The sequence below is a fragment of the Siphateles boraxobius genome, unplaced genomic scaffold (assembly GCF_051911475.1).
Source record: "Siphateles boraxobius isolate OS27281-9 unplaced genomic scaffold, OSU_SipBor_1 77, whole genome shotgun sequence".
NCBI classification, from domain to species: domain Eukaryota; kingdom Metazoa; phylum Chordata; class Actinopteri; order Cypriniformes; family Leuciscidae; genus Siphateles; species Siphateles boraxobius.
In genome coordinates this window covers 14,898,804-15,020,699 of record NW_027509205.1, presented here as the reverse complement: position 1 = coordinate 15,020,699, position 121,896 = coordinate 14,898,804, and the positions used below count along the sequence as shown (strand labels likewise).

General features: G+C 36.6%; 5 protein-coding genes and 1 long non-coding RNA gene across 10 annotated transcripts in view; 4 read left to right on the top strand and 2 right to left on the bottom strand.

Moving 5' to 3' along the window:
* The first annotated feature begins 288 nt into the window (after window positions 1–288).
* itga5 (integrin, alpha 5 (fibronectin receptor, alpha polypeptide)) lies at window positions 289–53,551 on the top strand. The gene is made up of 30 exons (XM_077218382.1): window positions 289–699; window positions 14,830–14,960; window positions 20,649–20,752; window positions 21,253–21,376; window positions 21,467–21,528; window positions 21,633–21,678; window positions 22,372–22,500; window positions 22,608–22,652; window positions 23,060–23,103; window positions 23,298–23,351; window positions 24,283–24,335; window positions 24,420–24,628; window positions 25,416–25,616; window positions 25,703–25,748; window positions 26,213–26,326; window positions 28,104–28,159; window positions 29,963–30,120; window positions 31,709–31,846; window positions 35,167–35,234; window positions 38,541–38,688; window positions 39,411–39,503; window positions 41,453–41,532; window positions 42,171–42,251; window positions 42,376–42,481; window positions 43,171–43,329; window positions 44,758–44,865; window positions 48,580–48,693; window positions 49,969–50,070; window positions 50,175–50,297; window positions 51,454–53,551. Exons 1-30 carry the CDS (start codon window positions 503–505, stop codon window positions 51,532–51,534), a joined length of 3,174 nt encoding a protein of 1,057 aa, XP_077074497.1. The 5' UTR covers window positions 289–502; the 3' UTR covers window positions 51,535–53,551.
* Window positions 53,552–53,661: 110 nt separating this feature from the next.
* rapgef3 (Rap guanine nucleotide exchange factor (GEF) 3) lies at window positions 53,662–92,162 on the bottom strand. Of its 3 annotated transcripts, XM_077218384.1 has the most exons (28): window positions 91,911–92,162; window positions 86,402–86,472; window positions 79,514–79,558; window positions 70,346–70,452; window positions 70,003–70,124; window positions 69,600–69,780; window positions 68,838–68,922; window positions 68,684–68,744; window positions 66,170–66,246; window positions 65,895–66,041; window positions 65,701–65,813; window positions 64,565–64,647; window positions 64,200–64,278; window positions 63,931–64,081; window positions 63,561–63,643; window positions 61,866–61,896; window positions 60,468–60,546; window positions 60,205–60,342; window positions 59,946–60,043; window positions 58,696–58,821; window positions 57,258–57,439; window positions 56,177–56,267; window positions 55,688–55,738; window positions 55,523–55,610; window positions 55,350–55,414; window positions 55,204–55,258; window positions 54,703–54,774; window positions 53,662–54,612 (listed from the first exon to the last, which is right to left on the bottom strand). In XM_077218384.1, exons 2-28 carry the CDS (start codon window positions 86,453–86,455, stop codon window positions 54,494–54,496), a joined length of 2,583 nt encoding a protein of 860 aa, XP_077074499.1. In that variant the 5' UTR covers window positions 86,456–86,472; window positions 91,911–92,162; the 3' UTR covers window positions 53,662–54,493. The 3 variants fall into 3 exon arrangements, 2 of the variants coding, with proteins under 2 accessions (XP_077074499.1, XP_077074498.1); XM_077218383.1 differs by lacking the exons at window positions 86,402–86,472; window positions 91,911–92,162 and adding an exon at window positions 83,938–84,214; XR_013198318.1 differs by lacking the exons at window positions 53,662–54,612; window positions 54,703–54,774; window positions 86,402–86,472; window positions 91,911–92,162 and adding exons at window positions 54,866–54,932; window positions 83,938–84,193 and having other exon boundaries at window positions 55,060–55,258.
* A 1,442-nt stretch (window positions 92,163–93,604) lies between these two features.
* slc48a1a (solute carrier family 48 member 1a) lies at window positions 93,605–98,311 on the top strand. The gene is made up of 3 exons (XM_077219068.1): window positions 93,605–93,853; window positions 94,628–94,795; window positions 94,900–98,311. Exons 1-3 carry the CDS (start codon window positions 93,724–93,726, stop codon window positions 95,034–95,036), a joined length of 435 nt encoding a protein of 144 aa, XP_077075183.1. The 5' UTR covers window positions 93,605–93,723; the 3' UTR covers window positions 95,037–98,311.
* A 963-nt stretch (window positions 98,312–99,274) lies between these two features.
* LOC143725738 (uncharacterized) lies at window positions 99,275–105,210 on the top strand. The gene is made up of 11 exons (XM_077218390.1): window positions 99,275–99,353; window positions 100,189–100,248; window positions 101,172–101,204; window positions 101,334–101,502; window positions 101,835–101,882; window positions 102,344–102,524; window positions 102,630–102,739; window positions 102,837–102,894; window positions 103,616–103,801; window positions 103,906–103,986; window positions 104,092–105,210. Exons 2-11 carry the CDS (start codon window positions 100,215–100,217, stop codon window positions 104,446–104,448), a joined length of 1,257 nt encoding a protein of 418 aa, XP_077074505.1. The 5' UTR covers window positions 99,275–99,353; window positions 100,189–100,214; the 3' UTR covers window positions 104,449–105,210.
* A 4,254-nt stretch (window positions 105,211–109,464) lies between these two features.
* LOC143725739 (uncharacterized) lies at window positions 109,465–114,732 on the top strand. 3 transcript variants are annotated; one of them, XR_013198321.1, is made up of 5 exons: window positions 109,465–109,774; window positions 110,968–111,240; window positions 111,659–111,712; window positions 112,164–112,299; window positions 113,133–114,732. It is a non-coding gene; the product is annotated as an uncharacterized LOC143725739 (long non-coding RNA). The 3 variants fall into 3 exon arrangements; XR_013198320.1 differs by having other exon boundaries at window positions 109,581–109,774; window positions 111,634–111,712; XR_013198319.1 differs by lacking the exon at window positions 110,968–111,240 and having other exon boundaries at window positions 109,493–109,774; window positions 111,634–111,712.
* Window positions 114,733–117,674: 2,942 nt separating this feature from the next.
* tmdd1 (transmembrane and death domain 1) overlaps window positions 117,675–121,896 on the bottom strand; it is a 10,933-nt gene continuing 6,711 nt past the window's right edge. Inside the window, exons 4-6 of the mRNA XM_077218308.1 lie at window positions 120,446–120,592; window positions 118,136–118,417; window positions 117,675–117,823 (exon numbers count right to left, since the gene is read on the bottom strand). Coding sequence (XP_077074423.1) covers window positions 117,675–117,823; window positions 118,136–118,417; window positions 120,446–120,592 — 578 coding nt within the window. The remainder of the gene's footprint in view (window positions 117,824–118,135; window positions 118,418–120,445; window positions 120,593–121,896) is intronic.

Genomic DNA, 121,896 nt, shown 5'->3' with positions numbered 1-121,896 from the left:
GTAAAATACATTTATTTAGAGAAATGAGCCCTAAAAGGTTCATAAGTTAATTTAAGGTGTAGGGCTACTGCGTTTATAGTTCACTATTTGTCTAAGTTGTAGTTGTAGCCTATAGCCATTTTATCCTGCTACTTTTGCAATGTATTTCCCCTCATTTGATAAAGTTATCAATCTCAATAATGTACCGCTCTATTTCCCCACTTTGTGAATTGTGCTCTTAGCTCCACCTCTATGGGAGTTTGTCACGAGTGGAAGAACTGAACCACCTCCTCCTCCTAATACCCCTTCAATTAAGCTTGAGGGAGGACGCAGAAAGGAGAGAAGGGGGCAGATAGACGGAGGCGCGTATAGAGCGCTTGGAAAAATAAGAATCAAGCTGATACACTTCACTGAGGCATGAGATTTGAGTGAGGCAGCATCTTCAGGAGGATTTCGTTCAAGTGCCCCCTTTTGTTCTGAAAGAAGTTTAAAAAAAGAAGTGGATTGTGACATAACGATTACAATGGGTTCCAAAAGGCATCGGTCAAAGATTTCAGCGTCTTCACACAACCCGAAATGCTCTCCAATGGGACTTTCACTGATGATTCTTCTACCTTTGTCTGTTGCCTTCAACTTGGATGTGGAGAACCCAGCGGTGTATAACGGACCCAACGGGAGTTACTTCGGTTACTCGGTGGACTTTTATATGACTGGGTCAAGGTAGGTTTCCTTCTTTGATTTCACATATTGGATTTGAAGAGGATTGGCGTTCATTCAAAGAAAATTACAACTAGACCAAGTTCACTGATCATTGCCCACCATAGAGCTGTTTAATATACGAAATGTACTACCATTTAAATGCTATTTAATAACTTTAAATGCCAAACATCACTGTTGATGGGTGTTTTGTCCTCCCTGATATTGCTGTACATCCTGATAGCACTGTATGTATGCAATTTTTGACTCATATTCACTTTATCTTAAATAATTAGAATGGGAATTAGAAAAATAATGTAGCCTAGGGACACCTTTCTGTCCTCAGAACAGTGTTTTACCACAGTATGAAGTACAATACCATAGTATAAAGGGTTATTGTCATTCAAATCCAAGAAAGGTAGCCCACTATCATATTTATCAGTGTGATGAAGAAGACTAGGCTTTCAACCAATGGTCTCTGAATGTAGCCTACTCCATGGGCCCATAGAGAAGATAATATAGTATGTTATAGATGGACATTGAATTGATTTCTAACTTTATAACCAATATTTTTTGATATATTTATTATAATAATGTCAGCTAATGTTCATAAGAAGAATGAAAAAGTGAGAAATATATGATTTTTTTTCTTCCAATACTCATTTGGTCCCTGGGTTGGCTGAGAGTTTGGGTTTGTGGACTGGTTCTGTAAAAGTTGAAAACCATTGTCCTAAATTTAACCTAGTTCATTCATTGATTTAATGTGTAGTACATGACACCTCTTTCATCGTGTACTACAGTCTTCTAGAGCTCAGTGTTAACACTGACCAGTCCAGGGGGCAATGAAACCAGGGGTATCCCCCAACTGTTGTTTACAATCCCAACCCAGTCTGTGCACTGCCATTTACATCAAAGCACATCACTACAGTTGGGGAGCGTCTGTCTTAAAAGTGTGGTTTAGTGTTTGTGTAGTGCAAGACTGAAGTGTTTGTGCATGTTTACATGTGAGCGGATGACAACACATGTATCTGTGAGTGGCATGCATCGCTGGTGGTTATTCCATTTATAGGACTTCACTAGTGGTTATTATGATGAAGTCACAGTAAGGTACCAGCTCTTCTCAAGAGGAATGCAAAGATTGCCCCCCATACTTATCTCTGATTGCATGAGTTATGGTCACTTAAAGTCTTCTGCATAATCTAGCATGAGAATCTCCAACCATTCAAAGATGACCTTTGCTAGATTATGTGGGGGAAAAAGCCAAAAGTTAAATATCTCTGATTTGTAGTCATTTGCCATGTGTTTGTTTTAAACTTTATTTTAGTGATGTAGATGTGTCACACAACTCACTTTTAGAGTTTCAAAGACAAATTTGAAGTGATGCTTCATTACTTAGCTAATATATCCTGATTAACTGCTGATTCTGGGTGAGATCTTTCATTTTAAAGGAATCGTTATTAAAATTCTGTAATTTACTCATGATGGCAAAAAATGTATGACTTTATTTCTTCAGTAGAACACAAAATAAAGTTTTAACGGTTTTTGTCTATATGATAAAACCTGAAGGCGTCCAAAAAAAAAACAAAAAAACATTGGACCCCATTAACTTTTAATATATGGAAAGTAAAAATATATGGAAAACATTTTTCATAATATCTTTTTTTGTTATCCACAGAGGAAATGAAGCCATGTCGGTATGAAATACCATGAGTAAATGACAGATTTCCATTTTTTTGTGTGTGTGAATAGACCATCCCTTAAGTGCTTACTGATTAATAATATTACCCTAGAAGCCAGTATGAAGCATAAGGTGCTTTTATATGTACCCCCCAAATACCGTCAGTCTGCCTTAGGCACAATTTTGAATGGAGAATTTTGTTGAATGGAGCAGCAGTAATCGTAAATATAAGCTGTGATTGAAAGACCATATGATTACCTTCAACCCATAGATATTATCTTGGCATATGAGGCAGGTGATAAATCCAAGGGGAAATCACAGAGTATGAGGCATGCCATTCAATCACACTGCTGATCTGTTGGGTTTCCCTGCCCTTTGGCTGCATTACTCTCTTTTCAAGCTGTAGACAGCTGTGCGGCTCTGTTCGGAGGTATGATTGCAGTAATAATCAACTCACTCATGCCCTGACTCGAACATGCCACAATCAGCCATTTCCATCTGTGTTTGTCTGCTGGACTGTGTCTGGCCGTGCACAGCTGTAGAGGGGCTTTAGTCAGAGTGGGCTCACGCTGGCTCTGGTTTCTCGGGGGCGTTATTTTCAGGGAGCCCTTTCCTTTCCTCAAACATTGCTCACCTTCTCTAAAGCAGACCCTCCAGCTTTTGTTTTAGTCTGCCATAGGGTGTCTGTCTGGCATAGATGAATTTCAGAAGCAGCAGATGATTTAGAGCATGACGCATGGTTGAATGAGTCAGAGGAGTGTGTGTGCATCTATAAGCGTGAGTGTCTCTGATGATGTAATTCGGCATGGTATTTAAACTCCTCACCCTCTATTCCAGTCTAATACTCTAGGCTGTACGCCCTCCCCCCCCCACACTCCTATACACAGTATATTGGACTCATTCTTATGAACTGTGAAGTCATGGCAAGAGGCAGCTCTCTCAGCAATGACTTCATCTGAACTTTTCACTCCCGAGATGTCGTTGTGGAGGAGGATGGATGGGCCTCAAAGTGGAGGCTGAGTGAAGGGGTGAAAGAATGCACAATATCAAGAGTTTTCTTCCCAGGCGTTTGATAGAATGTGTATTTCTAAGTTTTCTTGTGCTGTATGTGATAGATGGTTGACTAGTCGGGCATCCTGCCTAATGGCTGTCTATGGGTTATTGAAATTGACTAACTGATCATGAATTTTTTTTTTTTTAAGCTTATATTTTTACCATAGAATTTTTTATTTCATTAAAAATAATAAGTGAGTCGTATTATTTTATCAAATTTAAAGCACCACTGCTATCAAATGCATCTTTTGTAACAAATTCACCAAATTCACTAATACAAGACAATTAGTCTACAAGACTTCAGATAGTCTATGCTGTAAGAATTATTTCATTGCATTCTATTTTAGGTATTTGGTTTATTTATTTGTTGAATTTACAACAGTTAGCCAGCCTATTGAATGGGTATGCATTTATTGATTTCATTATTTGTTTTAAACGTTAGTGTCTGTAAACATAGGCTGTTATCTTTGACCCATGATTCCATCCTTTTTTTTTCTTCCAGCTAGTTGTGAACATAAGAACATGTTCATTATGGAAAACCTCATTAGAAACAGGTCCTGGCTGCATTTCCCAAAAGTGCCAAACGCATGGTTTCTACAATCTATTTAGACTAACAATGTTTTTGGGAAACGCAGTCCTGAAATGCATCCATATTATTGTGGGTTTCAAAAAGTAGTGGTTTGATTAACATGCATTTCGGTAAAATCATTGTCAAATTGGGGTAAAAAAGCTTGTCTACAGCTTTGTCTACAAAAAAGAATTTGGTGTCAGGAATAAACTCTCTGTCTTGCATGTTCTCTCTCATTCTCTTGCTCTCTATATCTTCCTTTCTGACAAAACATTCACTCCTCGCCTCGTCCACAGACTCCCTGATAGTCTGGCCTCAAAGGGGCATGTATAGGTCTGAGGAGAATAGCACTCCTTGGCACCCACTAATAGAATTAGCTAGTGTGCAGACCACCACAGAGAACTGCCCGAGGACAGGGTTCACAATCTTGGTGTCAGGGGGCTCTATAGCTATATACATGGAAGAGAAATTTATGGTTCTTGAACGTTGAGAGAAGAACAGCACAGGTCCTATGTTGGGGCCTCCTCCGGATGGTCTGGTATATAAACCTAATTTGTCCTGAAGAATTGTGACTCGATGTTAAAAGTCCCACTTGTTCACTAGATTTAAGCTGAATTGAAATGTCTTCTATTTGATTATTGCAGCAAGTGTCTCCTTGTATATGTTCTCATCAGAGATCCAACAGTTTCTATGTCAGTGAAGTTAAAGCTCTTCTACCACCACAAATGGTGAGGTGCACCACATTCCTCAGTCTCTGTATTCTTTACCTTTGGATAAGAAGATGATCCTCTGTATTGTGAAAGGGCAAAGATCAGGGTCTGGATGTAGGGTTGAATATCAGAAAACTAAATAGCTTTATTTGAAATGTTTATATTGCAGAAACAATAGAAACCGAATACCACCATCTCTGTTCCTGCTGGGATTTACGTGGCTCCAGATGATGAGTGTTGTTTTCAGAGAAAAATGTGTTACTATGCATAAAATCCTTTCGTGTTTATGATGTTCAAAAATATGTTTTTGGTGTTTGATGATTGTTGGCGAGCGTTTGAAGCTTGTGGTTGAATCCAAGGAGCTGGACTGTCTGCATTAGCAGCCAAAGGCAACAAATTTACAGCCACAATGGCAGGAATATTACTGTAAAAACATAAAAAACGTTCTCACCTGCCTCAATGTATTTTATTACCCAAAGATTCACAAAGTTGAGGTTTACCAAGTTGCGTTGGCTATCAAAACCACAGGGTTTTCTCTGATAGTGAGAAAAGAAAGTAAGTTTTTAAGATAAATTATAAAAAAAAGAATAAGAAGAATATACTTAAGTGAAATTCTTGAAAAAAATTCTAAAGTCCTGATTGTATACCATCTTATTTGTGAGGTTGCCTTGTCTAATACAACAAATTCGAATCGAAACTTTACACTGGTAAGTTTTAACAATATATTTGTCCATCTATTAACTTTTAAGTAGCAATCACCTCACAATCTTTTGTTTCCTTTTAATTTTGTATTAGTAATGTGTTTTATATGTAGCTAGTGTTATGCTGACATTATTAATATTTGAAACAACACAATAAATTAATTAAACATTTTGCCTTTGAGGATTTAAGTCAAGTTGAAGTTTATCCGAACCTAAAGTTATTTATGATTATTTTAAGAACATTCCTTTCTAGAATTTGAATTCTGCTGAAATGTAGTCCTAAGAACAAACTTAAAGAGAAAGATAAGAAAATTCTTAAAGGAACATGCCACAGTTTTTTGAAATAGGGGATATTCACCGTCTCCCCTACATTTAGATAGGTGGGCAAATGCATGCATTGTCTTAGTCTGGCAGCGCCAGCGCTAGCTTAGCTTAGCATAATGAATGGAATCCTTTGTTGCCGGATAGCATGTCGTGAGTAAAAGTGATAAAAAAAACAAAAAAAAAAAACATTTACTTTTTGTGGCCTGCTTATTCACAACGAGTACAAATAGGCAAGGCAAGGCAAGTTTATTTATATAGCACATTAGCAATGCAGATTAAGACTAGTAGCAATGCAGATTAAGACTAGGCGATTTCCTAGGCAGATATTGACTTGGGACTATACTGGGCTGAAGCACAGGCAGAGCACTGCTACTTGGGCGCAGAGATATCACGCAACACCTGAAATCCCCCAAATTCCATCCAAAGGATCCAAAGGATTCCATTGATTATGCTAAGCTAGCGGCGGCGCTGCCAGACAAAGACAATCCATGCACTGAAAAAAAAATGCGTTTGCTCACCTATCTAAATGTAGGGGAGACGGTGAATAACCCCTATTTCAAAAAACGGTGGCGAGTTCCTTTAAAGGATTAGTTCAATTTCAAATGAAAATGATGATTTACTCACCCTCAAGCCATCCTAGGTGTATATGTTCTTAAAGGGGTGGTTGATTATGATTTCACTTTTCTAACTTTAGTTGTTATTATTATTATTATTAATTTGTTACATTTATATAGCGGTTTCTGGGTACTCAAAGTGAAAACTTAACATACACACTCTGGGGACATCAAATACTTATTTTACATTTTGTGAGAAGGGCATTATACCACCCCTTTAAGAATGTTTCATGAATCTGTCCCTGGTCTTGTATATATAGAACAGCATATTGAAATTGCAAGATGTTTTGGCTCTGATATAGAGTACAGTAGGTCATCCTCAGCTGTGGCCATCATTCTCACACATCGATAGATCAATATTTACCTCAGACCTTGAGCTCAGTTTGCCTTTGCTAAATACAGAGGACCCACTTTAGCTAAACCAGGGTTTCGTCTGCTGTTTATCATTTCTACTCTTCCTCCTTGGATTAGGCTGTCTGTTGTCCATATTCTTGCATCCAGCTGGAGATGGGTGTGTGTACGTTGGCTGCCAAGCTATTCTTCACCCAGGTTCTCCCCACGACGACTAGTGTTTTCCATGGATTCGGTACAATAGAGGCCTTTGTGCATTGGTTGAAGGGTTTGCTGTTTTCAGTAGCAAAACTTTTCCATGTGACTTAAATCTCTATTTATTTATTCATGTTTTGGGTTCGTTTGCTTCATGATAAAGCCTTGTTTAGCTCTTTTGGCTTCATGACATTTGGCTCTGATGGTGGTGTCAATCAGATTGGCCTGTTGTAAAATTATAGTTCTCTATTTTGCAGGTTAATGGGTGCAACCTTAGCTTATTGGGACTGTGTGTTAGGTTGTCTTTACCATTGACAAGTTGTCTGCTTTTTATGACCTTGTGGGACCTGGCAGGCTTGTATAATAGGCTCTTGTGTGCAATGGTGTACATGTGCCCTGGTGGAAAAACAGGCATGTGTTCGATCATTGTAGAACAAATGCCCCAGTCAACTTTGCAGACATTGGGCCATTGGGCTCCACAATTGCCTGGGGTTGCCGCCTGGAGTACTGCAGATCTCCATTATTCCTGATGTACATTTTGGGTAGATCATTATCATCTTGATCTGTTCTGGTTTACCAGGCCCCTGCTGGGCTGGCAACGACAATGAATTTCCAATCATCCGGCATTTAGATGGCCTGTTTATTGCCTGCTGGATTACGAACAAAGGACGTGAGGCATAGCATGCAAAGGTGAGCGATTGATGCTAATTGTTTGGACCTGATGATGGCCCCTTTTACTCTTTTCAAGTGTAAAGATAGGACTCCATGCTGAGAAAGCTCCCTTGGAGGTGTCGACGGCCAACAGTTGCAACTCGCTATGGGATGTTTTTTGGTCTGTGCGAATGTGTGAATTATAGCTCTTTGGGGGCTGGGGTTACAATTTGGTATCAAGAGATTTAAGAGGTTAAACCACACTCGGTGTTTATGTAAATGTCATGGGGTGCTTTAAATGTTGTTGTGTCACATACAAAATGTGGCGTGCCATTGAATGACAAGGCTTGTGCTTTCTTAGATGCATTTTACAGACTGTTTTCTCATAAAAGAGATGTAGTTTGTTCTTTAAAGTGAGAACTTATGTCCATTGTTAATGTGGGGACATCAAATCCCTGCTTAAAATCAGCTTAATGCCTGCATCCGAATGTCACATACTTCCCTATTAAATAGTAGGTGAAACACATTGTTAAAAAAAAATAGTATGTCTGAATTTACAGTATTCATAAAACAGGAGACGAAAAGTACCTGGATCACCTACCACTTTCTCCAAGATTCTGAACTGCGTACCCGATGGATACTTAATTGATATTAATGGATAGATGGATATCTTATTAGAGGATTTGTGAATGGCAGTGAAGTGACCTGACGATGTAGGTCAAATGACAATGATAACATGGTGAATGTAGTATGAAACCAGAAAGTTATCTAGACATATCTCTTTCGTCAATTAGCATAGCAGGTAGGGCTGGTAAGGCTTGCTTTTAATAATAGCCTCTTTCTGGTGATATTTATTGCTAATACTTTTTGTGAATCGAAATCGTGAATTGGTCAATCGCTCTGAAAAAAATCTAGATTTTTTTTTTTTGTTGCCATATCGCCCAGGCCTAATAGCAGGTAATGCGGAGCTGGCTCTTTGCGAGTCAAGCCAAGTGCTCTATATCTGGCTGACCCCTCAGCCTCTGGTATATTATGTTAATTTGAACCATATCCATTGAGAGCAAATGTTTTTGTGGTGACATTTAAAATCTGCCTCTGTAAAACGGGGTGGGGTGTTTATCAGATCAACAGTTGAGGGCATGTGTGCAGATTTAACGTTTATTCCAGACCAGCACAACACTTCAGCAGACTTTGCATGAGTGCACTTTTTTACAAGGCCGTGATGTTTTACTGTTGGAACTGTAGATGGTTGTCGCATCTTGAATGCATTTTGCAAATTTTCAAACAGTTTGACTATGAATGAATCAGTTAATTGTTTTCATTTACATCAACAGTCTGAGTGCGTTTCATTTTCTTGCATTATATCACGTGAGCCGGTTTCATTTTTGTATTAATATAAGATTTAGTGACCGCTTTCTGTTGTCTTCCTCCATTACTATGCAGTTCTCCTCAGGACTTTTGGCGTGCAAGCTGTGTGAGTGAGTTGTCGGCCCTCAGTGCCAGCTGACCCAGCGGTCACTGCTTTGCTCATCATCTTTGGGCTACAGCTCCCAGACAGCAGAATAGAGCACGTGCTGATCAGGTCTACCGAGCAGACGAGGGGCCGCAGACAGAGCTTCTTCGGTCCACTTTTATCCGTCTCATTATTAGCTGCTTAATGATCCAGAGACAGACTGGCATCCTAGTTAAAGCTCGCTGGCGTCGCACAAAGAGCAAAAGACCCAAAAACGAACCGTCCGGGCCTTGAATTTCACTTTGGCTTTTCTTTGATTTTGAGAATGTTAGTTCTTTGAGATCATTGAGATGGAAGAGTTGCAACAGTATATGCTTTGTTTTGGATCCATTCCACATCTTCTGGGAGGACGTGGCATGCTATCACTGTAACCGTTTTTGCTAATAACAACATGCCTCTGAATAGCCGGATAATTGTTCGACTTTGTTTGCATAGATTTTCAGAAATGTTTCTAAGGCCACAAACTGCAATCAGTTAATATACATCTGTTTGGCATGGGAAAAGTGGGATAATCACAAATAAAGTTACTTACAGAAGTGACTGATGGTAATGAATTGTTCTTGGCGCACATATTGAGTTGCAATTAGCTTGATTTATTTTGTTGTTTTTCTATGAAGTTTGGGGTCGATACCATTTTTTGTTTTCGAGCAAACCCTCTTAAGCTTACTAAGGCTGCATTTATTCGAATAAAATTCAGCAAAAAGAGTAATTTTGTGAAACAGTATTACATTTAATGTATCTTATTATTATTAAATATATTAAATTACTAAAAAATTAAATATAATTTAATATATGTATACATTTTTATTTGTCTGTGATGACAAAGCTGAATTTTCAGCATCATTACTCCAGTCTTCAGTGTCACATGATCCTTCAGAAATCATTCTAAAATGTTGATTTGTGATGTGAATCAAGACACATTTCTTATTATTGTCAATGTTGAAAACATAAATATTTTTATCAAAACATCCTGTTTTTTGGATGTTTTGATGAAAAGAAAGTAAAAACAAACAGCATTTATTTTAAATGCATTTTTTATATATAAAAGGCTTTACTGTTACTTTTGATACATTCAATACATCCTTGCTGGATAAAAGTATTAATCTAAAAGTATTAAAAAATATTACTGACCCCAAACTTTTTGTATATAAAGTTTCCCAGAAAATTCCCTGTTTCTGGATTTTTTTGTGCTTTTAACACATGCAGATTTCTGTGCCATTCACAATGGTGTGTTTTGTCTGATTGTGATTTTCTTGCACCTTCATTAGCAAGCAATGTGGTTTCTTGGCAAGCTCAAGCTTTTATAACAGCGATCAAATTGACATAAGTTAAACAGCTGGATGATATTGAAGTGTGAAATGGGAGGGAGAATGTTTTAAACAGAAGAAGTTGGAAATTAAGGCATTTGCCATCTAATGGCCTCTAACCATTCATGGCTTTAGTTTAGCGCTATCAGCGTCTTTCAGCCAGTATTTTCTTGCCACAACTTAAGTAGATGACATATGTGGCACACCAATTTATTTTTATAGCTTTAATTCTGGTCTGATTACCAAACCTCAGAAATGATGGGTTAAATGTTAAGATGTACTTTGCCTCAGTGGTGAGTATCTAGCAAGCTTAGCATTTTAGTGGTAACACATTCAAGCCTGATTTTCAGACTAACTCAATTAGCTTAATTAGAGCCACACTGAGAATGGAGTTTGGGTCTTGGTTAGAGTCAGTGGTTGTCTGTTTTAGAGATTCCACAAAGGGTGTTAATGTTGGTTTTACTCTTAAAAATCAATGTAAACTCAAACTAAATCTATTTACTTTATGCATGTTCCTTGCATTATTGAGTGAATGATTCTTTGGTGTTTCGCTTCTGAAATGCCTTTCAAAAAATATATTTTGAAGAATGTTTCAAAGTGGTTTTTGTATGAAAGTGAAATGGGCCCAAAACAAAATCAAGCCATTTTTTTTCTTTGATGGACAGAAATAAAACGGAGACAAATTTCAAAATGTAGTCTTTTGTGTTCCGCAGAAGAAAGAAAGCCATTGAGGTTTGCAATGTCATGAGTGTGAGTAAATGGTGACAGAATTGTCAGTTTTGGCTGAAATATCCCTTTAAGACAACAGCCTCCAAAGACAATAACCCGACCTACTAAATAATTCTGATCACCAACTACTTGCAGATGCTAATAACACTTAAAGCCAAATTTGTTCTCCATATAACTGCATTAAAACAACATTCTGTTGTTCTCTTACAAGGCCAGATTTTTTTAATTAAAGTGAGCTTCACTTTGGCAATCCCTCTGCTGGAAGGCCGCCTCTTTCTCATTTTATGTGGAGCCGTTACAAAAAGCTAGCATCTAAGCCAAGAGCAATCTGGCTCTTATCATTATGCTAATGTTAACTCAACATTTAAGCATTCAGTGCATGGATGAAAAGAAGGAAATTTAGGAGAGATGAGATCCCCCCCATAAGATAAACCCCCATTACATGCTAATTGTTTCTTATTTACAGTTCTTTCAGATCATTATCAAAATGGCACGGTTTAGGCTACATTAGCTTGAGTGTTAGGCGGAAGACACAGTTATTTCCACTTGTTGATGAAAGCAATTTTGTGTTTCTAAAATTCCTTTTATATGTGTTTGATGGTGAGTTTTGTATATTATAATTTTACATCAATTAAAGTGGCATATTTGACTGTATATTTAGGTCTTAATGTACCGAACATAATGTGTGCCTTTTAATTAGCTTTTTGTTTTGCAAGTGAAGCTGGTTACTTGTTTTATCATGCTTAAACGGCAACCTTGTTTCTAGTTTTCTCTTTAAAGAATGAATATTTAAAACATTAACTTGTATTGGTTTTGCATTGCTTGGAAACTACCAATGGCATTCAAGATAAAACTCAACTATAGTGAGACTGAATTTGTGTAATTTATCATAACAAAAGTGGAACGTTTGTAGCTTTACTGTAACTGTACACTTGTGAGCAGTCAGCCAAAGCGGTAGTGTAAGTGTACAGCATTCCAGGAACTCAAGGAAAAGAGTGAAAGTGCTTGGGAAAGTTAGTGAATTTGCAGCTGTTAGACACACTTCACATGCATTATAGCAACATAACATTTCGTCAGACTAGTGCACTTGAGTTCATTCATAGTGTGCTTGGGTTCAAATGAGGTGGTGGATCAGCCTGTTCTGTTCACATTTTAGTTTTAGACATCCCTAAGGTATTATCGATGAGATCTAGAGTAGGAATATTGCAAGATGTACCATTTAATTCTAAATTCCCTGGAGAAAGCCATCGTGGGAATCTGGGATTGACATTACACCTCAGCTAGTGCTCTGTAACACCTCTGGGACACTCCCTCTGTCCATACACACATATGGCGGAAACCTGGATACTCTCTCCAAGCCGGAAGAGGTCTTTGTTTTGGTTTCCCCTTTATTATAACAAAGGGAGAGTCTGCTTTTTTATGTGTGTGTTTGTGCTCCACTTGTAGTGGCCCTGAAATCTGGTGTGACCCCAACAAACATTTCCACGTGTAATGTCCTGCCCATTTATCCGTCAGTCAATTGTTCAGGCCTTTTCCTTTTTGTCTGGTATTCCTCTCAGTACAGAATTTGGAAACTGTCCATGCCTCCAAAGGCATAGCAAAAATAAAAAGCGATTAAAGTTGATTTCCAAATATTTTTAATTACCTTTTATTTTTATATTTACAGGTTTCATTTTTTTTTTTTTAGTAAATGTGTTATTTTCTTAGTAATGCTTGTCCTTTTTATTATTATTGTTTTTTAAAGTTATTAGTTTTAGTTGTACTTTTTTGTAGTTCAACTTAAACCTATTTAAAATACTTGCCAAGTTTTTTTTCCAAGTTATTTTTTTTTTTCATCTAATATTTCAATATAAATTTATTTACAGCTTTCAATTAACAACAATGCTTGAGTTTTTTTAAGAGCTGCCAAATGTCATGTATTTCCATAGTACAGGATAGCCATGAAGGCTATAGACCTTGATGATGATGTCCTCAACTTTGTTCAACTCTTTGACTCCAGACACATTGTTTTTTGTAAATAACAGCTGAGAAAATCCAGCCCTCTCATTTAGGATGTGGTCAACTGTCTGTCTCCTGTTTGCTTTACTGTTTTTGACCTAAATGGTCATCTGGTCCTACCTATATGACTCTATCTCGACAATCCATCTAAAGTGGGCTTGAGTCTCCATGGCTGACCAGAGGGTTTTCTGAATACAGCCTTTGTAAGGAAGTCCTCTGTTCCGCGTCACTGAGACCAGCCCAGGGGGCAGGAAAGGGTGTTCTCTTCCTGTACCTTGACCCCCCCCCCGGAGATGCCCTCAGTGCCCTCTCACAAACACCTCCACCACACCCCCATCCCCCATCTCTCAATGGACCGGCCTTAATGACAGGAAAGATGATAGTAAGTTTACAGACAATGAGGTCATGGCGGCACTGCACCAATCCAGGCCGGCTCTTGGAAAATTAGACACAGATTAGAAGAGCAGGGACTGTGGGAGTGGCTGTCTAACTGTTGGGTACTTTTCAGAGAGCTTGTTTCAAATGTCAAATCTCAAGATGCCATGTGTGATTACCTTTCTAAATGATCGTTCTTACAGTTTTCACCCAGTATAAGAATTCTTACCAAGTATAAGAATGGGTGGAAAAAATCCCATAGATTTACACTACCGTTCAAAAGACTGCTCACCAAGGCTGCATTTATTTGATCAAAAATACAGTAAAAACAGTGATATTGTTGACATTGTATTACAATTTAAAATGAGTGTTTTCTATTTTAATATATTTTAAATCTAATTTATCCTGTGACGGTAAAGCTGAATTTTAAGCATCATTACTCCAGTCTTCAGTGTCACACGATCCTTCAGAAATCATTCTAATTGTGAATCAAACTTTTTTAATGGTAGCGTACATAAAAGGAGGGAATTTATCCATATTTAGAGACCAGAATATCACAAAGACATACAACCACATTGCAACCACGTGGCAACCTGCTAAAGACCAATCAGAACACCTTAGAAACCACATAGCAACGTCCTGGCACTCACATTTTCTTCAGAGAATGTAAAAATGCATTTTAAACAGCGGTTCCGCCTCCTTTCTCTCATCCTGTCCAACTACAATTGTTTAATCTCTCTGTTAAGAAGTTTGTAACATGTTCATTAATTAGAGAACATGCTTTTAGATATGTGGCTGTGTTCTTCTGTATGTGTTCAAATATTTGCAGCTCGTGTGTTTATAATAACCCAGGGGGGAAAACAGCTGTAGGAGCAGAGCTAACTCAACTTTAGCAAGCTTGGCTCTTGTTTTCTAATTGACTTATTACCCAGTGGGACTGGTGTGTGTGGTTGTGTGTTGGTGGTCACATGTCGCCAAACAAGTTATTAGCCATTGCACATGGCCACGCTGTTACATAATTTCCCTCTGTATGGTAGGAGACAGTCCATTTCCTCAAAGATTATATTTTAATTTTAAAGGGATAGTTCAGCCAAAAATGAAAGTTTTCATAGCATAACATGTTTTCAATGACTTGTTGAATTCTGTTTCGTTCAGTTTAGATCTTCAATTTGGGCTTCTCAACACTGATGTTTTCATCTTTCTTCTTTAACATAGAAGGATTGTTTCTTTACAGCTCTGATGTTTGAATCCAAACCTTTTGACAAATTGTCCCATAGACTTTTTGTGAATTGGAACACTGTTGTACTTCCTGCTCTCTTATAAATATTCATCATAGTCTTATTAGTATGCTAACATCTTCCTTCATCTTTTTTTCCTTCTTGAACAGTGTGAGTATTATAGTTGGAGCACCCAAAGCCAACACCAGTCAGCCCAACATCAGAGAAGGAGGATCAGTCTTCTACTGTCCATGGAGCCTCAGCCAATCACAATGCAGCAGCATAGAGTTCGATAGACAGGGTAAGTCTCACTAACCAGTTGCTGTGCTCCATTTGAACAATGAAACCTTTTAAACACCAATATTAAACATGTGATGTGGGTGTTCACTAAAATATGTATTTGAGACTAAATTAGTACCAAATGCACCAAATACAATTTTTAGTGAAATTTGTAGAAATGTTGGTTTTGTTCCTCAAATCAAGCTTGCGCAGCTAAATTAGCGCACAATGTACACTGCTAATTTTTTGCCGGAACTTAAAGAGGATCCAGTGTTTTGACTCAAGTTTCTACATCCTCCCCAAAACAATCCCAGAGTTGATTGATATCTGCTCCTTCCATTATGTGGCTTCCTCAAAGCTAGCAACTTTTTGGGTGCACAGCTCTCTGACTTTCTTTGTGTAGACCTTGCTCTGAGAGGTTGATGGAAGATGGGATTTAGAGGAAGAGAAGGCAGACAAGTGCTTGAGCAGACTTCCTGTGTATATACAGTGTCCAATTTTCTTAAAATATTTGATTTTCTCTACATGGATGCCAGAACATGATAGCTAGAACTGCTAAATGGGTAAATAGAGATGGTTTTATGTAATTTGTTTCTGGAAGTCATATATTCACATCTAGAGCAAAAATATATCTGGAATGGTGTCATGTGACTGAAAATTTTTTATTGGTCCATGGAAAAAAACTACCTACAGGAAGAAAAAAATGTCACAGGAAGAATTTCAATTTGTAAATATTCGATCTTGATATGAACTGTCTGTTTTGTGGCTGCCTTGTTAGTGCCTGCATGTTGACATTGCTCGCATTGTTGGTTGTTGATCTACTCACCATGCCAGAATAATTTCTGTTGTGGCGGTGACGTAAAACATAAAAAATGCATTTTATTATGATTCAGATTTCTGTGCACTACAGCAACCAGGAAAAATAAGCAGAGTATAAGCAGAGACCACAGCAAACACTATCAATTGTGAATTGTCTCTTGCTTGAATCAGACAGAGTCTTAAGAACTGATCCAAGTTGCTGAGTATGTAGAACAAATGTCAAGGGACAATGAAGTGTTCACAATCTCAGTGAGAGACTCTTGGCCTTCTTCCTGCGGAATCAGTCTCCTTTGAACATTCAAGCTGTGATTTACTGCATATTACTCAGGGAGAAATGTTCCAGCAAAAACTTTTTACAGATTAATTTTTATAATTATTTTTCTCTCATGACGCATTGCATATGCCAGCGACGTCGTCGTATAGCAGATTTTGCTATGTAGGGCTGCAAGCATACTGTGTTTTTATGAGACATGTAAAACATCATGCTCTTCTTTTTATTACGTTTGACTTTAATTAAAACATAATTTTGTTTTGGTTCAACTCAATAGCCTAGCAGAAGAGAATAATTGAGTTACGCTAATACCCTGTGACGTGTAATGCATGCATGGCAGGGGCTGGTTTAGCCTTGGAGGTTAATGCTTATCCAATGATTCAATTAGATGTCAATACATCCTGACAGATCCAAAATGGTTGATATTTTGACAAGTGGCTTTTATGCAATTTTCTTTAGTCTCAGCAGTCAGGCAATAACCTTAAATAAAGCATGACAATAACCACCTATTTGAGCACCCTTGGTTCCGGAAGTAATTACCCCCTTTTTTAATTTTATTTAATTTTATTTAATTTTATTTAATTTTATTTAATTTTATTTAATTTTATTTAATTTTATTTAATTTTATTTAATTTTATTTAATTTTATTTTATTTTATTTTATTTTATATTGTTGTTTTGTTTTGTTTGAAAGCAAATATATAATTGCTTAAGAGGTTGTGTTAGGTCTTTCTAGTCTCAGAAGTTAGGAGACTAGGTTAATTTTCCCTTTATTTTCCTGTTTTGTATTCCTAATTTATTTATTTCCTTTTTTCCTATTTAAAAAAAAAATTACATTGTTTAAGAGCTCATGTTAGGTCTTTCTAGGTTATTATTAAAAATCTATTTTTCTATGGAGAAATAAATAACTGTTGTACTCTTAACAGTTTACCCATTTAGTTTACGGCCATTTAGTTACTGTAAATACTGTATATCAAATAAAGATCTCACCACTTAAATTTGGGCTTGACCCTGCGGCCACTGATGCGTCATTGTGAACCTCTTTTGGCCACTTAGAAAGGCCATAGTACTGTACTTCCTCCTGCCTAACATCCCTCAGTCAGAGAGAGTATTAGCTAATCGTGTCTTCAAATCTGACCTCTTTCCTCTTCCTCCCTGATAAGAAAAGAGTGGGTGGGAATCAGAGGAGAGAGAGCGTTGACTCAAGTCTATTCTCATTTCCCTGTCTCTCGGCGTCTCCCCAGAGACGCTTGATGTGATGACTGAATTTAGCCATGTGGCTTGTGGCTTCCGCTACCCCTTCCTGACCCTCCCTTTCTCTTACACAGATCTAGATACTCCACTAATGGGGTGGTTCTCTCATCGCTGAAAGAGAGAGGTGTGTGTGTGTGACCTCCTCACCTCCACTATCCCACGAGAGAGTCGGCCAGGTCATCTTGGCCTGACTCCAGGATCTGAGAGCACTCGTAGGATTAGCAATCAGGGGAATTTTGATTAAAATGGCTGTATATCACAGCAGAGGTGTCAATTAAGGTGCCTTAATTGTTGGAATACTTCCTCTGAAATCCTCTGTTACATCAGAATTTGTCTCATGTTACCAGACTAAAGTTTGGTCTAAATTGCAAATTTATTCTGGCCAAGAACCACCCACTCAGACATGTAAAGTAGTTTCACTTTTTATGTGACATGAGCAAAACAGAATGTCTGGTTTAATTTCCACAGTTAAAATGCTTGAATATCTGTCAAAGATTCAGTTCAATCAATCATTAACCAAATCCAGTTACTAATTCTTTCACAGAAGCATTCATTGCTGCACGAGAACGTCATTTTAGTTTTCTTTTAGTTTTTATGTTTAGTCTTAGTTGTTATGTTTTACTTTTTATTTTATATTAAATATAAAAGTATTACATTTCTCAGCACAGTCTAGTGTTACTGTTTTCTAATGGCATTATTATATTTCATGCAGGTGAGTTGTTTTGAGTTTTATAATATAACATCAAAAAACTAAAAGATTAGTCTTTTTTAAAATGCTATTTTAAACTTATTTTAGTGTATTTTGTTTTGCTATTTATTTATTTATTATTATTATTATTTTGTTCAAAGCTTATATCATTGTTGAAGAGCTCATGTTAGGTCTTTCTAGAATTATGTTACTAAAAAATTCTAAAAGTGTTTTCTAAAGAGAAAATGAATAACACTCCTACTGTTGCACTCTATTCAAAATTTCTATTTAGTTACAGCACATATATGAAAACTAAATGTAGACTAGATTTCTTTTACAATAATAAAACTGCTCGAGTTGAGTGAGGCCATCCAATCAGATTAGAGCTTGAAATTTTTGGAAAATGCCTAGATTCAATATGCAACTGCTGTAACTCTACGGTATCTTGCATCCAAGTCTTAAAAATCATGGTCGTCGTTCTGACACAAACCTCATCCAGTTTTGGGTAGTTCTCCCCTAACTGTAACCAAACAACACCATTTTCCCCACCTTCCCCACTGAGCTTTATCTTCCCACCTCACCCGTGACGTGGAAAGTGAGATAATTATTAGTTTTAACGGTCCACTTCCATTGACGTTGACTGATTCTCGTCCCACAAACTGTCCTCCCCAACTGCGCACCAGGAGGACACGGCGTCTTCCATATACCGTGTCTTGGAGCGCAGTAAAGAAACTTGAGTTTTCAGTTGTACGGAATCTCACAGGGGCAGGGCTGCTGGTTTTCTTTACTTTGGCAGTGAGAGAGGGAAAGATGGGGAGGAAAAGAAAGAGAAAACCATCACCCTGGAGGTGACCATAAGGCATATATCCCCTAATGTTATTAGAGGGCTCTAATCCCCACTGCTTTGCTACCGGGGTACCAAACATCCTTGAGAGAAGGAAACAAAAGATGTCTGGGGAAAAGGAGGCGTCTGTGTGTGTGTGTATCTGGGTTAAGGGGTGGTTTGGAAAGGAATAGGACAAGTCTAGAGAGATGACTAGTAGAGGGAGATAAAGAAACCATACAAGATAGTAAAAGAATGAGTGGGAGTTGGTGACTTAAACAGAGAAAATAATAAAGTGGAATTCCTAGAAAGGGATGACATACTTTGAGAAAGGGAAGAGGAAGGTGAGGGGTGCTATGAACTGAAAGACAGAGAGAGAGAGAGATAGTCTGAGAGTGTGTGTGTGTTTGTGTCTGTAGGAGAGTATCTGACAGATAGCTTGAGCTCCTGTTTTGCTTGGATGAGGATTCCTGGCTCTGTTTCCGCACTCAGAATGAGACTAAGTCCTTTTAGACCGTAAAATTGGGTCTTACCAATTGGATGAATCACCCAAAGCAATATGTGGGTTATATTTCACCCTAGAATTGAAAATTATTTTTGCATAAAGATTTTATTAGGCCTATTTTAGTACCATTGTTTTTTTATTTTTTATTATGACATTAATGACAATAATGCATATTTTTTCCTTTAATTCTGTTTTTCATTACTGTTGTATGATAAAAATTAATGATGAAAATTATATTTTGGCTAATTTAATTATAGACTTGGTTTTCTCTATGCAAAATATAATTTCCAGTTCTTCTTTTGATTTGGGGCTGCACTATGATCCAGATATTTCTTGACAGTTTTCACAATATTAACCCGCACGACTTGAGCTCCAGTTTTGTTTGGATGAAGGTTCCTGGCACAGTTTCTTCTCTCCGAATCAGACAAGCTCCTCTTCAGAGCCAGCTGAGAATTGTGTTACCGCCAGTTGTACCTTTCACTCATTTCTCCTCTTCCTCAATCTCTCGTTTCCCCTTCCCCTCCATCACACCACAGAACCCTGTTGCATCATGCATGTAATTATGGTGCAACTAGAGAAATGTCTGTGGCCCAGTTCAGTTTGGCAGTCAGGGATGGGAACGGAGTGTTTTAAAGGCGTTTGGATGTTTTGGCCTTGAGACTCCTCTGGCTGTTGAACCTGAGCTCTGATGGTCTTGGTCTAGTGATCTTATTGTTGAATCCGCACCCCTCTCATTGGTCAGGACGTGTCACCTTTGTTTTGATTTCAGCCCATATGTGACCATCTGTCTTTTCTCCTTCTTGTGCCTTCTTCATGATATGACCTTTAACCTCAGTGGACACCTGAGCCTGCTTTGTACAGTCTGTTCTTTTTTTTCACCTTGGACTTTTAATTTTATTATGGGTCTTAATGCACTTAAAATAAACATGGAACTGTATTCACAACACATTTAACTTCAGTGATATGACATCTCTGAGTGCAACAGGTTTGTGAAATGCGATTTGATATTCATAGTTAGCCTAATATTTTTTCTTGCCTGTTGACTGTTTCAGAGGAGGTTTATAAATTGATGTAACATTATTGCTATTATTATTATTATTATTATTATTATTATTATTATAATAACATATTCTTTCTTTCTAATGACAATTAATGATGGATTGTGCACAAGAACAGCATTCACATTTATTACATTTGTGTTTTTGTAAATAAACTGAGCAACACAATTAATTGATCCATTTATTTATTTTATTTTATTTTATTTATCCTTTCATTCTAATGTTCATAAGTGGTATCATCATATTAATTTGTATTATGTATATTAATATTATATATTATTTTCTTGCTGTAGGAGATCTAAACGTAACTGTAAATGGAACAACACTGCATCAAGGAGAGTTCAAATCCCATCAGTGGTTTGGAGCAACAGTACGAGTGCATGAAGATAGTGTGCTGGTAAGGTCTTTTTACTTATATTTTTGACTGTGTGAAAAATAGTCAGTATAATATTCAGTTTGGACTCATAAAAAAAAAAACTCAGTTATTATTTCTAGAACATTTGTGATTGAACAGGCGCATTACATTGCCTTCAATCACACATGTTCTAGTAGAAATAATGGTTGGTGACTCAAGTCTAAAAATGTTCTTAAATTGTCTGTGTAGGTTTCAAATTATAAACTGATCAGATCCAGCCCTATTTATTCCTTATAATTCCTTTGTTTTCTTTCTGAATTCAAACTTTGGCTGTTGGATAATGCAGGATTGCTGTCTGTAACATCAAAAGCCCAGGTGCTGTTCTTCATGGATTATCAAACTGTGACCTGGATTTATGGTCATGGTTGCTTTACTCCAGAACTACTGTTGACCTCTCTTAGTGTCTTCTCTGCACTCAGCTAGCATGTGGGTTTTGTGTTTATAGAGTTGACATTTAACTTCTAGCATTATCCATTCCATAGGCTTGTGCCCCCCTTTACGCATGGAGAACCATGGCGGACATACCTCGTGCTGATACTACTGGCTCATGTTTTCTGGCCGTCGAAAACTTCACCAAGTTTGTGGAATATGCTCCGTGTCGCACAGGTGGGCTTGAAGTCAGCGATGATTTGTTAAGACACTGTCCAATATAAGTTGTTTTGAAGTGAGAGTAACATAACTTGCTGTCCGTTGCAGAATTTCATGGAAGAAGAGGACAAGGCTACTGTCAAGGTGGATTCAGTGCTGATTTTACTCAGGTGAGACATTGTTAGAACTGAATAGAACATATCATTTCAAAATGTAATGCATATCTGCTGTTTTCTTCTTCTGATCTCACCTAGATTCTGTTACTATGTTACAGGAAGGAAAGGTGGTGCTTGGAGGACCTGGCAGTTACTTCTGGCAAGGTTTGGCTTTCAAAATTTAAACACTAGTTTGACGATACAGTCTTTTAAAAGCTCTTTAGTATTTGGCATTTATATTAAGTATGGTATGACAACTTTAATTGAAAAATTTGGGGTCCGTAAGATTCTTATTTTTTTTCATGGAAAGGATCTTTTTATCCAGGATAGGATGCGTTAAATCAAAGGTGACAGTAAAAGAAATGTATAAAGGCAGAAGAATTCAAACAAAATCAGGCCAAAACGAGCTTCGTTTGGAGTTTGTTTTGGGGTTTCAGAACAGCTTGCCAAAGCTAACTTTCCGGAAAAGTTCGCTACGGCTGGTAAACACCTTTGTACTTCCATTGGTCCATAGCGATTACGTAATAGGTTTTGTGTGCGCGGATGTTCCACCTTCTTTCAGTTTTCTGGTTCATTTCCTCTGTTAAGTCCGTCCAGGTCGGACATCCGTGAGTAATAAATGAACTTGACGTGTCTTTACTAGAGTGCTGAATGCAAAGCTCATCCATGGTACTATGATCAGATGCTTTTCTTATGCTTTATTTAAAATATGCTTGCATTTTTCTCAATTTTGTTGTAATTTTTAATAGTGTTCTGTTCTCAAAATGTGAATTTTTACAGTTATTATTTGCATCGACTGTGGCCTTTTAGCTCAGTGCAAGTGCAATTAAAAGATCAATTTCTCCTTACAATCTCTAGGCCAATTGATCACTGCAGTTAAACAAGAAATCGTCAAAGCCTATTACCCGGGATACTTCTTGACATCAGTGGATCGCCAGATTCAGACCAAACAGAAAAAAGAGATCACATTTGATGACAACTACATGGGTACGTCTTTCGGCCCCCCTTTTATTAGTTGTCGAGTAGTTTTTATTATTGCCTTATCACAGGCTGTTTCCTGTTTGTCACCACCCACATTTTCATTTGTTTAACAGGTTACTCATTGGCTGTGGGGGAGTTCAGTGGTGATGATGATGAAGGTGGGTGTTGTAACTCTAAAAATGAAACCTCTACATCATAGTGCTTAGTTAGGTTACAGTTTCACTCGACTATTTTGGTGTCATTTTTAATTTACCCGTTAAAAAGGAAATATAATGACGGTGACAGTGTTTTACCACAGATGATGATTTAACATCATCATCTGCTGTTTGAATAACCATGGACAGAAGCATTAAATCGGAGCACTGTATGTAGAACATTTCAAAGGAAGTGTTATGATCCTATTATATCCATTTCACTTAAACAAACTTGAAAACAGAGCAGTTGGAGAGGCTCTGATCACCAGAATTCTCCGAGTTCCTGAGGAACCAACACATTTCCATGTTTCCACTATTAAATCTTTCTCTTTTTACTCCTCTTTTTTTTTTTTTGGCTTGCCTGCTCTCAGACTTTGTGACTGGAGTTCCCAGGGGAGTCAGACTCCATGGACAGGTGAGAAGCAGTAACGTTATCAACTGTGACATTTAGCCAGAGAACTTTTTGCTCAAATTAGGGGTTACATCAACTTTTCAGTGTGATGCATACATGTGACAAAATCCCTTACACATCCCCTAAAGTAACCCAGAGATTGATATGATTGTACTTAATGGAACAAAAATTATAGTGTGTTGCCTTTTTTTTTTCAGGTTTCCATTCTCAATGGCTCTCTGGATTTGCTGAAGACTTTTACTGGAGAGCAGGTAAGTTTGATCCCATTTATTTTATTTCCAGTATGACAAACATTAAACAAGTCCAACATTCGGATTATAGTAGTATTAAACTTTTGGTACATACCATATTCCACGTTGTCTTAGGTGAAATATGCATTGGTGCATTGATGATTAAACAGACAAAATTACCTGAGAGACTTGGTTATAGATGATTGTGTCCAGTAAGAAAACCACCTAGTAACCTTGAACATTTTAGCAACCGCATAGGGATGCATTGTAACCATACAGTGCATCTTATCATCAACAAGTTTTGAATGGGCATATACCACTTATATTTTCAAATCTAGTTTTTCTAATTTGTTCTATTGGCTTTTGTGGTGCAATACTATTAATATATGACTGCAGCTATTTTTGGACTTGGCATTTAAACAGAAGTTATATCATTCTTAGTGCTTTGCAAAGCTTCATCCCACCATGATATTCAAACTGTTGCACACTGATGATATAAGAAACTTTAACAAGTCTCTTTAAACTGGGCTAGAGTGCTCTGTGGTAAGCAGTAAAGAACGGATTATGTGAGGCGAGAGCTTACGGGCAATTTTCCTAAACTAGCGCCACAGTTTTGCAAATGGAAATTGTTGGAGGCCTTTAACTGCTCTGATTGCCTCAGCTGAGTAAATACAATCAAAAAGCATTTGTGTGTGTGCCCACCTCAGGGGGGCTAGAAAAAGAGCCACATCTGAATCATCAAAGAGCTATTTTTTTTTATGTACTCACACCACAAACTGGAGTAAATGTCAATGTATGCCTTTAGGCGAAAAGTAATTGTTCATGTGACATTCATAAGATCCTACATGCTGTTTGCAGGTATTGTGTAAAAATGTGTAGCTTGTATCTGTGATGATTCAGATCAATTATAGTGTTTAGATTTTAATTCACCAGATGTACCCAAATTTTTCAGATGGGTTCCTACTATGGCTACTCAGTGGCTGTTACTGACATCAACAATGACGGGTAGGTGATCATAACCAGGTTTAGACAAGAATGTGCCACAGGAATGTTATCAGTGTTTAAGTTTGTGGTTCGTATCACCTTCAGAATGACAGACCTGCTAGTTGGCGCTCCCATGTTCATGGTTCGTGACTCTGATGGGAGGTTAGAGGAGTTGGGTCGGGTCTACGTGTACTTACAGAATGGACCTCTGGATCTCACACCTCAGCTACCTCACCTCACCGGCTCACAGACGTTCGGCCGGTTTGGCAGCTCCATTACCCCTCTTGGAGATCTCAACCAAGATGGTTACAACGGTGAGAGATTTGTCCAGATTTTTGCATTTGTTTATCTGTCAGTCTTTAAATAACTATATCGGTTGTCAGCCGATATTGGAGTTTCTTTATCTAACCTAATCTAACCCTTTCGGACAATATTTAATTGTGCATGCTTATTTGTCTAATGTTTACATTTAGATTACCTTTGTAGTCATCTAACACTCATTTAAGTTATTTTTTTTAAAGTAGATCACTGTGAAATGTTATATTTAGCAAATCTCAAAATGAATATCATTCATATTGTACATTATAATGTTATGATGCCTAAGTTTACTTAAAACATAAGGGTTTAGTTTTGAATTTATTTAGACAAAATAATGTAGAATTTTAATATCTGTCACTTATCGGTTAATTAAAAAAAAATTGTGTGCGTTTTGTTTTTAACTTTAGACAAAATTACATTGAATTTTAACATCTGTCATTTATCGCTTGTTGCTTTTAGCTTTTAGTGTTTGATTTTAAATTTATTTAGAGATTAAAAATATAAAAAAATATTACAATATGGAATTTTAAATATATGCCATTTTATCAGTTAATTTAAAATGATAATTTTTTTGTTTTATTTATTTAGACAAAATTAAATAGAATTTATCATTTAAAATGCCATCATCTATTCAATTAAAATGACTACTTAAAAAAAAAAACTTAATTTCTTTAGACAAAATAATATGGAATCTGTTGTTTATCATTTATCATAATCACGTATTTTTTGTTTTAGCCAGATATATATTCTCAACTAATTCACCCCTAATTCTGCTCTTAACAGATGTGGCCATCAGCTGTCCGTTTGGTGGGGAAAACAAACAAGGATTGGTGCTCATCTATAACGGACATGCTGGAGGACTCAGGGAAAAGCCCTCTCAGGTGATCGCTGGCCAATGGGCTTCTGCCGCACCGTCAGCTCTACCTGCAAGCTTTGGTTTCGCCCTTCGTGGAGGCAAAGACCTGGATAACAATGGCTACCCAGGTGAGAAAGCTTTGTCTGTTGAGGTAACATAAACCACCACCATTACTTTTGAAATCTAGTCTGATATCATGTTTTTGTTGTTGCAGATCTCATTGTTGGTGCATTTGGTCAGGACTCAGCCTTTCTTTACCGGTTAGTCAAAGACATTTTTTATATTTTTAATTTCTATTCTATTTCTATTCATCAAAGAATCCTAAAAATGTATGTCAGTTCCGACAGAAATTAAGCAGCACAACAGTTTTCAACATTGAGAATCGTGAGAATGTTTCTTGAGCACCAAATTAGAATTTAAGAATAATTTCTGAAGGATCATGTGACCCTGAAGACTGGAGTAATGATGCTGAAAATTCAGCTTTACATCACATGAATAAATTGCATTTTAAAATATACTGAAATAGTAAACAGTTCTTTTAAATTGTAATAATATTTCACAAATTTAATTGTTTTTACTGTATTTATGATTAAATAAATGGAGCGTCTGTGAGCAGAAGAGACTACTTTCATAAACTGTAAAAAAGTGTAGCTATGGAAAGCTATTTAAATTTTAATCATAAAACTGTTTAAAATGCTAAATACTGATGTTATGTCATTTTTAGGTCTCGTCCTATTGTGAACACCAGTGCCACCTTGACTGTCTACCCAACTATGATTAATCCTGAGGAGAAAGTTTGCCCCATAAGCCGTGGGAACGAGACCCTGCATGTGTCCTGGTATGTCTGCCATCTTATTTCGGCCAGAATTTGCTGTATTCCTGGTTCAATGCAGTAAATAGGATTTGGATAAACTTTCAATTGTCAGGCGTAATAAAGTCAGAGATTTCAACAAGCCATAATATGGTATAAGATCATGGTCCTTCACATTTAACATCAGTTAAGTGGCATTGAAGTGCACTTATGTAGGAATTTTACAAATCTAATTTAGTAAATGAAGGTTATTTCATTTCGTCCACCATCGGGCTTTGTGTGTCCGGCCGAGCATATGGAAAGGTGTAGTTAGGTTTGGACACACTGTGCTGGTTGAGAATGAGCCAGGAAGGTGGCGAAAAGCATAAAAACCCTTTCCCACCTCCATTATGTGCGTTTTTGAATTATGCATCCTATCTAGGGAAGGAAAGGAAACCCCAAGGGGCTGGTTTCCATCTGACGTAAAACGTCTGTGTCTCCGCCTGTTCTGTTTAATAAAGGGAAAGTTTGTAAACGTATGTCTTGATTACAAGTCGTTGCCTAGAAACAGAGGCTTTTGGGAGAATTTAGAGAGCGAGAGAGAGAGAGAGGTCTAGCAGCAGCTTTGAATGAGATATTGTTAAGTGGTGGAACAGCTGGGAAACATCAGGGCGCACTGAGCTGCACACACACACACACACACACACACACACACACACACACACACACACACACACACACACACACACACACACACACACACACACACACACACACACACACACACACACATACACACACACACACACACACACACACGCTGAGGCTTAGAAACGCACATGGGAACACACTGCGTTTATTGCACAGGTCAGAAGTAGGTTGGATTGTGATTTTTCTTTTCTTCTTCACTCTTTCACTCTTCCACTCTTCCCCTTCTGCATCTTGTTTCTTTAGTGTTCTTTGTTTTGTGTATCCTTTTTATTCTTATATCTTTAGTATCCTTTCCTTACTATATCTCTCTTTTTTGGGGGAAACTTGTCTTTTTAAACTTTTTCAGACCTTTTTAAAAGGTTTTCATTCTTTCATTCCAATTAACTTTTTCTTTCTTGCTTGCTTTCAGTTGCACCATCATTACTCTCAAATAGATGGATAAATTGCTAACAACTTAATTAGATAGACATCTATTCTTTAAAAGTTTGGGGTCCCTTTTTTTCTATTCATACTTTTATTTGGCAAGGATGTATTAAATTTATCAAAAGTAAAACTAAAGGCATTTATAATATTACAAAAGATTTCTTTTTCAAATAAATAACTTCTGTTCGTCAAAGAATCCTGACAAACATGTATCACGGTTTCCGCACAAATATTAAGCAGCACAATAAATAGAAATATTTCTTGAGCAGCAAATCAGCATATTAGAATGATTTCTGAAGGGTCATGTGACACTGAAGACTGGTGTAATGATGCTGAAAAATGCTGGAATGAATTGAAATAGAAAACAGTTAGTTAAAGTTTTAATAATATTTCACAATATTGTTGTTTTTTACTGTATTTTTGATCAATTAAATGCACACTTAGTGAGCATAAGTGACTTTTTTCAAAAACATGAAAAAATCGTCCCGATCCCGAACTTTTGAAGGGTACTTTGCATCAGTTAAATCACCTTTCCTTCCTTCCTTTCTTCAAGCTGTCAAGCCATTTGGCCTGAGGAACCAATAATAGCAAATATTTCATAGCCAAAGCGATGCAACCAATGTGTTTCTAGTGCCTCACTGTAATGAGCCCACTTCATCTCTCATCATTTGTCTGCTGTGCTTTCTTACAGTGTCAACCTGAGCTTTTGCCTAACAGCCAATGGGAAGCACCTACCAAAAAATCTCGGTAAGCCACATCTGCTCCCGTTCACATACCTATAGGATCCTCTTTGCAGACTTATCTTAAATAATATTCCTTTTTTGATAAACAATCAACAACCCAAGCATTGCAGTGGAAAGTTATTCTTGGTTCAATTTTTACTTAATTTCTTCACAACCTAAAATAAATGTTTTTTGCAGAGCTTTGCTTAATATTTCTGTTTCCAATCCATAAACGTTTTTTTGTCCATATGCAACCTTTACAATGTATTTATTCAGTAATTGCTTCCCTCTATATGGAAGGCATTTTATGCCAATTTTAAATAAATCAATGAAATGATAAAAATGAAAACTAAAACCAGATTAACACATTTATTATAGAAAACTGTATGTACAATATGTGACAAAATTGAAAATGAAATGAAATGATTTAATTTTAATTTTAATTTTCACAGTGACAATGCATCATCCTTGTCAAATCACCAATTTTATTTTTCAATTAGTCAGAGATGTTGCATTGTCTCCTTAAAAATCCTTTAATTTAATTTCCAATTGTGTCACATATTTAGCATGCAGTTTTCTATAATGAAATGTTTCATCTGGTTTTAGTTTTCATTTTTATCATTTAACTGGTTTATTTAAAATTGGCAGAAAATGCCTTCCATACCTCTATTCCCCCCGGGCTAATGATACCACCATATGCCCTGGCATTAGAGGCCTAGACAATGTGTGAAGAATAACACCTACTACACACGCTCCGATAACTGAGCACAGCTGCCCAACATACATCTGAATGGCATGCACATTCCTTCATGCCCATCAAAAGTATTATGGCTTTTCAAGGGGCGTTTTCACACCTGAAAGTCCGCACCAAGGTCCGAACCAAAGTTCACATTTTGATACATTTTATACTTTCATAAAGTTTTGGTTTGGTTTCACACTGCAATTATGCGAGCGCACTAAAGAACTTTACGTGACATACTTGCTTCCTGTCGTCATCATCTATGTGGGCTGCATCTCGACATTGATTGGTTTGTAAATGGACGTGCGTCTGACGTCAGCATGTTGTCAATGCAGCAGGTAATTTTGACAACATGAATGAACAGACGCATATCGTTGCAACTGTATTGTTATTTTTATGGCATAATTAGCTGCAGCACCAACTATACACAAGGCTAGTTCAAATTCGCCAAATTAACGTCCTCGTCGTGCGAACATTTTATCGTCGCCGGCAGGAATGGAAGAGAAGACTGCAAGCAATCATGCGAGCTCTTTTTTTTGTGCGTTTTTTCCAGTTGACTTCTAATTATGTCATCAGACCATACTTCAATTAAAAACCTCGTCTCCTCCTCTCCCCATGTGCGTACGGCTCATTTTTCCTGCCACCTTCTGTTTTTTCGGCTATGCGGGAACCACCGGAACTTCCTGTAAAAAGTCTGAAAGTCCGAACCATACAGAAATGCTTTCACACTAGAAACGAACAAAACCTTTGTTCAGTTTGATCCGGACCGAGACTACCTCTTTTCATCGGACAAAATTTCATCTGTTTGGTCTGGACCGTGGTCCGGGGGAGGTTTCACACCTGCAATTTTGATTCGGACCAAACTGAAAAGAGTCTTTCTCTTCAGGTTTTGGATGATGATAAAACCTAAATGTTTGGGAGAACTTTCCACTCTTGCCAAAGCAAAAAGTTCTGATCTGACCAAATAGGCTTTGAGATTTAGTGCCGTGTCAGCATGGCGCCGTCCTGCACCTGTGTGTGGAGCCAATACTTAAAAGCACCATACCCAAAATACTTCTAAATATATGTGTTAATGGGTCTGTGTTGTAGAGTTTAACGTTGAAGTTCAGCTGGACCGTCTGAAGCAGCAGCAGAAGGGGGCCGTACGGAGAGCTCTGTTTTTAGACACTCATCTTCCCGCTCAGAAGAGGACTATGACTGTGCCAAATGGAGGCAGAATCTGCAGCGACACTAAGATCTACTTGCGGGTGAGTTTTATCTACAAAACTTTGTAAACCGGGAGATTAATGGTATTACTAGAAATTTAACAATACACTTATGTCATGTTTTGGTTCGATACACGATACTGATCTCACGATAAAATACTTAACAACTGAAAGGGTTAGTTCACCCAAAAATTTGAATTATGTCATTAATGACTCACCCTCATGTCGTTCCAAGCCCGTAAGACCTCCGTTCATCTTCGGAACACAGTTTAAGATATTTTAGATTCAGTCCGAGAGGTTTTTGTCCCTCCATTGAAAATGTATGAACGGTATACTGTCCTTGTCCAGAAAGGCAATAAAGACATCATCAAAGTAGTCCATGTGACCTCAGTGGGTTAGTTAGAAGCATCGAAAATATATTTTTTTCCGAAAATAACAAAAACGACGACTTTATTCAGCATTGTATTCTCTTCCGGTTCGTCAATCTGCGTTCACGAGTCCGCTGACGTAAGACGCTGCTGACGTGTGTCTGGTGCGCCCGAGCCTCGTTTACAGTCTGAGGGAGACGCACTCTGTAAACAAAACAATCTTTGCAAACAAGTCTGAGGATTTCGAGACAGGGGAAGTCTTGCATTTTTTTTTAACCAGACATATTTATTTGAACCCGAATACACAGACACACCACATAACACGTCAGCAGAGTCTTACGTCAGCAGCGTCACTGGCCTCGTGAACGCGGATTGACAACAGAACCGGACGAGAATACAATGCTGAATAAAGTCATCGTTTTTGTTATTCTTGGAACAAAATGTATTTTCGATGCTTCAAAAAATTCTAACTAACCCACTGAGGTCACATGGACTACTTGTTGATGATGTCTTTATTGCCTTTCTGGTCAAGGACAGTATACTGTACATAGATTTTCAATGGAGGGACAGAAAGCTCTCGGACTAAATCTAAAATATCTTAAACTGTGTTCCGAAAATGAACGGAGGTCTTACGGGCTTGGAATGACATGAGGGTGAGTCATTAATGACATCATTTTCATTTTTGGGTGAACTAACCCTTTAAAGTGATAGTTCACTCAAAACGAGGGAGGCGATGGGGGGAGGGGGTTGTAATCTGCTTGGTTACAAACATTCTTCCATATATATTCCTTTGTGTTCAGCAGAACAAAGAAAGTCATACAGTTTGTATGTTTTTTCAATTCTATACATGATGCATATTGTTTTCATACATGATATACATTGTTGCAGTTTTGCATTGCGATGTGTTGTGACACTCCTAGGTATTACTACTGCTAATCTATTACATTTAGGCATGTAATCATGTCCTAATGTGGCATTCAGAAGATATTTGTTGTTTAATGTACATTTTATAAGCAAGTGGATTGTGAGCCAATGAGAATTAAGAGTAGGCGGGGTTAACCAATGGAAATTTGCTGTGGAAAAATGACCTGCACCAGAAGTGATTTTTCCATTTATTAGTACAAAGATAAGTGTTTAAAGTGAAGACAAGTAAGATAAGAGCGGCAACACACAAAAAAATGCAGCGAGGGATTAAGAGTGTCATTTCATCCTGCATTCTGACCTTCCTCACAAACTCCCACTCTGTTTTCCTCGGAGTGTAGGATGAGAAGGACTTCAGGGATAAGTTATCTCCCATCTTCGTTGCGCTCAACTTCAGCCTGAACCCTCAATCCGCGGCAGACAGACACGGCCTGCGGCCCATCCTCAACTACCAGACGGCGGAGCTCATCGAACAGAAAGTACGTACATTTGCTGCTGCAGATATCCCACAATGCTTTGCAGGAGTAAACCGAGATATTGCATGGTGCGATGTGTTCTTCTCCCCCTTCATGATGAGATTATCAAACATACATCTGGGATGTTCTCCAAATTGTCTGGAAAGCTGTTTGAGAGCTTGAGGAAATGTGTAGCGTGTACAGCGGAGAACTTTTCACTGTCCCACTAGGAGAAGCTCTCTGGGCATTGTGGAAACTCCACCGTAGAGGTGTTTTTGTGTATAAAGGGTTAATAGATTTCTGTTTTTTTCCGGGCGGGCCCACACAGGCCATATGCCGTCTGTTTAGGTTTAACGTTTTGGGTGGCAGTTTTCTCTCGGTAGTCATTGAGGCTGTGCCGAGCACATGGGCCGCTGTGTTTCTGCATATGGTCATTCTAATAAGAGGTCTTGGAAACATTGCAGATGGATCAGAGCGATGGATCAGATTGCAGAGCGACCTTCTAAAACTTTCGCTTATTCGGGCCAAGTGGAAGCTCTTTCATTTATGATAAACGAGTGTATTCATGATATTCAAAAGGAAAATTCTTGTTCATGTTGGTTTAACATTATTTAAAAAAATAAACATAAACTGTTAAACTATTTTCAATTTAAAATTTTATTACACTAAAAATATCATTTTGTAATAATTTGCAATTATTATTATTAGGAGTACTATTAATAATATTACACTATTATTATGAATATGGCATTTTTAACAAAAAATACTGTGAAAAAACGAAATATATATATATATATATATATATATATATATATATACACTATATGTGTGTATTTGTGTGTGTGTATATATATATATATATATATATATATGTGTGTATGTGTGTGTAAAATAGATGCAATATTCATAATGAAAGGGTAATACTATTACTACTACTAATAATTTTATTTTTATTTACTTCAAAATAATGTGGATATATTTATATGGTAAAAATATAATTATCATTATTGTTGTTGTTACTGCAATATTTTTTATAGAGTATAAACATGACATAAATATCAAAAATGTTTTAGAGGACTTAACTTTAAAAATATATATATTGTTGTTGTAACCACAATATAATTTTATAGATATTTACAATATTTTTACTCTATAAAATATATTATGGCAACAACAATATCATTAATTACTCTAGTAATTGTGGATATTTCTATAATAGAGTAATTACATTTATACAACATAACAAAAATACTTCTTTATTAAATAATATTCTCTCCTAATAAAAAATAAGAGATTATGCCGAACTTCTAAGGCTTTTCTTTTCGAGAATTAATGGAATAAATTAATAGATCTGACAAAAAGCTTGCATGTGTTTTTTTGTTTTTTTGCATGGGACTATTAATGTGAGGCTCCATATTCATTTTGCCTTTTGATGAGAGATGATTTGGACCTCCTTTGATAAATGTTGTGAGTGATCTCGCTCAGCGCCCTCCAGTTTGCAGACCCAATCATGCTGTTTGCAGACCTTGACACTTCCGAAAACACTTGATGGTTGTTTTGGCTAAGGGTCAGCTTGGACATATGCACATGTGGCCTCCTCTTGTATCTTCTCTTGGGCTTCTAATTGTTTAGTTGCTGCTGTGAACCCAAACAACCCTCTCCTGGAGGTTCAGAGTAGTGGAAACTGGTGGGTTGTAATTAGAGCTCAGCGATTGCTGATTACAGGGGAGCCACTTTGCCCTTTCTAATCTCCCATTCTATTTTTTTTATCCTCATCGTCATGTTGCGTCATCCTCGCACATGTTGTAGATACGGCATCAGGTGGAAGCAATTAGCCGTGGCACGACTTTCGCCTTTTCTTAATGTTTTAGATTCATTCATAAATTGTATATGGATATGGATTCTCTCTCATTAATGTGTGTGTGCTTTATTTGATATATTTGTGTGTGTGGTGAGAGTTGGGTGGTGTCGCGTGCAGCTTGCATGCGGTTTAGGGGTGGCAGACTCTGATGTGGATGTTGGTGGCAGAAGGAACAGCCATAGCTCTTTATTCCTTTAAAAGTGCAATACGTTTTTGAAGCCAATACACATCTGCTCTTCTGCCCAGAATTCATTCAGTGTTGTTTACTATTCTAAAACTTGTTATTTCAGGCGGCTGAGAAGTGATGTTTACCAATGCAAATGCTATTGTTTATAGTCATATTGTATTTTTAGGCAGCACTATCCTCTGACGATTACACGATCGTGCGCTAATACTTGAACCAACTGTAGGACTGTTTATAATGAAGCTCGCTGTTGTTTACAAATATCTTATGAGTACTTTGCTTGGATGTTTGAAAATAGTTGCAGTTGTTTAATAGGAGTTTGTAAAGGGTTATTGGAGTTTTGTTCTGTGTAAAGTGCCCAAAGATGTTTAATTGCATTATTGGTTATAGGAATTGTATTATATGTCTTTTTGAGTGACATTGGAGTCATTCAATGAGGGAACAAATCGAGCTTGAGAATCTTGTTTTTTTCCACAATCTTAATAAATGAATGGCTAAGTTTCTACTTTTACTTTTAAAGTCAACATGAAATTGAAATGGATTTTTTTCTACAAAAATAATAATAATAAAGATTATGCGAAATTCGAATTTGGAAACAAAATTAATTTTAATTCAGGTATATATAAAAAAAACTGGCACGAATTGCTTTTAATGTATTTTGGAATAGATTTGCAATTACAATAATAAACAAAATAATTAATAATAAACAAAAATACAAACTTACATTTGTTCTGTATTTGCATAGATCTGCGTCCGCGGAATTAGGCTACTTTTAAACTTGCAGCGGGTTGATTTTTAATTTTGAAGTTTTTTTTGACTGAAATGCTTGTGTTGAAATATTTTACCCATTTTACATTCTAACAATGATACAACTGTGCTAGATGATGAGTTTTGTGAGGAAGGGCACTTATAAGGAACTCCTTTATTAAAACAGACTTTTAACAGACTTAAAACAGCGTTTGATTACTGCTATATAGTGATTTTCAAGTTGAATTGTGTATAACACATACAGTGACTGTAAAAAAAAAATTATTTTGATTTTTGATATTTGGGTAAGGGTCATTGGGCTAGTTTTGTTTGCGCAGCCCTGCTGCCTGGCTTCATTCTGGTTGCCCAATATTCATCATCCAAACAATTTCTGAAAGGCCAAATCAGGTTTCTCTTTCTTATGTAATATCCTGTTTCACTCAGAAATAAGTCACATTACAAAAGTAAAATGGGTTGCAAATTGACAATACAATAATCTCTCTCTGACATTCAGTAACTTACCTTAACTTTTTTTTCTGGCTTCTGCTCTAGGCCCAGATTTTATTGGACTGTGGAGAGGACAACATTTGCGTCCCTGACCTGAAACTCTCTGTGCACGGGTAAGATGATTAGCAAGAGGTGCAAAAAAGAAATAAAGGCCTGGGGCCTGATTTATAAAACTGTGCGTAGAATCCTCACTAAAAGTGTACGTGCGCCCGAAAGCCAAAAATGGCGTACGCAAACAAAAATTGAGACTTATAAAACCGTGCGTACGCCAGAATCTGCGCTGAATTCACTTCATATATCCCAGTTAGCGGAAGATTGTGCGCACATGCGTCTCCTCCCCGAAACAACCATATATGGAGCTTACAACGCCTAGTTTTACTATGCATATCCTCATCTACATATGATTATTCATCCACGTGATAACATGTTTAATGGTTCCAGACATTACGAAAATATGTAATATGGATGTCATTAGTAAAAATTATTTAATAGCCTATCCTTGCCTTGGTTTTCAATAAATCAAATAGTGTAAAATACATTTCAGAGAAAGTTTTTCTCAATCTTTTCCACTGGCCAAATAGTATTTTTAATTGATTTATATTTTTAATGGAGAAAGATAGTTTTGTGCAAATAATGCACAACAAGGTCTATTTTCTCAGACTATCTGCTATTATCATGATAAGCAATTAATCTCTGTAGTTAAATCATTAAAACACAGCATGCCAGAGGAAAAGTGTTCAAAAGCATTGCATTCACAACAAATATTTATATTTATTGAATATAAAAATGTTGTAACTTCTCAGTAATGATTTCATGTAGCCTAGTCTAAGTGTTTAACACCATTAATGAGAATGGCATATTTAATCTAAATGTTTATATCAGAAGTAAAACATAGTTTAAATCATTCTTTTATTTATTTAACCTGTGTTGTGAACATGTACTGAAGGCCTATTTATGATTAGGACGGATAATGAATGTACGGTTTTAGATAGGCTGCATCAGTTTCACTAAACGGCCAAACGCGCTCGCTGGCGCGGACATTTAAGAAGGGATGGATGTTTGCGTAATGTATTATCTTTATGTATATGTATAAATTTCTTTAGATTTTCTGTCTAAAAGTGACCAAAAAGATATTTAACTCCAGCTCACCATCGGTGTCGCCGAACTACTCCATCTCCAAAAAGTTCGTACACATGGGTCAGAGTTTGCGTGCAGGTGCGCAAATTTTCCCGTAAAGTTTGTTTTTATAAATCACAACTTATGCGTCGGAAGTGGCGTACGCATCTTTCAGGGCCTGTTTTGTGCGTACGCAACGGTTATAGATGAGGTCCCTGGGGTTAAGTTTGCTTGTTGCAAAGTTTGCAGTAACACAAATTAAGTAGAGCAAATTTTAGTCTCGAGAAATGACTAATTGCTATTCCAGCTACTGTTTAGATGAGATATTTAGATAAATATATATGATGAGTCACAGCTTTTAGAAAGTCTCAGTAATGGATGTAGTTTTCTCAGGTGAGAATAGTGACACACACACACACATGCACAGATACACACTGACTTCAGTGGGGAAAAAAACAGGAAGGAGGGCTAAGCAACAGGTGCTGGGATTGGCTGACTTAGTTAAAAAAAAAAACTAAAAAAAAATTGGATAGATGAAACGTAGTTTGGAAAATTTGGGGCTTGGAAATCTCCACGGCCCCCTTTTCCCTCTAGTTACAATGGCTGTTCTCTGCATTTGATTTGTGAAATCTGTGGGTGTTTTCTCTGTCTTTTATACACCCATTTGTTTGCATTTGCTGTTATTCTTTGACCGCAAAAATGCGCCTTACCAATAACATTACAGATTTGTTGCATTTGTCTTAAGGTCACATATTTATGAAACTGCGTAGGGCATTAATTCTCTTCGCAGAGTGATTTGGATTATCTTGACATTCAACAAGCAGAGGGAATAATACGACTTGGAAATTCACTGGAGGGGTTATTCTTTAGGAGAAAATGTGAAAATACATCTAGACAGCTTCCCAGAGAATGCCTGGGACAACATGGCTTTTCTTAAGTACCAATGTCAGCATCTGCTTCCCAGGTCCATGTTGAGGAAACCCAGCCAAATTCTCGGTTTCACTCAAATAAACCATTCGTACTGAATCACTTCTATGTGATTATCAGAGCTCACTGGCGTTAATTTGTTGTGAGGATCGTGATATTTATTTTGATTTGCAATTGAATGTAAATCTTGACCTTCTCGTGACATGACCCTGACCTCGAGTGTGTCATCTGAAGGGGTTTGTTATGAAAGTGCAGCATGCGATGGCTTCCATGTAGGTTGGAGTCCCCCACCAGTGTTTGAATTCAGTATGTGCCGCTTCCCCAGCATGGCTTTACGAGGCCAGGCGGTAATTGGAAGCGTCTGTGTGGCCCTCGCATGGAATTTCTCATTGTGTCTGAGATATAGAGAGAAAAGAAAGGGGGGAGGGAACATGTAGGAATAGAAAAAGGGAACTTTGCGGAATGTTTCACAGTCTTTGTCGTTGCATGTCGAACTTTATTGCTACAATGGAAATTAGGGGTTTTTAATAGGAAATGTGTGTGTAATGCAGGAGGAAGGGCTTCCTGTTGGAAAGAGCTGGGTGATATTTCACTGCTAGATTAGCAGAATTACACTGTCTGTTTTTTGAAAGAAATTAATACTTTTATTCAGCACGGATTGATAAAAAATAACACATTTTCAATGTCACTGGAAATTTCTATTTCAAATAAATGCTGTTCTTTTGAACTTTCTGTTCATAAAAAAATCCTGAAGAAAATGTGTCATGATTTCACAAAAGATTTATGCAGCACATCAATGTTTTTTTGTGCACCAAATCAGCATATTAGAATGATTTCTGAAGGATCATGTGACACTGAAGACTGGAGTAATGATGCGGACAATTCAGCTTTGACATCACTGGAATAAATTACATTTTAAAATATATATTCAAATAGAAAACAGGTATTTTGGATGCAATGCTACTTTACATCTTTTACTGTATTTTTGATCAAATAACTGCATCCTTGGTGAGCATAAGAAACTTATTTCAAAAACATTTTTTTTTTAAAATCATAACGACCCCAAACCTTTAAATGGTAATTTCCTCCATGGTTTATACTTTACAACAAAATTTCAAAATGTAGGTGTATATCTATCTACTTTTTAATTGATTAATTAATGGTGCTTGTTAACACACTAAAGCTATTGCTTATATTCAGGGTTAGAGATTTGAACAAACGTCTGCCTGTATAAATAAACATTGGGCAATAACTCCTCCCACAACGTTTGTACTATTGCTCTAAGATTAAATCAGCACTTGATAAGCTCTATGGAAGACCCAGACCCTATGCCAAGGCAAGAGTTTAATGTTTTGTTCATGTTTTGGGTACTGCAGGGACAGGAAGGAAGTGTACATGGGCGATGACAACTCTCTGACCCTCACTTTCAACGCGAAGAACGATGGAGGCGGAGCTTATGAAGCCGAGCTGTATGTGGTCTTGCCACCAGAGGCCGACTACAGCGGAATAGCCCGCAATAATGAGGTGAGATATGGAGACCCTCCCTCCAGGTGTTGCCTGTTACACGGACGTGTGCCAGATCCCGTCCATTAACTCCTACATGTGTTCAGCATTTCAGCTGAGAAAGACCTTTGTTCTGTTACTTTGATACTTAAGAAAAGATGTGTTTTTTGTTAATGGAGACATGTGATGAGAAATCCCGTAGTGAGGCAAATCTTGACAGCGGTCGTTGTTTTAATGTGGCGGTTTTCAAACTGGTGGTTAGGGGATCTGTGGGACATTTAAGAGAAAGAAAAAGACTATTTCAGTCTTTTGTATTTCATTTTAGGATTTTTTTAATAAAAAAATATATTTTTATTAAATGATAAAATGTAATATATTCAAATATTCAAATAAAATATTTTAACAATTTGAATAATTATTTTTGCTTTATGACAATGAAGTAATCAGTTATTTGATTTGATAAACAACATGTCTTTATAATAATATATAGATATAATATATAGATGACTATTCAAGGAAAGAGTGTCTCCCACTAGAGGATCATGGGCATAAAATGGGCTAGTTTTAATGAATTACTTGAACATATTTTCATCCCTAAGGGTAATTTAGAGCAAAAATGTAACATTCAACAGTAGTACCAGAACTGGTCTAAACACTCAAGACATGAGTCAGGAGTATGGTGTGTGTGTGTGTGTGTGTGTTTTCTGAAATGTACAGGTCTTTTTCTCTATTTCTCTGGACAGAGTCTGACCCAGCTGACCTGCAGTTATGAGACGGAAAATCAGACCCGCTACCTCAGCTGTGACCTGGGGAACCCCATGAAATCAGGCACCAGCGTAAGCACACTTACACTCTTCTTTCTGTTTGTGTGCGTTTACACACTAGAGTGACTTGAGGTTTCACATTGTGATTGAAAAAGCACCTTTTATCAAATCCGATTGAATCTTACTAATTTCCCAGTGTGTCTGAAAATTGTAAAATTGTTGTTTTGACAGTCATGGAATTGTGTAGAATCTTATGATGTCATAGATAGATAGATAGATAGATAGATAGATAGATAGATAGATAGATAGATAGATAGATAGATAGATAGATAGATAGATAGATAGATAGATAGATAGATAGACAGATAGATATTCTCTATAGAAATGTATTTATATCTCATTTATATCTCCATATCTCCATATCTACTTCTACCTCTCTCTCTCTCTCTCTCTCTCTCTCTCTCTCTCTCTCTCTCTCTCTCTCTCTCTCTCTCTCTCTCTCTCTCTCTCTCTCTCTCTCTCTCTCTCTCTCTCTCTCTCTCTCTCTCTGTATGTATATATATATATATACCTCTATTGTCTCTATATCTATCTATCGTCTTTATATCTATATATCAATCTATATATCTCTATTGTCTCTAGATATATATCTATATTTATAGTTATATTTATTCTCAACTATAACATTTTTCCTTGCACACACATTTGCGTTTTGTGTGTGCAATTTCTATAAAATTATTTTTTAACAATCCAGTTATCCTTATCCAGTAATCAAAAACATCTGGAAACATCTGGAAAAGTGGCAATTCTGATGACTGACAACTAGCATTCTACCAAATAAAATCCAGACCTCCAGCAACCATAATTGTGTGTCCTGTTAGTCATGTAACCTTTATTAGTCACCTAACCTGTTAGTCAGCTCGTAGTGCTGTCTGGGGGTCTTGTTAAGGGCTGTGTTGTATCATGTTTGGACAGGCAGGAAGTTCCCACGAGCGATGCAGGAAGTGACAGTCATTTAGGCTCTACCCTCATAGAGAGTGGAGTTTCCCTTTCCAAAATGTCACTGTGTGAAGATGGATCAAACTGCTCCATGCCAATATGTGATTCCAGACACCTCTGTATGTTTCAGTCAGTGCAGCAACACTTCTCTCTTTAGTTCAAGACAGGTTGTTATCTGGGTGTTTTATTCAGCAATTTTATTATTAACGTTATTTTAGGTCATTATTTTTAGATTCCAGGACCACCAAAGAGGTTCCTCGCAACAACTGTTCCGTATCCGTAATCGTATCTTATTTAATGAGATATTCAGAAAACACACCTACCCCCACGCGCAGACACCCACACGCAAACTCTCACGCATGGAGTTGATTGAAAACAAGAGCCGCTCGTATAGGGTCTTATTGCCAGAGTTTGTGTGCGTGCTGTGGGAGCATAAAACCACAATTATAAAAGGGAGGCAGAACTCCCATGCAGACTGGGGTTGTGTAGGTGACTTCAGCACTTTAGGGATGAGGGTAGTAACTAACTGGAGTGCTTTTGACAGTGCAGCTAAACATGACATCACTAAGATGAATGAGAGAGGATACATTTTAATGTTTCCACTTGTGTTTTTTGGATGGAGTACAGGAAAGAAACATTCCACCAACCTCAACATCCAGTCTGTTGCTATGGTAGACAGTGCATTTTGGGTGATTTGTATGTTATGTGGGCTGTTTAGAGAATTCTCTGGGGTAATTCGTGGACAGCTGAAATTCAGTATTGTGACATTGCAAATATTGTTGGCTCCTTTATGATAAATGGCTTGTGTTTTCTCTATTTCTTTGGTCGTTTTAGCTCAATTTCTGATGAATGAAATGGGCTTGTGTGTGTATGTGTGTGTGTGTGTGTGTGTGTGTGTATATATATATATATATATATATATATATATATATATATATATATATATATATATATGGAGGAATAAAGTTGACATTACCTTATGGGATATGATTTAGAAATGTATTTTGTAATTTTTTTTGCAGCTATGGGCCGGACTGCGATTCACAGTACCACGTCTCAAGGACACACACAAATTTGTGCAGTTTGACCTACAGATCCGCAGGTATGAAACTTCAGAATATAAAAAAAAACACACAGCTTATCTTTATTTGTTTTTGAAAATAAACATTCACACTATACTGTACAGTGAATAAAATCTATACATTAGCAAGCATGGATAACTGTCTAGTACTGTTAGTAAAAGATCATTCTGCTTGAATTATAAAATATAAAAAATTATATATATATATATATTTATATATGTGTGTATAGTTTATGTATACATGTCAATATATACATGTATATTAAGGCTGTAAAATGATTAATCGCGATTAATCGTATCCAAAATAAAAGTTTGTTTACATAATATATGTGTGTGTACTGTGTATAATTATTTTTTATATATAAATCCACATACACATGCATGTATATATTTAAGAAATAAAATAAATGCACATTTTTATTAATATTTTAAAAATATATGATTGACAACATTAAATTAATAATTCATTTAATGATTTATTTTAAAATATAATTAATTTTGGCCATAATGATTTTTTTATTAACATTTTTTACTATTATAAAAAAAAAAGTCTGATTGTTATGGTCACTGATATATCATGCATCTGTAATATAAAGTCAGTTAGTTGCACATGCCCTTAAATATGCTCTTTATTAAGCTCTCCATCTGTCCATCTGCAGTAAGAATGAGAATAACTCCCAGAGTGAAGTCGTCCCCTACAAGTTGGAGGTGGTGGTCCTGTCTGATGTTATTCTGCAGGGGTGAGTTCACATGCAGAACCCATTTAGAAGTGCTTCACCAGACCATAGGTCTTCTGGAACTCTCACTAGGAAGCTCTCCTTGTTCCTTCACCTTCTCATATTCTCTTTATCTCTTGTTTTACAGTGTTTCCAGACCAGACAAGGTCTTCTTTCCCCCACCAAACTGGAAGTTGACCAAGAATGTAATGGTTGAACAGGATGTCGGACCCTCCGTCCAGCACACTTACGAGGTAAAGACCTTGTCTGAGTCCTTCAGTTGGACTTGAAGCCAGAGTGGCCTGTCATTGATAGGAATCCAGCGTAATGGCTATAAATCACTATGGTACAATTTTGGAATGTATGGCTGCCTAGCAACTAGCAGTTAAATTTGCAGGGTTTAAAATGTCTTCCCTTCTACTTTTTTGTCCTTAAGACTTGACATTATGAAAAGATTTGTTTTCATGAACCACCAAATATATAGATATATACACACAATTTTTTTTTTTAAAGATAAAAAAATAAAATATAATTTATATTTTTTATTGGATTTCATTTTAAGTCCTTTTCATATATATCTTTTTTCTAATGTCAGTAATTGCTGCTTGCAGTTTGGTTTCTTTATACATACTTTCTGCCAGGAATCTGCAGATGAGTCATGCAAACAACTTGTACATGGAGAAGTTGTCATGGAGAATCTCCAACAGTAACACATAGGTTCTGAAATAGCACAAGGCATCAAGTCATCCTTTTATGATGACCAGAGAGTACAGAAACACCTGTGGAGCACGACTTAAATTTGTGGTTGTGATGGCGTACATGTAATCATGAAAATAACAAAGCCGCAACCTTGATGTTAAACCAATGCGGTTGAGAGCGTTTATTATGACAACATACTGTACACTCATCTCTCTCTCTCTCTCTCTCTCTCTCTCTCTCTCAGTTGGTGAACAACGGGCCGAGCCGCATCAGTCACACTCTACTTCAGCTCAGATGCCCCACAAGACTTCAAAGTAACAGGTTCATTTACCCACTGGAGGTCACGACGGAGGGGCCTGTTAACTGCACCACCCACAACATAGTCAACCCCTTGAACCTCAAGGTAAGACGCCCTGGATTAACTGCAGGGCAGAGATTTGATCAGGGTTCACTGATGAAGGAAATAATACTGGAGTGCTTTCTGTCATTATGTGCATGACTTTGATCTATCAGGTGTTATCAGGCTTTTCTATCAACCACTGTTTACGTGTGATTCATTCAAATTAAACTTATCAGGAACGTGTCTGGGTCATATATCACCCAAAATGAAAAATGAAGCCTATTTGTAGACCCTTAGGCTTGAATACATTATTTTCATGAGAATTCTCATTAACGCAATGGAAAAATGTCATTCTCTTTATTATAATACGGGAGAAAAAAAGGATTTATATACCACGGTTGTATTTGTTGTGCTGGCTTGATTGATTTAAATACAAAGAAGTTGTATTAAATTGTATATAGAATTATTGTACACACTCAAAATGTGTTTAATTTTCCCCATAGGAAAAAAATCGAATATAGGTTTTTTGAGAAATATTTTTGAGATTTTCTTTTTTAAGATGTAAATCTGTAGCAATTTATGCTGTAAAGATATAAGACAGGAGACTCACATGCAGTCATGTGAGGAGAGAACAGAAGCTCTTAAAGGGGACAGAGCTTGTTGATGACAAGCTAAATTTACTAAATGTAAGGGACATCCCCTGTCAGAAACACCCAGTATTTCCCAATACAGTCTCAAATACATATGCCAAACACATGAACACACCACCCATCCATCCATAATTCCTAATATGTCCACCCCGTCCCTGGAACAGCCCCACCCAAGGGCATTAAACCAGCCTTTGATCCTCCTGCCATACTCTCATCTCAGTCTGCTTCCCTTCGTTCTTCACGTCCCACTGCTGTCTATATAAACACAGCCATCAGCTTAATCAGAGCGCTTATGAAAGACCCCTCAACAACACTTCCCTCTTCAAGAGCGCACAAATGATCTGAACAAATGAGGGATCTCACGTTAAAAAAAGGATTTTGAATCTCCATACATGTAATGATTATTTCCCAACAAGTTGGGGACATATTTCTATTTTCTACAAGTTATAAGTTTCTACACCGCTGTCACTCTATTCTCTCCCATCTGATGGGCGTCTGGATGATTCGTAACACAAAAGTGCTGTTACATCTGGGATTGTGCAGAACTCCTCTCCGAAGTGGTTGTTTGTTCAGTTTCTCATGCTGTTTAGGGTGTTTTCTTGGTTTTGAGAAGAGTATGAGTCTACACAATGGAGAAGTTGAGTAAAATTCAGACATCTGTTGCAAAATACCCCTTGTGTCCTGCACGTTGTGTCCCTCCCGTTGAGCACACGGCTGAATGTCAGTGTTGAGTCAGAGGGCGTCAGTACAGATTGAACCGTGATGTCAGTGTCCACAATGTACAAAAGGGTGGTGAGTTTCCATTCAATGTTCTGTTCCCTTTTTCTCACTCTGTCTTTAGCTCCAGCAGTCTTCTACCGAGCAGCCTCCTTTGGGAGACGCGGCACGGGAACACCACATCGAGAAGAGGGAAACGCACAAGGTTGAGCTGTCTCAGCTGACCAATCTGGTGAGATTTCTTCAATGTGAAGAGGGAAAAAAGTTTATAAAGAAGGCAAAACACAAAGAAAGAGAGTGAAACATTAGCTCTGTTCAGAAACCTAGGGAGCTGCCTTCTAACACAACATCCTAACCTAACCAGAACCTCATAAGTGAGTCATTTGAAACACTCTGCATAGTCAGCAACTCAAACAACCCAATTAGCACTTCTTGCAATTGATTCCAGTAGAGTTAGTAAGGTAATGACTTCTCTGCTGAAGGGACATCTTATACCATCATGTACTGGCTTGCTGGTCTTAGTTAGTCTCCTAGCTTTGTCAGGCTGGTCTGTTGGCTGATTTTGGAGTGGGTTTTGGAAACTTTTTAGGTTTTGGGCCTTTAGTGAACCGGGACGTCATTTACTTCATTTTCTTAAAGACATCAACCTTCTTAGTATTCCTCTATCAATTTAATATAAACAATATAAAAAGGAAAAATAATAATGTTTTAAAAATTGTATTGGGTCGCTAACGACCCGAGGTGTGTAATAGTGTACATATATTTATTTCTGCTCAACAATAATTGAATCTTTGATGACTGAATAAGAGAAATTCACCTTAGGTTCCACAAGGTTGCAATGTCTGATACACAATGATGAAGTGACGTTTCACTTGCAGGGCAGAGTCATCGCAGGCAGAAAACTAAAGAGTAGGAAGTATTATCAGCAAAACTTTAAATGGCTCAGCGATTTACTGCAGAGCAAGGACTGAACGCAAACAAATATTAGTGTTACTGTCACTTGATGGTGGATCTGGTGAAGAAGCCGTCAGAGATCAAAATATTGTTTTTGAAAATGATAGTTTTGAGAATATGATCACAAATATGAGCCAGAGGTTGAATGTACTGGCAAATGAGCTCTTACGAGGACAGTGATGATGGTATAAAACATCTGCTCAAACTGAACCCTTACAAGCTCCAAAAGGTAACAAAATATGCTTACATAAATAATATCAGAAAAGTTTTATATTATCTGGACAGGTTGAGATCCATCCGTGTGAGATATAGATCCGGGTCGCTAAAGACCCGATTATTTCAAAATGATTGGCAAAACATTCATGCATTTAAGGGTTACAGCAGCTAAGAACAACAAACCAGGGCTGCATTTCCCAAAAGCATCGTGAGCTAAGTTGATTGTAGAGAACATTAATGGTCTCCGCCGAACCTGGTTGGGTCTTTTCAGCTGGGATTATACTCTTACTTTTGGAACAAAAATTCATAGACCACCCATATATTGGTTAAAATGGTCAATTTTTAAAATTAAAATTAACTTCTTTTAATTAGTACTTTTCAGTATTAAATGTACTGAGATCCCAAAGTGACATAGTGATTTAAAAAATGAAACGGGAGGAAAAATTGTTAAAATGCTTTTGCATTCACTCAAAAAACTTTAGCCTTTTCTCAATTTATCTCAATATTTTACCACCATTTTTGGATGCATTCGGGATTACCTTCACTGAGAAATGCAAATGTTGAACAAACACATCCAATATGGCGTCTTGAGGTCATGAGAATGCAGCGAGACCTTTCGTTCACTAGTGTAACTCAGAAGAAGGTCAAGTCACACAGGGTCGAAGATCTACTCTGACTGATTGGCCGCCATTAAAGATGTTTTGCTTGGTCGGTCTAGGTGCATGAGTGCGTATTTGTGTGCTTGCGTATGTGCGTGACCATTAATGACCTCATTACTCTCCAGAGTGATGGGTCTGCCGAAATGTCCTCGCTCTACCCTCTAATTCCCCGTTGTTCTCTGCGTCATTAACCGCTCCAGCTACCAGCTCTCTCAGACAGCAGCTGCTTGTGTAGTCCAGCTGTAGGTAGCTGTACCTGACCAAATGAAAGGGGGCTTTGTCGCCTGATGCGCTCAATCGCCCACATTTATCATCTCTTGCTTGATGAAGTGTTCCTAGAGGGCTATTTATTCCTTCGCCTGTACCCTTGTGCTGATTTTGTTGAGGGAGAGCAGGAGTCTCTGTCGACGTGTTCTGTTAGTGAACAGTGGAGATGTGTTACAGGACTCAATGTCCAACGTAGGTTTGACATCTCTCGACTAGGATGAGGTGTTAATAGACGGTAACACTTTACAATAAGGCTTCATTTGTTAACATTAGTTAACGTGAACTATCAGTGAAAAAAAGCATTTATTAATCTTATTTAATTTAAACATTTACTTATACGTTATTAAAATCAAAGGCTGTACCTGTACATATTATTTAATGGACCTGAGCTAACATGAACTAACAATGATTAGTTATACTTTTACTAACTAACCTTAACAAAGATGAATAAATACTGAAACATGAATTGCTTATTGTTAGTTAATATTAGTTAATGCATGAACTAATGTTAATGGAAACTTATTGTGAAGTGTTACCAAATAGACATAATAATATTGAAAGAGATAAACCTTTTTGCATATATTCTATTCTATTCTATTCTATTCTATTCTATTCTATTCTATTATATTATATTATATTATATTATATTATATTATATTATATTATATTATATTATATTATATTATATTTTTATAATCAACTTATCGGCAAATAGTTTTTCTTGTTTTAACCATTAATCAACCTAAATAATTAATGTACATAAAAATTACAAATATATAAAAATAATACGTGAATATATTTACATCAAGTACACACACACACACACACACACACACACACACACACACACACACACACACACACACACACACACACACACACACACATTATTAAATTTTTTTATAATTGTACTCCATATATATATTTTTTTTATTTAGTATTTTTTTTATCTTATTGGCAAATAGTTTTTCTTGTTTTAACTTGAATAATTAATGTACATAATGATTTAAAATATATAAAAATAATACAGGAATATATTTACATATAAATCTAATTAAAAATGTTTATAATTATACTGTGTGTGTGTGTATATATAAATATAAATTATTTTTATTAAAAAAAAACTATTTGTAATATATATAATATGTAATATTATATTAAATATTAAATGCAGTACAAGAGCTTGGGGGGCCCATGTAAAGTTGGGGTGGTACCACTATAGGGAAATATGTATGTTCTGTGATCATTTTTTCCCACACCCTCCTAATGAAACGAATTTGATGTTACAGGGATCCGATGATGATCGTGGTAATGCACAGCTTGTAAAAACCAGTGAGCTAAATGTTATTGCATCTGTGGGTTGGAATGTGACTTCAGGCAACTGTAGGCAGGATTTTACAGTCCTGTGACTCTTCTAGTGATTTCCCACTAATTTAAAGCAGTCATTGCACAAGACGCTTACATTAGGTCCCTTGTCACTGCCGCTGGCCTGTGACGCTAATGTCTGTCCCATGGTCCCATCTCTCCATCCGGATCTTCACATTCATAATTATTGTTGGGTTTTTAATTAATGCTTGTGTCTCAAATGACAGCCAGGCATGCTTTTATGGTGATTTTATTTATTTCGGCCAGGAAATTTAACTTGCATGATATGTGTTTGTTTAAAGGGCTCATCCTTTATGGCATCATTACAATTCAGTGTCAATTGTTTATTTGAATAACTGCAGTTATGAAGGGTTTGTAATGAGTTATGACATGAGCTAAAATGCACTGTGATGAAATAGTTCTGTTAACTTCCATAAACTGATTATTAACTCTCTCCTCTGTTTTCTGTTGTTCTGATGTGCTAGTCTTGCTCCAGTGTGGATTGCTGGACTCTTACGTGTAACGTTGGCCTATTGGAGCGAGGGACGAGTGCCATACTGCATGTTCGCTCGCGAATCTGGGCAGAAACATTTATGGAGGTGAGCGGAAAACCCTAGTGCAAGCAGTCCAAAGCTGTCGTCTCTCTAGATTATTACTAATACTGCAATAAAAGCACGTACAAGTCTTATTTTAGACTCAAATAAGAGCTTGCATCCCTTTCAAAGTCTGCCCCATGATTATACTGGTTAAATTGATTATACTTTATAGTTTTTAATGTAAAGTGTGACTGCTTCCTGTGTGAGTGTCTGTCATGTATGTTAAAGAGAGTCAGATGATGTCTCCAAACAGGAGCTCTTTTGAGAGACGCCTTACACGCTCTCTGCAGTTCTAGCCAATACAAAGCTTATAAGTGAGTGCATTGAAAATGCATTAGGAGAAATCCTGAGAGCTCAGCGGATTGGAATGTCAGAGGGGTTTTGTGAGAACCAAAGCCAGAAACACTGGGATTCAGTGAAGCAATACCGCCCCCATCTGGATGCTAGTGGGATTGTTACATTAATGAAACTAGGCACATTTAAATTAATGCAGTTTTACGTGGTTACCAATTTTGTGTGTGTGTGTGTGTGTGTGTGTGTGTTTTGTATTTTCTCTTAAATTGTAATGTTTACATATTTGTTTTTAAAAAATAAAAAATTTAAATAAAAATATTATATTATTATATATGTAAAAAAATACACAATTATAATTGTACAATATACAAAACAAAACATTATTATTATTATTATCATCATTATTTTCTTATTTCAAAACATAATTGAGATTACTGATATTATCCAAAATGTATATTTATTTTCTACAATACCTAGACTTTTTGTTATTTCTTTCCTGAATTGGTGTTACATATGTTGTGTGTGTGTGTGTGTGTGTGTGTGTGTGTGTGTGTGTGTGTGTGTGTGTGTGTGTGTGTGTGTGTGTGTGTGTGTGTGTGTGTGTGTGTGTGTGTGTGTGTGTGTGTGTGTGTGTGTGTGTGTGTGTGTGCGTGAATCTTTGCATATATAAATTTATATTTTAATATATATTTTCTCTTAAATTGTAATGTTTACATATTTATTTTTTAAAAGCTATTGAGAATTAAAAAATGTAATATAAAAAAAAGTAAAAATACTAAATTACAGTTATACAATGTACACAATAAAATATTGTTATTAATAATATCATCATTATTATCATTATTTTCTTGTTTTATTTCAAAACATAGAGATTACTGATATTATCCATAATGTTTATTTATTTTCTGTAAAACCTAGACTTTAATTTTCGATTTCTTTCTCATATCGAGGTTGCAAATGTAGTTTTTGTGCTTTTATTTGCAGAATCCTTATAAAACCTTTATTCTGGAGTGCCTTGCTAGTTACAAAGTGGAAAAGATGCCATATGCCATTTTGCCCAAGGTGACTCCTAGCGGTGCTAAAAAGGTAAACTTTCTCATCTAATCTCATTCATGTTCATCACCAGACATAATCTATTTAGTTCTTATTTAAAATCATCCAGTGACGGTCATGTTTTCTCTGTTAACTAGTTGGTGACTCCTGTGGTCTGGAATAAGCCGGACAGTACATACGCTGTTCCTCTGTGGATCATCATTCTGGCTATTCTAGCCGGCCTTCTGCTGCTCGCACTGCTGATCTACGTCCTCTACAAGGTCAGTGTCTGCCATTTTGATTTCTAGCTCAAGATGGCTAATCATAAACAAATTATTTTCCTATGCAGACAAACAGGTTTTGCATCAATAGTAAAGTCATTTTAAAACATACAACTAATCATAAATGAACATGTAACTTTAATAAAGGGTCTAACTTGTAGCTAGTTCTAAATAAATGTTACCCTTTTATTCTAGAAGTAGATTGTTAACTAATTTGTATCTGTTGATGCCAGACTAGTTGACAATCATGAACAAATCTTAATCTTTGTAGGTAGGCAAGTCTCTAATTATAAGTTAAATACTATCCTATACATTAAGAAACACTTGTAACTTATAGCATAAATCTTATTCTTAGTCAGACTATCTTGTTACTAATCGTGAACCAATTCTTATTCTTCACAGTCGAATTGAATAAAAATTCTTTTCTTTCATGGAACTAACTTGTGGCTAACCATAAACTAAATTGTATCAACCATAGCTAAACTAGCTTGGAAACTAATCTATTGTAGTACGACTATTTATCTTTTGTAGTCGGGCTATTTTGTATCTAATCGTAAATCTTATTCTTAGACTATTCTAACTAAGCATAAACAAATTCTTATCAGTTATAGTAGGACTAATTTGTAAATAAATGTGAAAAAGTTCTTATCCTTCTTTGCAGGGTTATTATAGTTAACTAAAACTGAAAATAAAACTGTAAAAAAAACTTTACTTACTTTAAATAAAGTAAACTCGTTAACTGAAATCAAATATAAAAAAAAGATGTTACTAAAATAACTAAAACTAAAATAAAAATGTATAAATAAAACCCATATGGACATTAAAAAGAAAACCTATTAAAAATGACAAAAATACACAACAAAATCTATCTAAAATTAAATGAAAATGGAAAATAAAAAATTTTAAACTGAATCAAAATATTAATAAAAACTTCAATTGTATCTCAATTTGATTAAAATAATGCTACTTTGTTGGGCCAGCTAGTAACTAGTCGTAAGTTATTTCTTATTCTACGCAATAGGAATTTAATTTAACTATACATATATATATATATTTACAAATTTTGTTAGATGCAATTATTTGCGATTCATTGATTTGACCGCGCTCAATATAGCCAATCGTAAATGATTTTTTCTCCTCTTCTTGCCTCCTGTAGCTCGGCTTCTTCAAGAGAACTCCGTACGGCACCGCCATGGAAAAAGCCCAGCTCAAACCTCAGGCTGCATCCGAGGCCTAAACTACACAAGAGCATTCGGAGAACACGTCCCAAAGAATGTTCTTAACCAGAGCTCATCCAAAGAGAAGCTTTCTTGCTGTTTAACAAAGACTAAGACTAGACTGCAGTAGAGGAATACGGAGGAAAGATCACTGGATCTTCACTGTACTGCACTAGATGACGAGACCCTGAGGACTAAAAGCCAAATGAATGTTGACATAGTTTATTTTATCTTGTTGAATTTTCCTTGATGTGGGTTTCGATTTTTAACCACCACTTATAGCCAACCACTTACAAACAGTTTGGGTTGATTTTAACCAAAGCTCAGGTTCACTTGCCTTGCCCAGCAGCAAATGCTCAAGACACACACAACCTGCACTAACATTAAGAGCGTTTCGTTTTTTATCAATTTCACTTGGTTTTAAATTCGCAGTGTAGCATTTTTAGCGCGTTAATTCACTAAACACACACGCATGTTTGAACCAAAAAAAGGTCTATGCAGTATTTCACAACAAACCAAAAATACTGATACAGGTTTTGTTCATTTATTGTGTTTTGAAAGTGAGAATGAACCTTCATCATGGACCCTCATCTCCATTTACCTGCTGTCTTTTTTCCTCTTCTTTTTTTTTATGAAGACATTTTAAATGTTTTTATGTTTTGTCATGTGATTTCTATTGGAATGGGTTTTCACTTCGAAGGAGATGTTTTCAGCTCAGTCACCTCTGTATCTTCCAAAGAAAACAAGCCAAGCTGGTTTCACTCTCAGGTGATGGTGATCGAGTGACGCATTTCCGCGGAAAATATCGTCAGGATCCATCGCCGGAAGGCGTTTGTTCTTCCCTACTGAATGTCAGCCGTTTCTGTCCTGTTCTCTCGGTGGTACCGAGCGGCAACGTCGCCTTAAAAGTCATCTGGGAACACAACTGGATCCGCACCGAGTCTGTGAAACCTCACCAATGCCTTGAAGCAGAGCTGTGCTTTGCCATTACTCTAACAGACTCTTGGGCCAAAGAGCGGAAGGGTCGTCCCTCCAAACTTCTGTGGGTGAACGGAGAACCACTGTGGACTTGAACCGAGATTTCCGCAAATGTTGGTGCAAAATGAACTGAAAGCAAACCTCTTCCAAGGCAGCAGGCCTCATCCAGGGACTGAATGTTGAAATACGCCTGTATACTTTTTTGTTTTGTCCCTTTTGTGCGCGTGTGGATGTGAGGATATGAGAGATTTTTGTGGAGGGCCACAGTCAGTGTAGAAATGCCTGCGTACATCATGGTGCTGAAGTGGCGGGATCGGAATCTCCTGTTTCAGCGAGACACCTGGAAAGGGAAAGCAGCTGGAACTGTGGGATGCGTAGGAAATCTGTATGGAAGTGCAATATTGTTGTATTTTTTTTTTCCAAGTTCATTTCAAATTGTTTTTTCACGTGTATGTTTATACTATATTTTAGTAAAGTTCTCAGAAATAAGGATTATTTGAAGACAACACCCAGTTCGAGGGTTGAAATTAGCCCGGATGTTTAAAAAACTGTGTAGTGCTGTAGTCTAAAAATACAGAAACATGACTTAATTGCCAAAGAGATTTGATTGGTGAAATGTCAAATGTAAACTGCATTTATTGTATATGCAGGTTTTAGCAAGCAAATATTGTTGTTTGAATTGGTACACAACCAAAAAAACTGACACAGACACCAATTTAATCCTTCGTAATTTTTTTGAATCTCTTTTGTACATTTTCAAAAATTATTTATTCCTCCAAAAGTTCGATTTTAGCCTTGAGATTTTTGTATTTTAGGCGGGGGGAAACACTGGGTATGTCTTCATTTTTTGTTTCTATTTTTAAAAATGGCCCCAAACCCAGTTTGTGTTTTTTGAGTTGTAAATATGTTTGGTGAGGAGATTATTTTAATTTTCAGCTGATACTGATTTGACGTATTTCATCGCCCCATATTGGGGAGAATCAGAGGGATGTTCAAGTAATTATTTGTATTTACAGTTTGCATTTTAAATAAATCTTTCAGTTGTTGTTTTTTTTAAAATGATTTGGCATGATGGGGAAAATAATTTGTATTTGGGTTTTGATAGTGGATACTTGGTGCATAAACGCACAATATATTTTAAACCAAAAAAAAAAAGAAATAGCAACACAAATGTTCAATAATTTATTTATAAAAAATAAACACTTCATTAGAAAAAATGCATAAGATATATATTTTCATATATAATGTCTACAAAACTGTTTGTGCTCTCTTCATAGTATTTTGGAGTCATTTGGCTTTTATATACAGCAGCTAGTGATAATCTGTACAGTCTGTTCGCCGGTGCTTGCTTGCTATGAAATTCAAAGGTTAATATTCAAAACAGGCCATAATACTGTTACATAGGGAATGAGTGCTGAAAAACCACAGATTTATTGAAAAAACTATGCATTTTTGTGCATTAGTTTTCTATGATCCAGAGGTTTAGTCTATTATTCCGCTTACACCATAGTTAGCGCATACAAAAGTCTATATAATGTTTATTAACTAAGACATTTTTCAGGGTTTTGTCCCTAAAACAACTTCTTTACCCCACTTTGTTTCTACAACACAGCCTAAGTCAGTGTTGCTAATTTGGAAAGAATGTGGCGAAGAGACGTAGTCAGAATCAACATGCTCATTCTATATATATATATAAGAATAAATAACAGTTAATGCCAGCAGCACTGAAGTGTAATTCTTTGCTCATGGTCTAGTATGTCAGATACGGCCCAAACAGTCACAGCAATCAGATCAGAAACACTTCTGATAAGGCATCAAAAGGAAATGTCAGCATTTTACCAGCCAATGCAAGGCTTATCACAGTCCACGCAGCACTGACTTAACAAAGTGTGCGATAATTTACACCAATTAACCACACATAAGGTGATCATGGATTCCCTCAGTCATTTTTTCTCCAATATGGAGCAGGACGGACTGAAGAAAAGCAGTCTTTGCGGTGTGTCAGCGCTCTATGGCTCTGGAGAGCTGAGTTAGTTTCTTCTGATTGTCGATCACTTTAAGGTTCTGGATGTACAGTCTTACATTGGTTGCACTGCGCAGGGTCAAGGACTGCTCTGAATCTACAAGATATGAGAGGGGGAAATCAAATGTATGCTGATGTATTCCACTCTGCTTTTGAAATCATTTTTGAGGTAAAATAAACAACATACATGTTGATATTCGTATAGCTTGGGCATCCAAGAACATTCTCTCGGTCAAGCCTTTCTGTGGAGACGAAGGCACTGCAAAAGCACAACAATGACAGAATATCTCTTAGTCGCAGAGTTCAGATTAGAATTATTAGTTAAACGACATGAGGGGAAAATAATTTACCCAAAAATGAAAATTCTGTCATTTACTCTCCCTCATGTTGTTCTAAACATGTATGAGTTTTTTTCTTCTATTGAACACAAAAGTAGATATTTTAAAGAATGTTAATAACCAAACAGTGCCATTGAGTTCCTTGTATTTTTTTTTCTTCCAATGGCTGCTGCCAACTATTTGATTACCGGCAGTCTCTAAAGTACCTTCTTTTGTGTTCAACAGAAGAAACTCGTACAGGTTTGGAACAACTTGAGGCCGAGTAAGTTATGACAAAGTTTTCATTTTTAGGTGAATTATCTCTTTAAACTGTGGCGTCCTCTGATCCACTCCACTAGGGGGAGCCGTACCGTAAGGCTGGCTTCGACACTCTCGAATCATCTTCAAAGTCCTGGCTATCATGCGCTGAAAATAAGGTAAAAAGCACATGTTAAGCATGGAGTTTAAATTTAAAGCATTATTTCAATTAAATGCAATACTCTAACCACAAACTCACCATTTTCTCAAAATTGACCAGTTTATCAGTGTAGTTCTGGTTTCCCTCATGGATAAACGTCATATCTGTACAGGGAAATAAGTAGGTGATATATTAAGTTGATGATTAAGTTGACTGCTATCCACCAAATAGTCATGACATACATGGTAAGTAATGTCAATGAGATTCAGTACCTTTAAGCAGCAGAGGCATGAAGGGAATGTACGGAGGGCTGAGTTTGGCTACAGCCAGCCTATAGGCCCTGTGGTTACGAGATGGATCCTACAACACATAGATGATTACTTTTCATAGAGTACATAGACATATCTTGACAAAACCATGTAATCATTTGCTCTTACCATCAGTCTTTCATATGCACAGTAGACCCTCTTGGTTTTGTTTGGGAGTCTCTGATCATTAAGAAAATAAACAGCAATATTTCAAGTCAAGTCATTGATTTGCATAGAGCTCTTCACACAACACACTGTTTCAAAGCAGCTTTACAGAAAATCGTGATGTTAATGCTCATAATATCTTCATGTCTATCTTCTAGATGCATTTAGAAGATTAGAGCTGGTTGATAATATAGTTTACATTTTGCAATGATATTAAGTTGAGATTTGCTATATTGGCGTAAGCGAGTTCACTATGTATGTGGGTAAAGTTGGACATACATATTCAGAGCTGGGTGATAATATGCTATAGTTACATTCGTGAATGCATTTAAATGATTGGTCTTTCGATATGTGTTATTGATCACTGCAAAAAATGTTGATGCTGGTATTTTACACAGAAATAAAACAACAAAAGATTATTTGTCTAGACTAAGAGAACATACTTGTCCTTACCTCCCATGTCTTATTGAGCCTCTGCACTGCACTGTTACTGAGGCCGAACATCACTGCAAAAAATGAGTTCAGGTTCTTCTGCTCTTTTAAACTGAAATAGATCAAATCATTGTACAATGTTTGTTTCACTGTAAATTATTGGTGGTATGATATTACAAAACTCGTTATTTGTCATGTGAACGGCTGGAATATTAGAATATTTTGGCTTCCCCTAGTATTCACAAATGGGCATGCGCAATAAAAATGGTCATGAATTAAAGTCACCTTAAAATGGAAAATTCTTTTTTTAATGGAATATTGGAGTGTTTATTATTAATGATTCATCTGTGCACACAACACACATCATTATTTTATTTATGTACCCTCATAATCTAATCAAAATAACTTCCCCTCCCTCTTGCATCATCTTCTCTTCTCTGATGATGCATTTACTGGCGTGAGGGCGGGACATCTGTCACTCACATGACATCACAGCAATAGCAAACCACAACCATCAAATCAATTCCCAGTGGATAAAATCAAGTCCCGCCCCTACATTTTTTTTCTTGTTCTAGAAGCAGAATATTCTCGGATATTCATAACAAAACGGAAGAAAAGACTATTGCAACTTCCGTTTCATGTTGACTTTAACAAAAACAATTTTATTATAATTTTTTTTACAAATAAATATAATGTATTCAGAATTTTGAGTCATTTTTATGCTTTTTAACATAACCAATCATTATTAAATAATAAAAAATGCTGTAAACAGCATATTGTATACTATATATATTTTTTGCATTTATTACTTACATATATTGGTATAATTTGTACATACTATTCTACAAATGCTTTAGCTGTAGAGCTGCAAAACACAAAATCAACACAAATAGTTTGTTTAAAGATTATGCGAATTAATGGATTCAGTGAGTCAAATTGATGTCATGAAGCTGAACTTATGCAATAGTATGACTATGACGTAAAGAGAGACTATTGTAATAGCATTAATGATTAAACACTGACAGATGTGGAATATCCTCCACTAGTGTGTATGCCGTACTGTATGGCAGCCGATCGTCTTGTGAATTGCTATTGTACTCACACAACAGCCATCTTGATGAACTTCTTCAGTAGTATGGCTCTCTTGAGCAGGTCCTCACAGAGACACAGCTCAGTCACCACCCAGTACTGAACCTCGTTGAAGCGACGGACAAACCGCTCGAGGTTAGCCGTAGTGGCTCCTGGGAACTTTTCCCGTCCGAAAACGTAGTAGACCAGCTCTACCTGTAGTACAGCAAACTATCTTTACTATCAACCCTTATTAAATTAAAATGTCCAATTTAATTAATTAAATATTTTTATGTAGAGTACATAGTATGTCGATAAATATATTCTATATTTGTATGTGGTAAGTTGAGACTTTGCTTGGCAACTACTGTTTATTTTTATTAATAAAATGTGTAAAAATATATATTTTTTTCATTTAATTGCTAACTTTTTAATTAACTTTTTATTACTTTTCCAACCAATTTTTCCACTTCACGCTGTGCCTAGTTTTATAATATCATACATATATGATATAATATCATGTTAAATATATATATATATATATATATTTTTTTTTTTTTAATAAATGCTGTTCTTTCTATTCATCATTGAATCCTGAAAAAAATTGTCACGGTTTCCACAGCAACATTAAGCAGCACAACTGTTTTCAATATTGATATTCATAATAATAAGAAATATTTCTTGAGCACCAAGTCAGCATATAGAATGTTTTCTGAAGGATCATGTGACACTGAATACTGGAGTAATGATGCTGAAAAATTAGCTTTTCCATCACAAAAATAAACTAGATTTTACAAAACATAAAAAAAAGATTACGTGTAATAATATTACACAATATTATTGTTTTTACTGTATTTTTGATCACATAAATGCAGCTTTGGTAAGCATTAGATACTTTTTTTCCCAAAACATTAATAAAATCTTACTGACCCCAAACTTTTGAACACTAGTAATATATTTAACAAGAAATGTAAACAAAACAGATTAATAATTGTATTTTTTTCCCATTCATAAACTATTTGTTCTTCAACTAAACTATTAGTAGAACTCTACAAGATGAGAGTTGCTTTTATCTGTTCTGTACTTGTTTCAGGTGAATTTTGGATGTTTTTGATTGTTCTGAATGTAAAACAAATAGTCATTGAAATGACACGTGTCCACTTCACTTCCTTGCATTCATCTGATATTTACTTATGCAGACGTCAGATATTTGTTTACCCAGCAGGTGTAAGTCAGGCGTGTGATTCAGACGGCTCGGCTGTAAAATGTTTCAATGACTCGTTCTCTCTGACATGTTTGATCCTCGAACGGATACCGTGACATTTATGTCTGTGTGAGATGCCAAGTACACACTGATATTTACAGCATTATGTCATAGAAGCATCACACTGATGTAACTGAAAGCTGCCATGAAAAAATGTAATGAATTTTGCTGTGCCAGTGACTAATTTGTGTGTTGGTTTGGCTGTTACCTCATGCATGGCCATGAAGAGCTCCCAGTCGTAGCTGGTGTGCTGACTGGCCATGTCCTTGGAGCACATCTGCTCCAGAGTGTCCATGGTGCTCTTCTCTGGCACCAGCTGGTCGTGCACGGGGGTCTGTCAGGGGTAAAACACACACACACACACACACACACACACACACACACACACACACACACACACACACACACACACACACACACAAACCCACCGCATTTTTATATTTTCAAAAAACATCACTTAGTATGATTTATAAGCTGTTTTCCTCATGGGGATCAAAAAATGTCCTCACAAGGACAAGGATTTTGGCCATCTTTGCGGGGACATATTGTTTCCCATTTCCCATTTTGGAACTATAAAAATATAAAAACTAAAATTTGTATTTTAGAATTTTATCTTTTATTTAAGATAGTCTTGTTCAGTAATTACATAATATATTGATTATTTAATCAAGTCAAATTGCATCAATCAACATTAGCTGAGAAAAGCATCCCCCCCCATACAATAATATAATTTGAAGACATTACATTATTATGGCAAAATGATTTAATGGAACACTATCTTTAGAAGTCAATATATTATGGTATGGAGTATAGACCACTTTTATAATATTTTTATGGTGCTTTTGTGTCCTTTTTGAAGCTCAAAGTCAAGTAAAGATTTATCTGTCCACACCATTTTGTTTGTTTTTTTATTCATGTGCCCTCATAATCTTTAATCAAAATAACTTCCCCTCCCTATTGCAGCAACATATCTTCTCTGATGCCGTTTACTGGCGTGAGGGCAAGTCCATGACATTAGATCGACCAATAGCAAACCACAACAGTCCAACTATTTGATCAATTACCGGTGGACCAAATCAAGTTCCGCCCTACATTGTTTCTTGTTTAAGAAGCGGTTTCACTTGGGTATATGCCACAATAGGGAATAAAAGACTATATCCAAAGTATCCAAAGTCAGCGTTTCATTCCGACTTTAAAACTTTTAGTCCCCTCTCATTATAATTGCATATCATAAACAAATATTACATGAAAAAAAAGTTCCTTTGGATGAAGTAATTATTTAAATCTCTAAGAAAAAAATACAAAAACATTTTATAACTAGTTTAGCAAAGTTTCAAACTATGTAAATGCACAGAACAATAAATTTGTCACAGTTTATGTATATTTACAGCTGACTTGTATGACTAGAGTGAGGATCTTTTACTGTGAATCAGCAATAATTCTGCTGGCATCTCTCACCAGTTCTTCCACTTGGCTGGCAGAGCAGAGGAAGAGCCTCTCGTTCACTCCTAAAGAGGCAGACACTGCCGTGGTCTCTAGCTTGAGCTGGACTCTGTCTGCAAGAAGCAAAGCAGAAGAAACTTTGATCACATGAAAACTCTGATCTCTTAGGTAGGACGAAAACTAATATTGACTTCAATCTGAAACTGTAACAGTAACAGTTCTGGCACGGTCAGAGGAAACTCTGAAGCCAAATCATCTGAATCTCATAGCTCACCTCCCGAGGAATTCATCTTGACCAGCACATAGTTTCTCTCAGGATCCACTAATGTAGTCAAGATGTCATTCACTGAAGCATCGACTGGCAGCATCACAGTGACAGGCTTATGATCCGGTTTAAAGATCTCATACAAGACTGCAAACGGACAGTTGAACAAATTTCATTAGGAAAATTCCATTTTGATTAATGCGAGCAATTTCACATGGATAATATCCTTGTTTTATCTTCTCTTTGTATCATGGGTTTGTACATTTACAAACCTTTATCTTGAGCTTTAATCGACCTTAATTTTCCCACTGGCTCTTCGTAAGCGGAAAACCAATCAAACTTTTGGTTTAGCTGAAACAAACAGATGATGATATTGGATATTAGAGCTTGCAGGGCTTCAAAGGGCGGTTTTCAACATGTGTAGAAAGACTGTGTGTCTGAAGTACATGGACAGCATTTATGATCTCGGGTATGATGGATTTTCTGTGCCTGAGAAAATAAGTGCGGTTCTTATTCCAAGAATTTGAGGAATCGGACACAAGATCAGGTATCAGTGAAGGATGGTCAATATGGCATTTTAAAACCATTTGTTAGGATGCCTTCCTACTAGTTCCTACTAGTATGTTTTACAGTACTGCTCTACAGTGTTTCCTACAGAATTGTTTTACATACACACACTATATATAAACAATACCACATCACACAGGTGGTGGGAAGTAATTCTTAATGATGAAACTGATGTGTTTAAAAACGATGATTAATTTAGCAACAGAACAAGTAAGTGATTTAATCAATAATTCGCTCAAAAGGGATTTTTTTCCAAAATACTTATTCGTTCAGGAACAGAACGTCCTGTAAACCCTAACGCTCAACGCTTGGTTTGAGAAGGGTAAACTTAAATTAAACAAATTAGTTCAAACAAATTTACATTTATGAGTTTAGAACTTTCTTTTTCTTTTGAGTTCACAAAACTGACACATTTCAAGTAATCCGAATTGTTTCATTGTTTTGAGTTTAATGAACTTGTTTCTTTTAATTTAGACAAACTTAAAGTTAACTGAAACTGGGCTGGGATTTGAGCATTTACTGAATTAGCTAGTTAAACATAGCTTACTCAAATATTTCATGTTAAGAGCAATTCAAATGTTTGAGTACAGAATAAAAATATGCAAGTTCAGCTTACTTAAACTTTTCTTAAACTTTTTATTTTTTTAAAGTGATTTCCTTTGCATACTCTGCATACATTGCAACTCAAATTCACAACTAAGGTAATATGCAATTTTTCTTAATGCTGTTTTTTTTAAGTGTAAGCAGTGGGGAAAAATGATGTTAATTGTATATTAAAACTATATGTATTGTTGTACATATATGTAATTGTTATTTAAACACCTGTTCCCAAATACAGTGCAAACTATAAAACGGATGGCTGGGTTTTATTTGACCATGGATACAGCTGACCTACTTTTAGTCTACAATTCAATGCTCTGTCAGAAAGGGATTTACTTTTGTTTAGTTCTCTGAATTTGTCTAAAGACCTCTGGCCACAGAGATGTTGACTTTTCCACTGGAGAGTCGCTTTATTATGCTGTGTCATAAAGTAAGTAGGATTTATTGGTTGGTCTCTTATCGCTGCAAGTTTCACATTAGACTAAGAAACCAGTGCCTCTTACCTTTGTCAGAGTGTGACATCCATTCTCGGTTCTGTAAGGAGTATAATAGGAGTAATGTAGGATTAAATAGAGGTTTGATGACATACAGTAGAAGACTCAAGAGTATGGTGTGGACTTTAAAAAAGCAGGTCAAATAAAGATTAAGTATGGTATTTATTTTATTATTTGATGACATCAACTTCAAAGTGTGAAGTGCAGTAATAACGCAAACACTGGAAAAATAACTTGACTTTGAAGCACAGTCGAACCATAATCATCTGTCAGAGGTCAAATCATAATGTAAGAGACCTGATTGTGGTCATTTTGACTAAATATATTTCTGTCATGACAACTCTTGGGAGTGTTTGGCATGGTAATGGATATGACAATGTGGCTATGTCTAGTATAGGTGGAATAGATCTGATGCTGCTGGTTATTGCCGCTGCAGAGCAAATACGGGACTTGCTACTTGCAATACATACATGACACGCTGCTGTGAGCAAGTAAGAGACGCTGATGCTGTACAAAATAGCATACATGAATTACCCGCAGTAGATCTATACAGGTGGAGCTGGGGAAGGTGGAGGGTTTCTGAAAGCGTGCTGCACTGCTAGAGCAAATGCTGACCAAGGCTGCATTTACACTGCAAATCTTAATGCACTGATCCGATCTTTTGACCATATCCGATTTTTTGGCCCGCATGTTTACACTCACTTTAGACAGGAATTGTATCTGATAGCCGTGTTTACATTAATTCCCACCCAATATAATTTTCGGTGGTCTTTCGGACCCTGGTTTTGAATGGCTGTGAAATTAAAATTATTTATATAATTCATGTCGGGTGGTCATGATTATTTTCCAGCATGGACAAGATAACAGCTGTCATGACTCATGAATGTTTTGCAGCACAAAATCTGACGGAACAGTTATATAGTCAAAAAAAACGAAATAATTTTCGTTTATGTACAGTTCAGAATTCTGAAGTGAAATAAAGTAGCCCTGTAATGAATTCAAATGAAATAACCAGAGAGCGAGAGAGAGAGCGCGCACGATGAGGAACCTAATATTGAAGCTTGTTGGTCATTGCTGAGAAATATAATGTAGCTTTCAGCAGTGAAGCGGTTTTATTTATAAAAGTCACAGGCAGAGGTTGAAAACCAGCTCCTGAATGTTTCTGTGTTCGCGCAATTTCTTTTCTTTAGTTTCCACCTCAATAAAAAGCTGTGAGCGAGCGCACACAGGCACGTCTGCCTCATAACACAACATTAAAAAGTTATCTTTGTGAATAAATGTGTCATCCTCGCCTTGTGGAATTGGAATTCAAAGGGGAATCGGAAATGCGTGTTTAGACGTAGGTCGGATGTTCAGATATCCGATATGTATCTGATTTAAAACCACATTTGGAAGTGGCTCAGATCAGATGCGGAAAAATCGGATCTCGAGCGGATTTTTGTGTTTACAAGTGTGCAACAAATTCCGATCTGTGTCAGATGTGAGTAAAAGATTGGATTTTTTTGTGCTAGTGTAAACGCAGCCCAATAGCCAAAGCTCAATGGCTACTGATACAGTAGGAACCAATCAGCTGTGCCCTATAGAGAATGATGTGATTGCAAGCAGCCTGCACCATCTAGAGTTTCATGACAGAACTGTATCTGTATCTGCATTTGCACATGCAGGTGTACAAATGTAGGCTACATTGGCAAATGTTTTACTTACATTTTTGTCTTCCTTCTGTCCCTCAGTTGTTCTTTGAGCATGCTGGAAAGTCTTGAGTCAGCCATCACCCCCTCCCTGAATTTCTATCATAAAGTCATAAAGATGGAGCTATTTCACTTCAGGTTATGACATTGTTGATTAATATTTTTCCAGCATTATGTTACCAGAAAAGCCATTTCAGAGGCAATTTTTTTATATATAATTATAATTATTTTTTAACAACAACATGAAATAAGCCCTAGCACATTCATTAAAACAGCAATACAATGATTGGTTTTGATTTAATGAAATACAGTGCTATCAAAATCTTAACTTGTGAAATGTAAAAATGAAATGAAAAATGGTACACCAGCATTTAACCCATTTTTACCTCTAGGAATTCAAAGGCCACAGGATTGTCCCTCAGTAAGAAACCATACAGAGCCACCCAATGACCCACCAGTTTCACAACCTTTTGCTTGGTGTTGAGGGCATACGCTGCCTTCTCCAGGTCTGAGCCTTCTGATGGCTCCGCTTGGTAGGTGCAAATGCAGGTTAAGGAGTGAAATTTGACCAAAAAATTATAATAAATATAACAATAACAACACAGAAATATCAAAATGAAGCAGATTGTCAGTTTTTCCTGTAGTAGAAGGATATTGATGCTGGAGGGCCGCACAGAGCTGACTGTAGGGCATGAAGACTGGATGCGTTAGGAGGAAGTCACTTACACTGGGATCTGTAGAAGCACAAAACAGACTCATAAACCACATTAACAAGGACTTGTTTAATTGGCAGAGCTGTGCTGAGAAACCCAGAACAATTTGAATCATCTGACTGCTGGTTTTAAATGGATGCATAAACACCAAGTGAACAGGAATGTTTTGGTCTCTCCCTGAGTCCCTTTTTCTGCAATGCGTCTGTGGTACATAAGTGAACTCAAACAAACAAATCCTAGATTTCTATTTTTTAAGTTTTATTTAGCTTAAATGTTACACAAGTTACAAACCATGGATCTGCCATACCTATAAAATCACTGGTTTCCAGTTTAATCGTCTCCAGCATGTGTTCTAGGATCTTCTCTGGCGTTCCTGACATTACTGTGTACCTGTGAGAGGTGGATAATTCAAATCGATAATTAGGTGTCCTCCATTTCCATCATTCATAATTGGTTTAATGCACTTGAAATCAAATAATAGTGATGACTAATTATTTAGCTTGCATTTCATTGTACAATAGCACTTCTGTAGGTGAAGTATTTACATGAATCACCTACAGTGGTTGCACTTTCACTTCAGACGTTTTTTAAATGTGGACTGCTTTACCTAATCTGGATATTTATTATTCAGGGCTCGTTTTACTTGCTGATTTTATATAAAGGGTTTATGAAGATGTATTTGAATTGGCTGATTTAATTTACTCACGTGCATGCTAAAATAGGCTTAATGCTGTGAGTAGATATTATCATAAATTAAATAAATGCAGTTCAAATTAGTAAGTAATTGTTTTTATGAAATCATCTGTGCAAGTTAAAATCTGTTATTTTTTTATGTTGAAAGGGGTTTCTGGCTTGGGCTAAAACATGGACACACAGTTTTATGAACTATCGTGAAAAAGTTTGGGGTCAGTAAGATTTTAAAAAAAGTATACTTATATTCAGCAAGGATGCATTAAAATGATTAAGAGTGACAGTAAAGACATGTATAATGTCTGAAATAATCCTGAAACAAAAATATTAATCAGCATGAATATTGTTTTTATTATTGATATTGATAATGATAATAATAAGCAATATTTCTTGAACAGCAAATCAGCATATTAGAATGATTTCTGAAGGATCATGTGACAGCTTTGCAACCACAGGAATACATTACATTTAAATACTAAACAATATTATTTTTTACTGTATTTTAGTCAAATAAATGCAGCCTAGGTGAGCATAAGAGACTTAAAGTTGAAAACCATTTTTAAAAAAACATATCGACACCAAACTTTTGAATGTTAGTGTTTGCTGTAATAATAAGAATAAAAAATGAAGTGTATAATTTTTATGCTCAAATAGTTTTTACATTAAATTTTAACACAAAAAAAATTACAACTTTGGCTTCAATTAAATCATTGAGATGTGCAATTTAGTACATAATTTGACAGAATCATTTACTTGTTGCTGCTTGCTGATCCTCCCTGATAGGTGGACTCCTGCGCCGAGCTCTTCTCGAGGACCAGAACCACTTTACCATGTTCCTCCAGGCGGACGGTGTTGGCCTCGACATCCTGCAGTTAAATTCAGGTTATAGATTACCATAGATACACATCCGCACATGCAGATGCTTAGGCTATGCACACAAAACCTACCTTAAGGATACGTATAAAGTCCTGCTTGTCCACCCGCAGGAAGTGACAGTTGTCCTCTCGTAGGATGATGGTGGCAGAACGAGGGGCGTCGTTCACCAAGGCCAACTGCCCAAAGTCGTCTCCCTCATGGAGCGTGGTCACCAAGCCCTGTGTGACACATATACACAAGATCATCTTTCCTTAAGAGGAACAGTATGAATAAACGCAAACAATGTATCTATATTTTAAACTCAATGACTTCTTAAGGTCACTCAGCTGAAGTTAAATGGTTCTACCTTGCCGTGTGTGATGACATTAACAGAGCCTCTCCAGATGATGTACCAGGAAGTCCCTTTGTCCCCCTGACTGAACACTGACATAAACACAAACACATTACATTGTATTCTTATAATAAACACAAACTTATCCAAAATTGCAACTAGGGCTGTCAGGATGTTAGATTTTTCACACCACGGTTATTGTGGCCAAAGTAATTCACGATATCGATATATCGCAATATCTATAGAAACCATGAGGGAAAAAAAGTCAAATCAGTCAAATTAATTTTTACTTTGTTTATTTAATTTTTCTTTTTTTGCATTTTTACTTCTTGTGTTCTCAATATTTTAATGCAATTTTTTGTGAAGTAAGACAAGCATGTGAAGTATATCTGGTTTCAAACTGGAGCGAAACACTGTCTGAATGTTTCCTGAATAACTGAAAAGCTCTTAAACCTATTGTTGCGCCGGTGCAAGTCATGCAGATTTGAACAAAACAAAACAAGTGCAAATACAAAAATACGAAAATAAGACGAGCAAAGAAAACAGAGTATTTAATAATCACCCTTTTATTTAAACATATGAAAACAGAAACCCGCTGTTAACAGGTTAGTCACATTTCCCATTCCATGACTAGTAAAATAATCGCAATTTACTCTCTGTAAAATAGCGTAATCCGCAGGGTGATGGACACGGAGATGGGTAAAAAGGTTGATGGCTACACATTCTGCAGATTGGGTTTAAGGGGGTCGCACACCTGACGAGAAGCGTAGCTCTGCGCCGCGCCGCGTGAAGCACACCGGACGCGCACTTTCTCAGTTCATGGCCAGCAATATTGTTCTGCTTAAAACCTCAACTGGCGCTGGAGTATACGTGTCATGTTATCATAAAAGTCCTATTCATTTTAAACATTGCGGTTATCGCCAATACCGGTATACTATTGTCACACTCTAAATTAACACGATGTCGATATTTCAAGCTTTGAATATCACGATTATCGTTAATACCGGTATATTGCGACACCCCTAATTGCAACTAAGCTTGCGGAGCAGAGCGAGCGTTTTCAGTTAATTCCATAGGAATGACGCACCATCACTCGTCTCATTCGCTCTGATTAAATCATTCCCACAGGTTTCGTGCTCACACCAAAAGCACGTGCACCAATTAACTATTAGTGGCGCTCACATACAGCTGCCTCTCAAACAGCTCACGAGTATCAAATTGACTTCTTTTTCATGGCTTAATGCGCTTAAACAGTCAAATACATACATTATGTCAAAATGGCCGTCTTGCTGAGTATTCAGGTAAATACATTCGGTTTGTAGCGTAGAAGAGAAAGAAAATGCATGTTCTGTGTAACATTACATTGGATCCGTGCTTAAGCTCTTAAAGTGACAGCAGCCTAATAATCCTGCTGCTGTCTGTCCTCAGTGAACAAAAGACAAAGAGAAAGTCACTCTTTGCTCTTGACTGAATAACTTTTGTAACTTTAATTGTAAGTATTAATCTGTATTTAATTTGTACAATGCAGACTATCCTTTGTTATTTCACATTTGATTACTTTCATTTCTGTGGTATTTCTTTCATGAATACTACTCACATGAAAAAATTAAAGCTGCGTTTATTTAATTTGTCTCTTGATTCTACTGTATTTATTTGTGCTATCATTTGCGATTTGTTGATTTTTCTGATTTTATTACTGTCTGTTTACTTATCTTTTTTGTCGATTTAGATCAATGGTTCAAATAAAGCCTCCCTGTTATGTGTGTAAGCTGTGTGTTGCAACAAAATTACCCAAAGTATCAAGATTATGAGATAATAACAAATCTCTGTATGGCAGTATATATGGCAGTTTTCTCCGTGTTATTGAAAAATCAATATTCCAGTAGAAATTCCAGGAGATAAAATCAAGACTCATCCTACATTTTTTTTATCTTGTTGAATATCCTGTTTCACTCAGCAGTATGTTCCATTATAGAAGAAGAATTTGGTTTTATGTTTCATAAACCCAATTAATACTGACAAATGAAAATATCCATGTCTGAGTCCACTGGATCCATTTAAAAGTAATTTAATCTTCATATCAGAATGAAACATGCATCATTAATATGCTTTAAAAAATAAATAAAATGAATCCAAATAAAATAATCTACAATAATATGAGTTTATGAAATTTGACAGATTTTAAAAGTGAGAATAAACTATCCTATTGGATATTCATCGGTGTCTCTGCTTCCTACTCGTGCTATTGACTATGCATGAATGACACGCCAGACGTGCTGTAAGTGCTTTCTGTTTTTCCTTTGTCTCTCAGTTTGCTGATTTCACGATGTCAATCATCCAATTCATCACGTAACAAGGGAATTACACAATAAAATTATTTAATCGTCTAATTCACATGCTGTTTGCTATGTTGCCTAACCAGAAAGTTTGCAGCTCATTTTTACTCTGGCTATGCGCTAATTCAATATTAGCAATGTTCCTTTATCCCGCCCACCATTAATGAAATGTCATCATTGCTTTCATACTCACAGACTGTTCCTGCCTTGGCATGGCTTTCAAAAACCAGCACTGCTGCCAGCTCCTTCCGAACCTACGGGAAAGAGTGAAGGATAAAAGAAACGAGGGATGAATGAAAATTTTTTGTGTAAACAAACTTGACGGCTGTCAGCGAGTGTTAACTCACAGATGTAGATAAGTGGGCCACAGCTTTGATGTGCAGAAGTTCTTCGTAAATAACTTCCAGATCATCAGGACTTCTCTGGTTCGGGCTAAGACATGGACACACAAATTATTACACACAGACATCTTATGCTGTTTATAATAGAGATTAAACGTGAAGTGTTTCTACTAGAATTCTCCTATCCCAGCGTAATATGTAGAAACAACTATAACAGTCACAAAATTTGGCATGGGAAACTTAATTTGTACTTGATTTTTAAAGGAGTCTGACATTAGCATGTTGCTAAGCTAATGGACACTTTATATAACACTTTATTCCACTTTAGACATTCTACTAACTATAAGTAACTTTGCAACTACATGTCAAATAACTCTCAGAGTATTAATAGACTGTCTTCTTAATATCTGGTAAAACTATATTTTGATGGTTCCCCAACAGACATTCTACTAACTGTAAGGAACTTTGCAACTACATGTACATTTTTTCTACTAACTCGAACACTAACACTTAAAACTAACGGCCAACTAACAGAAAACTAAGGGTTAATTGACATGTAATTGCAAAGTTACATATAGTTAGTAGAGTGTCTAAAGTGGACCATCGAAATAAAGTGTAACCTTAAATGCATATTGGGTATTTACATTTTAATTAAACTAAACAATTTTAATAATACTTTTCAGTTTATTTATAATCAGAAAACAAATATAAACTGTGTTTATGAATGTTATCTTTTAGGTTGTTTTAGCACAATTTCTCGTGTGTTACCATTTACGCAGTATCATTGTCAGAAGAGCATCTGGACCCATTTGGACTAGTAGCGATAAACTCTCTTGGAGTTCATCATCTTTGGAGTCTTTCTCATTAGTTGTGTTGTTAAGGTCAAAGTCGGCCTCCATAAAGCGGTAAAACTGTGTGTCTTTGTCATGGAAGTTTAACTCCTGTTTCACTGTTCATTTTGACGGAGAAATTGGTTGTCAGTTAGTCAATATACTCAGACATCATGACATGCACCATTGTAGTAAATACAACTTATATGAATGATGTAATCACGATGGTAAATCAACGTGCTACAGTATTACCAACTGATACATCACTGTACCATTTTGTTTTTATATATTTTTTGCAAAGAAACGTGTAGACATCTAAACAAATTGTTGTTAATACTCACCATGAACCAGAATGCCCTCATCCACCAAAACTTGCCACATTCCGGCTGCCTGACTCCGTGACTGGAAACAATCATTGAGTTTCATTAGCCAATCCACAAGTTCCTTCCCACTGATGCACTGTCTGTGGGACAAACCGGAGAACCATTAAGCTGTCAAAAAGCTGAGTAGTGACTTTAAAGTGTTACACGTTTATCTGCATGTCTCTGTGGTTGATTGAATAATGTAAGTTGATTTATTTGTTTCTCCAAAGGATGCTGAGTGGGAATTATTATGCATTTCCGTCACAATCAGAAATATAACAAGTGTGGCACAAGCACATGACATATGGAGTGAAAGCTGCACCTGTAGGTCTTAAGATGGTGTTTTCTGTCTCTTATCAAGCCTGGATTACGCTCCAACAGAGTGAAGTAAACCACCCGGGCAGCCTTCAGGATTCTTTCGGACAAAAACTGACAGAGAGAAAAAGAAAAAAGGTAATGAACATTTTTACTTTCATTAATTAGTAATTTGTTTGGTGACACTAAGCCATATCTTTACTTTTTTAATGTTTTACATGTCTTTTTATACTATTTAAATATTTAAAATTGGCTCCTTTCACTTTCTTAAGGTTTTAGAAATGTTTCACATATATTTTGAATGTCTTTGAATACTATTTAAAGACATGTGAAATGAAAATTGACATCCTAAACCCCAAAACCTGCAATAGTTATTTCCCACTGAATATTCAGAAATATGCCACATTATGCAAGTTAACTCTTTCCCCACCAGTGTGTATTTTATTTTCTAAAAAGTTGCCAGCCACCACCAGCGTTTTTGACCATTTTCACAAAAAACTTCATGGCCCCCAGAATTCTTTGTTGTATGAATACCTGATCATGCAATATATCAAAAGAAAGAACAGACCCTATGCTTTTAAACAAAAACAGTATTATTCTTTTAACACTTGAATGTGGGTACGTTTCAATAAAAAAACCCATTTTTTTACGAGTCGACATTTCATTCAGTAACATTACGACAGTTTTGATTTATATGTGGTCTAATGTCGATAAGTGCGTTGTTTTACATATGCATCTCCTTACATATGATATCGCTTGATTCAGCTTCTTCTTCGCATTTGTGTTTTGATCAGGAGATTCAGTAGGCTACTCTTTCAGAAGTTGAGTAATACACTCCTTAACGTAGGCTATAACAGTGAAAACAAGGAAGCCCGGAAAATTCCATCAACGGTGGGGAAGCGTTTTCTCACAAATGACGGACATTTTCTTTGAATTGGATGAAAGTTTGCTAATTTCCATAGGAAGACTGGGAAAGTTTACTCTTGTCTGCATTTATACATAAAAATTCCTTTACGATTATTTCAGCTGTAAAGAAACACCGCGAGTTGGGTGTTTTACTGAACAGGTGAGAGGCGGGTGAGGATGTGCCACATTTTTTCCAACACCACCTCCTCCGCCGAGTTGAATTTACCAAACCAAAGATCGCTACCGTTCACACTCCTCCCCCGTATGAAAGCTGTTTCTCTGCTCGTCTGTTTTCCTTCTAATAACTTGCTCTGTTTTCATCCATCCCTCCCTTTCAGGACTTCTGTTTTCATTCCACGTCTCCTCCTTTCCAACCCTTAGTCTGTTGGACCACCCGCAGATGCCGCGTCCCGCTCCAACTCCCAAACAGACTGAGAAAACTGGAGTGTAAGAACTCGACCTCATTGATTGAGGCTACGGTTTATTGAACTACTGAAGCATGCCAACGTTGTTGCTATGCAGCCTTCGTTTTTTTTCTGCATGCCTGCCAAGACCAACTCACTTGATGATAAAACTGGTTTGGCGCATTGACACTGTAAAAACTGTTGAAGTGGAGACAAACACAGGAGACAAGCGAGTAGGGATGGCAAGCATTGCATTAGAAGCTGAATATTGAAGGTTTTCATGCTAAAAAGGCATCAAGTTCGAAGCTGGTTTTAGTGCTGGTGTACCAACGAAAGGAAGACACCGGCATCCAAAAAGCAACATATCCTGGTCTTTTCACTATGTAAGTGATTGAAGTGGTTTTAGTAGAGATCACACACACCAAAATACACCTAATTTTTACATTTATGCTTCAGAACATCAAAAGCTGCAAGTTCAAAGCCAAACGCCTCAAGCTGTTGCATGAGGCCGAAAACAGCATTGCATCCAAAGTAAATCTGATAACTGTTTGTGCATTTACTGAAGAAAATTAGAGTTGTGATGGCCACGGAACTAGCTGTCATGATGTTAGGTTGTTGTGTGCCTGTGAGCGGTTGCTAGGGCATTGCTATGTGGTTGCCAATGTGTTCTGTGTGGTTGCTTATTGGTCCAAAATTAAAAGTACATACACTACTGTTCAAAAGCTTGGGGTCAGTATGTTTTTTTAATGTTTTAAAGTAACAAAAACAGTAGTGTTGTTAAATATTTCTACATTTTAAAAATAAATGTTTTCTATTTTAATATATTTTTAAATGTAATTTTTATTCCTGTGATGACAAAGCTGAATTTTCAGCATCATTACTCCAGTCTTCAGTGTCACATGATCCTTCAGAAATCATTCTTATATTCTGATTTGGTGCTCAAGAAACATTTCTTATTATTATCAATGTTGTGCTGCTTAATATTCTTGAGGAAACTGCGATTCATTTTTTTAATGAATAGAAAGTTTACAGCAAATCATTTAAACAGAAACCTTTTGTAACATTGTAAATGTCGTTACTCTCACTTTTGATCAATTTAATACATCTTTGTTGATTATAAGTATTAATTTCTTTTAAAAAATTGTACTGACCCAATCTTTTAAAAGGTAGTGTATTTTTAGTGTGCAGTACAGTATATCAAGTAGTGAGACATACTAGCATTTTGTCTTAACATCTAGCTAAATTCATTTAGCTTGTGATTTGGGTTCATATTTAAAAAAAAATCATATACAGCCACTGGACACACGCTTCTGTTCCACCCTATCATTCTTCATGTGATTTTCTGGAAAGTTTGAACCTTTATTTATTTGTTCTGCATCATCTGCAGAACAGTTTGTCCCAGGATAAGGTCTTAAACTTGAATCGCCTTCATTTCTCACACTTTATTTGTTGTGGTTGTTGCTGAGGGCGGTGACGTGTGCCTCCTCTTGAAGGCCCCTGGCCTGGTCGCTCAGTCACGGTGATGTAATTGGCTTCTGACCCGTGAGGGATCGGCTGACCCGTCTTTTCAGTCCAAAAGGAGGCCACATCTACAGTGCTGTTCTCACAAGTCCACTTCACTGTATACAACATGTGCTTATTCTCCACTCCACATTATCCAGGGGCGAATTCAGATTTATAATTCTCTTGATGCCTGTTAATGTAACTCTTTTGGTAATTAGTATTCAAGTTAAGCCAACTAAGCAGCAAAGTGCATGTGGTCAACTTCCATCCAGCCTGTATCCTCCGAGACTTACACAACGCAGAGCTCTCCATCTAGCTCACTTTACACAGCGTGTGCCCAGACACTGTGTCTGGAGACCCTGAGCATGTAAATCTCTCCCCTGTCATCTCTGCTTCAGGATTCAGTCCCTGGAGATGAGGGTATAGATGGGAACTGGCAACCTATTCCCAGCATTCTACAGTCTCCTTGGGAGTAATTACTTCATATTGGAGCACTGACTCTGACTACTCTGCTGAACACCTGGGAATACATGTATCATTGAACACCTATGACAACAAAGAGCTACACTTGATTCAATCTCCTAAATATCATATATGAAGTTCAATTTCTTAGGTCACTTTAGTGGATACACTATAAAGTTTGGGGTCTGTAGAAGCCTCTCATGTTCACCAAGACTACATTTATTTCATCACAAACAGTAAAAATGTATATTGTTTTAAATATTATTACAATTTAAAATAACTATATTCTATTGTAATATATTTTAAATGTAATTTATTCATGGAACATAAAAAAGCATCATTACTCTTAGTCTTCAGTGTCACATGATCCTTCAGAAATCATTCTAGTATGCTGATTTGGTGCTCAAGAAACATTTCTTATTATTATAATGTTGAAAACAGCTGTGCTGCTTAATATTTGTGTGGAAATCATGTTTCAAGATTCTATGATGACTAGAGAGTCAGCATACATTTTTTTTTAACAATATAAAAGTCTGCACTGTCAGATTTGATCAATTTAAAGTATCCTTGCTGAAAGAAAGTATTAGTTTTTTTTTTTAATCTTACTGCCTCTTGAAAGGTAGTGTATGTTCAATACATTAACTTTAGACATGTTCCACTGACGTTTGACAACCTGAAAGTGTGCAAATAAGTCTGATTTTTGGATATATCTTTATTTTACCTTGCAAAATAGTTGACTTACAAAATTTGTTTCTGCTATATATATATATATATATATAGATAGATATAGATATATATAGATATAGATATATATAGATATATATAGATATAGATATAGATACACTTGCTTTTATGATTCTCTCAGGTGTGCCTAAGGATCCCAGGAAAGCTCCAACCAGACAACACTGAACACTGCTAATGTGACATCTCCATGCGAGTAAGGGTTTGTCCAGAGGGAGAGGGTGGCATTGTCAGACTGTTATACAATCAGTCAACAAAAACAATGTAGAAAGGCAACATGATAGTACTTACTGTACAATATAGATGTGGAATAATGTTTCAGCACAGAGGTTTCTAAACATAGTGTAAACTTTCCTACTGAAATGTCCTCAAAACGGGCCTCAAGTAGTTCTAGTTCAGTTAATGTAACAAAAATACTGTATACCACAACTACTGTACAGTACACCACCTGAACTGCTGGGAAAAAAAGTAATGTTCAGCCCTGTTTGTATGAATATGAATAGCTACTCAACACAACAGAGCCTCACCCTACTGAGGTATTGTGTTAGAGGTTTGCAAAGCTCAGTATAAAGTTTTGTAGGTGCTTCCTTTGTATACAAGTGTTAGTCACCCACATGCTTTGGGTTTTTGAAGTAGCGCAGCGCAGATCCGTCCACCTCTGTTGTGTAAGGAGGAAACAGGCTGTTTCCACCTGTGGGCGACATTAACAGCGGAGGCAGTCGTGATGGTGTGACCTTGGTGAGCCATTCCGTACAAAACACTGCACTCACAATAGAGGTGGGCAGGAATCATATCAGAAACACTGAGGCCACACAGGATGCATTATGGTAATGAACATATCAGGAATGTTAGCATTAACTAAAACTAGAAAAAAAAATTCAATTTGTTAATTGAAATCAAATCAAATCAAAACCTTAGTTGAAAAACTTATTTTATTTAGTTGCCAAAAAATAACTTCAAATGTTTTATTTAGTTGAAGTTGATTAAAGTTAATAAGTAATAAATAAAAACTAACTTAAATAAAATGAGCCTAAATAGTAGTGGTTCAACGGATCACAAAGCTCACGGTTCTAATCATATTACGGTTTTCGGATCAGTACAAAAAAAAATTACCACCGGAAAAACGACTTGCCTAGCTAATAAAGTTCAAACAATATTAAAGGCAAGTGAACAACAAAATACAACAAAAATCAAACCATTATTTAATTATATTTCAGCATAAACATGCATCTCTAGACAGGTAATGAACATAACCTAGCTAGGATTTATAATTTATTTACGGCTGAAATGTTGCATGTATACAAGCAAAAGTATTTATCATAATATACTTTAGATATTAGTTCTGCTGTTGTTCATAAATACCAATAGTCATGTTGTACCATGAGGACATTGCCATGTCATTGGAAATAAAGCCATCAGTGACCCAATTTGTGGTGAGCCAGGGTCCTTACGAGTGCCCGAATTTGTGAGCACTATATAGTGATTTACCACCTTGGAAGCTAGGGAGCTTATTGAGACACACACATTGTTATCTGGTTGCTAAAAAGGTGTTCTGCTTACAGGCCCAAGTCAAAAGAAACCCACCCTCAAATCTCTTACATTCTGGTCTTCAGAAATGTCTCAGGTTCCTGCTTATTTAATGTAAATCTACAATAAACCCTCATTTAGAAAACCTTATTACCCTAAGTATGAACGATAATAATAGCGATGGTTGCCTTAAAAAGCCCAACTAATAACAGAAAAGATCAGAGGGCTCAGATGAATACAGCTTTCCTTGTTCTCTTTCTGTTCAGAGAAACACACTCCAGGAATCACTTGTGCCCACAAAAAGAAAAAACACTCCAGGACCTGAGAGCATTCCACAGATGAAACGTCCTTCCAGAGCCCCGATAAACCACATTCAAATCCTTGGAAATATTGCCCATTCTCCCATTGGACACAACCAATACCCAAATATCCAAGCCCAGATGTCTGCTTAAGATCATCTACTGAAAAACAAACAGCAGGTTTATCAATTTTCCCCCTTTTGTGTTCAATACAGAATCACACAAGTGAAGAACAGAAATGAGTGTGCAAAGAAAATAGGTGTTTATGGAAATTAAGTGCATGCTTTCAAGTCACAAAACAGACTCATTTGAGGTTTAAAATGGGTTAGGCAGCTGCTCATACGATAATCTGGATACAAACAATAGCTTCCCAGATGTAGGGGAGCGCGGGGCACAACCTAACGCGGGGTTAAATGTAACGCGGACCTTTTACATAGTTAGTCAGGATCAAGCAGATTGTGTTTTTCCGCTCTTTTTCTCCTGCTGCCAGAAGACGCTCTCCCGCGAATTTGTGGAAAGTTTTGATAAGATTTTGTGAAGATACTGGACAAAGAGTGTTTTGACACCATGCAAGTAAATGTTTTCATCATAGGTTTTTTTCAGTTTCTGAGTGTGGTGTGTACGTCGCCACATCTAACTTTATCTGACATTAATCACTGTCTTGTTGGCTAAAACATAGCACCGTTTTGAAACATGTCAGCAACTCCTAGCAACTGTTAGCTAGGCTTAAAATATTTTTTACACAGCGGGGTTAGTTGTAGCACAGTGTTACAACTAAGCCGCCAAGTGTACAATGATAATCAAATGAAAACGGGAGCCACACAACGTTTCAGGTTTGAGTATTTATTTATATATTTAACTTTGTTGGACTTTCTCAAACAATGTTGGAATTATTATTTTTTTTAGTTTACTATGCATTGATCACTTGTTTAGCCTGTTTTTAATGCAATAAACCATTAAAAATTTTATTTTAAGCTCGTTTTTATTATTTTTACTGTTATTATTATTAATAATTGTACATGCAGCTGCCACACACAAATGTAATTCAAATGCAATTACAATATTTGATGATTTTATTTATTTATTTATTTATTTATTGCAAAACTATGCAGCCCTTTCCTATATCTCTATCCATGATATTGATCCATAACAGAATGTTGATTGGATTAGGGATGGATGTATGGATATCTATCTATACAGATGCACAAACAATATCAAACTATACAGATACAATAGTACTGAATGATGTGTGTTTCACACAAGTGTTACAATTAACCCCTCTGTCTGTTAGAATTAACCCCGCATATGGGGTAAGTTGTAACATTTAGACTTCTGTCACTTTCAGTGCAACTGTACGAAAATGGTAGGTCCTAGAAAAAAACTTTAAGTGTTAATTTGTATCAGAGATGTGTATGTTGCTTGTGTAAAAAGAAAGATGAATCTAACTTAATTATTTTTTTAATAATTGAGCCAAAACCAAAATGTGTTAGGTTGTGCCCCACTCTCCCCTACCCTCAAATAAGTCTCACTTATCACTGGCTATATGATAGATAAGCCCGAATGAACTAAGGTGGGGTTTGGGTGTAGCGTAAAGAAGGGTTTAGCCTCTGAACCTTGGAATTTGTTTTGAGATCTCAAAAATGTCTGAAAATGTGCTCAGATTTGTTAAGATATCAAAGTCTGCCAACAAAAGTCAAAGGATTTAATTAGTACTCAAACATTTCTCATCAAATTCTTCAAACGATAAAAATCATATGAGCTCTCAATCGTTTCATTTGGTTTTATATATCTCCTATGAAAAACAGGACAAAGTTGATACTCGCATGAAGTTGATACAGAGATAATGACCTAGTTTATCAAGATTTTGAAGATGTACTGTATTCGAGATAGGCAGAGCCAGTAAAACAACATATTTACAGTGGCTTTCTCCCTCAGGGCCTCACATGATGATACTGAAGGGACATGTATCATATGAGCAGAGAGAAGTGACACTGCATTACTAGAACCGTCTGGGGTAATGAAATAGCTTTGAAGGATCAGTAAAATCTGTATGCAATCATTGAAAACACATTACATATGCATTATAATTGCACAGAATATTGTAAATTAAGGCTTGAACAGGCAGTCCACTTGAAATGACACTTGAAATGAAATGACAGACCTGGGTTTTGATCACTATCATAGAAGTAATTATAGTGGTTTGTCAAAAACAGCAACAAAATGTGTTTAAAATTAAACTATTTTACGTATTTATTGTGGCCTCACACATTCTGGAGGAATGATGTGACATATGGGTGAGTAGGGAAGGAAAAATTGCTCCACAAGCATGTTGTGTTTTAAACCATATTTAGCGTTTCATCAGCCCTTTTATATCCTTAACAAAATTGTACAGAGCGCCAGCCTCTACAATCCCTGTGAGCATGATATTATAAACACACAGAGGTCAGAGGTGTGAAGATAAAAGCATGCTTTCTGTTAAAGAGATACAGTCTGCAATGCCACACATCCCTATTAACACACTGGAGCATAGTAGAGCTTTTTAAAGAGATAGATCACCTAAAAATTCCATTTAGCTCTGTGTAAGTCTAAAAGTATTTTAAAAATTATCCATATGACTAATGCAACTTCAATGTGCATTTGGCTACAGAAGAATTGGATTATAGTGAATGAGTTATATGGGCTGCTTTTATGATACTTTTGTGTTGCTTTTGTCTACTCTTTGAAGTATAAGTCTCCATTTATTGTAAATGCATGAAAAATGTTTTAAAATTATCCTTTTGTGTTCCACAGAAGAAAGTCAAATTGTTTGGAACGACATGAGGGTGACTAAGGGTACGTTTACATGAAAATACATTTTACGTTTACTAAAAATGGAAAACATTTGCATTTCCGTACAGGCGACAACGTTGTCGAAATGTTCTCCGCTCTCACAGATCTGCGAAAACTATTAAAAACGCTGTATTATGCGGTCAGGCCAGTAGTTATCAAAGGTCAATTGGAAAAGAAACACTACGCCCCTATAGACTGAAAACGTAATGCGCATGCGAAGTCACCGTTTTCACAAATTCACGTTTTTGCAGTTTACACTGAGACAATAACAATATCATTTTCAAAAACTTGCACTTTGAAAGGCCTTTTCAAAAGTTTGCATTTGGCCACCAAAATGGCGTTGTTATGTAAATGAATGGCCATAAAAAGTTTTCAGTTTTTACTAAAACAGTTTCGTGTAGACGGCCCCTAAGTGATGACAAAAATTCTATTTTTGGGTGAGCTCTCCCTTTAAGGCTTGTTAACATATACTAAACCCAGGCCACTGTTCAAAGACCGTCATACCTGTTTGATGGTGTCTTGTGTATTCACAGCTTCTGGCAAAGGTGTCTGTGAGGAGAAAAACAGAGAGAGAATAAGTGTTAACGATAAGAATTGACACTGCAGACTACAGCATTGTGACGGCCTATTTTGCGAAGACAAGCACCAGTCACAACATTTCAAAATCTAGTTTCAAAATATTATAGACGTTATTAAAACAATCTGTCACTGGCAAAATTCCATTTTGTCCATCGTGTACATCGTCAAAAATATTAAGACTCGACACAACAAAGGCACAGAAAGCTAAAGAATGTCAGAAGACATGCCATACTAATGCCGTCATGTATGGTATTTGACACTAGCCCTGCACATGATCTTTGCCACCTGTCTCCCTCTCAGCAAGACTAATTAACAGCAATAATGTAATTAAGGTTCACACAAGAATTCAAGAGGAATGTTTGGCTCTATAAGTTCTTGAGGTGGAGGAAGGACAGAAGTTTAGCCTTTGTCTTTACAATACAACTTGCTTGACTGAGTGCTGTGCAAAATGCAAAACATTAAACAATGGGGTAGATAAGGGCATTATTTTACACTACAGAAGACTAATTAAATACGGCTAATTTGCATTTTGTGGAGATATTAAGCATTTAACAATTAAATAAAAATATTTTATAATACAATGTTTGCAAGTAATATAAAAATAATAGCCTATTATATATATATATATATATATATTAATAACTAAATGTCTCAATTTATATATATATATATATATATATATATATATACACACACACACATAAAATATCAGTGTGTATTCATCAGAACTTTGTAATCTCTGTAATAATTAATTACTTTTGGACAGTCAGACAAACGACAATGACAATGCTGCTATACAAGACTAATAATGACGATTTTCATTTCTGCAAGAACTGTTCCTTTAATGCCCATTATGTCATTAAAAATACAAATCACTGAAATGACACTTTAAAAAGAGGACGGATGCATTCGAGTGATTTCAACCAGCTGAAGTGGACCAGATACTTGAGAATGAACAGGTTGTAATCATGCATATCTGATGGGATTCCTGCACAAGAGGCACTCAAGTTTTTGGTTCTCTGTCCAGCTATTAACTAACAACAATCGCCATCAGCTCTGATCTCTGTCTGCAATCAAGAGGCAAGAAAAGCATCTCTCTCCTTTACATGATGAAATCAGAGCATCAATACTGAAGAGAGAATTATGGATGAACTGCGTTTAAATATTTATTGGTAAGCTGTTAACCACTAGTGACTTAGATGTCCAAATGCATTTTAGCTATTGATTCTGAAATGATCTGACCTATAGGGTTATCTTTGGATAATGCATCATATCATATTTCATTGTACAGGTGGATAATAAGGACCACATGGATTCTGCGTGCCACAGAATTGGCATGTCATTCACATTGCCATAAAAACCTCATGCTCTTTCCATGCAAGTTTATTAAATATTCCGGCCAAACTATTTTATTTTGCTATCAGCTACCAACCAGAGTGTTTTATTCTCAGTTTAACTGTCAAAACCTCACTATTGCATATGTTTAGTATTGTATGGAAAAAATCTCTGTATCCAATTTAACTCTGCCTAAAACCTTGACACATTTGGAAAGAACCAAATCATATACATACAAAGAATCACTAATAAAACGGATCCATTTTAGCCTGGTTTGAGGGAGAATTTATGTTACCATTGTTGTCGTATTTTATCTCTGATTTGAAAATTTACTGAAATGCAAGCTTGGAGATTTCAGTCTTATTCAAACAGACGCGAGCTGTATTTGTGACTAGAAAATAGCTACAGGGGGCGCGTTACCATGATGTCCAGGTGAACCGACTTGAACTACCAGTTGAGAGGCTGCTAGCATTCTAGACTTCAGACAAAGACACAATCTCCACAGTCTTGAACTGCACAAATTCCACCTGATTCCCTTCTCCTCACATGGCAGAGAGTCCATAACTCCGTTTTTATGAGGCATTGTCAGCCTCTGTTCCCATGGCAGGTGTTACTCAGCATCAGCTGACTAATTCTGTGAAGCATTAAGAAGCATATCCTGCTATGTATGGGCTTGCCCTGATAATGTATCTTTATTGGTTTTGTGAAAACTAATCTTTTTTTTTCGTCTTCTGCTTACAATTACAATGACTCATGGTTATTATGATAATACTTAATACTTTCTTGCTCTGTTAAGGATAGTTCTATCATGATTTAGTCACGCTATTGTCATTCAAAACCAATAGGATTCCACTAAACGAGACTGGTTTGAGATAAACATCACCTTTGGTGTTCCACAGCAGAAAGTCAGCCATGCGGGTTTGGAACGACACGCGGGTGAGTAAATGATTTTTTACTATTCTTATAAGCACTACACTACACCACACCACGCAGGGAGTTAATACAGCAGACGCCTACAGACAACGCATCCGCTTGGAGTCAACAGTGCCAACATTTAAGGACGATGTATCATTTCTCAAAAAGATCTTATGGGGAAATTTGTTTTGTTTTTTTCCCCTCAGCATTTTCCCTGCTTGGTTTCCCTTTCAACTGCAGCAATAGACAGTAAAAATGGTTGGATGATCCTCCGATGGTCAGGTTCACTGCATCCTCATGCTTGATTTACCTTTGTATAAGGTTAGTCAGCGTGGAGATCTCACCACCCTGTGGCTCTGTTGACTGAGTAAACTGTGTAGAGTGAAACTGCAGCCGACTGGATCACATGAGAGAGGAACGAGAGGGAAATTACACAAAGATATTGACTCTAAGACTAATGACGGTGCTGGGAAGTGTCTGAGATCACCTGATCGTCAAATGCTATTGACAGGTGCCTTCATTTCATAAATAGATAGATAGATAGATGGATATTATCACTGCAGTCAAATTTAATCATTGCCCATTTAATTTGCTTTACATTATTTAGAAGATTTAGATAAAATTACTGCATCTAAAGCTTCATGGCAGTAAAAACAAATCATAATTAAATACGACTTGCCATTTATCTTAGAAACTCTTCTAAGAATCCAACTTATGTGGTCGACACAAATATATTATAATATGATGATGAATGCAGGATGGTCTTAGACAGATGTTTCAGGCTGAGGTTCGGTGGTTTTTAATTGTATTCTGGGACAAAATATACTAAAAACAATTTCAGGTAGGAAAAAAAACCCCACTCCAACCCTGATGGAGTGCAGACCGTGGCACATCGACATAACACATTCTCTTTAAATGAGCCTCTTTATCTCTTTCTCAGGGGGTCCTTGTGCAATGTGAGGTATTTCATCCTGAGTCACGACCCTTATTGCTGGAATGTTTAGGGCAGGGACATTTGGGTCTCGACATAAAAGACCACTGCTCCACGACAACTTACAATCATCAGTGCAGAAACAGTTTCCTGATTTAGCGTGTATTTGAATAAGTGTGAAAGTGTATGTTCAAGTTAATAGTGTTTAATGTGATTTGGTTTACACAGTGCCCTATGTTTCCTAAACACATGTTTTGAGTATTTTCTTTTTGATATTGACATGCAAGCCAAATGATCAAAACCAGAAATGAAAGTAATCTAAAAAGAGATCAGCTTCTTTTTGATTTTAGCTCCATTTAGGGAAAACAAGCTCATTATATGAGATTTACTCTAGTTCACTAAAGTTCACTATTGTTCACTAAGGTCTATAGCGATGTGGGTCTTCCTGTGCACATTCTTTTCCAAACCGTAAGGGAAAAAACCTTAAGATGGACAATGAACAATGCGCTATAAATAACTCATCCTTGATTAACCCTTTAACAACATGTAAACACAAAAACATATACAACAAAAATTCAAAGCTCTGGCTGTTTGGGGTCATGTTCGATGTCTGGGGGACTCTAAGTGTCTCTGGATTTACATCATTTGGCATTGAGTTTCAATGCCATTAACACTTCACACATCCTGACACACTAACTAATGCACTTTATAGTACACAGTTAATACGGTGCTCTGAGAAAATTGCACCATAACATTCAAAAATAGAAAATATTGTTTGAGTTATTTCAAGAAAAGGGTGCCTTTTGTGAATATGTGTAAACGATGAAAAGCAGACACCTCATATTTTCTAATGTATTATAAACTTTTTTTAAATAAGTAAACAAAAATGTTTTCCATATTCTTTCTCCATGGCGATAACTTTTGGCATTTTAAATAAAAATTGAAAGGTTTTTAAAGCGACATACTCACACACTATAATTTATTAACATTTAAAAAAATAAATTGAAAGAATGTTTCAAATGTTTTCAAACCTTTTCAAACAAGCACATATTTCGTTGAATAACCAAATAATAGCCTAGAAGTTTTCATAACCCCTCTCTCTCTCTCTCTCTCTTGAATAACAATTCTACATGTTTATTATTAGGCTATTTATTATATGCCCACTTACCCAGCTGATTCCCCGGATCTGAGGTGTTTTTTCATTGGAACAGCGATCGGGAAAGATTCGGTAATTACAACTCCGAAAGAGATGCATGTTTCAGTCAAGTCCGATGTCTCACAAATTATTTTACTTAGAGATCATCTGTTGCAGCAACACATTGTGAAAACTACATCTCCAATAAGGATTTGACAGTCCCTGCTTAAAGACAAGCCGACTTGCACGCTGCATTCCTACGTGCGTGTGAGTCCAGGCTGCGAATGCCATTAAAAACCTGCTGTTCGCTGTCAGACGAGCCTGCGCACTCCCGCTCCCGCCCCTGTCAGGGCGCGCGCCTCATACTTCACCAAACTAACCAGCGTCCGCTTTGATTTCCGCAGGTGTTTGTTTACATCAAAATTGACCAACGAAATTTACTATCGTATATATAGCCTTTTGTTTACGCTTGGTGTTTATTCTTTGTGAGAAATAATCATTTATTATTGTTATTATTATTTCAGCTACTTTCCAAGGCAACATTTCTTGTTTGCATGTAGTTAATGTACTAAAATAATTAAAAATGCTATATATAGGGATAAAAACACAAACTAATAGAAATTACAAAAACACAACACAGTAGCTACTACAATTCTAAAATTAGAAAATATAAAAAATAAAAACTAATTAAAATATTAATAAAAAATGTAACAATAGTATCTAAATTTGCTATAACAATTTATTGAACATGGTTGTACCATAGTCGTTACAGTGACTAAATTAGTTAAAATATGATATTTAAAATACGGAAACTCTTGCACATAATGCTTAACATATCAGTAAATTATGTACATTAATGTGAATTATAAACTCAGAAAAAAGGGTACAAAAGCTGTCACTGGGGTAGAACCCTTTTAAAAGGTACTCATATGTACCCTTAAGGGGTAAATAAGGTACAAAGGCAGTGACAGCTTTCATATTTTTCATATTGTACAGACTGTACATTCAAATATACACGACATATTTTGTGACATATCGAAACATTTGAATGTGCATGAATGAATAATCTCTTAAGCATAATAAAATGTTTGGACATAATAGCAATAAACATTTTAAGAGAAGGTTATGAAGTGGAACAAAACACAGCTTCCCATTTACGTAGTCTCATAGACTGAAAGATTATTCCGTCTGCATCCAGATATGTAGAACATAGCATTACAGACCTCTGCATCAAGCAGTAAAAGAAACGCTAGAGCAGGAAAAATAATGCGTTTGACTCAATAACACACCCCGTCTCTCCTTCAGCTCTCTTATCTGTGTGTTCCAGCTGCATGATAAACCTTGAGGGGTTGAGGATCAGGGGGCGTGTCCATAACCCACCTTACTTACTGATGCAGGTGCCAAGGTTGGAGTGAAACAGTAAATTAAAGGGATAGTTCACCCAAAAATGAAAATTCTGTCAGTAATTACTCACTCTCATGGTGTTCAAAACCAGTAAGACCATCGTTCATCTTCGAACACAAATTAAGATATTTTTGATTAAATCTGAGAGCTGATAACTCCTCCATAGGCTGCTGAGGGATTGACACTTGTTCCCCGAAAAGTTGTTAAAGATATCGTTAAAATAGTCCAAGTGACTACAGTGGCTCAATCTTAAGTTTATCAAGCGACGAGAATATTTTTTGTGCGCAAAAACAAACAAAAATAACGACTTTATTTCAACTATTCATTTCCTTCTCTGTGGGCCTCGAGTCAGTTAACGTAGTGTGATTGCCTAGAGCAACGTTACACGTAGGCTCACTATTGGCCGATGCTGATCGTGAGTGTGATGCATTGTGACGTACAACAACAGAAGCTTACACTATTATACTAGTGAACTGACTCGAGGCCCACAGAGAAGGAAATGAATAGTTGAAATAAAGTCGTTATTTTTGATTGTTTTTGCGCACAAAAAGTATTCTCGTCGCTTGATAAACTTAAGATTGAGCCACTGTAGTCAGTTGGACTATTTTAACGATGTCTTTAATAACTTTTCGGGGAACAAGTGTCAATCCCTTAGCAGCCTATGGAGGAGTGATCCAGCTCTCAGATTTCATCAAAAATATCTCAATTCGTGTTCCGAAGATGAACGAAGGTCTTACGTGGTTGGAACAACATGAAGGTGAGTAATTTTTGGGTGAACTATCCCTTTAAAAGTCAATTGTAGCACTAGCTTGGATTGAAATCCTTTTCAACTTTGAATAGGACACATTTTCCCAACTTTGCTTAAAATCCTTTTGAAATTTGAACACGCTTCCCCCTTTTCAAAATGCGTTTTGAATGTTTACAATGTAGCAAAATGCGGTTGCTGTGTTTGATTTCGAGTTGGTGCACGAGATAAGCATGAATTATCCCAATGCAAAGTAAACAAGCAATTAATAGTTGAGTTTATGTTTTACAAAGATACTCTGACCCCACATAAGACATATATATTAAGTTAGTAATCTTTATTCTGTACCTGTTCCAGGGACGAGCGCAGAGACGACCGGAAGAGTGTGTCTGCTGAACACATGACTGATCCTGGAGCCTCTGGAGTAAAGAAAGAAAGGAAGTCAGTGCTGTTTGATTCAATCTGCTCTCCTTTTACTGTGACATCATGTTATTTCCCATCTCATGCTTATGATTTGTGAGATCTCATGAACCCAGTGGATGGATATTGTGAGCTCTGATGGAAAGTTTGCTTTCTGTTTATTGTAAGTGTTCCCAAAGATAGAAACTCTAGCTCTGTTCCAAAATCTAGTGCACTGCCTCACTGTCTAGCATCTGCATCCTAACTGAAAAGAAACATACAGTAACTGGCTTAATGTGCAGCAACACCCTCCCTGACACATGCATCCCAAATGATAACATTCCTTATGTAAAATGCATTACAAAAATAACTACTATTTGGAGCAATGCTTCATATGACCAGCTCACATAAGGATTGAAACAGCACTAAACCATGTTGTCCAATACTAAAGATTTGTATTAATACAAAATTTATTACTTTTTTGAGCAATGAGTGTCATTCACTTCAATAGGCATCATCCCAACTTGAGCAATACTTTACGTCCTCCCTATACCCACAGGTCACGTTGGGGGCGATCTTAAAACCTGTCCCAATCTGAGAATATCCATGTGGCTGCATGTGGTCAGGGAACATTAATATTTGTTTAGACCCCGGCTATTGTTTCAGGAGTATCTTCCCTTCCTGCAGAAGTGAAATATAACAACACAGAGTCGCTAGACTGTTTTTGGGAGTTCTTCGGCTACTTCTGTTCCACTCCTCAATCCAAAACAGTGGAATACCAGTATGTTGCTGATGTTTTTCATATGCATGTTAATTGGGCATTACAATGATATGTGAAGCTTTGGAGAAACACACACATTAACAGAAAACCTGTCTTGCAATCCAAACTGTGTATTAGGTCTCACATTTTTTGCGCGAAATTAGTTAGGAACGTTGGTTTAACACAAACCGCTTTAATTATGTGATAATGTGTTATGCTAAACTCCTGGCTGTGAGTAATGAATGAGTCTGTGTAATATGTTGTAACTGAGTGGTTGCAAAGATTTCTTGAATTAGCACAGTTTTTGGAAGCGTGTCCCTGTTCTGGCTCTGTTCACCTGCCTTCTTCCACGATGGCCTCAACATATTTCTCAACTGTTGCCCGGAGTACATTATCTCTGCCTGGCAGCACTGCAGAAACAGACACACAAAACAACATCTTTCTCCAAAGCAGTCAGTGTTTCAACATGAGCTTGACAAAGTTGCATGAGATGTAAGTATTATGGCACATTCCATGAATGGTACATTTTGATGTTCTATGACTAAAAAGAGTTAGAGGCTCAAATCATATTACATTAACCTGCCATGAAAAGTGAAAAGTAACCCATCTAGTTACCTTATATTAACCAATACTAAGTCATTTGTCAATCAATAAGTCATTTGTCAAGCTCAACCATTCAATCATGCTACCTATGCTATTAAACATAGCCTATATACATTTCTTTAATTTACAGGACATATAGATAAACCCCAAACTATCCATCCATCCATCCAGATTTGATACATTTAGTAAAATATTAAATATTCGTTTATTTTTAAATGTCCTGAATTTTGGCAAAATGATTGTAAAAATTTCAAACCTCATATAAATGAAATAAGCATGAAACCATGCAGCCGCTTATATACAGTAATATTAGTTTGACCTCGTCAGGTTGGTGATCAGGATTCAATCAGGAGGTTTAAGTACCTCCTTTTACTGACTATTTAATGACGTTTGAGTCGTATTTTGAGTTCCAAGCCATATTTTGTACCCTGTTTGTGGAAAGTGTTATACACAAGTACTCGTACATGCAGTTGTGCACTCAAGTGAAAAACTCATCGCTATGTGAACTGAACTGATGTTCACACACTCTCACAACACTGATCATGAGTTCTAACACACGCAAAACAGGCATCCACTTCAAAAGAACAGTATCAGATTTGTCTTACCGAATCTGTTTTTCTTCTTAGCAGACAAGATCTGTTTAAGGAACGAAAACATTCTGGCATGTACAGTATATCCTCCATGTACTTCTCACTTCACAGGAACTAATGATATAAACCCTAAGGCCGCAGTAAATGAAAGTAAGACGATCAACAATCGCTCCTTTTAGCTGTGCCTGACTATTTCTCTGCATATTTCAAAGTGTATTTCTGCATGTTTGTGTGTGTGTGTCAGTGGTTGCCTATGACAGGACTCAGAAATCCAGTTCTCCTGCATGTGACCCTCACAAGGCACTTAAACATTGTAGTTGCTATCTGTTAGAGAGTTAAAGAGAGATAAAGAGTTTTAACTCAGATCAGATAGAAAGAGACACTTTGTCTGCCACTGTTTTAGAGGGTCAAAATGTGTTTGTGCATTGCTTCTCTAAATATGTAGTTGCTGCGTTGAGAACAAAAGATAGTTTAGATCTAGATCAACTCGTACTTGAAGACAATAGGCTATTGACACCCGACGTTTACTTAGAAAGGACAGCTGAAATAGAAGAAACATTTAGCCATTTACCTCTAAAATATAATGGCAGTGGAAATCATTTATTTTACATCTAAAATCTTTTGTGTGTGTGTGTGTGTGTGTGTGTGTGTGTGTGTGTGTGTGTGTGTGTGTGTGTGTGTGTGTGTGTGTGTGTGTGTGTGTGTGTGTGTGTGTGTGTGTGTGTAGGTGTGTGTGTGTGTGTGTGTGTGTGTGTGTGTGTGTGTGTGTGTGTGTGTGTGTGTGTGTGTGTGTGTGTGTGTGTGTGTGTGTGTGTGTGTGTGTGTAGGTGTGTGTGTGTGTGTGTGTGTGTGTGTTGAACCGCTGTTTTAGCTGACCATGATGTAATATATTCAATTTACATTTTTGCTGTTTTCATGTATTGTGTCTTATTTTTTGTAGTGTCTTGGCCAGGACATTTTAAATATCAATAGTTTTTATTTTCCTGGTAAAACACACTTAAATATAAAGGTTCAGAAAGGCGATGCCATAAAATAAGCATTATTTTCACAGCAACGTCATATAGAAGAACCGTTTTTGATTCCCTAACATTTCAGAGAACAGTAATATTTTAATAACCTTTTTTCCTCTACAAAGAACCTTTTGTAAAATCAAAAGGTTACATGGAAGTTAAAGGTTCTTTATGGAACCATATGCCAATAAAGAACCTTTATTTTTAAGAGTGAATAGAGGTTAAATATAGGCTATCTATTTTTATTTATAATTTTATTTGACTAAATACATTTATTTATTTAATTAGGAAATTAAAATTAAATGTATTTCCAATGTATTTTATCTTAAATATAAATTTTAATGTATATTTATTTTATTATAAACTTTAAACATGTATTCAATTATTACTTTAATCATTTTAATTTATATTTATTATTATTACAAATATATTTAAATACATATTGTTTTAAAATTATATTTTAATATATTATGTGTGAATGAACTGTTGGTAGCATAAAAGGTTATGTTATGGGCCAAAGTTAAAAAATTAGGGGGGTTATGGGTTCGTTCAAATCAATAACCCAATTAATGAGCAATAGTGATGCTTGCTTGAACAAGAAGTTAGTGTGCCCTCTAGCGTGCGTTTATAGCTAGTACATTTTACACACTTGATAAATACAGTAGGAGCCAATTTTGTGAGGATGTTTAACATAATGTATTACGAATCTTAGTATTCTATATTTCCATAAAACACCCCACCCAGAATGTACACATACAGCTAGTTTTAACTGGCAGACCAGTACTAGCCTACATAATAAAACCTTTCCCATCACAGAGAGTAAGAAAGCACACAGTTCCTATGGGAAAGGGTGTAGGACTTCCTGCAACAAATCCCAGCCTTTTGTAATCAATCATCTTCTCCCTGTAGACACAATTTTAAAAACGAAACACACAACACACACACTGGAATCTCGAGCTTCACACATCATGTGCATGAGGATTGTTTCGGTTTCTTGCCCATCCATCTGTAGTTCCAGAACACTGTGTGTGATTTTACATTCTCATAAATCCTGTCATTCCAAATCAGCCTTTCCTTCCCATACCAGCTCAGCGCCCATGGAGGAAGGAAATATTGTTTATATTGGAACTCCAGTGATATATGAAGCGATGAAAGCATTGGGAGGGAGATGGAGAAAAGACAGAGATGTTTAAAATGCACACCGTCTCACCCGGCCACATCGTGTTGCTTCCTGTGTGCTATTTTTGGGGCTTCTGCAAGTTCTCTCTCTCTCTCTCTCTCTCTCTCTCTCTCTCTCTCTCTCTCTCTCTCTCTCTCTCTCGCCCACCTGTCACCTACAGCCGCTTAACTTTCCCAGCATCACAATGAATCACTGGCCCACAGAATTTCCAACAGGTATCTGATAGACTGAAGATTATTAAATGAAATAAATTTGAACCAATTTGAGACACAATTTTAGCCACATGTAAAACAGCTACATTTGAACTTTCATGTTTCAGGATAAATGTAGGCAAATCGGCCTATTTTTTCTATCAGCACTGTTTTTGTAGTCAGGTACCCGTGTGTCATGCCTACACCTTTAAATTATTTTTATTCTAAATGTGTTTGAAATTAGTCAAACACACTGGTAACACTTTACAATAAGCTTTAATTTGTTAACGCATTAACTAACATGAACTAACGGTTACTCTTTATTTTAAGGCGATGTAGTTACATTGTACTCAAATAAGTACGGAGTAATATTAATTAACTACATGTACTTACTATAGAGTCACGGTTAGGGTTTTGTTTAGGGTTAGTTACCTGTAATCATGCCTAATTTATTGTTATTACTATAGTAAGTAACGTGTAACTTTCCCCTTAAAATAAAGTGTTACCAAACTAACTATGAGCAATACATCTGTTACAGTATTTATTCATCTTTGTTAACGTTAATAAAATACAGCTGTTCATTGTTACTTTACGGTGCATTAGCTAATGTCAAAAAAATGATTAGTAAATGTTGAAATTAACATTAAAGATTAATAAAGTAAAGTTCATTATTAGTTCATGTTAAGTAATGTAGTTAACTAACGAAACCTTACATATTACACTAATCAAAAAATATGATACAATGATCTAATTATTATCGAACAAAAGTCATTTTTCAGGACCAATAAGGCAGTGATATCTCCTTACACTCCTAAAAGGGGGCTTTCAAAGCAATGCTTTTAAAAACCATTTTCTGGTTTTCTAATAACATTTCAGTAAACAGTTCTTAACAGAACAATTTCTATCTTAGTGTGAAGAACATTTTAATAATCTAAAGAACCCTTTTCCACTATAAAGAACCTTTTGTGCAATGAAAAGGGATGTTAAAGCTTCTTCATGAAACCATCAATGCCAATAAAGAACCATTATATAAGAGTGCAAGGTTACACATAATCACACATTTTCTCAAACACAAAGCAAATATGGTTGCATCTTTCAGTGATATATTTCACAAACACACTCACCTGTATGTCTGGTATATCTGATGTTGGCAGTTCTCCAAACAGTTTTTATGTAATGCCAGTCTGGACAATCTTGTCTTTCTTGTCTTTAAGGCGAGCGCCAAATACTAATTGTCTTGCGATGTATCTATCTCTGTATGACTTTTTCTTTCTCTTAATCTCGATCTCTCTGTGTGTCTGTGTTGCCTGTGAAGCAGACAGAGGAAACCACTGAGTTTTGATCTCATTGGAATCGCTGAAGCCACGCGAGTTACCGGCTTCCTGCTGCACTCTCATTGGTGACATGAAATGTGGCCTGGTGTTTATTTCATAAAGGTTGACTTAACCTAGTAGAAGGTGTGTCTAGAAGCTTGAGGACACTTGTTGTCTTCCATTTCCTCGAATTAGAAGTAAAAGCCATAATATTTCAATTATCAACGGTGACTGGGGGAAATGAGGCCAAAGTACATCTGTGACCCCTTGATTTAGTTCACTTCCCACTGGACTTTCATTCTGTTTACATGTGCATCAGCATCTTCCCAAATATGTTGTGCTCATGGTTAACACTACTTGAGATTTTGAGAATCTGAATGGATCCGACTCTGTTTATTTGTTTTCTGTTTTGTTTATACGGTTAGGTTGCACTTTATTTTATAAGAAATTATTGGGTAATATAAGGTACAGTAACAACATAAGTTTGGGTTTAGAGCTAAGTTCAGGGTTATAGTTATTACCAAGTTATCATAATTATAAGTAGTACGTACATGGGGAATAGGACTGTAAAATAAAGTGCTACTGTGTTATATGTCATATTGTCTGTCAGCTAATGAATTAATAATACACACTTTTCCTCAATTTCTATATGATCACTTTTTGTTTAATTAATCGTTTTTAATTGACTAAATAAGGCATGTCATTCTGTTCCTTTTGTATGCATATGCTCGAAGGACAATAGAGTGCAGGTCGCGAGGGAAAATTTGTGAATAATGTCAGCACTGATAAATTCTGGGTATAGCATTTCTTCTATTCTACAATGATCACTTCCAGCAGGAAGTTTCAGATGAAAACCACTGAGAAAAGATCAAACTGATTAAAACCACCATCTTCAGTGCTGCACAAACAACAAGAGAAATGGGTGACATTGTCTATTGCACCATTGTCCAACACAATTTTCAAATAAAAGTATTTTTGGTATATATATATATATATATATATATATATATATATATATATAAGAAACTGGGAAACAGTAATGAAGGGAAATAAAATAAAGAAATATATTGTATTTTATGTTACTGTTTTTTTAATTTATTTATTAATTTAAATAATTTAATTAATAATTTGAATATTTTAAATCATCCTTCGGCCCCCTAGTTGTTCCCTGCCCACCAGTTGAGAAACACTATTGGCTCTAATGCAGCATTTATGGGTAAATTATCCAAAATAAATAATGAGTATTTAATGAGCATGCATGGCCTGTAAATTTCATTTTTCACGAGTAAATACTAAATTCTCAGTTATGAACAAACATACACTTAATGCATAATTGGAGCACATTGTGAGTAGCCAATGTTGACAAATGAAATTACAGTAATTATGAGTAAGGAGAACTATATATATATATAAAACGTTTTGTTCAACTACACATCCGGGACTGCGAGGTTGTTGATGGTTGCTTTGGTGATGGTGATACCATGGGTGATACGCGGAGCTCTTCCGGGTCTTAAAGTCGTGTTTACGAATAAGCAGCGGTGAATTGCATAATCCCTCATCGATGGTGTAATCGTTCTGTCCAGCCTCTTCCTGCAGCTTTATTGCGGTACTTTATACATCATTAATGGGTCCAAACAGAATTTACATTAGTGTAGGTTATGCCACATTCGGCATGTTGGTGGGGTTTTCGGCGTTTATCGTGTGGAATGTGGTTTATAAACAACCGTGGACGGCGGCGATGGGCGGATTATCAGGTCTGTAAATAAACTCAAGGCCACAGCCTTTACACATCCTCTTTCATATATAAGGATTTCACACCGTGTTTCTTTTACTGTCATGGTTTTTTTTAATTTGGTGAATTGCATGTATTGTGTGATCTTGCGTTTGACACGATCTGCTGTCACATTGTGTCACATTGTGTAAAATAAGTCTGCAGTGGAAGGTTTGCCTTTCCAATAGAGATAAAACTGGTGATTTATTTATTTCAAAAAATCAGCCTGCTATATTCTTAGATTGAGTTTGGAAATAAAAACCCATAAATATGCAGATATTGACCATTTGTATTTTGTAGTACGCAGACAGAGACGAATAAAGAAACCCACAGTAGCTTTTTGCAGTGCGCTGCTGAAGTCATTGAATAAACATAAAATGTTAGAATAAGTAAGAATAAGTTATCATAAAAGTAATCAACAATATTTAATAATGTATATTTAAATATTTTACACCAACAAATCAAATAAGCAGTGTGTGTGCACTCCTTTTGTTTCAACTTGATTTTGTTTTCACTTTTTGAGTTTTATTTTAATTTTCACTCAAATTGTTATGCTGATATGAATATTATTTATAATTTATTTATTTTGTATAAAAATGGAAATGACAACAAAAAAACCCTCATGGTCTTAGTCTTTTGGGTCCCACTGTAATTATAATTGGTGAATGTTTTATAACTGGATAAACCTTTGATAGATAGATGGGTAAATACTTTATTAATCTCATTTTGTGCGTATGTTATGTGTTTAAATCCACAGGTGTTCTGGCACTCTGGGCATTGGTCACTCACATTATGTACATTCAGGACTACTGGCGCACATGGCTGAAGGGACTCAAGTTCTTCATGTTTGTTAGTTCTGTCTTCTCCCTCCTGGCTGTTGCTGCTTTTGCCACCTTCATATCTCTAGCCGTTATAGAAAAGCAGTGTAAGTACCTTCACATGGACAGCTTTGTCGAAATCTGTAATAATGGAATAGTGTAATTTGCAAGATTATAGTCTGTAATCCGTTCTGTATGTTTTTGTCTTCAGCATTAACTGATCCCAAGAGCTTCTATCTGTCGGCTGTGTGGAGCTTCATGACTCTTAAATGGGCCTTCCTACTGGGCATGTACTCCTTCCGTTACCGCCAGGAGTTTGCTGACATCAGCATCCTCAGTGACTTTTGATTGGCTGCTTCAGCTGCAAAGGATTTGTAGTTGCAATCGGTGGCTTCACCTGCCAATGTGGGGATGAAGGATGGATTGATGGTTCTCCTTTTTTAATACCGTCTTAACGGCCTCCTTGCTTGCACAGAAAAAAATCCTCAAATCTCAGCCCTTCCTTCCCCTCAGATCCGGGCCCTGGAGTAAGAAGTTGGTGAATGTCTGTGATCTGCCTCTTTCATGTCTTTTTTAGTTAATAGGGGGTTTTATATTGACATTGGGTCAAAGTGTTTCGAAGGCAGTGGATACACTAGGATGTGTTCACATGTAGTTGTTACTTTACTCAGGGCAACTTCTCTACAAATGTCAGATGTGAAGTGATGGCTCCCCTTCGCTGTCAGAAACAAAATTGCAAAAGTTGTACATTTAAGGGTGCAAAAACTTGTCACTGTGTCAGTACCCTTAAAGAGACATCTTTGTACCTTATTTACCCCTTAACAAGGATGCATATTGGCAAAGTCCCTTGAAGGCTAGTCATTTCACACGGTGGCCATCTTTGAAGATTATTCATGTGTCCATCCATATACATAGATTCCTCATTAGCGGCTGTTTCTGTGGGCCGCTATATTGGAATGGTAAAAGCCGGTCCGTGAACTCTCGAGAGCAAGTCGACTGTGGGTCTGCCATCGTAGTTATATGCATATATGAATATCTGTATCTGCACAGGGCAGCAGATGATTTTGCTAAACAAACACAAGACGCAAATGCCAGCTAGCATGACATTAAAAAGTGACCATATTTGCCAAGTTACCATCAAAACCTGTAATATTGAGTTAATCCATATAAAAACACACCAACACATTCTCACCTGTGAAAGTTTATCCCATTTCTTCAGGAATTTTAATCTCAGCAGTTTTTACAACAAGGCTGCGCAGTGTGGTGACATTTTGAAAAACCCATTAGCTGCGTCTGAAAAACAGTACGTCAAAGGAGTAGTATACATAGTATTCGAAAAGTAGGCAAAAAGTGGACACTTTACTGTCCCGTAAGGCCACAGGAGAGAATTTATGAAAGGCAGTGAAGCGACCCAACTGACCCTAGTAGGTCACGTGACGGTAAGAACATGGTGGATGTAGTACATCCAAATTTCAATCATAATACCCATATTCATACTATATAGAGCATACTTTTTTAATGATCACAAAGTAAATTTAAATGTAGTACCTACTCGGACAGTTACGCAATTTCGGACGCAACGCTTGATTGCGACATAGCGCATGATCTATGTCTATGCGTTTTACCCAACATTTTTTTACCCAAATATTTTTCAAATCTCTGCGACGAGAAAAAATCCCCCGCCTCGTCACGCTGCTGGCTTTCTTACATTTGCAGTGCTCCTATTGAAAAAAATACACTGGCCATAGGAAACAACACAAATTATATGCAGTTTTTAGGTACTACTTGGAAACCCATTTGGAGCAGATAAAATATATTAAAAAAGTTGCTTTGAGGGGACCGCTGTTGTGACAAGTTGTTGTAGCTCTAAAGGTAAAAAATAATTTGCAGAGCTGTAGGACATCTAGGAGCTTCAGTCAGCGATGGTGAAATTGAATTTAATGTTGATTTTAATGTTGCTATAGATTTCAGAAATAGACAGTGTTCTTTATTGTTTGCCATTTGTCATTGCATTTAAATGTTGTTTATACTTATTTTATTTATGATTGGAAGTTGAGAATTATTTGTGACTGTGTTCGGAACAGCGTACTATACTATTTCTACAGTATGTACACTACCATTTAAAATTTTGGGGGCGGTAATATGTTTTTAAAGAAATTATGAAACAAGTCTCTTATGCTGAACAAGGCAGTAATATCTTATGCTGAACGAGGGAGAATGTTCTTTTTAAAAAAAAAAAAAACATTTTAAAATGTAATTTAATCCTGTGATGCAAAGCTGAATTTTCAGTATCATTACTCCAGTCTTCAGTGACACATGATCCTTAAAAAAACATCCTTTTTTAAGATTCTTTTGATGTAGGATTCTTAAAAACTTTATGGTCACTTTTGATCGTTTTAATGCATCCTTGCTGAAAATAAATAAATAAATATTATATGTTTTTTAAAGTACTATAAAAAATCGAAAAGTATTTAATAAGTTCTTACCGACCCCATACTTTTGAACATTAGTGTAAACTATGCTGTCAGAACAACCTACAAAATTTGCCAAAAAGTGCAGTATACAAATGCACACACTGCACAGAATTTCAGACATTTTTAACATCTTGACTCATTATTTGATCAAACTAAAAGGCAAGGCATCCAAAAATGAAAATGATGATGCATTATTAATTACCCGCTCATGTAAGACAATGTAGCATTCCAAGTTTATTATTGCATCATACCTTCTGTTTTGCATACTATCTTTATATGCATAGTACTGTACATATTTAGCAGTATGACTAGTATTCCGTTCTGCCCGATGCATTATTATTATTATTATTATTATTATTATGCAGTTCCTCTCGTTGCCACTAGTGGGGGTGATGGAGAAATTTAATGAAGGACTAACTTGTGCTTAGGCATCTACAGATATTGTTTTGAGTTCCATATAATCACTAAATTGTTGCTGAATTCACAATATTGTTGAATACTAAATATCTGTTATGTCATCTGAAATGTTACTTTTCTTTAGAATGTTCTGCCAGACAAAACATGAGTATGTGTTTAAGTTTTTTTAAATTCATGTGCTTTGAAAGATGAGTGTTCTGTTTGTCTGTTGAGCAGATATGAAGTGTGGTTGCTTGAGTCTGATTTTAGATGTTAAAGGAATAGTTTAAAAAATGCAGTCATTTATTCACTGTCATGTCATTCAAATCCAAAAGTACAGTATTTTATACAGCCCTCATATAGCTTTGTATGAAAAACAGATCAATATTTAATTTTTTATCCCCTGATAATCTTCTCTGTTGTGTCCAATGAGAGGAAAAAACATGGTTTTGAACGACATGATGAAGGTGAGTAAATAATTTTTTAACTGACTTTTTATTTGTGTTTTGAAAAATAATTCATTTTTTAGGAGCCAAAAAGTAACAAAAACACGATCACATTTCACTAGGTCACATATAAATGTTAAATGTATTATTTGTTTAAACAAATAGAAAAAGTTTTGAATCACGTTTGCTTTTAACCAGATGTATGCAAATTTATCCCTGATTACAGTTAAACTACCTGTTTAAAACTTTGCACAGTACGTGTTGGGACATTTAAGAGGATTAAAGGACTGTTTTAATCTCTCACAAATCCTGTGTGTTGCCTCATTTTTTTCACTTTGCAGAGTTCCTGATGTACAAAGTGATCTGAAGCCATATGCATTTTGTAGTAGCCTAGTAATTTCGGTTACAGTTCATTTCGATAGTCCACTTTATGCTCAACGAATTTAAAACTACATGCGCTAAATCTTCTAGAGTATTAATACACTGTTACGTTAATGTTAGTAGAATAAATTGACATACTTGGCTCCAAAATTACTTACAGTCAGTCGAATATCTAATGTTGGCTATCGAATTACAGTTACTGTCATTTCGTGCAAATTTGAGCATATTACACTTCTTACCAGCAGGGAGCAGTAGTTCATAATATTATTTTTCTTCAGCTTTCACCGGTTTCCACACGAGTCCTAAGTGTTTTGTGGTTAGTGTTTTCCGTTTAAAGTTTAGCATTCGAAAATTTGCTTGTAAATAAATTTAAATTGTGGCTTATATCTGCGGACTCGTTGACTAAACAGATGTAGCCTTAAGCTGTAGGACTGACTCACCATTGTGACTCAAATGTAAACCTAAAACACAACTTGTTAAATTAAGGATGTAAGTTATATATGTAGGTTGAAACAGATCTTCACTCCTTTTCAAGAGATGGCGATATGCTGTTCTTCGAGCTGGTTAAAAACACAAAGCTTAATCTGGAATGAAGAAGGGGATCACAGTCTTTAAGCCCATCACCAGGGTTGCCAAACCCGCGTTTTCCCCGCGTAATTTGGCTACTTTTAAACTGTCGCCGTGGGTTAAAAGTTTGACATAGTACATACATTATATTCGACTAAAATGCTTGTATAGAAAGGTTTTATATTCTACCAAAGATAAATCTGTGCCTGATGTTAAGTTTTGTGAAGGAGGGCCACGGGGAGCCTTAATTTGAGCTGTGTTTTTGGGATACTTTTGTTCGGTCATTGGGCTAGTTTTGTTACGCAGACCTGGCAACCCTGTCAGGTCTCATTCAACAGGCGTCATTGAATGTGAAATCTCACTTAAACCACACGAAATGAGCTAAATTTCAGAAGCTACATGTAAGTACTCCTTAAAAAATCATGGGTAACACTTTATTTTACGGTGTCCTTGTTACATGTAGTTACCGTAGTAATAACTATAAATTATACATACATAATTGGGTAACGCTTCATTTTACAGTCCTGTTTCCCATGTAAGTTAACGTGACATACCATGTAGCTGCTACTTATTATAGTAATTACAATAACTGGGTAATAACTAGGTACTAACCCTGAACCTACCCCTAAACCTACCCTAAACCCACGTACTTACCTTATATTACCCAGTACTTTCTAGGTAAGTACAAAATGAAGCGTTTCCCATAAATGCATGCAACTAACCCTAAGACAAACCCAAATCCTAACCCTAATGTACTGTAAGTACATGTAGTTTATTATTACACAGCATACTGTTACACAGACACCTTAAAATAAAGTGTAATCGAATCATGCCATAACTTCAATATACCTAGCCTACATTGTAAAACTGTTATGCAATTGCAGCGTGTGGATCACTTTAAGTTTTTTTTTTTTTTAAATGTAATCACATAATACATTAACTCTGAATACATACATGGGAAGAGATTGCAGACCTAAGAATTAATCAGACATCTACTGGCAGAACATGCCTTATTTTAGTAGTTTCAAATAATAATTGTCATGTTCTGTGCTGTAGCTATGCAATTTTTGCTGACTTAATAAATACAATCCACATATTGTTTTAACATAAATGTAGCATGTGTAGAAACAACACAGTCTTCAGGATGTGGGCTTGTATTCAGCAAAGTGTAAAAGCAGAAGGGAAACTGTTGGCACAAGTGTTGACAGGAAGTGGTTTCTGTATGTTTATGTACAGTTTGCTTTTATCAGACCATACACCAGATGACTGCTCCAGGCACAATGCAGCTCAATAGAGGCAAGTATACTCTGCGTTGTTTTGTATTTTAAATGTTATTTTGAGACTGTTATTTCTGATCTTCAAACCAATGTGCCTTTGACATTTAAATGTTGTTATTACACCAGTGTTTTCAGAAGATGATAGTTTTGCATGTTTAACTAAGCGGCTTGAAAGGGATGAATAATTTTTCTTTTAACATATTTTAAATTCACTATACCGTTCAAAAGTTTGGGGTCTGTAAGAAAGATTTTCTTTTCTTTTTTTTTTTCTCTTCAATTTAATAGATTACATTTATCTTATGTTCAATTTTAAATAAATGCATTTTTTAAACTTTCTATTCTTCAATAATAACAACCAGCACTGTTTTTAAGCAAATCAGCATATTATAATTATTTCTGAAGGATCATGTGACACTGACGACTGGAGTAATGATGCTGAAAATTCAGCTTTTCCATCACAAGAATAAATTACATTTTAACAATACTACTTTTACTCTAAAATATATATACAGCAAATACTTATTTTTTTATACACGCTTATTTTTTTTTAAATAAGAGATTACAAAAATCTTACCAACCACAGCATTTTGAACAGTGCAGTATATTAATATATAAATTAGCTATTCGCTGACTTTGAATTTGAATCTGTCAAAAAACAAACAAACAGATTTTTATGTCACATACCACAAAATATAATTAAATAACATAAAATTACTCAGTATGTTAAACCTCTTAAAGCTATTGCATCTAATATGTTGTATCTTTTTTGCCATTCGTTGCTACAAAATTGTGCAGTTGAATATTTTCTGTAAAAACACTCACACAGACATCAGGAAGTGGTTTTTAATGTAGGTTTCCGGAACACTGGAACAGGCCTTCTAACTTGCACTAAACAACAATCAGGTTATTAATAATGATTTTCCTATCGTTTTTTTTTTCCAGCTCTTGCATTCCTTTGCTTGGTGATTTCAGTGGGTAAGTGCACTACCTGTTTAAAATGTCATTTAACTGAAATAGTAACCTTAGGCTGCTGGCTGCTTAGGGCATTCAGATTTATGATGATAATAATAACAGAGCAAGTTCTGCTTCACTCGTCCATCTCAGGTGCGCAGAGGAATCACAGACTGACCTGTTATCTGGATGTTTTAACACACCGCACACGTGAGGGTCCGTGCACTCATATCATTCTCCCCTCGATCTCCAGTGATGAAGACCTTTACCGCCAAAGCTTGTCGGAAGATGAACGCATTATTCTTCGAAAGATGAAGGAGAGGTCTGATTATTGATATCTCTTTCTAGACTCATTATTTGACTGGTGTTCTGACATTTTTACAAATTGACAATAAAACAACAAATTGTTCAATTCCACATGCAACATGATCATATATCCATCCATCCATCCATTTATATATACTGTATATATACATTGCATGTATTGTTTTCAGTAAACTTTATTTGTACTGTATATATATTGCATGCATTGTTTTCAGTAATCTTTATTCAGCAGTAGTTGTCCATTTTGACCACAGCTAATGTCATTTCAGTCTTTTACACAGACTTTTATTCAAATAATATATATTCATAGAAATATATAACTTTCCCCAGAAATCCAACTTTGAAGATTTTGCTTGGATTGGAAGTCAGATCATCAAGGTACCAAAAATTTCAACCTACTAAAATCACACCATTGATGATAACTATAATAGTGTCCACACCAGCACACTATATTGTTGTTTATAATTAGTGTGTGCTCGTTAAAAGTTGAATTCTGATTGGTTCTCAATGTTTTTATCGTTCATCAAGTCATTGTGAAAGTGATTCCAAGATCGTTTCTCTGTCGTTATCATTACAGTTCTGGTGGACTCGTCTATTATTTATTTTATTTTAAATGATTTCAAAACTGTCTTTATTGTTATCATTATAGTTATCGGCCTTGGTGTGAACAGGCCTTAAGATTGAAAACTGTTTTATTTGGACCACTTCAAATGTACTTACTGATGAAGAAAAACTCTAAATAACTGAGTTTTAAAAAAAATTAATTGGAGTTCATTGGATGAAGTATGCACAGTTCACATTAGCATCACCTGACACCAACTAAATGTGCTGTTGTTTAGGTTGGAGCTGATGTCTGCCAATGAGGGCACTCAGGGCAGTGTTGAGAATTTCACTCAAACGGTATTGGCATTCTTGAAGGACAAGAGTTTAGACGGTCTAGACGTGATTTGGCAGGACGGCCTCACTTCTGACGCATCTACCAGAAGCAGTTCTCAAGAGCTGTTCTCAAATTTCCTGAAGGCAAGGACTACTATTTTCACACATATCACCATTTAATGAGTTTTACTTTGCAGACAACATGGACGTTTGGGATTAAAATAAGATTAATATATTTGTTGTTTCTAGAGTCTAAAAGGCACTTTTGGTAAAGAACCGGACCCTCTACTTTTGTCAGTGTCTCTGCTAGATCCCACTGACAACAGTGCGGTCAGTTATGATGAACAAACACTTTCACAGTGAGTCTCGTTCTTATATACCATTCATATATCACTACTGCTCAGTTATTATTTATTAAATTTGTTTTGTACTTACTAATTTCTTTCTTTTTTATAGGTATGTGGACTTCATCTCCATTCTGCCTGCTCATCTTGAAAATGATGGACGATACATTGTAAATTGCTCACATTTATTACAATTTGCTATGACAGTCATTTATTTGTTGGTTTAAAATATACGTTCTAGCATCCCGCGTGATGTAAACGAACAATAGGTCAAACACCATTTCTACCTCTAAAACTATTTCCCAAAAGGAAAAATTATTGGTCTGTAACTCTTTTGTAGCATTTGTAATTCTGTTTATACACACTGTGAGTGTGTGTTACAAATCAGGAATGGTGAGAGGCTTGGTACGTTTTTCATCTTCAAGCCAAACTTAGGTCCTCAGCCGACAGATTTTAAATCCCGTCTGGCTAGCGTGCTTCCCATAATGTTTACGCATTGAGTCTGTAGGCGGAGAGTAGGCCGTCTGGAAGTGGTCGAAAGTGGACAAGCTCAAAATGTTTTAGACCTCGTTTCCACCTGTATTTAGTGCCGTGAACTTGTGATCCGATCGACCAAAGCGCATCTTAATACCAGGTGGAAACAGGGCCTAAATGTTATTGCAGGATCAAGAAGTACTGTATGTAGATCTGTAATATTCATGTAAATCATATTTAGTTGTTACCCAGATAACCAAAATATGTTCTAAGAGTGTTTCTAATCGTTCAAAATGTCCAGTTTTATTTTAAATGTATTAAAAACAACAAAGGGTTATGCAAATATTAAAGGAACATTCCATTTAGCACGTTAGCATTCTAACTCTGTGTTTTACTCATATTTCTTTTACTTTATAGAACAAATCAGTCCAACACTGGCAGGATCAGCACGTCGACCTGCAAAAGCTCAATCTAGTCATGCCTGGTTTTCTCCAGAGGTCACGTCGAAGGCATCATCAAAGACGTCATCCCACGCATGATGACATGAATTCAGAAGGAAAGAAGAATCACATCCATGTTTTGGGCTCATACATGGGTGGTCAGGTAGGCTATAACCATAGATGGCATTAGCTTAGCATTAATTATTAGCTTCCTCAGGGAAAGCTTAGGCAAAATTGTTCAATGATCTGAAACCCTTATCCTTTCAGGTGTGTCAGGTCATTAAAAGTGGACAAGAGCAGTTTATTACTTTAACAATTCTTTCAGATGAGCATAGTCTTGTTAAGGAGGTAAGTAAAGTATATTTTTAAATCAGTAACATAATGTAAACTACTAACTAAACAGGTAATCAGAAGATAAGTAAAATAAATTATATTGCATTTTTGAATGTCCAGGTGCTCCAGGAAGGCTTTGGTGGCATAGGGGTTGTCTTCATAGATCTAGACGTCTTCGTTAACTCCATATGTGTAAACCTTAATCAAGATGAAAGGGCAATTGTTGAATCAAAAGTGATTATGCCTTCACATCATGGGCGTGATGGTCATCATCACAGAAGGGGCCATCACCACAGCCACCAACATCATCGCTCTTCCCATCTTCCTCATGGCAGCCATGATACTGGTCACCATCACCACAGACATCATCCTCACAGACATGGTCATCATCATCATCGCCATCACCATCACCATCACCCCCATCCAATAACTCCTCAAAGCAACATGACCCGGGAACAACAGCAGGGCGTGGAGTGAACTTGCATAGGATCTATGATAATGAAGTCCATGCAAATGTGGTGTTTTAAGGTTGGCAAGTTTAAGTAAGTTTAAATAATTATATAATACATATATTAAATGAATAATAGTTAATTTAAATATTACTTTTTACTCATAAGTTTGAGGCAAAATAATCAAACTTTATATATAATATAAATCAAGCAAAATGCACAATTTAAATATTACTTCCACATTATAGTGATGAGCTTTTTTTTGCATTGTAGTTATGTCAATGACATTGCAATATGGTAATGTAAATTAATTTTTTTGTATTACTGTAATGATAATTTCTATGCACTGTTGTACTGATAATTATATTTTTTGCATTATAGTAATTAGAATAATTTTGTTTTGCATTATGGTAATAAGATTTTTGTTTTCATGTTGTCACTAATTGCTTATTGTCAGTGGTGGAAATGGCTGAGATTAAGTGGGGAACCCTAGTTGGGGACATATTTTGTGTTTTTAAACCATAGATGAAGAAAATCCCACTATATTTGTTTATGTATGAAATTTGCATAAAATATGAAAATCCTCTAGATGTTGAACTGGACCTCTGTCCTTTCTTGAAATTCACTCATTGGAAATCCCCCCATTTCCAGCTCTGCTTATTATGAGAACGTAACAATATAATCATGCTCTTTTCTTTCAGTGTTAAAACACAGATATTGTGTTATTGTGTCAGAAAGCTTGATAACTGATCAAAAAAGCATTATGAAATAAATATGTTGCCCAAAAGTCTCAGAGGTTTCAAATTCTTTTCTTGGACAGTAATGCAAAGCTGTGAGAGATTCATGCTTGTGCATGTGGATGTTCCTCAGCATCTGAGTTCATTAAGCTCCAAAGTTATTGTATGACCGAAATTACAGTTCCAGCAAAAGCTTATTAAAACCAGGCTTGGCTTGGATGAACCGGAGATCGAGGCTCTTGAGGGCCATTGGCTTCTGTGTTTGGAGCGGCAGGTGTAGGCATGGCTGGCCCAGTGGTGGTGAGATCTGCTTTAGTGTACGCATGAGTAGATTTATGAGGCTATTACTTGGACGTCCTGGGGTACATCACACACACACATACACACACACCTGGTTCTCCGACTGCCTGTGACTCAGTGGGTATGTACAAGGATCCTGCTGCTTCAGGTTTTAATTGGGAGCATTCGGAGACTCGTGTAAATTACAGGCCATTCTCTCCTTGTGCGAGAACACGTTTCTTAATGTCATATCTGGATCCCATGCTGATGATTGTCATTTAGCATCTTTTAGAGAAGAATGTGTTTGTGTTAATGCACATTGCAAATTTTTTAATTCAGTTCAGTTTTCTCCCATAAAAACTGATGCCAAGTATTTAGTAGCATCTTGACAAGTGGCATGATTAATGTAACTTTTGGTCTTTATTTTCTTATTTTAGAACACTATAGAGGCAAATTATCATTACAAAAAATTTCTAAGATGTTTTTTTGTTAACATTACTTTTCCAATTTATTTTTTTTATAGTTTATTATAACTATATTTATTATAGCTCATACGAAAAATGTTTTGCGTTCACCCGAGAAACTTTCCGATCGCTCGCAAATACAACACAGAAGTTTTGTGAGAAAACACATCCAACCATGCATCCATCCATCCATTCATCAATCTGGAGTCAAACTATTTAATATTATTTCATGAACTGTTTTAAATTATGTTTTTATTTTGAATTTCGAAAAGTGACATGTTTATCATCATATTTGAGAAAACCACGCATTACAGCATGCCTTTAAGAGTTTAATGTCAATTATTTCCCCTCATTTCTCACATCTGCATGGCATTTGACTCAAAATGTCTTTTAAAAAAATGTTACAAGATTATTTAATCAATATTCAAGTGTGAGCAAGTGATCCATATCCCACTTTGGACAGCTATTAAATTATAGTTCCTGCCTGGACACTGTGAAATGGCAAAACCAGGCAACAATTTAACTTCTTCTGAACTATTTGTCCGTTTTCTGTCAAGTGAATTAGAGAAGGGGAAATTGGAAGCACAAGATAATTGTCTTTTGGGACCGTTTTTGCCTATAGTGCCATTTTGATAAAGATACAGTATAGTCCCAATTTAATTGTGTCTTTGAGCGTTTGAAGTTTATTAATCTATAAAACTCATATGCAAGGCTGAAAACAAACCAACAGCACTGAGATATGTTCCTCTCTGTCCTTTCATTTAAATGGAAATTCCAATTTGCAGCACCATAACAAGCAGCTGACAGCATAAATAAACCACTTCATTTTAGCCAGACTTACAGATGACACACAAGCGCTTTTACAAAATCAAACAACTTTTGGACAGTGATCAACTAGTGTGATTAATCGAACAGATCTTCTCCTGACAAAATCTGTTGTTTACAGACTATCGGTGCTATAAATCTCTGGCCAGCGCTGGCCATTACAAACCAATTCTGGACATTGCTGGTTGGCTAATATTATAATTTATGTTGTCCATTGTCTCACTCCACTGGTCTGATTGCAAATAAATGTTCCATGAATGGTATTAGTAATTAATTTAGGCATAAAATTGCAAAGCCTCTGCATTTGGTTAGAGGATTTTTAATTGCTTAAAGTCCACTTGAGCAACTGGTCCATGCATCATATAGCATACAATTAACTCTGTTGTCTGTTTGCTCCAATATGAGAAATGAAACTCTCTGAGAAAAGGGATTTATGCCAGGTTGTTTATGTGAAGTGCTATTCTGAGTGGTGTTTTACCACGTTATGTGGTGTTTTAGGGGTTACTTGGTCGAAAGAGACTCCTCCAGTGTATGTCTGTGAGACTTTTCACCTCTTTTATTGTCTAGTAGGCGAAAATTATAAGAATCACTCCCAAAAATCACACCTCTCCTTATTAAGCTGAATGATTTTCATCATGTTTGTAGCCCAAACGATGAACGTGGTTTAAATAAGTAAAACATTCCTGTCCATAACCCTACCCCTAAACCTAACCCTACCCATAAATTATCCCTAAAATCAGAGAGAAATGATGTGAATAACACTGATGTACAAGCACCTAACTCTGGTTGTAAGCTAAAACTTGACATAAACTGTAAACGTGTCTCTCAAATCTGATTGGTTGATTGGAATGTTGTTCCAGAATCAACAAAGATGTTGATCCAGGAACTTGGTCTACTTTGTGAAATCACGTTCAAAAAGTAGAAACACATGGTACGAGTTTGAAGGTCTCTTTAAGGTAAGCCAGTCTACTCTGCAGCCATCTTGAAAACACCACCAGGTAACTGTTTCCAGTATTGTAACTATACAATTCCAATCTACTTGAAAGGGGAAAAATTTACGATTTAGGTATAGGCTACTCTTCAGAGTTACAGCATACTTTGATATTTCACTCACCTTTTTCCCCGTCACTGTAAAAAGTGATCAGTTGACTGAACTTAAAAAAGTGTGGAAAATGTGTTCACATAACTTAATTTTTTCAATAATGCATTAAGTTTATTACTTAATTTTAAGGCAGCGGGTTTCCTCACATTTTTAAAGTTAAGACAACTGATCACTTTTTACGTAGTACTTGTGACCTTTGTGTAAACAACAATAAACCCGTATTCTTAAGAAAAACATTAAGATAAATCGAAAGTACTCGTCATCGGAGAAGAAAGAGCTGGCAAGGAGCCTCTGTCTTTCTGAACTGAACCCAATGTCATTTTTCTTCAGTTGAGAAATGATTGGCAGCATTCATGAAATTCAGATGTTAAAGATATCTTCTTCTAATTAATGCAAATGGTGGCCTGGCTTTGTTCAGTGGCCAGACAGAAATTTAAACGGACTGTGTAAAGCTGTAAACATGCTCCCGAGGGATCTCATTATGAACTATATGAAGAGGTCAGTGCACACTCTGTCGCCTCCATGCATGTTAATATTGTAACATGCTTGTATGTACTGAGTGGTTGATTATGTAGTGGGGTGATTTCCATTATTACACTGACTCCATGCTCCATACAAAAACCGGCTCCATGCTCATAACTGAGTTTACTGGGGTAATGAATGCAGATAGCTGTGAGTTTGTTTGAAAAATAATGGAACGGCTGTTTGATGCTAACCAGCATGATTCTACTTCGGTGTATGTCCTGTTTTCCTCATCAGCAAATCGGAGCAGCACGCTTATCTTACACATGCACACACATATGGTGTCCACTTTTACTGTCAATCAAAGCTCCATCTGATTATATCATTCAGCTTATATTTTGTGGTTGGCTGGATCCAACAGAGCGCATGCAGTGAGCACAGGAGGCAATGGAGATGACCACAGTGAGCCATGCAGCTATTTACTTTAAAAAATGATTTCAGTTGCATGTGAGGACACGATGGCGGATTCTGTGGTTCGCAATCCATTCTACCAAAACTAGCTGTTCGAAACCTCATGTGGTAATCAATAAAAGTTCATTTTCTCTGACCTTTAGACCCGGTAATGAGGCAGTTATTTGCGTGCTATAGTGTGTTAAGTGATGTGAACCAGCAGTAGCAGGTTAGCAATATATATATATATATATATATATATATATATATATATATATATATATATATATATATATATATATATATATATATATATATATATATATATATATATATATTGTTTTACACTTGTCAAAAGGAGTAACCTAACAAAGCTTCTTGATACTCAAACAAATTGTAAAAACAATGAAAATATGAAAGTTTTGTATTCAAAGTGAATGAAAAGTTTTAGTAATTTTTCGGTCACATGATGTTGGTTACACCACCCTCAAATTTTTAGAGTTTGCAGAAAATGGTATAAACGCAGGCCTATAAAAAAAATTAAAGGAAAGACATACATTTCTAAAAAGTGACACATCTCTTTAATCATCTTAGACTTTCTTGTTTGTGCCTTATTTTAAGCATAATTATATATAGGCCTAAAAAATTTACTTGGCGAATCCAGCGACACAGTGTAAGAATATATTAAATAATAATAATAAAATATGATCTGCAGTGTTTATGTTGACCACTGGAGGGCACTGTGGCTCTGTCAAGTCAACATGGAGAGATTGAGAAGAGACCACTGATCTATATAATGACGTATTTAATATGACATACATCATTATATAGATCAGTGGAAGAGACTCGTTTGTGTTCTGAAGGAAGCCGCCACACAACTTCGGAAACATACGGTTTAAAAAGTTTGCTTTTAAATAACAGATGTAACCTCAACAGTACTATACGTGAGTAGGAAATGGCTTACAGACGGGATCTGTCTGTTTTAAATGCGCGTGGGTTCCCGAGAGATGTCAAAGATGCAAATGCACTAATAAGGTAAAATCATCTAATGATACTAAACATCCCATGGAGACCCGATCGCTTTGGTGCATGTTGGGCACGGGAGTAGGATGATCTTAGACTGAGGGGACTCAGGGGAGAGGGGAGCATTAAAGCACTTATTTGAAATCCCCTTTTATACCATTAAAGTTGAAACGTACATATAGATTTTTAAAAGGACACAAAAAACTCCATGAGATGTTAATTTTCACAACAGTTACACACTCGGATGTAGGTAGGCTACTTTATTTGAATATCCTTACTCATTCCCATTCGTTTTCTTTGGAATTGCTAAAGCTTTGACCTGGGCTGCATCCGAAATTTCATACTATAACGTTATAGCAGGCGAAAAAACAGTAGCTATGTGACTAGTATGTCTGAATTCACCGTAGGCTACTCTGTCTAATGAATAGGCAAAAAGTACCAGGATGACCTACTACTTCCGGCGAGATTCTGAAGTGTGCATAGGGTGGACACTTTGGCCCTGTCCCAAATGCCGCACTTCATGCGGACTTTCGGTCTCGTGGACTTAAATTGCGCGTGCTCGCCGAGTCTACGAGTCCGTAGGCCGTCACATTTAGCATTTTAACGCTATGAAGTGTGCTCAGCTGTGCCCCCGTACCCTTGAAGCGGTCTTCCGCGAAGCCCGCATAGATGCAGGCTCCACGCACTTTAACTATCCAGGAATCCTTGCGAAATGCCAATCAGAAAACGGATGGGAGATTTCGCTCACGGACTGTTAACATGGCTTTATGATATAGGCGTACATTTTACCAGTTGTTACCGTTTATACAAACATTATCGACCAGTGGTTAATATCTCAAACATAATAGCGTGTTAAATAATACGATCGCATTATGCTTCATTACATAAATAGAACCGAATGTCATGGCTTTACTGAGTTATATTAACGTAGTATGAATATTGAAACCTATACATTTTTCTTAAACTCATTTACATTTTAATTTTGTGTTAAAATTGAACATTATGTATTATTATGTACAACTGTATTGATCATTTACATAACCATGACATCTATTCTAATGCCCAGGTGGCATACAATTATAGAACTGTAAAAGCAGGCTGTGTAGTTCACATGGACATAAGATTTGGGAAAATAAAATAAATCCTGTTCTTGATGCTAAAGACTAATTTTTTAAAATTATATTTGTGATATTTTTCTAATAAAGGGACTGACGAGATGACCTTTAAGTTTATTCTGCTTCGACATCTGAGCTGAGACCTTCTTCCTGTTTCCGGTGTGACGATCGAGTCTGTCCCAAAAATACCTCTCAATTCGCCCTCGCGGACTCGCGCTAAGGTTTGCACTACATGACGTCACCGAAGTGTGGACTCTGAGGAAGTCCACAAGTCCGGAGTGTGCCATTTGGGACAGGGCCTTTACTGACCCATGAGGCCACTGGAAAGGATTAATGAATGGAAATGAAGCGATGCAACTGACGGTAGGTCACATGATAATGACAGCATGGCGAATATAATACAGTACGTCCAATTTACACTCATACTACACACACACACATACTTAGTAGAACATACTTTTTTTACGGGTAGTGAAGTATTTACTTATTCAAAATAAGTACCTACTCAAGAAAGTATGCGATTTCGGACGCAGCCGTGCTGTTCTTCATGTGAGTTACTAATAGGTTGAATGAACGATTCAGTGACTCATTTATAACACAAAAGGTCACGCAGTTTTCGCCATCTACTGGCTTAATGAAAGAAAGAGGAAATGCCTCATAAAGAATCAGTGAAAGAACAAATATTTTTTGGTGAATGGGTTTAAAAGATTCCAATCTGAAATGTATTGAAAATAATATTCACCACAACTAAACCAGGTGTTGCCAACCTTTTTCAACCAAGGAACTTTCCACCCATGCACTCTTGTCCGACCCAAGAACCCCATAAATATAGAAGGTAAGAGTTTATTTGTTGACTTAAAGGGTTAGTTCACCCAAAAATGAAAATTCTGTCAGTATTTACTCACCCTCGTGTTGTTCCAGAATACTTTTTGTGCGCAAAAAAACAAACAAAAATAACGACTTTATTTCAACTATTCATTTCCTTCTCTTTGGGCCTCGAGTCAGGTTACTAGTTTAACAGCGTACGCTTCTGTTGTTGTACGTCACACGCATCACCTACATGACCAGCATCGGCCAATAGTGAGCCTACGTGTGACGTAGCTCTACGCAATTACACTAGTTTAACTGACTAGAGGCCCAAAGAGAAGGAAATGAATAGTTGAAATAAAGTCGTTATTTATGTTTGTTTTTGCGCACAAAAAGTATTCTGGTCGCTTGATAAATTTAAGATTGAGCCACTGTAGTCACTTGGACTATTTTAACGATGTCTTTAATAACTTTTCGAGGCCGGCAAGTTTCAATCCCTGAAGAAGCCTATGGACTAGTATGGAGGAGTGATCCAGCTCTCAGATTTCATCAAAAATATCTTAATTCGTGTTCCAAAGATGAACGAAAGTCTTACGGGGTTGGAACAACATGAGGGTGAGTAAATACTGACAGAATTTTCATTTTTGGGTGAACTATCCCTTTAATATAATATTGTTTAATTAATAATATTGACAAATCACATATAAAAAATAACATTTATAAATAAATGTTTAAACACTTATTGCATATAGACATTTCTGTATGTCTTACAATTTGTCAATATATCTGTCTATTCAACCCCAGTTGAAAAACCATTGAGGAAAAAGCTGAATTAAGAGGATGTCAATCAATCATTCTCGCCAGAAGAACATTGATTTGATGTCTTGATCAACAACAGTGATCTGTTAGAACTTTATTGTAGAGATCATATTTGACATTAGGTTTGCTAATGGAAAGCGCATGCTGTTAAAATGCTTTCAAGTCAGTGCAGATGCCATATTTTTTATATGATGTGACAGTGGTACAGTCTTCAATGTTGTTCCGATGTGAACCTAACAAACTTTAAATATGTCTTTTTATTTTCTCGACAAAACGCATTAATTTAAATGTGTCAAATATGATACTTAAGTCTATTTTTGGGGCTATAATGAATTATAATTGTATACTAGCACACTTGTATGCTTCTCTTTTTAAATATCTCTGTTAGCATGTCACACAATGCAAAAATGCCTACATGAATCATCTTATTCAAAGTTTGGATGAGACTTTGTGAGAATGCATGGACGAGTCTGTTATGCCATGTGTGTCTCCATCTGTTTTCATGCGTGTGTGAGAGAGACAGAATTCATTTTTTGACATTTATATGTGTGCATGAAGGACAAACAAAAATAGTAGTTGTCAGAGATAGTGGAAATATACTCATGTTGTTATGTTTTTCTCTCTGACAGAGCCCATCTGCACCAAGGCATTGTCTTCATTGCGCTGTATAGATGAGTTTTCGGCTACTTGCTGTGTCATGGCATTTCAACATCATCAGCAAATCATTACTGATCTGAGAGGAACAGGAAGACAGACATGTCAGATGTAAGATATGCATTATGCCACACATATGCATTAGAAACAACTGGACAGAACATAATGGACGTTAATAAGCGTGTTAACTCCCATACTCTGCCGCTAGAGATGCATATCCCACCCCAGATTCATCTGATAGGTCCATTGTTGTACAACAAATATTGAGCCGCAGTTTCCATTTGTTTTTTACTTGACTCTGCGTCTTAAATGCTGCAAAATACAGCAAGATTTTTAGCCTCCTAGTGATATGATGATGGTCTTTGTTCAGATTCTGTAACTATTTCAAAATGGCTCATGCTTCATTTTAGCGGTCATTTAATGGCTGTTTAAATAAGAACTACCAATTTGGTTGCTGAAAAATTTTAAGGGTTACTGCATGTTTAGACCTGGCATATTCACATACAAGAAAGCACCAGCCAGAGGAAGCACACCACAGATAAAGGAGCAAAAACTGCATCTAAACTTAAAGGAATAGTTCACAAAAAATGAGAATTGTGTCATCAATTACTCACTTTTATGTTTTTTTTTATTTTCCAAAAGTCAATGTTGTCTAATTTTCTGAACATACTATTCAGTATGTCTTCTTTTGTTCTGTAGAAAAAATAAAATCATACAGGTTTTGAGCAAAATGAGGTTGAGAAAATAACCCCTTTAATTTCGGATTCAGTTGTGGCTCCTATTTTGTGGTGTCGAATTCAGTGCACTTTTGGGTGCATGGAAACACAGTTCTTTTGTATATCATCAGTGCATTAACTGGCAGAAGTAAAGATTCTCAGCTATTGTATGGCTTTAAAAGACTTTGAATACTCGAAGAACTGTGTAATGTTTTGTTACACTTTTTGGCACTTTTTTGAAATCTCGGCTATGTCCGAAATCACCACCTATATGGAAGGCATGTTCGTTCCTAGGGAGCCACTGGCTCCAACCCTGAAAAATAAAACCTCACCTGCCTATAGACCTTATGTAGCCCTTTTCAGCGCTGCACTCATTGTCTTTTGTCTTCCGGTCTGTATTTTCACAGCGATCTTGCCTATTTATAAATGAACGGCTCATTTTAAAATCTAATAGTTATATATATTATATATCTAATAGTTAGATTTAGTAATCTAAAAGCTAATTACTCCTGGACAGCAATCCCATAGAGATATACAGAGCGACCGCAAAAACGGAAGTTTGAAGACAGTATTCTAAAGATGGCTGCGCCCTCGATTCTCTGGCGCATAAGGTCTATAGCCTTAGTAATCCTGAAGACTTTGATTTGCATGTTCAGGTGTGTTTGATTAGGGGTGGAGCTAAACTCTGCAGGACAGTGGCTCTCTAGGAGGGAACTTGCCTACACATGACCTATACCCTTAAATAGGTCACTATTTGACGGGACAGCCTTTTGTAGTGATGTCCGAAACCATTGTGGACGTTATCGAGTGCACTCATTCAATCCCACAATGCACCGCAATAAAACAGCTGTCCGAATTCGCTTACTCGTTTTCATTCACTCTATCAAGTGAACAGTATTAGTGGACTAACGTAGGTAATAGTGAATGAGGGTTTAGGGCACAATTTTGGATTCAGCCATGATGCTCATTGGCTAGACTAGAGAATATCCGAATTAATTCCCGCATCTGACCTGAGGATGGCGCCTGCAGCTCAATCATCCATCCATCCATCCATTTTCGGCTAAACTTTGTCGGATAAAGACCCAAGTTTGGTTTGATGAAAAACATACCAAGCACAATGTTCTCTCGATTAAAAAAAAATGAATTGATGTTCAACAAATAAAAAACGTAAAAAATAAAGCTTGGTGTGGCGAACAGGACGAAAGCCGAGGGACGCAAGAGAACGGAGCGAGGTCGGTAGTGCGAGTGTTAATGAGCAGCATTGCATACAGAGAGACCTTAAAAGCGGCTAGATCTGCTTATTTTTCAACCCTATTAGAAGAAAATAAACAAAACCCTAAGTATTTATTTGAAACAGTGGCTAAACTAATGAAAAATAAAGCTTCAAGCCCAGACGTTTCCAAGCAGCACAGCAGTAATGACTTGAACTGCTTTAATTACAAGATTGATAATATCAGGGAGAAAATTATAACTATGCAACCGTCAACTTCAGTATTGCATTATGGAGTGCATTGTAGTCTCCCTGAGGAAAAATGTAATTTTGCTATAGGCGAGGAAGAATTTTCTAAACTCGTTAAATCATCTAAATCGACAACATGTATATTAGACCCTATACCGACTAAACTGCTGAAAGAGATGCTTCCAGAGGTCATATATCCTCTTCTTAATATCATTAATTCATCTTTGTCATTAGTATATGTACCAAAAACTTTTAAGCTGGCTATGATTAAACCGCTTGTTAAAAAACGCAGCAGCTAGAGTTCTTACCAGAACCAGGAAGTACGACCATATTAGCCAGGTTCTGTCAACACTGCATTGGCTCCCTATTAAACGTCCTATACATTTTAAAATATTGCTGATTACTTACAAAGCACTAAATGGTTTAGCTCCCCAGTACTTGAGCGAGCTCTTTATGCATTATAGTCCTTCACGTCTATTGCGAATCTCAAAATTCCGGCCAGTTGATAATACCTAGAATATCAAAATCGACTGCTGGCGGTAGATCCTTTTCCTATTTAGCACCAAAACTTTGGAACAATCTTTCTTAACATTGTCCGGGAAGCAGACACACTCTGTCAGTTCAAATCAAGACTAAAAACACATCTCTTTGGCCTAGCATACACATAACACATTATAGACTTCTATAATTCAATGTTAGGCTGCATAGTTTAGATCAGCCGGAACCGGGAACACTTCCCATAAATCCTGATGTACTTGTACTTGGAGGTTTACCGCAGTCCGCCGGACCCAGGCCGTATCCAGATCTAATGAAGGATCAGCGCCTGGACATGACGACAACACAGTCCTGAAGTGTCAACTAGTCTCTCCCCTGTGAAGGCCTCCTTCCCTTTACTCATGTACACTTTACTCCCTTTACTGATAAAACGTTGTCAGGATAATTCCGGTTCGCGTTCACACAACAAAGAAATTCTATATTATAATTTTTTAAGCCGGACAAGTAGTTTGTTGAGAGTTGCTTTGTGAAGAAGGACTACACGCCTGCACACATATATATTCAAACGCGCATTCCTATCGACTGAACACGTGATGCGCATGTGCGCGCCGTCTGTGTTTTCGCGGATTTGGGTTTTTGAGGTTTGCGCAGAGATAACGGATAATCGTTTGCACCTTCGTACCTATTTCAGGGAGTGCGTTCTCAAGACACCGGGCACTGTTTTATGCGGATAGGCGGCCGGAGCGCATTAAGGGTTTTTCTGTTAGAACGGTGTCGTGTTAGCGCCCCCCTAAGTTAATAACTAATGATTTTCGCAATGGAAGTGAATCAATCAAAACTAACTTTAGCTGGACAATAACTTTATCCTAGAGCTGTGGCTCTAAGCCTAAACAATCTGTTACGGTAATTTCTATTATCACTGTAAAGCTGCTTTGAAACAATCCATACTGTTAAAAGCGCTTTATAAATGAAGGTGACTTGATTTGACTTGACTTTTCTCACCATTCCTGATTTCTAACACACACTCAAAGTGTTCGGCATAGTTTTGCGGCTGTCAGAGCAGAAACGAAAGCTGATGCTTTCCGTATGTTTTTCCGTAGTCTCCGGTCCTGTTCATCTGTAAATTGCGCGAGCTTATTTCATCCATTACATCGAAAGATCCAAAATAGCTCATACATTTACCCGCCCATAGACCCCCCCCCCCCCCCCCCCCTCGAAGGAATAAGGAGAGAAGTGGTTGAAAGTGGACAAAAGAGACGGATTAAAACACCACGTGTAAATGGGAATGTGTCTCCCTTATCTTAATACCAGGTGTGAATCAGGTACTTAAAGTTTGAGTATGTGGCCTTTTGGCCCTCACGGTGTTTTGAATATACAACACCTCCCCTCCCCGGCACTATAATTTGTTTAGATGTTGATTTATGAACTAATTGCCTATAATTGCTGCTTAGCACCACTATTAATCCATGGTGTGTGGTTCCAGGAGCATATTAGTCTGGATTTGTATAATGAAGTAATTAGTTCAATTATATAAGAAATAAAAGGAAAGAAAAAGGACGAGGATGAGGAAGGGGCATGTTTTTTTTAGAACAAGAGAAGCACTTAAATGATAAGAGAGACGATCCCAGTGTGTGCGAGAGATACTTTGCTTGCGTGTGAGTTCATTTCCTGCTGCATTGCTCATCTTGGTGAATTAGTTCCTTCTGTACCCCATTCCAAGCCGTTCAGCGCTCTCTCCCATGTGTTTTCATTGGCACACTCGCCCAGTCTATCCTGTCTCTCTGAGGTTGATGTACTGACTGCATTGTCTGCAGGCATTGTCATTGTTATTAGCCTTGTGGATTGCTTCAGGGGGCATGTGCAAGCTCAGGGGAGAAGGAGCCAGGCTGGATAATTAGTTTTTCCTCAATGCCAGACGAGCACACCGCCACTGTCGCGGACTGGAAACAGGAATTGCTAAGATTGTCAAGGCAACAGCATTCCAGCGCAGCCTCCCCTACACACCATCAAATCATTGACAGGACAATGGCAGCAGTCCCGATGGAGGTAACAGATTGCTGTCATTATGTTCTGTCAGGTGCTTTATTGCAGAAATGTCTTTATGAGAGGCAGTGGGAACTGTCTGCACTGAAGGTGTCTGCATAGGCTGTCTAACTATAGTTTAAATAGCACACTAGATGAGATAACAGCCAATAAGAAGGCACTTTGAGACAAGTTGCATGGGTCATAATCAGCCATCTAAGGTACGTTTAATAATGAATTTCATACTGATGAACATGGCTTCATTATTATCCTGAACATCCATTACTCGGTCTGCGTGTGTCCTCTGGGCGACGTACCTCTGATGATGTCACAACACTGAGGAGGGGAAAGCAACAGGGTTGATGCTTAGACCTGGATTTGGTTCTGTTGCCATGGGATACATATATGCTTATAAGAAAGATGGCGATGCTCATGAGCAGTGCGATGGCAAATCCAGACAGGAGGCCGTAAAGTAGAGGCCAAATTCTGTCTAGCAGATGGTGCTGATAAGGTGGCACTGGTTGCCTTTTCACCACCAAGTCCAAGTCTTTCCAGGTGAACCCTCTGGCTGTGAAGCAATCAGTGGCAAGAGTTGTTAGCATGATAGCAGATAAGTTACAGGTGCTTACAGACAACTAGGTTTAGTAAGTTTTTTTAAAAGTTATTAATACTTTTATTCAGCAAGGACACATTGACACAATCTGATCAAAAGTGACAGTAAAGACTTTAACATTGTAACAAAAAATCATATTTAAATAAATGCTGTTTTCTTTCATTTTCTATCCATCAAAATTGATCACGGTTTCACCAAAAATGTTCAGCAGTACAAGCTTTTTCAACATTAATAAATGATTCTTGAGCAGCAAATCAGCATATTAGAATGATTTCTGAAGGATCGTGTGACACTGAAGACTGGAGTAATGATGCTGAAAATACAGCTTTGACATCACCAGAATAAATTTATTTAAGAAATCAGTTTCTATTACAATTTATGTATAATAGAAATCAGTAACTTTAAATTGTACTAATATTTCACAGTATTATTGTTTTCACTGTATTTTGATCAAATAAATGTAGCCTTTCTTAGAATTTAAGCTTCTTTCAAAACAATTACAAATCACTAAGGCCTGGTTTCACAGACAGGTTTTATATTAAGCCAGGATTAGGCCTTAGTTCAATTAGGAAATATAAGTAGCTTTTATAAACATGCCTTAGAAAAAAATATTACTGGTGTAAAAAACAATGGCAGTGACGTATTTTAAGCATAGACATAATAATTCATTAATATGGACATAGTGTTTGTGACGTCACACATAGGTTTCTGAAAAGCAATTTTGAAGCCCAAAAACTGTTCAGCAGAAACTGACACTAAGCAGACAACATAGCTTGTTTTAAAGGGTCATTCCACCGGTGGAGACATGAATATGTATTGAAAGTGGGTCATATATGTAGTAGAATAGTATCATAAATTTCTAATTTGGGACCTTCTTGACCGATAAAAGGCAGAAAATTACTTTTTAGTGCTTGTGGATTGTAGACAACAATCCCCATAGTGCATTGCAATGCTCAGCTCCGCAGACCACTCCCACTACAGTAGCTAGCATAACTGCAAGATATTTGTGCAATGAACCTGCCACGTTAGCGTGTTAACAAAATTAAAATAAACTTACTTTACAGAAAGACGACCATTTGACCCTGTAGGCTTTGGCTGACATTGCCAGTTGCCCTTAGGTATTCTAAAGTAGGTCTACAGGACGCCGCTATCCAAATGGGGTGCAAAACTCGGGTGAGCAACCAAACACACGTTCTGCCGGTGAAATCAAATGCACTGGCACTGATCTGATAGGTCTGTTAGCGCATTAGGTCCAACCCCCTATGGGCGGGTTTGAAAGGGTGGGAACTAGTGCTTGTAGTCTTTACAGAAATCCCCCCTCTTACACTTCCTCCTACAATGACGTAAAATGACGATTTTTGCGTCATTGTAGGAGGAAGTGAAAAAGGTAAATAGAGGATTTCTCTCGTCTCAGGGGAAAATGAAAGAGTGTTGCACGACCATTCAATAGTATGACTGGATTTCTAACAATGGAAATCTTAATGCAAATGGGTGGAGTGACCCTTTAATATTGTTAGGTTTTTGACGTCAAAGACACAAAATATTAACACATGACTTCAATGTTTATTCATCAACAATGCCTAATCAGTAGAAACGTGGCTCCTTCTTGACCAGAGGTGTTCAAACCTGCTCCTGGAGGGCCACTGTCCTGCAGAGTTTAGCTCAAACTTGCTTCATCACACATTCCTGGAAGTGTCTAGTATGCCTAGTAAATGCCGGAATAGCTCAGGTGTGTTTATTTGGGGTTGGAGCTTAACTCTGCAGGACAGTGGCCCTCCAGGAGCAGGATTGGACAACCCTGTTCTAGACTAACATTATAAGAGGACCTCAGGGGGAAAAAGACTTATATAATATTACCCTTTTAAAATGTACTTGCATAATAACATATTTTATGGTTTAGAAATAGAGACTCAAGAATTCCACTCAAATGATTTTAAACACATCAGTCTTTCTATAATTTGTAAACCTTCTGAGGCATCTCACCCTGTTTTGCAGAGTACTGCAGAACCTCCTCATGATCATCATGATCTTCTGGTTGATGCTTCTCCATTTGGCTAACAAGTTCATGGTAGCCTTCCACATATTTCTGTATAGCAAGAGTTTTGTCCTGGTTGATGTTCTTACCCACCTCTGTTAGATAAAAAGCACATGCATTACTTCCGGTCCAGTTGTCTAGTGGTGACCGTTGTCTTTACTCATAGGGTTTTAACATGAATTCACTTCATTAATTGATGACAATCATGCTGGAGGCAGCTCTAGCAGCTGTTTATTGACATTCATTTCATATTCGTACAAGACACAAGTAATTCTTGCAGCACATTAAGAAATCAAACACAGACTAATAGCCTCCATGAACGCCTTGAAATGAGATTAACTAAGTGTGCAGGGCCCAATAAATGTACCAAGTATAATGAAGCAAGAACAACTGAAGAAGACACACATGCCGGAACATAAGTATGCAGTTTATCCAAGGTGCTGTCGCTGAGTGGCTACTGCTCATCATAGCCCATTTACAGGCCGCCAATTAAAGCTCTTGTAATTGCGGCATTATGCATTTCCCATACGCATCAGTTTCTGTGTTTGCAGAGGAATCATTTTTATTTTCTGCAATGCACCGCTTTTGACTGAAGGATGTTCTTGGGCTGTCGAGCCTGTCATTTTTCCCCCCTCTTCTTCTCTGTTTATCCCTTTCTCCCTTTAACGGAGATGATGAAAGGAACAGATGGCGTGTAGTGAATCTGGTGTCAGCTCCAGCGAGCCTGCTGTCATATCGTTTGCACCTTCTTATATCTGATGCCATTCGGCCTGTACGCCGGACCACAATCACTGGCAGAGGAGTGACAGGGTGCAAAGTGCGTTCTATCAGAAATTTATAAAAATAACATTATGCAGTCTGCTGAGTTTCATCTTTTGGCATGTAAGATGAATGACTGTGAATTAGCTCGGTGCTCGTTGCATTAGTGGTGTGAAAAAAAGAAAGAAAACTTTTTTTAAGTTTCTTGCAAACTCCAATGTTAATAACTGAATATCATGTTAGCTGTGGCTTTGAAGAGGTCCTTAAAGGTGAAGTATGTAGTTTTACTATGTTAAAATTAGAAATGCCCTCTAATAGTCAACCAAACATTAGTCGACAAGAGAAGGCGTATTCAATCAAATTTTAATTTTACATTTTAAATCCACGACAAACAGATTGTTAGGTTACACTTTATTTTAATGTGTCCATGTTACAGTGTAATTATATATTTAAGTACTGAGTAATAGTAATTAACCACATCTACTTACTAGGGTTAGGAATATGGGTTGGTTAAGGGTTAGTTGCATGTAATTATGCTTAATTTATAGTTATTACTACAGTAACTACAGATAACGAGGACATTGTAAAATAAAGTGTTACCGATTGTTAACAAGGCTGTTCCATGCTGTAATTATAGTAT

Bases quoted from the DNA above. Each gene is read 5' to 3' on its own strand.
- LOC143725738 (XM_077218390.1), top strand. From the start codon at position 100,215: ATGACTGCTCCAGGCACAATGCAGCTCAATAGAG. The intron at 102,525-102,629 runs GCAAGGACTACT...TGTTGTTTCTAG, and splicing joins TGTTCTCAAATTTCCTGAAG to AGTCTAAAAGGCACTTTTGG. The intron at 103,987-104,091 runs GTAAGTAAAGTA...TTGAATGTCCAG, and splicing joins AGCATAGTCTTGTTAAGGAG to GTGCTCCAGGAAGGCTTTGG.
- rapgef3 (XM_077218383.1), bottom strand. From the start codon at position 84,024: ATGCATCTCTTTCGGAGTTGTAATTACCGAATCTTTCCCGATCGCTGT. The intron at 66,042-66,169 runs GTAGAACCATTT...TGTGTCACACAG, and splicing joins ATGTCATCACACACGGCAAG to GGCTTGGTGACCACGCTCCA. The intron at 60,547-61,865 runs GTAAGAGGCACT...TGTTTGTTTCAG, and splicing joins GATGTCACACTCTGACAAAG to CTAAACCAAAAGTTTGATTG.
- itga5 (XM_077218382.1), top strand. From the start codon at position 503: ATGGGTTCCAAAAGGCATCGGTCAAAGATTTCAGCGTCTTCACACAAC. The intron at 35,235-38,540 runs GTAAGATGATTA...TGGGTACTGCAG, and splicing joins CTGAAACTCTCTGTGCACGG to GGACAGGAAGGAAGTGTACA. The intron at 43,330-44,757 runs GTAAGACGCCCT...CTCTGTCTTTAG, and splicing joins TCAACCCCTTGAACCTCAAG to CTCCAGCAGTCTTCTACCGA.
- slc48a1a (XM_077219068.1), top strand. From the start codon at position 93,724: ATGGGTCCAAACAGAATTTACATTAGTGTAGGTTATGCCACATTCGGC. The intron at 93,854-94,627 runs GTCTGTAAATAA...TTAAATCCACAG, and splicing joins GGCGATGGGCGGATTATCAG to GTGTTCTGGCACTCTGGGCA. The intron at 94,796-94,899 runs GTAAGTACCTTC...TTTTGTCTTCAG, and splicing joins AGCCGTTATAGAAAAGCAGT to CATTAACTGATCCCAAGAGC.